The sequence below is a fragment of the Marmota flaviventris genome, chromosome 2, assembly GCF_047511675.1.
Source record: "Marmota flaviventris isolate mMarFla1 chromosome 2, mMarFla1.hap1, whole genome shotgun sequence".
Classification (NCBI taxonomy): Eukaryota; Metazoa; Chordata; class Mammalia; order Rodentia; family Sciuridae; genus Marmota; species Marmota flaviventris.
In genome coordinates, this window is record NC_092499.1 from 176,544,135 (window position 1) to 176,686,680 (window position 142,546).

Consider the following 142,546-nt stretch of genomic DNA (forward strand, 5'->3'; position numbering starts at 1 on the left):
GCTATATTGCTTCCAACTGTGTGGACATGCCTGTGGAACCACTCCCACTGAGACGGGTTGTTAGCATATATTGTAGACGTACATTTGCTCAAAGAAAATGATTATTTTGAAGTTATTAGATAAAGCTATAGGTTTTAACTGTCCTTAAAACTGTGGTCTAATGTGTCCCAGTTTCTGAGAAGTGCTGTGGAAGTGTGGATTCTGAACTGCATTAGCAACATTACTGCACTCCCCCTTAGTCAGAGCCAGGGGCACACCGTGAACAATCAGAGGAGAAATAAGCGAAGGGTGGAGATTCAGCAGAAAACCTGCTCAGTGTTTCAGGAAAAGACATTTACGTCTGTTGGCGTATTTGATTAGAAACTCAAAAAAAGTGCGCAGATATATTTTTTTTAAAGTGAAAGTTTTTCCTTCCTCTGGTTACTCACCACTCTGCTTTCCATTGGAAAACACTGCAATTTTCATTGTACTTCCAAAGATGTTTTCTGTTTATGTAGTAGGGCAAATATAAATATTTGTACAAATAGGAACTCACTGTACTTGCTATTCTGTACTCTAGAAAATCATGTTATCTGCTTTCAAGTTTCTCAGTATGAATGTAAATATATAAATATAGAAAACAAAAAAGTAGACTATCCCCAAGTATTATTTTATCTGTGTATTTGCTTTTAAAGCAAAAATTTGATAGGCCTCTATATTCAGAGTTTCCACAATACATTCAGCCAACCAAAGATAGAAATTATTGGGGATGGGACGTTTAATCTGTACTTACTGACTTTTTTCTTGTCATTACTACTTAAACAACAGAATATAAAAACTTTGTAGCATTTACACTGTGTTAGGTATTATAATAGAGGCTATTTAGAGTGTTCAAGAAGATGTATTTAGGTTATATGCTAATATGTTTTTTGTGAGTGACTTGAGCATCCACAAATATCAAGGGATGGCTGTGATCCTTTTACAAGAGCATAAATGCCACCTAACCACATGTCCTCTGAGTGACAGATCACTGATGGACTGGAAGGCGTCCGTCAGTAAGATCTAGGTGGAAAGGTTGTGGACCTGACCTTTAGGGGTGTCAGGGTTTTTTAACTGCTGTTGGAATCCTTGGAGTCTCACTGCTCACCTCAAGTCCTTCAGGAAGTAAGGGGTGCTGCCTGCAGCCTGGGCAAGTACAGAGTTCCTGGGATTTCCTAATAAACACCATCCTGACCAGAGAACACCCTGGGAAACAGCTCTGCTTCTCCAGAGACAGATGTGTGTCCTGCTGAGTGTTTCTTTCTTGTTCTTTCCACAGATGAGTGTGGGTCAGAGAGCCAAACTGACTATCTCCCCAGACTATGCCTACGGTGCCACTGGGCACCCGGGCATCATCCCACCACACGCCACTCTGGTCTTCGATGTGGAGCTTCTAAAACTGGAATGACAGGAGTGGCCCCTCCCTCAGCCCCCTGTTCCTGGGTAAGGAAACCTGCTGAAGGCCTTAACTACCTTTGCTCCTTCCTTGTGAGGCCCAGAGTTTGATGGGAAGAGAACAAAAAAAAAAAAAAGAGCCACAGGGCTCTCTTTCCCCCTAGGTTCTTCCCTGTAGGGTGTCCTTTCAGTGTTAATTAGTGTGTATCTAGAATGTAAATGTTGGTCACCCTAAGGAAAGGGACAGCTTATACTCTCCAATTAACTCAGGATGGCAGCTGTTTAAAGTCTTTTTATGTCACTTATTAACTAAATCTGAGCTGGGACTGTGGAGACACAGGGCAGATTTCTAGTTTTGGTGCTTTAGTTCTCTAGAAATAAGGCTCTGATGACTTTGCTTCCCCCATTTCTAGAAGCCCAGGAGAGAAAGCACCTCTAATATGAATACCATGTCTACTGTGTGGCGCTCTCAGCTGTAGGGTTCCTGGTTACTGCCTGTTAGATGATGTGAGGGAGGCTGACTGCCCTGGGGATGGACCGAACCCAGGACACTCATGGCCAACTTGTACCAGGGAGTGGGGCAGAAAGATAAGGCCAAAGGATGCTCGTGAGATGGAAAGGATGTGCTCAGACCAGTCCTGCCAAGGGACTGTATCCGTCTTCCTTGGCAGCAAGTGAGGAGCCTAAGTCCTGGAGAAAGACCTTCCTCAGTCCCATCCAGGCAGTGGCAAAGTAGGACCAGACCCATTTCCTGATTTCCCTTCTTCTGCCCTTATTTCTTAGGAAACCAAACTGAATATCCCAGTGGCGCATCCCTTTTCATGTAGGTATTAGAATCACTAAACACACCTGCTGTCATTCCTTCCCAACTGGCCAGACCTTTCTAGTCCCTTCCTCTCCTGCTTTGGGGACCACGAGGGCACAGCCAGGGGCTGGGTGAGGGTGCTTTTGTTTGAAAACTACAACAAATTGCTGCTACCTGTGTTGTGGCAGTTGGAACTACTTGGAAGCTTGACTTGCGGGGGGCTTCCTGGAGTGAGAGGCTTCTTCCTATCAGTGATCTTCCTCTCCATGGCCTGATCCTAGGTGTAAATTCACACCAAGGTAACATAGGCCCGGCTGGACTTGACAGCTCTAGTCTCTTTGCTTGTCATCCTACCTGGAGGGAATTCTGGACCTTTAGAGAAGCCTCTGTCCACCCAGAGGTCTACACCTAACCCAAACCCCCTCCTGTTCATTGAAAGCTGAGTCATTTAAATGTAAAAGGGTGAATTGGGAGGATTCACTTTCTGTAAACCCTGATGAGTTGGAGAGAGGGGAAGAAAAAGAGAAACCTAACCTAACCTTCCCTGCCCTCTGCTGAAGAAAATTTCAGCACTTCCCGCAAAGGTCTCCAAGGAATGGCCAAGGGCAACCCAGAAAGTTTTAGATTTGAGTAAACGAACTGGAAACATTTCCCAAGTCTTTTCACCATGTCAAGAACCAATTAGAGCTGTGATTCTCAGGGTGGATTACACATTAAAGACCTGAATAGCTTTTGAGATCACCCTAAACTAATTAATTACAGTCACTAGGAGTGGGGTCCAGGCATTACATTTTTTTTCAAGCCCCGGGGTGGGCCAAGCTATACATAGCCAAGTTGGGGTGCCATTGATAATGGGGAACTCCACTGCCAGCAGCAGGGTCCAACCCACCTGCTGTTTGCAGCAAGCCAAACTTAGCCTCAGATTAACAACAAAAGAGCAAAACAAAACACATGGACCAGTTTAAGCAGGAAGAAGGTTGCTCCCCTGGGAATCCAGCCAGTGCCCATCTGGCTTTCTCCACCTGGAAGAGAAGTGATGTGGTCCCCGGAAGATCTCTCAGCTGCAGGGGATGGGACTTGGCGTGGCAGATGGTATTGTGTCTGTCTCCACAAAGAACACGGAGTTGCTGGAACTCAACACATTTTTCTGTCCCCAACAGATCTGCCATGGAGGGATCCGGTGCCTCCAGACGCGTGCACATGAATCCATACGGAGCTTTTCCTGGCGTCCCACTACACTTTGTATAAACATCTACCCTGACTGAATGTGTTCTGTCACTCAGCTTTGCTTCTGACACCTCCATCTCCCCTTCCCCTTTCTCCTTGTATGTGTGTTTACCTAAACTATATGCCATAAACCTCAAGTTAGTCGTTTTGTTTTCATTTTGGGGTGAAGATTCAGTTTCAGTCCTTAGAATCTAGGTTTCCATTTAAATATCTTGACAGGTATTAACAGCACAAGTGATGGGTTAACTTTAGAATAGGAATTGGTGTTGGGGGTGGGGTTTGCAAGAATCTTTATTTTATTTTATTTTTTTGGATGAAATTTTTATCTATTATATATTAAACATTCTTGCTGCTGCGCTGCAAAGCCATAGCAGATTTGAGACGCTGTGGAGGGCTGAATTACTCTCCAATGTGAGAAATGTCCTTGGGTTAAATTCAAAGCCCTACCCAATACTGCAGTGGGGAGGGGAGAGCCTTTGCCTCGCCAGCCCACCCCCTCCCCAGAACCCCTCTGCCTTTTGAAAGCAGATCACTTTCACTGCGATGTTGGACACTACAGGTATCTGTCCCTGGGCCAGCAGGGACCTCAGAAGCCGCCTTTGTGACCTGGCTGGTTTTGGTTTGGGGTCTTTGGGGGTTTTTTTGTTTTGGGGGTTTTTTCCCTTTCTTTCCTCCATCTTGTGGTTTTTCTAATGGATTTTCAGAACTTTTGTAATATCGAAGCTATCCAAGTTCCACTTCGTAAATTTTAAGAACCTTAATTGAAAGTTTAAATTGAAGGTGCTGTTTGTAGACTTCAACACCCAGTGAAAGCCCGGCCATCGTGACACATCCTCGAGTGTTCTCTCAGAAAACGCTGCTGGCCAACGCAGCTTCAGCACCGCCTGTTTTTTGATGCTTGGCTCTCTGCTGATCTCCAGGTTTCCTGGCTTTTTGTCCCTCAGCCCCTTCTTACCCTTTGCTGTCCTGTGTAGTGATTTGGTGAGAGAAATTGTTGCTTTGTCCCCGCTTCCCCCGCACCACGTATGAGTTTCAAGTTTTACTATTGCAATAAAAGTGCTTTATGCTGGCTTTTCTCAGCTCCGGTCTTGGTGGTTCCTTTCATGTGCTTCCCTTGCCTTTTGGTACAGGTTCTGGGAAGGCATTGGTGGGGGCAGGGGTTCTACTATCCAGCATTGTCTCAGCAGAACTGCAGCAGTGAACACCTTGCCCCTGGCTGTGCTGGGGTGCATGGCCAGGCAGGGCAGTAGGTTTGCACCAGAGGAACTGCTTAGAGGTCATGTCCCTTGTTCCTTAAGTGTGTGTCCTGGTAGAACACTGCTGAGTTCTTAGGTGAAAAAAGTGAGATGGAACCAACTCCTAAAAAGGGATGCCCAGTCTCATTGGCTGTGAGCAAATTGGTGAGGAATAATGAAGGGAAGAGCTGGGTTTTAAGCTGGAATTCTAGGTGACCTTTGGTGTGGAGAGACTTTGCCATGTGGTCAGGCTGGGTGGCTCCACACCTCCTCTGGCCCACCCTGTACATGCTGGTCAGAATAGAGACCACCAAAGATGCCCCCACTCCTTGAGAGGCAACTTTACAATTGTTCTGTTTGAGACTGGTTCTAAACATGATTCGAAGACTTAATTAGTGATTTTCTTAGTCCTTTTTAATTTAAATCACTGGAGTAATATTCCAGGTTTGTGTCTTATTTTCCCCAAATTTTTTTAATGAAAGTTGTCAAAAAAGTGAAAGATTGTTTCAGTGACTATCTCTGGTTCTTTAAATTTTGCTGTTCCTATTGTCACATCTCTCCATTCCTCAGTTCACCCTTTATGTCACATTCACAGTCAATGGCACACATCACAATCCCCCCCCCATACATATCATAAACTAGAGAGCAGTGTTTGTTTATATTTTTGCTCCTTATCAATACACAGAGCATCATCAAGTCAGAAAATGCCCTATGCCCTCTCCCCCACCAGTCCCCACACCAGTTGTTTTGGGGTTTTCCCTTATAGATTACTGTTGCCTGTTGTACTAATTTAAATGGCATTCTACCTGTGTCCTCTGGCGTAGGGTCCCTGCCCTCCAAAGTCAGTGCTGTGCTTTCCACCCTGGCACATAGGAAATCTGTTCTTGTGGAACTCAAGCGAAACCTCTGGATTGGGCAGCAGAATCATGGCCTCCGGGAAGCTCACATCCTAGTCCCTGGGATCCTTGGATGTGACACTTGACCTGGCAAAAGGAATTTTGTGTATATGGATAAGTGAAGGGCCCTGAGATGAAGAGATCATCCTGGATTACCTGGTGGAGTCAGTGTATGTATCACAAGGATCCATACAAGATTCAGAGAAGGAGATGTGAGTTGGAAAGACATTTGAGAATGCAGTGGGCGCTTTTTTTTAAACAATAACAACTGAGAATATTTTAAAACTTTATACAGGATCATTACCCTAACAAGTTCAATTTCTTCTTTCCCTAGGCACTTCAAACAATTTTTACTTTTAATTAAAGGCACAAGTTTTTACATTCAACCAGTTAAAAAAAAAAGTCTACATTTTCCCCCTTAATGTTTTATTGTGAATATTTATTCATGTTGCTGAATAATCTTTAACTGTTTTAAGAGAACTGTAAATTGTATCAAGTGAATATCAAGTAACTACTTTGATAAAGGAGAACTTTTCATTTAGAAAATGAAATTATGAACCATTTACCATGGTGCCTACTGGTAGTCCCAGCAACTTGGGAAGATAAGGCAGGAAGATCACTGTTTCAAAGCCAGCAAGACCCTCAAAAAGTAAAAAGGACTGGCGATATACTTCAATGGGTTCAATCTTCAATGCCAAAAAAGTAAAAGTAATAATTCATACAAATGTGAAATGAGCATGTTTAATTAAAGATCTTAACTCATTAGTTAATGAGAATCAGTGAGATGTTTTCATCATTCCAAAAGAAAATCCAAAGAGTAAATATATAAACCCAGCAGGAGAGCTGAAATTAATTTGCATAATAGATACAAAACTGGCAAAATAAGCCAATAGCTACAGCAATAAACAATTACATTCCACTGGTCACAGTTTGCATTTCTGAGGATAAGAATAATCTGCATCATACTTTCTCTCAATTTACATAATTGAGTGGAGACATTCCAGAAGGGTAGGCTAGTACAACACCCTTTAAGAGGGACAGGCCTATTTCCAAATCTTTCCCAGGGTTTCCTTACACCCTATTATTACATATTTGGGTTATTTCCAATTTTTGCTTTCATCAAAGTTAGTACATCTTTGAACATGTAACCTTTTTCTTTTCTAAATACCTAGACCCTGTAAGAGAAACTATTAGAAGGGGGCCTGGAGAAATATAGAGGTTTAATGAGTTTTAATTCCTATTATAGGTTTTCTTTTTCCTCACACTAAAATACACCATGTCCAGCATCCAACATCCCACAGCAGAAAATGGCTTCACTTTACATTTTCCCAAAGCCCTCTTTGACTTGAATGTGTCCCACAAAGTTTATATGTTAGAAACTTGATCCTTGATGTGTCCATGTTAGGAGGTGTTTGAATCTGGGGACTCTGCCCTCCCAAATGGATGGATGGATACCAATATCACATGGGTGGGTTTGTTATTTTTTTTTTCATTGTTTTTTTTTCTTTTTTTTTTATTATTAGTTGTTCAAAACATTACAAAGCTCTTGACATATCATATTTCATACATTTGATTCAAGCAGATTATGAACTCCCATTTTTACCCCGTACAAATATTGCAGATTCACATCGGTTACACATCCACTTTTTTACATACTGCCATACTAGTGTCTGTTGTATTCTGCTGCCTTTCCTATCCTCGGATTGAGTCCTTTTAAAAGAATTAATTCTGTCCCCTTTTTCTCTCCCTCTCTCCCTGTTTTTGCTCTTTTACTTTCCTCCATGGGGTGACAATAAGAAGGCCCTTAGCCGGGCATGATGGTGCACACCTATAATCCCAGTGACTCAGGAGGCTGAGGCAGGAGGATCACGAGTTCAAAGCTAGCCTCAGCAATGGCTAGGTGCTTAGCAACTCAGTGAGACCCCGTCTCTAAATAAAATATAAAATAGGTCTAGAGATGTGACTTAGGGGTTGAGTGCCCCTGAGTTCAATCCCTGGTACCAAAAAAAAAAAGAAGAAGGCCCTTGCTGGATGCCAGCACCTTGATTTTTGGACTTAACCAGCCTCCAGAACTGTGAGGAATTTCTGTTCACTATAAATGACCCAATCTGTGGTACACTGTTTCAGCAGCATAAAGTGACCCAAGACTTCCTCACACACTCGCATTTCCCCTCATAATCATTGGCTAGAATTGAATCTGTGAATTGACTGGCCTGGCGCCAATCAGGACCCGACCCCCAGGGCTGTGGAAGGACCCCAAAGTTCAGAGTCCTGGAGCCCCCAAATATAATCAAGTTGTGTCAGTACAGAGGAGGGCCCCACTGGAAATAGTTTATGTTTAGTGACTACATTTTCACTTCTTTCCTTTTTTTGTTTTATTTTTGAGAAGCATGATGATTACATTCACCATCCTAGGGTTCAGGAAGACCTGTTTCTGCTTCTGCTTCCGTCTGCTAAGGCTTAGCCACCAAATGACGCTATGTCTGCGTCTTTCCATTCATCTGACCTAAGTGGGGGTGGGGGGTGACACAGGTGGTCAAAGTTAGCAGTGAACTTTAAGATACCTTCCAACTTGGAAATGTTAAGTACTTGAAATGTGATGATTCATAGGGGAAGTTTCCTGCCGCCATTACCCCTCCCTGCCCCATGAGACCCTGAGGAAGGTTTGACTGCCAAAACATCCCCTAGACCCCAACTAGTTCCAGGAAATGGGTAGCCACAGAAAGCCCTCGCCCCCGTCCTCTTGAAATGCTCCCAAACTAGCTCACCCCTTGCAGCTAATCCAGGTAGCCACATGCTCCTGAAGACCAGTCAGTCTCTTCCTGCTTCCAGGAATCCTACCCCGATGGAAGGTTCACCAGCCCAGCAGTCACTATTTTCTTTTTATACTCTATAGACCATCCTCTCTGACACCTTTGAATCACAGCTGAAACAAAGGTGACCACAGAAGTATTTCCCTTGTTGCAAGTTTATGAATGCACAGCCTTTGTTAATTTTGTCCTGGACTTTCTCTGACGCATGTGGGATGTGTGTAGGAATTCTGCCTTCACGCACATCCTGTGTAAACGTGGGTTTGTTCTGGTTGACCACCTTGGACTACATTGCCTTCTTGAACCATTGAAGCCAGTGTAGGAACCCTCATTCAGACCTCTAATTAAATTCAGTGGATAAATGAATGATGAAGGACAGCTGACATAAAAAATGGATTAAAATGAAATGCCAAGGGAGGGCAGCACTCCCCTGGCTTCTGCCCAGAGCACATGATGTGTTCCTCAAGTCCCAGAAGTACATAGGGCAGTTTGATTTCGGAACCGTCTAAGGCTGGGCTTGCTGCAGCAGCTGCCCCAGCTGACAGCCAAACAGCTTTCCCTGCAAAGGTGGAAACACGTGCCAGTCTGCACATGGGATTGGTGTACTGTCAGACCTGTCTACTAATGACCACTGTCATTTGTCCTATTTTGCCATTGATTTGTGTATTTCTCAAACAGTACATGCCCAAAATTTAGGAAAATAGTTCAGTTGAACACAGAGTATACTTCTGATTTGTGCCATTCCTGTAGTTGATAGATTCCAGTATTTGGAGTGAAGACAATATGAGACCAAGGACAGTACACCTGTGAGAACTGTATGTCCTAGTGAAGGAGATTGAAGCGGATGAGGGCATCGTGTCAGGCAGCTGCATCTAAAGGCTGCCAAGTCAAGGCCAGGAGGGAAACAGTTCTAGGCTAATGGAGCAGCAAATGCAAAGGCCCTGAGGGGCAGTGCACTGGGGGATCTGGAGAGACCACTGGAAGGCCAGGAGTGGGTGAGCAAGAGTTGGCAGGACAGAGTTAGGCAGGTCTACATTATAGGCACAGTGAGCACGACGATGCCACGGGTAGACTTCAGCAAAGTAGAGGTGTGTAATTGTTTTTAAAAGATGTTATTGACCAGGTGCCGTGGCTCGGGAGGCTAAGGCAGGAGGATTGCAAGTTCAAAGCCAGCCTCAGCAACTTAGGGAGACTCTGTCTCTAAATAAAATATAAAAAGGGCTGGGGATGTAGCTCAGTGGTTAAGCGCCCCTGGGTTCAATCTCTAGTACCCCCCCCAAAAAAATAAGGATGTCATTGGACACTGGAAGATTGGCTGGCCTTGCTGCTACTTTGCCCATGGGAGGCTGTGGAAGGCTGTTCTGGGATGCCCAGCCCAGGCCTTAAGAGGACAGCCAGTTTCTTCTTTCTTCCTCTTAGAATGCTGGCTCTGCCAGGTTACATGGGAGGCCACACAGAAGAGGCTTGAGACCAACCATCCCAGCCCAGAACGCAGCCAACCGCAGCAGCAACTGCCAGCCAGGCAACGTTCTGCTGAAGAAGCCACCACGGACATTCTGCCAGTCGAGCCCACAAGGACCCACGGTGCCACCAACAACACTCACTCAGAGAAGCCACATCACTCAGCCCAAGAAAACCAAAGAATTGTGAGACCGAATAACTTGGTTTTGAAATGGTTTTTTTCACGGTGGTAACTGAAACAGGGCCAAGGGGGGAGCGGACACCAGGGAGCCAGTTGTCAGGATGTTCTAGGCAAGAGGTGACGGAGCCTGGACCAGACAGGTGGAAGTGACCCAGGAAGTGCTCAGGTTCAGAGTACACTGTGTGAGCCATTTCCGGTTGGAACGTGAGGGAAGGAGCTCCAACAGAAGGCAGCGTCCCTGCCTGGCCTCCCCTCACCCCCGGCCGCTCCTTACAGATGGACACCCAGACTCCGCTCTCTCTTTTGACAGCCACCACCATATTGTACCAACCACCTGCTGTACTATTATTTTCCCCCTTACTTTTTTATTTTAAAATTATAAACTTATTTATTTTGGTAACAGAGGTGCTTTAGCACTGAGCCATGTCCCCAGCCCTCTTCATTTTTCATTTTGAGACAGAGTCTCACTAAGTTGCTTAGAGCCTCACTAAATTGCTGAGGCTGACCTTGAACTTTCAATCCTCCTGCGTCAGCCTCCGGGGCAGCAGGGATTACAGGTGTACAATACCATACCCAGCTAATTTGCCTTGTTGTTGTTGTTATTGTTTGTTTGTTTGTTTTTTAAGATTGAAGTACATCCTCAGTGGAAAAGGCTTAAGTTGATAAACAAAACCTCAAGGACATAAAGGAAATTATTAATAGATGTGACCCAAAAATTTAAAAAAAAAAAAACCTTCTCTCTCATAAAAGATAATAAAGTTAAAAGATGAGCCGTGCTTTTCAGCAGTGATAAGGAGGACATGCCTCTTGTGAAGGGTCCTCTTCATCCCGCTCCAGAGAAGAAGAGCAGCACAAGCAGCAGCACCTGGGACAGAGCACGGTGTCACTTCCCACTCGGTGACACCACCTGGTCTGCAGGCGCACGTGGGAGTCCTGTGGCCGCTGCCCTGAGGTCCTCTGCCAGCCTCCAGGAGGAACCGCAGCTTGGGGGGATGGGAAGAGGAAAGCAGCTTCAGTAGCACCCCGAGCCCACCTGGGTGGGAAGCCAGCCCAGGAAGCCGTTCTGGGTTTTAAAAATGGAGCGAAAATATTTGCAAAATGTAACAACGATCTCATTCCCTAAACCCAAGAAGAATTTAAAGAAGAATAACCGGGGGCTGGGCTGGGGCTCGGTGGCAGCGCACTTCCCTGGCATGTGTGAGGCCCTGGGTTCGATTCTCAGCACCGCATATAAATAAGTAAAATAAAGGTCCATCAACATCTAAAAAAGTATTAAAAGAAGAAGAAGAAGAAGAATTGGTCTAATAGAGAATGGCATTAAATAGCCGTGCTCGCTGATCTGGTTGTGGACATGGTGTGAGGCCTCCGCCCTCCTGTAGAAGGGCCCAGGCTATTCACAGTGTCAAGGAGGCGAGAGGAGAACCTTCGAGGACCCTTCAAGCTACAGGACCCCCACAGATGGGCTTCTTTCCTGTTCTCTTGGTCAAGTACGCACAGGCCAGCCCAGGTTCAAGGGCTGCTTATCTGTGCAGTGATGGAATTCCGTAAGGTGGCCTTGCATGGGGGTTCTTTTCTTTTCATCTCCTCTTTCTCCTCCTCCTATTTTTCTTTTAGGAAAAAGAACGTTGGGCATTTTAAAATTTATTTTAATCCGAAAACCTGTGTCTTCCAGTTTGAAATTATTTCTATTATTTCCTTATTAGATATATTTTCCAGAAATATTTTCTCACAAAGCATTAGAAGAGTAGCATTATTTCACACTTTAAAAAGTCTCTTTAATGCTGGCTTCACAGAACACAAGTGAAGTCTCACATCTACTTCTGCATTCAATCCGCTGCAATATGTTGTTTTGGTTGAAGTGTATGAAGAGGTAAGGACTAAGTACTGTTGTTTTCTTTTTAAACAGGACTGGGGGTTGAACCCAAGGCCTTGCACATTCTAGGCAAGTGCTCTACAACTGAGCTACCCCTCCCCACCCCCAGCCCTTTTTATTTTGAGATAGAATCTCACTAAGTTGCCAAGGCTGGCCTCCAACTTGTGATCCTCATGCCTCAGCCTCCCAAGTAGCTGGGATTACGTGTGTGTGTTAGTGTGCCCGATTAACATGGATGAACTGGAGAGTTAAACAGTTCTATGTGCCCAGTCTAAGAGGAGCCCTCACTTGTGTCAGTTTTACCTCCAGGAGCCCCTCCAGATTCTCATAGTGAGAATAAAATATCAGGGAAAATCTCATACACATCTGAGGGAGGGGAAAGTAACCACTGTGAAATAAGCCCAGCACATTCTCAGCAAAAGTGGCCCAGCCAGCAACAGCAGAGACTTCATCGAGCCTAATTCAACTCCAGCCCCCTCTAGACTTTGAGCCTCAACTAAAGGTGAGAAGGAGCTAAGACGAACTTGTGAAGGTCACAGCCCAGGGGCACAGGCCCATTACAAGTGTAAGACCAAATCATAGGGTGATAGGGTGCTTCCTCTCCCTGACACCTTGGTACCTCTCTACAGGGCTCCTCTCTGACAGGGGGTTACAGGTGCAAGAACTTCAAGGCTTAGTTCTCTTGAAGCTTTGTTTTTGCAGTGCTGGGGATTGAACTCAGGGCCTCACACATGGTAGGCAAGTGCAGAACACTGAGCTATCCCCGGCCCACTCAGACTCTAAGGAGATTCTGGGGAACCCAAAAGACAACAAAGGAGATATCTTCATCTATTTCGTTGATGTAGCAGAACACCACAGCCTGGGTACTGTAGAAAGAACAGAAATGGAGGCTGAGGAGTCCAAGATCAAGGTTGCAGGGGTTTGTTGTCATGTAGGGTACCCGGCTCTGCCTCTAAGATGCTCCTTGCATACTGCATCCTCCAGAGGCAGATACCATGTGCTCATGCAGCAGATGGTGGAGGGCCAAGGAGGGAAGGCCTCCCTCTGCAGAGCCCTTTTATAAAAAAACAGGTGAGCTCATCAAGGGGGGCGGAGCCTCCATGGCCAATCATCTTCCAAGAACCATGCCTCCCAACATCACTGCATTGGGAACCAAGCTTCAGGGTGAATCTCAGAGAGCAAAAGCCACTTGAACCACAGCAGGAGACAAACAGTACTGGAGGCAATGGGCGGCTGTGACACCTATAGCTAGAGCAACAGTCAGCCCAGCCGGACTGCTAGCCAGGTAAAGGAGCGTCCCATCCTGCCGTCCCACACAGCAGACCTTCAACAACAACAGATTATAAGGAATTTTAGGAGAGAAAAACGTCTATCTGAAGAGACAAATAGCAACAGAATCATCAAGTCAGAGAGTGGGGCACTGTGAGACTAACATAACTATGACCAATAGACCAAGAGCTCTGATAGGAAAGTGAGCAACAGGCAAGGACCGATGGGTAAAGAGGACACCGAGGGGGAAGCCTACGAAGTGTCAAGAAGAAATGCATGAGAGCAAACAGACCTGAGCAGACACGAAGAGCATCCGGAGAGAAGACACAGGGAGGAAAGAATCGTGAGCCAATTTGAGGACACCCAACGAAGCCTTCCAAGTTGAAACACAAATAAAAAATTATGAAAAACCAAAACAGGGTTGGGGGTGCAGTTTAGAGGAAGAGCACTTGCCTGCCCTGCATGAGGCCCTGGTTCAACCCCCCACCACAACAAGGCGGAAAGGAACATTCAAGAACTGTGGGACACAGCACAACGGACTCCACCAGACCCTTCACCAGGCCATGCTAATCTTGCTGTCACAGCTGAGTTCTTCCTGCCTGGGCTTGTTCTCGAAGTTCTTTGTCAAGCAACTGTGATCCTAAGCTATTGTGTCTTCAAGGAGGTTCACGGAAAGAATGGAAAAAACTTTTGAAGTATAGATTTCTGAAGACTTTACAATCACACCATTGGACTAGAATTTGGAAGAGATTAGGGCCCTACTAGGGCCCTACGTGACGACTTCATGGGGCTCCACGAACCCAGCAAGACCGCACCTCAGCCCACGAGCCCCGCACCTTGTCCCCCACGGCAAAGCAAGGCCTTAGCCACACTGGAGGGTGAGCAAAGCCCTGACAACCACCGGTGGGACACTTAGTGGCTGTCGGGTGGTTGGTGTAGTTTTACCAAAGTTGAAAGGGCAGAGTAACAGGGCGTATCTGACAAACTGGAAATGCCCGCTATCCTTTGGGAAGATCGACTGGCCATTTGTAGAGGCCTGTGTATACGATATGAAGAAGCTGCTCTCAACTTGCCCCACCCCCCGCACACACCTTGTAAAACCTGTGCTACATCTGGACATTCTAAATGTAAAGAGGTTGCAGACATATGATAGAGTTACAAAATAACGTAAATGCCCATTTGCTTGAAAAAAATCAGAAATTTCTTCTGGAAGTGACATTGAATGGGTTTGTTAGACCACCTCTAGGAACGAATGGCACTTGTCTCACTTGTTCAGTGGGTTAGAGGACACGGAGAAGACTTTGACGGTGAGAAGGAGGTCTCGTGCCAGACTAGTTTTCTGTAAAAGCCGCTTTCTATTATAACAATTGTTTTGTGTGTGCATTTTATTCCTCATTACTGTATATATAGTTGAAAATGCTAAGAACTTTTTTAAAAAATATCTAGACTTTTGAGATGCTCTAAAGTGCCTGGCATATGTTAAAAGTAGAAGTGGTAAAATATAACACATTTTGTAAATTTATTTTTATTAAAATTATATTTATATATATATATAATTTTTAGTTGAAGGTGGACACAATACCTTTATTTTATTTATTTATATGTGTTGCTGAGGATCAAAATCAGAGCTTCTCACACAGTAGGCGAGTGCTCTACCACTAAGCCACAACTCCCCTACCCCCATTTTTTTTTTGTTTGTTAAAATTCTTATGAAAAAAAAAACTTTTTTTGGAGGGGGCAATAGCCAACCCCCTGTTGAGGTACAGAGTTGTGTTCTGGTCCTAATGCCTGTGTGCTCACCGTGAGCCAAGAGTCGTACCTTATGTCTATGGGTTTTGTTTTCTTTGCTCTGTACATAGTGTATATAAAGGACAAATGAGTCCTCCTAATCTACATCTAGTCTTTCTAGATGTTAATGAGGTTGCCAGTGTATGACAAAAGTAGAATTATAAAATTCCTAGGAAGGATTGTCTTCTGAAAATTTGAGCATTATAGCCCACCGGGTGGGTGAAGGGCCAGAATGCTCATATTTTGAAGATATTTTCAAATTAGAACTATTGTTACATGTGTGCAGTGTAGTCAAGACTGTCGTACAGAGTGGACAAATTGAATCCCTACTTGAAATATCTAGTCTGTCTAGATGTTTAGAAGTGCCCGATATGTGTTATAGGTAGAGGTAGTACAATATCACTCCGTAAATATTTTTTTGCTAAACTTCAAATGAAAGATTGTCTTTTGGGAATGGAATGGTTGAACCTCCTCTGTGAGCAGTATGGTACTGTCTGTACTTGCTCAGTGATGTGGAGGGGGCGGGAGGGAAGCAATTGCAAAAGGTAATATGTTAGTGTGTTCACACTTGGACATTTTCAGACACCAGTTTTCTGCATCTTGTTTTGCTGTGTATATAGTGTATCTAAAGGACAGATGAGTCTCAAATTTGCAACATCTAGTCTCTCGATGTTAAAGAGTTGCCAGTGTATGACCAAATAGTGAAATTACCACATTTGTAAAAAAAAAAAAAAAACCGTGGGACAATGATAAAAAGGGTAAATACACCATGGGGATTGTAGAAGAAGGAGAAAAAGACATTGTTGAAGTAGTAATGGCTGTGGGTTTTTCAAAATAATGATAGATACCAGACCACAAACTCAGGAAGTTCAGAAAACACAGAATAAGATAAATACCAAAAAGTTTAAGCTAAGTGTTTCACACTCAAACTGCAGAAAACAAAAGGAAAAGAGAGGATCTTGACATAAGCCACAGCAGGGAGAAACCCCTTACCTACACCCATCGAGGAACAGGGGGATCATACCCGACGCCCCCCTGAAACTATCCAAGCAAGAAGAGAGAGAAATGACCTGCAATCCCAGCAGCTCCGAAGGCTGAGGCAGGAAGATCGTGAGTTCAAAGCCAGCCTCAGCCCTGAGGACCTCCGAAACTCAGCGAGAAAAAACAAGAAGAAGAGAGGGAAATAAAATATTTAAAATGTTATATTGAAGGGGAAATTTTTGTTGTTGTTATTGTTAAAAGCCTAAAATTTTGCATCCAGCAAAATTGTCCTTAAAAGATGAGGGAGAGCTGGGGATGTAGCTCAGTGGTAAAGCACTTGCCTAGTGTGCCCAGGGCCCTGGGTTCAATCCCCAGCACTGCCCCAGCACCCCTGCCAAAAAAAAAAAAAAAAGTGATACCTCAGAGAGAAGGACGATGATGGAGGTTAGAAATTCACCTCCACAAAAAGGAAGAACATGAGACAAAGAAATAAAGAAGGTAAAGTAAAATCTTCCTCCTTTGTATACCTACCTGATCTATAAATAACTCTTTGTTCAAAGCAATAATAGCAAGAAGGAACGAGGTGATCATACCACGTGGATCAGCACATGACCGACAGCAGTGTTCTCAGACTCGGAGGGGGGATTACAGCAATAAGGCACTTGCACTACCCATGCACGTAGGTTTTTTTTTAATTTAAAAAAAAAATTGGTTTTGGTTGTAGGTGGACACAATATCTTTATTTTATTTATTAATTTGTTATGTGGTCCTGAGGATCCAACCCAGTGCCTCACACACGCTAGGCAAGTACTCTATTACTGAGCTACAACCCCAACTCCTTTTTAAATTTTTGAGACAGGGTCTCGCTAAGTTGCATAGGGCCTCACTTAGTTGCTGAGGCTGGCTTTGAACTTGGGGCCCTCCTGCCTCAGCCTCCCTAGCCCTTGGGATTACAGGCATATGCTATCAGATAGCCCAGCTGAAAGTATTAATTCTTAACTATTTATATGCACAGCTTAGATAACCTCACAAACATGCCGAATGTAAGAAGATAGACACAGAAGAGCACATACTGTGTGATTTCTTTTATACAAAGTTCTAGAACTGGCAAAACTGACCTCTTTGTGATAGATTAACAGATCAGCATTTGTCAGATAATAGAATGGTTGGGTGACTGCAAAAGAACCTGAGGAAATTTTCAGGAACCATTAAAATATTCTATATCTTTTAAAAAAGTATTAATTCATTACTTTGTATGTTATAATATAAATAAATATGTTCACTTAGGGCTGGGGTTGTGGCTCTGTGGTAGAGCGCTTGCCTGGCATGTGTGAGGCCCTGGGTTCGATTCTCAGCACCACATATAAATAAATAAAATAAAGGTCTATAAAATATATATACATATATATTCACTTAGTTTTTTTGTTGACAAAATATGTGAAATCCTGCAAAAGAAATATTTTGCTGCCTGCATTTCTGCATTGCCTGCATTATTCATTTTCCTTCACAGTTATTAAAGAAAATAATTACATCACATAGAGCGAGGGAAAGCGGGAAAGAGATCTGATCCAAGTGGGCACTGAGTTGGAGGCTGAGTTTGTGCCAAGCTGTGCTCAGCCCTCCACGGTCCACCCTCACTGAGACTTCACCGGACCCCATACTTTCAGCACCCATTCTACAGGTAAGGAAACCAAGGCTCAGTAAGGTGGGAGGTCACACAGCTAAGAGGTGGTAAAAGGAGGCGCCCGGGGCGGGGGCAAGCTCAGTTGGTAGAGCGGTTGCCTCGCATGCGCAAGGCCCTGCACCACACACACACACACACACACACACACACACACACGCAGGATCCAAGCCCACGTCTCCCTGACTACAGTGTCCACTTCCGAAATGCTAGGTGAGTACTGAGACTCCTGCCACCAGGCCTGGGGGTGGGTGGCCTGGGAGAGGCCGGAGCCCACCAGGTTCGGGGATGGATGTCCAGGGGAGAAGCACTGAAGTATGAGGACCATGTGAGGAGTCCGGTGACAGGGCTGTGACTGCCAGGGCTGGTCAGGATGGCCTTGGACTTGTAGTCCTCCTGCCTCAGCCTCCCAAGGAGCTGAGATTACAGCGATGCGTCATGGTGCCTGGCTTTTCTCTGGAGACTTAAACTCCACAAGTAACTGAAGAAGTTACTAATGAAGTTACAATTGTTCTCATTTATAAATATGACGACTGGGAAGCAGAGGAGTGACATTCTAAAGTCACATCTCTGTTCTGCTTGGCTCAGTGACTGTCTCCTAGAAGTGGTGACTCTGTTCATAACTAGTTCTGACTCACAGCCTCCCCTTAATACTGGCCTAGTATTTCTGGAATGAGGATGTCAGCCAGCAGGTGGAGGGCCAGCGAGGTGTGGTCATCGTCTGCTGCCCAATTGTGATTCAGTGCTGTGATTCAGCCCAGTTTCTCACTTAAAATGACTTCTAAAATGATACCATGTGAAAATAAATATTATTGAATATACAGAAGATTGATAGTCAGCAGCCAGGTAATGTAGCTGCCAAAAAAGATTAGATGTGAAGAACTTTGGTCATTATTACCCAAGAGAACAGTGAGTCTATGCAATTTTGTAAACAAAAATACCTCTTTTCAGTTTTTTTGTTTGTTTGTTTGTTTTGTTTTCTTTTAGTTCAAGGGATTAAACCCAGGGGCACTTAACCACTGAGCCACATCCACAGCCCTTCCTATTTTTTAATTTGATACAGAGTCTCGCTAAGTTGCTTAGGGCCTCTCTAAGGTGCTGAGGCTAGCCTTGAACTTGGGATCCTCCTGCTTCAGCCTCCTGAGCTGCTGGGTTTACAGGTGTACACCACCTTTTCAGTTATTTTAAGGACATAACTGATTTTTTTTTAAAAAAAAAACCTAAGAAACATATTAAATAGATTTTTTAAAACTCAACTTAGAATTAATGGTGTCAGAATCAAGAAAGTTCAACAAACAGGATTCTGTGAGCAACGAAAACCCACTTCAAACTGGTTGGGTGAAAGGCATTTCTCTAGGGGCTGTTAGACCACGATGCAAGTAAAGACCATTGACTCCAAATAAAATCAAATTAAAGCAAGATTATTATTTCGCCTGGCTGGGATGCCTCTCCCAACAAAATTGTGGGAGCCAAGGACAGCACTGCAGCTTTCTTGCAGCCCAGCTTTATAGCCCAAAAGTCACACAAAGGGGGGTTACAGATAACAAAACTCTGACGATCATAACACAAAGGCTGGTTTACATTTTTGCTGGCCCCAACATCAGAATTTATGAAGGTTGTTAGAGCCTCAGAGAGGGTCGTTGTCTGGCCAGGGAAGGCCAGGATTTATGAGGTTTAGGAAAGGGTTGTTATCTGGTCAGGGAAAACCAGGCATGGGTGAGTTCAGGGCACGGGCAGGCATTCCAAGCAGCTTTACAACATCAGCTTATGTCCAGGCATACAGACATCCTAATGTTTTTACAGAAAACAGAAATGGATCCTTCATAACCTGTGACAAGCTGGCTTCTGATCTAAAGAGAGAATTAGGCTAGGGATATCAGGGCTCTTGGCGCACAGTGGGACTGGGGCAGGGTGGGGCCCTGTTGAGCTGTCGCTCACCCAGCTCCACCTGCTGGGGGGCTCCATGTTCAAGGGAGGCAGCCTCAGAGCCTCTCAGATTGGAAGCTTCCAGACTCTCCACAGTTGGGCAGTCCTTCACCTGATGCCATTGACTGGAACAGGGTCACATGACCCCTCACTTCTTCCCAAGTCTGGGAGTGGAATGGAACGTAGGGCTTCCCCTTGTCCGTCCTTCTGCTGGAGTCAGAAGCAAGGAAGGAGAGGCTTCCTCAGAGGAAAATTGGGAGCAGCTACATCAAAAGGGGAAATGGGTGCTGGGTGAGTCCAAAGAGCCATCTTTCAAAAACAATTATATAGATATATGAAAAAAATGTAATAACAGTTGGGGGTTAGAAAGGTAATGTCAGGGTCACCCCCGTGGCAGCTCAGGTGACCCAAAGGACAGCAGCCTGTGGGGGGGGGGTCTAACTTCTCCATGCAGCGCCTCTAGCTTGCCTCTAATGCCCAAAGGGGGCTCTGGGCGGGGGGCTGCACAAGCAGGGCACTCTGGGGCTCCCCTCCCAAGCTTTAGTCTTGAGATCTGCAGTAGGAGGAGTCTTGCAGATACCGGCGATGAGAAATCTGATTGGGTGATGACACAAACGACTTTGAGTCAAGTGAGCATGAGTGTGCAGCTGAGTCTTTAAGTGGGCTTCAGCTGAAGGGAGCCGGCACTGATTGACAGGGCGGCCAGGATGCCCCCTGAAGGGAGGTGCAGGCTTCTGTTGATTTGCTGGGGTGGGCTACGGCCTGGCCCACTCCACTCCACTTCGGCTGGCCCAGAGCACAGCTCCAAAAGGTGTTTCTTCTTCATGAGACCTGGACCCCCACCGTTGTGCACAACACCAAGGTCCGGTGCAAGCGTCCTGGCCTGTGGCTCAAGCTGAGCCTTTCAACAGGGCGGAAGGACCTGGGAGCTTGGGCAGCTATAGCTGGCACAAGGGCAGGTAGAAGAAAACACACATGTCTGCACACAGGGCTGAGTAAGACCAGACTCTAAAGTTAAGGTGGCAAAGGGACAGACACTATATGAAGACAGAGATCCTATTCCAGTCGCCCATCAGACATCACAAGACCAGGTGGAGAGTCGAGTCAGTGTTTATAGCAAATGTGGTCTTCCTGTCGCTGAAAAGTAACCTAGGCAACCATTATCATCACAGCCCACATGGCCAAGGTATTATCCACAAAACAGCTGAGGGCAAGCTAATCACGGGTCGCCCCGGGAGACTCCAAAATCAGTGACTTTTAATTTGACTAAAAATCAGTGAAGTTAGGTTAATTTAGATTTTTCCCAGGCCACAATTTCATTGTTTGCAAACATCCTCTGTGTGTGTGTGTGTGTGTGTGTGTGTGTGTGTGTGTCAAAGTCTTGTGACAGGACTATTGAAAAGAGCACAAGGAAAGAAAAGCAAATTCCATGCTACAGGGGAATCCTAGTTTATCGCACCCAGGGATTTATTTCATTGTCCCAGCCTCTGTCCCAGCATGATGGTCCCTGGCTGTCTTCCGGAGATAGGCTCAAGTCGTCTGGTGCACAGTACTGGTGGCTCCTCCTCCTCCTCCTCCTTTTCCTTCTCCCTCTTTCTCCTTCTCCTCTTCTTCCCCTTCCTCTCCCTCTTCTCTGCGTTCTTCTTCTTCTCCTTTTTGTTGTTTTGGGGGTTGAGGGTTGCATTTCCAGGCCTTTTTATTTTTTAATTTTGACACAGGCTCTCACTGTCTTGGTGTAGATGGCTTGTGATCCTCCCACCTCAGCCTCCTGAGTTGCTGGAATTACAGGCATGTGCCACCTCACCCAGTCCTTGGCCTTTTTTTGTGTTGGGGGGGTTCTGGGGGGGGCAGTGTTACTGGGGATTGAACTCAGGGGTGCTCAACTCAACCACTGAGCCACATCCCCAGCCCTATTCTGTATTTTACTTAGAGACAGAGTCTCATTGAGTTGCTTAGCGCCTCGCTTTTGCTGAGGCTGACTTTGAACTCTGATCCTCCTGCCTCAGCCTCCTGAGCTGCTGGGATCACAGGCGTGCACGGCCACACCCAGCACTTGGCTTCTGTTTAACAACACTAATCTCTTCAGCAACCACACCATCAACTCGGTCTCACACTCTCAGGGCATAGACTAAATAAATACAAACACATTCTTTGCTAGAATGCAATAAGAATGGCCTCTATTCTAATTCCCAGCAGAGGCCTCACTTCCATCTGAAAACCCATGAATCTGGACTTGACTGTCTACACTCAGCATCCTGTTTTTCTGAGCTCCCATAAGAACTTCCCATTAAGTTCTGCTTAAGTTCTCAGCTGTCTCTAGCCTGTTTCTCCAAACTTCTGCAAACCAATTTCAAAGGCTTCTGAATCACACCCTAAGCTGTAGTCACAGCACTGACCCCACTTCTTGGAACCAATATTCTGTATTAGCTTTCTGTCATTATGACAAAATGCCTGAGATAATCAACTTACAAGGAGAAAAGATATATTTTGGTTTATAGTTTCAGAGGTTTCAGTCCATGGTTGCTTGCTCCCTTCCCTTTGGGCCTATGGGGAGGCGGAACATCATGGTGAGGAGCTTTAGAAGAGCAGAGCTGCTCGCCTCACAGTGGCCAGGAAGGAAAAGAGGGAGGGAGGGAGGAGAAAAAGAGAGGGGGAAGGGGTAGGGGGCATTCCCAGTATCCACCTCAAGGGCACACTCAAATGACCCTCCATATTGTCCACCTCCTAGAGATTCTGCAGCCTCCCAAAAGCAGCGCAGGCTGGTGACCATGAGCTTGTGGGGAGGCATTCTAGATCTAAACTACAACAGATAGAACCAGATTTCATTTTATATGCCCTCTGTAAGCTCTTCCTGCCCTGACAGGTGGTCTAATAAGAACTCTTTCCCACACTGGGGTGACCTGAGGTGGGTGATCCAGAAGTCACCTTTCTGAACCCCCGATTATTATTTGTTAATTCCCTTGCAAACAAATATATGCAATTTAATGTAGTTAAGAGAATGGAATTTGGAGCCAGTCTGCCTGGGCTCAAATTTCACATTCACTCTTTACTTTGAGCATTCTACTTTAAACTCTCCGTGTGTCCATTTCATCTGTAGAGTGGCAATAATAGGGCATCTGCATGATCCCTCCACAGTGTTGAACACGGGCCCGGGCACACAGGTTCTCAGGAATGTTGGTGGCTCGGTCTGCTGTGAGTCCCCTGTGCAGGAACCTGGTTTCCCCTGCGCCCCACCCCAGGCTCAGGAACCCCAGCCTCTGCCACTGCCGGCCCATTGTTCTGGCCTTCCTGTGTGGGGCAGTGGCCGCTCCTTGAGGCCTCTGGGAAAGTGGCCCTGGCCCCTCCCCAAACCCAGCCCTGCTTGACTGCCTGCATCCGCCTGGTGGCATGTGCTGGACTGCGGTCCCAAGACTGAGTCCCAGTCACCTGCCTTCCTCTCTGAAAAACAGAGAACAGAGGGGCCCACCTGATGGCCCCCTGGGATTGAGCGAGGTAGCCCACAGGGGACGCTGACAATCTTAGAGCACATCTGTCCTGGCACTAAGTCTCCGTCAGGACTGGCTTTCAAAATGCTGCTTCCAGCCAGCAGGCAGGGGACAGCTGGGCCTAGGGTTTGGGCCTGAGTAGGTTTCTCAGATAATGCTGTATCTCCCCAGAAAAAGGCTGAAAGTGGGTGAAAGGGGTGGGCAACTTTCCCAGCAGGCACTTGGAGGAGACATGGATGTGGAGTCCTTGAACCTGTGTGACCTCTAGCAGGGCCCCTCCAGCCTGGGCCTGTCTCCCTCCTCTAAAGTCCTAGGAAGGCAGATGAGGCTTCTCACCGGGGCCACGCAGGACTGGTGGGGTTACTACGGGAAGCTGTTATTCCCTCAGGCCTCAGTTTGTCTAATCTGCAAGTCGGTACGCTCACCTAGATGGCTGAGATGGCTCCTGGTCCCAGGAAGTTTCCGCAGTAGCCCTCTCCCCATTGTCTGTTCAGGGGAGGGGTGGCGGCGGCTGGTTGGGGTTGGCTACTGAGGCTTTGTGAAGAGGAGAGGGGCTTGGCTTCTGCAGTGCTTTCTTCCCACCCTAGCCCCAGGGAAGCACAGGGCCTGTGTGTCCACTGGTCACTTTTGACATGCCCTAGGTGACACAGGCAGCAGGCAGTGTTCAGTAAACCCCACTCCTGTCAACAAAGGGGGTCGCTGAAGGTGTGAGGAGCTGGGGCTCACCTCAGAGCAAGTAACAGCTGTAGAACCTCACCCCTGCTGGCCTTCACCTTTGGGGACAGGGGGTCTTTCCATGGAGGTCACTAAATATGCTCTTTTCATTCCCCCTATCGTGTGAACTTCACAAGAACCCCCAAATCTTCTGTTTACATGGGGGCAGACACTGGAGGCTTGGAGGCCCCCACCTTTGTCAATTCCCCCCAAACTGTTCCAAATTAAGTCACCCCAAAGAAAACCTGGGAACCTATTCTTAAGCACAAAAGTCCCCTCCATCTTGACAGCCTTTTCCAAACCCCTCTACCAAGTTCCTAGTCTCAAACTTGCCCACCTAAATTCACCAAGGGCTCAGGAAAGCAAATGGCTTCCACTGAAATACCCGCGTCCGCAGAGGCTGCTGGAGTGAAGAGACGCCTTGCCCAGCTGTTTCTCCTGTGCCTTAGTCACCTTCACTAAAGGCCTGCAGGGCAGGAAATACTGCCCCGCTTGTTAGAGCTGGGAACTGCAGCTCCTGGCTGGGACTGTGTCCTCAGTCTCTCTGGGCTGATGGAACAAAATACCTCAGACAGGGCAGCTTATGGACAACAGAAGGTGCTCGCGGTTCTCGAGGTTGGGAAACCCACACTGAAGGAGTCTCTGCTGCACGGATGGCAGTGGGGGCCTTCTGGTGCAATCTCACGACAGACAGAAGGACAAACTCCCAAGGCCTCATTCATAAGGGCCTCACCCTCAATCACCTCCCCCAAGCACCCTCTCTTCAGACCACCACCTTGGGGATTAGGGTTCAGAGGATGGATTCTGAGGGGACACCAACATCAGATCACAGCAGCCTGGGGGTCAGTCAGGTACCACAGGCCATGAGCAGTCAGCTCTTTCGGGTAGGTCCCAGCAGGGCTCCGTGCAGCTCTCCCCAACCCTCCACCTGGCAGACAACCAGGAACAAGATCTGGGATCATCTTTAATGTCACCCTCTGTGCATGTGGTTGGGTGGCACATTCCTACCCCTCTGTCAGTGGGGCCACCTGGCCAATGGTGTAGAAGTGACATTTGTCACTTCAGGCTGAAGTATTTAATTGCCAGATGGAGACCCCTTTCCCTCTGCCATGCTTCCAACAGCCTCTGAGATGGCAGATGTCCATCACCCTGGGACCTGGAGTAAGGTGTGGGCTCCTGCCAGTCCTCGGTGGAACATGGTGTGTGGGGAAACCCACTCTGTGTTCGAAGCCACAGACCTCAGGGTGGTTTTAGCTGCAGTGTGACCTAGCCCACCTTGATCAGTATGGCCTCCAGACCACAGGCCAAGAGGGAGCTGAGAAATGGACGGTCACCTGTGGTGCCGGGGCCCGGCAGGGGCTTTGGTGTTACTATAGGCCCTTGGGTGGCACACCTGGGGGAAACCTGAGATCACCCACCCAAACTGTTCCCTGAATAAATGTGGACACTGGGGCCCAGAGAGCAGGGCGTGACAGCAGGCCGTAGCAGAGGGAGCCTGTGATAGAACCCTCTCAGACTGGGCTAGAAATCTGTGCATCTCAATTCCCATTTGACAGACAGGAGCGTTGAGGCCTGGAGAGGAATTGAATGGGGGTCAAGACCAGATTCCCCACTCAGGACTCTTCATGCTCCTGTCCAGGCAGACGTCCGAAGGCTGCTGCTGGGAAGGCCTCGCAGGCACAGCACCAGGAAGGGTCAGTCTGGCCAGGGCCGCCAAGCACACCTTGGCAAGGGTGGCCAAGACTGCTCTTGGCCACCCAGTGTCATGCTCCCCATTTTCTTAATAAATGAACCCCAGTATCTGGCTACGGGCCCTGACTAGACTCCATCTCCCAGCTTCCCACGCAGCTCCACCTGGGCATGAATTAGATTCTGACACAGCTGAAGTCTACCTAGTGATACCTCTGGTTATCGGTGCCGAGTCCTGCTTCCTCACATGTTGAAGTCTGAACATTAGAGAAGCCGGCCGAGGCAAGCTTATGAAGCAGGGTTTATTTAAAAAGGGGTAACAGACTTCTCCCGGGAGGGAGAAGGGGGCCATAGCTGGTATCCTGGTACCCCAAGAAGCGAGGTGTTCCGCCCTTTTTATATGTCCTAGGCTTCCTCTGCTCTCCTAACCCTCTTCCCCTTACCTTTCTTCTTCCTGCTTACAGGGCTAGGCCCAGGAATGCTCGGTGGGGTGGCCAAAAGGTGGGACACAGGTGGGCTGAAGGGGGAAGGGCAGGATGGAGCAGCCAAGGACACATTAACAACCTTTTAGCTCCCTGTAGGGAGGGACAATTCCTGGGACAGGTTACTTTGGCAACAGGTTGGAGCAGGGGCAGGTTCTTGATAAGATCCCTCAAGGGACAGTCTCCAACTTCTCAGACTCACTCAAAATTGGCCCCTAGATCCTACCTGACTCAATTTACCTATCTATACTGACTGCCTGTCTAATTCGGGCTTCACTAAGACCTCTTGGTGGCCTTCCTAAAAGGAAATCTATGACTCAGATGCCACAGGGGGTTGGGGGAGCCCAGGCACCTTGGTTCAGTTCTCAGCCAAGGCTTGACTTTGCCACTCTTGGCTGTGTGGCCTTGGGCAAAGTGCTGTACTCTCTGATTCCTGACTCAGTTTATGCCCTGTGCCCAGCGGAGCACCTAGCCTGCAGGAGCTGGAGAGATGGTGTTCCTCCTGTCATTACATTCAGCAGGGCCGATGAAGTGTAGTGACGTAAGTCCGCGGTGTACTACACCTTCCAGATCTGTGAGAGCTGGAGTGAGCAGTGGTTTCCTCTCTGCCCACCAACCAACCTCCCCTCCCCTGGTAAGAACATCTTCATTTTCCCTGGAACCAGAAGACTGGTGTTTGCAGCCATAAGGGAGTAGGAAACTGAGATGTCCTAAATGCCAGCTTGTCCTAGGCATTCCTCATGACTCATTCATTTTATCCCAAGGACAAAATATTCATTTTATCCTGTAAGCAAGTAGACATGGAAAACGTAGCTCAGAGAGGTTTCGTAACTGTGCAATGTCACAGATCTGGACTGACATCTGATGCCCTGACCCAAATTCTTCTTTAAGTAAGACCGAGTCATGAAGTTCAGACCTGTAATTGTCTTTTCGAGGAAGAACATTTATTCATTCAGTAACTGTTGAGACTGTACCATGTGCTGGGCACAGTGCCAGGCCCTTGGGATAAGAAACCGAGAGACAAGCCCCTGCCACCATGAGCAGCTCAGGGCCAACTGCAGGTGATGACTTCTTCAGGAGGGGAATGGTGGCTGGGTCTTCAGGTCTGTCCTGGCCGCTGTCAGGGAGTTTCTGCGAGTCTGCGCGTGTTGGCCACCATGCTTTGGATTTACGGAGAGTGTTGATGCAAACAGACAACAAAGCAGAAAGATACCCGTCAGAGCCCAGGTTCCCATTTTTATTTTGAAGGGAGTAGTCATTGTGTATAGAGCGACCCCCCCACCATCACCCTCAAGAACCCAGGGTCTACCTGGTAGCCTTGGGTAAATGTGAACAATACAAGAGGAGAATTCTCCAAGAAGAGAGCAGGACTGTCTGACCTGGAGGTAGAGGTGAGAGAGGCCACCTGGATGGGGACGTCACTGTGCCCTCTGTGGCACTCCTGGCTGAAGGCGCTCCACGGGAAGTCACAGTGTCTCCTCCCTGGAGTCAAGACTCAAGATCTGCTGCCCAAGGCTGGTGCAGTTCTGCCCAGGTGCGTCACAGGGACTGTGACGTGGGCCTGCATGGCCTGGCAAGCAGCCTCGATACTCACCCCGCCCCGAGTGGGCGCCCTGTACCATTCCTCACGGGAATGCCCAACACCCAGGTCCCCCTCCTTCCCTAGGCACCAGGTGCGACAGGCACCCTTACCTAACCAAACCCACCAGAATCTAAATTCCTCCTCCTTTTCTGTTTAACCTGATGCTGAGAGCCACAGCCAAGTCGAAATGGCCCCTGGCATTTTGCCAATAGTATTGGTTGGGAGGTAAGCCATTAAGATGATGCTGGATTGATTAGGTTGTATATTAGACCTTTACTGTCCGCCTCGGCCTGCTACTTTGGAGTTCTCGCACTACTTTGGAGTTCTCATGGGGATTCCCGGAGAGTTCCCATTGGTTGGGGAAGTGCGGGAGGGGGGGATTTCCAGTTGTTGGTTCCTAGAGGAGCCGTGTGGCGTTCGGGAGAGTTCCCGGGGAGCGTGTGGGGAGTGTGCTGGTGGAGTTCAGAAATAAAGTTTGTTCCTGCTTCAGTGGCTCGTGATTTGTGCCCAGCCAGACTGCGGCATTCTGACTTTTGTATTTGAGTGTTTTTTGAGATAACACACTTACATTTTTCAAAATTTAAAAGGCACCAAAAAAAGATGCTTAACAAAAAATCCCCTCACACCCTCCCCCACAGCTCCTTAGCTCCCCTTCCAGGAGACAATCAGTTGAAATTCCTTTTTAAAACAGTTAAAAACTTAGTTTGGGGTCCTCCCTTACAACATGTAAGCATTCAGACAAAGAATAACATAAAAATCACCAAACCACATTACCACTATGGAGGACACACAAAAGCACAAACTGAAAAGCTCACCTGGCTCAAAAAATGCAACCCAGTGTGTGAGAGACCCTGGGTTCCATCCCCAGCACCAGGAAAAAAAAGCAAAGCTGCTCCCCCACTCCACATCCAGTCAGCCAGCATTGAGTTCGTGTCCGTCTAGACTGTCACTTACAAAAACAAAATGTAAGAGCAAAACCACAATAAGGCTTTTTCCTTATCTTACTGTGTCAGGAGCATTTCCTAATAGCTCCTTCCTTAAGTGACTTTAATAGTTGGATGGTTTATTTAACCAGACCACAGTGACTGGCATTTGGGATTTCTAGACTTTCCGGGTTTTTTTTGTTTGTTTTTTTAAATGGTGGCACGCATCTGCAATCCCAGCAGCTCAGGAGGCTGAGGCAGGAGGATCGCGAGTTCAAAGCCAGCCTCAGCAATGGCGAGGTGCTAAGCAACTCAGTGAGTCCCTGTCTCTAAATAAAATACAGAATAGGGGTGGGGATGTGGCTCAGTGGTCGAATGCCCCTGGATTCAATCCTGGGTACCCCCCCCCGCCAAAAAAAAAAAGCAAAAAAACATGGAGATGGGCCCTGAGACCTCACAGTAACAGATTTCTAGAAGAAATGCTGGACCACAAGGAATGGGCACTTTTTAAGACCCAGGGGACCCATCAAACTGCTCTCCAGTCTTTTGCCATTGCCACCACCAGCAGGAGGTCTCCAACCCAAACACAGACTTCCCCAGGAAAAGAGCAGAAAGCTCACGCCCCAGTCAACAGCTCTGTGTTGACACAAGTCAGCTGTGTGCACTAACCCACCTCCAAATCCAGAGGAGGCCACCTGCCTTGTTTACCCAACCACAACTGGGCCTAGCCCAGCCCAAGGTGAGTCAGTTGCCCAAGGGGCGGGCACTACCCTTCCTAGAGCAGGAACCCAGCTGGGACAAGGGCCACTGCATTCCAGGGAGTGAGACAGACTTTGAGCAGTGGCTGGAGGACACGCAGCAGCACCTGTCTGCAGGTAAGAGCGGGGCTGTGCTGACTGGGAGAGGAATGAGTGAGCCCTGCTCTCACACTATCTCCTTGCCGCCTCTCTGTCCCTTCCTTTCTGGGACTTCCAGGCAGTTTTCGTCCACCCTGCCTCACTCTGAGAGTGACCTATGAATAGGGATTTCCTCTTCTGACTCTAGCAGCCGGCCAGGTTCCGGGGCTGGTGTTCTGCGCTGCCTCTGACTTCTACTGGTCTGTTTCCCAACCCCAGCCCTGGGGGGCCCTCTGAATGAAAGCTGAACCTTGGCACTCACTCTGCCCCTCACCAGGAGGGCGCCAGGAGTGGAACCCACACCTGGGTCCTCAGGGGAGCCCTTGGCAGCAAAGGCCCAGCTGAAGGTAGAGGTGGTGTCCACAAAGAACAGGGCCCAGGTCTCTGCTTGTTTCTTCTTTTCCTGGAGCTGTTTCTACAAACCACTTCCTGCCACAGCAAGGAAAACCTGCTGGGAAACAGCCAGTGGCTTGACCACTTAGGAACCAGTGTCCTCATCTGCAGGCTGGAAGTAGCCCAGCTGTGACAACAGAATGAGAACAGAAACGAGGAGTCTGCCCATGTCCTCTATGGCAGGGTCTCAGGAAGGGGCTCGGAGTGGGCCCACCGTGGGTTGTTGGCTGTCCTGGCTACTTGACATACTGTGCCTAAGCTAGGAACACCTCTGCTGCTTCCCCTCTGCACAGCTGACTGCAGTCTCGTGGTCAGATGTCCCTGAGCACAGCAGGCACCCCCTCCCCAGGGCCTACGCAACAGCTGTGCCCTCATCCTGGAATGCTCCTCCCCACCCACCCCTTTAGGCCTTTCCTCACATGTCCCCCATCCTGCAGGCAGGCTCCTCTGATCTCCTGATTCTCCACTCTCCGACTTGCTTCACCTTCTCCCTAGCAGTTCCCACCACCTGAGAGCCCACCGAGTCATGGGGCTTTTTAATCTAGCTCCTCACTACAAAGCAACTTCCTCAAGAACCAATTCTTCTGTTCACTGCCACACTGCTGGCAGCTAGAACAGTACTTGGACTTAGTAGGCACTCAGTAAATGTGTTGGATGAATGAACTACTATTATTATTGATTGCCTATTATGTGATAGTTACCAAGCTAAATGTTTTCCAAATCTCTCTTTAAAAAAAAAAAAAAAAAATCCCCAGACAACTCTGGGGATTAGATATGGGTAATTGGGTACTATTACCCATATTATGAAAGATATGACACCCCAAAGGGTCTTAGCCATGCTCTGCTCTCACAAGCCAGAGGCAGGTAGTCTGAGCCCAGCCTCCCTCCAAGTCCTGGCTCCTGCCCTGACTCCCTTGGGCGTTCCCATTTGGGAATATCTGTGTTTCTTGAAGTCCACAGTTTTTCCCCAGCAGGTAGTACAGCCCTGAGAGGAGGGGGTGGGGGTATAGGACTGTGGCCTAGCAACAGCCTCTTCCTTTCCGACTCACCAGATCCCTGGGCTAATTTGGCCTTCAAAGCTATTCCTCCACCACCTAACCCACGCTTCCCTCCTGCACACTGTCTTCTAAAGGATGAGTTGTCCACAGGAACACGTGGGAGTCCCTGAGCCTCAGCTCTTTGGAACAAAGTGTTCTCATTCTATTCAAATATGGGGGCTGAAGACCCCTTTCAGCCCTGCTGATCTCCCAGGACCTGATTGCTAGATTGCTGTGGGTGTTATTGCTTATAACATTAAGTGCAGAAGCTCAGGGATGGGAATCTGAAAAGTACTCAGGGAGAGGAAAATTCCTCAGAGAGACGCGAGTTAGAGGGGTTGTTTCTTTCTGGGGAACCAATTATTTGCAGGAAACCATTAAGAACTGAGTCAACTCTTCCACTGAGATTGTACCAGCCACCACCTTTAGGCTACCTATCAGGGCTGTTTTCTTCTCCTTCTCTAAGCTGTGGGAATGAGTAGACTGCACATCTAGGTTTTCAGACTTTCTCTTCTGTCTCTGCTTTTCAACTCCTTTGGAAGAAGTAATTGGATGGCTGTTATATACCAGGCACTATGCTCAGCACTGCTGAGGATAAGCAAATAAATACAGCACAGTGGAATTGCAACCCAGGAAATGCAAAAGGTCTTGCTCATAGTAGATGTTTAATAAACACTTATGGAATGAGCAAGTCATAGGTGATATATATGAGATTCTGTGGTCTAGAGAAAGGAGGTTGGCCCTTCTCTCGGTGGAGGGCTTAGAATTACACCATCAGATGAATGAGGAGGAAGTTGTGAATGTCATTCAAGAGAGAGGGCACAGACCTATAATGGCACTGTGGTACAGCTCTCAGGTTGTTTTAGAACCAGCAAATAATTTGGGATGAATTAAAATGCACGGCGAATGGGTGCAGAGGTGATATGGGACATTATCAGGGTTAGGGTTAGGGAAATTTTATGCCAGGCTCAAGTTTGAGATTCATCCTGATAAAGAGGTGGGTATGGTTTCAAAAGGAGGGAAAGGCAGGATCGGAAGAAAACTGATTTTTGGTTCAGCCCATGGATGGACTTGGTGGGGCTGCATTGGAGGGACAGCACAACTGGGGGAAACTTCAGGAGGAGAATCAAGAGGTAGTAACTATCCAGAGGGCAGCTGGACTCTCAGGCCTGGGCCTTGCTATCCCCCGTACTGCACTGCACACTACACTCTCATTGCCTAGAACTTTCTAGGGTCTTCTGCCTTCAGGTGGCTTTCCTAGCCTTTTTTTTTTTTTTTAACCCCACAGACCCAACTTCCGGAGTCCCTTGTCAAAGGCAGTGGGTCTGATTTCACCGTGGGAAGCCCAAGTCTCCTTCCATCCTTGGTGGTGCCTGGGGAGCATCCGCGTGAGGTGGGGGCACACGGTCAAGAGGCGCAGCGTGACGTCCCGCCGTGCAGAAACGCTCTGGTCTTCAAGGGCCTTGGAAGCCAAGGGGAGCGCGGAGACTTCCTGTTCACACCAGCAACAAGCCGCGGGGAGCAGGATCTCCCAAGGCAGGCAGCGGTGGCTCGGCCTCACCCCTCTCCTCCGGAGCCCACGCGTGTCGCTCGGAGCCCAGGGCGTGGGAGCGCAGGGGCCTCGCCACTTTAAGACCCATTCGACACGCGTGGCCTCCGGTCCGTAGAGAGGACGCAGAACGCGACCGAGCCTTCGCCTCGCTTGCTCTGCCGCTTTACCCGCTCCCTCTTTGCGGATGCCGCTAATCACGGGCGCCTGTACTATGACTCTAGTAACCCACCCAGCCGGCCTCCTACGCGGCGAGGAGGCCGCCATTTTTCGTTCCACAGCCGTGGGGCATTCTGGGAGCTGCGCTCAGCCGCTCGGGCTTAGGTGGGCGCGACACATGCGCCCTAGACACTGCCGAAGTCGGGGGTGGGGGTGGGGGGTCTGCGCAGGCGCCGTAGGCAATGCAGGCGGGAGAGGCGGGTCGGGAGCGGCTAGGCAGAGCGGGTCAGCCAGGAGGTGTGAGGGATGGGCTGGCTGGGGCGGGGGGGGGGGGGCCTCAGGTCTCTGCGGTGCCTCGGTCCACGGAGTTTGTGCTGGTTGCTCCCATTACCCAGAGCGGGAAATTGAGGCGAGGGAAGGGGCAAGTTCATCCTGAGGCTTCATGCTAGGCGATGGTTCCCTCTTGGTGAAAAAGAAAAAAATCAATATCTATATGGGAGGAGTAAGGGAAGTGGCAGTGATCTATAATAAACGATTGTAAAGTCAGACGGATTACATTGATCATGCTTGTACCCAACTTACAAGTTCAGATTTAATAGGAGGCAATATTCAACTGAACTTTGCAACAGTTTATATTTGACAACTTGAGTCAAAGGCTTAGTATATAGGAGCGTGGAGTCACGGTGACAGCTACAACTTCAGGAAGGCTTGGGCAGGCTGTTGTGTTGACACCTGTGGTGAGCAGGGTTCACAGTGATTTTCCAAAATGGTGAAGAAAACAAAGTATAACTTCCCTAAGTTAACCTAGTATATATGCATTTTGGGATAATACAGTGCGTGCTAAAACCAGGGATATTGTCTTTATATTTGTATATGGAACAGATTATAAACAGATTTTGTTTTGTTTTGTTTTGTTACATGACGGTTTGGTTCATGCTAGGAAGGTGGGTGTCCTCAGGATAACAGAGCTGAGCTTTACAAGGAGGAAAGTGAAAGCCCAGGCACAAAGCATCGCCCTTGGCAATATTATTATTTTTCACAAGTTATTTTTTTAATTTGTTCTTTTTGATATACATGACAGTACGGTGTATTTTGACATATTATACACATATGGAGTATAACTCCCCATTCTTGTGGTTGTACACATGTGGAGTTTCACTGGTGGCGTGTTCATATATGAAGATAGAAAAGTCATGTCAGATGCATTCCACTGTCTTTCCTATTCCCACCCCTCCCTTCCTTTCATTCCCCTTTGTCTAATGAACTTCTGTTCTTCCCTCCCCACCCCCTTATTGTGCGTTAGTAGCAGCATATCAGAGAAAACATTCAGCCTTTGCCTTTTTGGGATTGGTGTATTTCACTTAGCATGATAGTTTCCAGTTCCATTCATTTACTAGGAAATGCCATAATTTCATTCTTCTTTATGGCTGAGTATTACTGTGTATATATACCACATTTTCTCTATCCATTTATCTCTTGAAGAGTGTTCGCGTTTAAAACGCTCAGGGGGTCACTCCAGGGAAACTGGGCTAACTGGGCTGTGTAAAATAACCACACAAGAGACACAAATACCTTTTTCTTTGGGGTCGCTGTGGTGGCTCCTCTGACCTTAAGGGTCCACAGGAAGAGAGAGAGAGAGAGAGAGAGAGAGAGAGAGAGAGAGAGAGCATGCTGACCCCTTTTATTGAGGAGAAGCTATTCAAATGAGGCAAGGGATCAGGTTTCAGGGGGCTGAGTCTATCTTCATGATGTCCACTGTCAGCAGATTGACTGACATTTAGGTAGGCCACACTCAAGGGCACAGTAAGAGAAGGGGACACACACAAGGCACTTCCATGGAACATTCTAAACAGGGCAAGGGGTTATATTACAAAGGAACAGGTGAGCATAGCTCCACCCATGGGACTGTAGGAAGATACAGCCCAGGCATGAAGACACAGTCACTCAAACCCCAGAAGAGCAGGGCAGTCTAGCATGGGTGCCTGAGGCCACATCGCCCAGCAGGGGAGTTAACTCAGTCACGTGCAAGGTTAGTGTCCCACAGAAGAGCACCTAGTTTGGTTCCATAGCTTAGCTATTGTGAATTGAAATTGAGCTGCTATAAACATTGATATGGCTAAATCACTGTAGTGTGCTGATTTTAAGTCCTTTGGGTGTATACCAAAGAGTAGGATAGCTGGGTCAAATGGTGGTTCCGTTCTAAGTTTTCTGAGGAAGCTCCATACTGCTTTCCAGAGTGGCTGCACCAATTTTCAGTCCTACCAGCAATGTATGAGTGTGCCTTTTCCCTAAATCCTCACCAACATTTATTGTTACTTGTATTCTGGATAATGGCCATTCTGACTGCAGTGAAATGGAATCTCAGTAGTTTTAATTTGCATTTCTTTAATTGCTAAAGATGTTGAACATTTTTTTCATATATTTGTTGACTGGTTGTATTTCTTCTTCTGTGAAGTGCCTGTTCATTTGACCATTTATTGATTGGTTATTTGGGGGGGGGGTGTTAAGTTTTTTGAATTTTTTATATATTCTGGAGATTAATGTTCTATCTGGGGTGCAGGTGGCAAAGATTTTCTCCCATTCTGTAGGCTTCTCTTCACATTCGTGATTGTTTCCTTTGCTATGAAGAAGCTTTTTAATTTGATTCCATCCCATTTATTGATTCTTTATTTTACTTCTTGCATTTTAGGAGTCTTATTGAGGAAGTCTGTTCCTAAATGGACGTGATGGAGATCTGGACCTAGTTTTTCTTCTGGTAGACACAGGGTCTCTGGTATAATGCCAAAGTCCTTGACACTTAGAGTTGAGTTTTGTGCAGGGTGAGAGATAGGGGTCTAATTTCATCTTGCTACATATGGATTTCCAGTTTTCCCAGCACCATTTGTTGGAAAGGAGATCTTTTCTCCAATATATGTTTATGGCGCCTTGTCTAATATGAGATGACTTGAAATACTTCTTTTTTTATTTTACTTTATTTTATCGTGGTGCTGGGGATTGAACCAGCCCCTCTTGCACACTATCCAATCCCTCTACCACTGAGCTGTATTCCCCAGCCCCTAAAATACTACTCTTAATAGAGGAATAATGTTAATAATTACCTCTTATAAAAAGAGACAGAGAGGGGTTGTGAATCTGCATATCTAATCTCGCTTTATGCCTTGACCAGAATCACAAGGGAATCCTGGGGACTCTTCCCAGTGTTGGCCTCTGGGGAAGAGACTTGAACTACAGGAGCGGGTGGGGTTGGGGTGTAGGCTCTCTCTTCACATTGTTCCCCTTGCTGTGAAGAAGCTCTTTAGTTTGATTCCATCCCATTTATTGATTCTTGATTTTACTTCTTGCAATTATAGGAGTCTTGTTGAGGAAGTTGGTTCCTAAGCTTTGGCAATGTTATTGCATTCGTCTCCATGCTAGGGGCTAGAAGCTCGGCCATGAGTGAAAAGGCCCAGTTGCTGCCTCTTGGGACTCCCAATTTAATGAGGCAATTGGACAGGAAAAGAGGTGACCACGGGAGCAGTGAATGACCAACAGGAGTAAGGACATGGGGCAGTAGCTACCAGGAGCACAAATCAAGGTGGGCTTCCTGCAAAAAGGGTCCCTTGATCTTGGACTTGAAAATTATTAGGATCTAGTCAGGCAAGATGACGAGGCCGATGGGTCATTCCAGATAGAAGGAATGACACACAGAAAGGCCTGGAGACAAGGGACAATAACATTCATTCAAATATCTGAAACTAGTCTATCACAACTGGGACTGAATGAAGGAACTGGGAGGATGCGTGGCAAGAAAAGAAGCCGGAGAGTGAGGCCACTGTTGCCAACAGATGTCCCCTGGGTCTTGATGCTGTCTAGTACAGTGGCTTGGGTGTAAGGGACAATACAGAGTGGTGGGGCCTGAGGTGCCCTGGAGTCTGCTGCTTCTCCACCATAGATAGCTACTCAGATGCAGTCCAGGAGCAACGAAGCTTCCTGGTTTTGTTTGTTTGTTTTTAGGAGCAGTGGGAAATACAGATTATAAATGCAGGGTCTTGAGTTTTGCATTTAGGCCACTAATTTGAATGTTACATACTCTGCAAGGTTCGTTACATACTCTACAATCTGTTTACAGCGGGCTCATGGGGCACCCATTCCAATCTCCGGAGGAATCAGGAAGTCCCTGTGGGCCATTTTAGGAAACAAAGGTCACATTCTGAGGGCAGTGGCATGCCACCTAGGGACACTACGCAGGGCCACAACACCTGAGCTGCCCTCTGGGAACATCGACAGGGGGGAGGTAAAGACTCGTTGGAGGATGTTGTGGCCCTGGGGAGGGACGGAGAGATGAAGGAGGTTTGCACAACACAACGTGTGGGGGAGGGGACTTGATACAGACTGGAAGGGTGGGGGATGGGGGTCAGGGATGACGGGGTGGGGCAGCATGTGCACTGTGGGAAGGAACAGTGACACGTGAGGATGTTCTTGGTGCCCACGGATCACTAAGGGAAGTGCCCAAAGGAACTGATCCCTAGGAGCAGGCCAGAGTCACATTTTCCTTGGCACAGCCCAGTCAGTCCCCTGTGCCACCATCAGGCCTTCCTTTATCACATGCACCTGTCACATGTAGGCAATAGGACATACCTTGACCCTGAGAACCTGCCGTCCCCCTGGGAAAACAGACTGAGGACAGTTGAAAAGTTCAGGGTGGGAGGCTGGCCAGAGCCTGTCCCTAAGGGCAGGCCCAGGGTAAGAGGGACAATGACCTTTCTACCAGGAACACCTTTCTGCAGGATTAAGGGTGATCAGGGGGTGGGGCAGGTCACGAGCTGGGGTGGAGGTGGAGGTGGAGGTGTGCCAGAGCCAGGGATGAGTGGGTCAAGGGGAAGAGTCCAGAAAGACCAATAAAGATTCCCTTCCTGCATTTTATCTAGGAAGGAGACAAAGCATTTCTCAAAAGGCTGTGACTCCTGTCACCACTGGCCGGGCTGGCAATTAAAAAACACACAAACACAGAAATACCTTTTTGGGGGTCAGGGACAGCTCTGAGCCCTCAGGTGTCAGCTCCCGTGCAGGAAGGCAAGGTGAGCAAGGGAGGCAAGAGAGAGAGGGCACACCGGAAACCCCCCCTATTTACGGAGGAAAAGCCATTCATAGAATATTCCACCCAAATAAGGCAATGGATTTGGTTTCAAAGGGTGGAGTCTTGCTTGGTGATGTCTTGTGATCCCCAGGTTGCTTGACATCTTGGAAAGCCACACCATCTCAGGTGCTGTGTGGGATCACGGGCAGAGGGAGAGAAAAGGCACACATACGCACAGCCCAATCAGGCGGCAACTTCAGGCCAGTCCCCTCATGGGGCTCAAATGCGCATAGCTCACACACACAGCCCATGGATGGCTCATGACAGGTTCCTTTGAATTTCTCTGGGCACCTTGCTTAGGGGCTTCACTGAGTCTCCTCTGGGACAATCAGAAGCTGTTAGCAAGTGTTCACAGTGGCCCACCACCCCAGTCTCCCTTTGTGGACCAAGCTCTGTCCAACTGAATTTTGCCTGTTTGTGTGTATATGTTAGGGGTGTGTGTGTGTGTGTGTGTGTGTTTTTCTGGAGATGGAACCCAGGGCCTCACAAAGGCTAAGCAAGTGTTATATGCTACTAGACTACACTCCCAGATCCCATGTGCATGTTTTTAATGAATTTTGAAGGATCTTACTTCATTTTAGCTAAGATCAGAAGTTGCCAGGGTGTCTGGAAATCAGTGGTATATAGTGGAGCTCAAATATCCAGAGGTGTGTGGAAGGTGGGGGATGCAGGGACTTGGAATGCCCTGCTGCCTTTGCCATTTGTAGTTGTGAGATAGTTCTGTGCATACCCCTAACCTAGACCTGGTATACACCAGGTCTTTTATATCTGCCTGCTGGGTTAGATTTAGATCTTGAGTGATCTGACCTTTGACAGATGGCAGGGGAGAATGTGGTTCATGATTCTGCCTTTCCTCCATAGCATATCCTGGCTGGTCCCCTGGGCCTGGGTTCTAAGCCAAACCTGGTTGGATGTGTGTGGAGATCATGAGCTTTGGAGTCAGACTGGCTCAATACCTAGCCCTCCCATTTCTTTCTTCTCTCCCCTCCCCCTTCTCCTGGGCATTACACTCAGGGGTACTTTATATCCCTTGACCTTTTACCTCTCTATATCCCCAGATACTTTTTAATACTTATTCTTAAGTTTTAGGTGGACAGAATATCTTTATTTTACATTTATGTGGTGCTGAAGATCGAACCCAGTGCCTTGTGCCTGCTAGGCGAGCACTCTACCATTGAGCCACAACCCCAGGCCCAGATATTTTTAATTTTTAATTTTGAGATAGGTCTCTCCAAATTGCTGAGTCTTGCTAAATTGCTGAGGCTGGCCTTGAACTTGCAATTTTCCTCAGCCTCCCCAGGCATGTACCACTATGCCCAGCCAGTCTCCCCATTTCTAAAACAGGGATAATAACACCCCCTGATGATTTTCTCATATCCGGGAGTGCTGAGTGGCATATGGGGCAGAAGCCTGATGTCTGTGCCTCTCCTCAGGAAGATGGGAGATGCATCCTCAGCCCCTCACTCTCTGCTCTCTGCAGGGTGTCCCAGGGAGTAGCCATGTCCACCCTGTACCCATCTCTGGAGGACCTGAAGGTGGACCAAGTCATCCAGGTAAGCCATCAGGCCCCATTAGCCTGGGTTCCTTGGCTGAGGCCTTGGGGGTGACCCCCGGGTAACTAAGGGAGGCTTTCCTGGAAGGCGCTGGGTGCTGTGGACCTTGGTCACTCCTGGGAGTTCCTGTGGCCTGCAAGTCCCACTGCAGGGGCTGGGCAGGGAAGGCATCTAGAGCCAGGGCCAGCGGAGCCACAGCAGGAGTGGGAAGGACCAAGGAGCCACCAACATGCCTTTCAGGCCCAGCTCTGTCCCCACACTTCCTGCTACAGGTGGACCCTGTGGTGCCAGGGCCAGCTCCACAGGAAACCCAGAGGGTGTGGCCTTGGTGTGTCCAGCTTCTTCCTCCCTCCATCCCACTGCCCTGGGGTCCCAGAGGACTTTGAGAATTTGGGCCTTTCCCACTGAGAACTTGTTCAGGAGGTTGGCTTTGGTGTCCTGGCTGCCACAGGCAAAAAATGGATGGTGACATTTGGTGGGTCATTGGCCCCAGGAGAACCTCCTCTCACAAAGATGTCCATCTACAGAGGCCACTTTTTTGAAAAGAAAAAAAAAATCTGTTTTTTATTTTAATTAATACATCGTAACTGTAGCTATTTATGGGGCACAGCGTAACATTTCACTACGTCTACACTGTAACAGTCCGATAAGGGCGGCTCGCACATGTATCACTCCAGACATTTATCATTCTTTGTGTTGGGAACACTTACAACCCTCTCTACTTGCTATTTTTAAATATTTGATCCATTGCTCTCAACCCTAGTTTCCTGACTATGCTGTAGAACATTCGAATGTATTCCTCCTGTCCCGCTGCACCCCTGCACCCTTTAACAATCCTCTCTCCAACCCTCTCCCTGCCCCACACCCTTCCCTGGGCCCTAGGAACTACACTTCTATTCTCTACTTCTTTGAAATTGAATGTGGGAGTGAGAACTTGTGGTATTGGTCTTTCTGGGCCCCACTAATTAACAGAGCGTAGAAGCCACCTGTAGGCCACAGAGCCTGGAGAGCTCCAGGGCACCCCCATCCCAGGCCCACATATGTACCCAATTCCCAGACTCCCCTGCTCAGGGAGCCCCAGGGGTCCTGGCCATAGCTGACGGTACTCCTTGCCCCTGCCCAGGCCCAGGCCAGAGCCTTGCCCAGGATGGCCGCCCTGCCTGCCCAGGAGACAGCTGTGTCCCCACCCTCAGGTGAGTGAGCCTGACACAAATGTTCACACCTAACACCCCCAGCTGGCACTACTGGTCCCCGTGGGTCCTCATCACCAGAAAGGACATGGAGGATTCTGCTCCCAGGACGGGGCAGGTCCTGCTTGCCTGGGTCTCTGGGTAGTCTTGACCTTGAGAACCCAGCCTCACATTTCTGGCCACTTCTGAACCCAGGATTTCTTCTTGCCTTCTATTATGTGAGGGCTTTATGCACATTTTGCTCTCTCCAGAACCCTTGGAGGGGACACTGGCAGACTGGTTTAGTGAGGGCCACCACGGGAGGAGGCCTGGGGACACCAGATGTTCATGGTGCCCTCTGGAGGTGCTCCTGCATTTTGAGTCAGTTCTGTAATAGAAACTTGGACTCAAGCTCCATCTTGCCCTCCACCTTGTGCAGGTTTTCTGGGGGTTGTCCTGGGCTCAGAGTCCTTCCTCCATGACTGTGGACCCCAGCTGGCTGGTGTTTGGCTGGTGCCAGAGTCAGTGGAGTCGAATTCCAGAGTGGTCCACAAGGGCCCCTGTGCCCCAGGCTGCTCCAGGACAAAGGCAGGCTCCCTTCCCCACGCGCAGCTCATCCTCTGAGCCAGTCCGCATCAGCAGCAAGCGTCCCAGGGCTCAGCACAGGGAATAAACAGTATCCCCAGGTTCCATTTTTTACTGAGAATGGATGGCCAGGCAGAGGTGGCAGAGCACATGCTCTTGGGTGACCTTTCTTCCTCCTCTCCCATCAGTTTTGTACCCAAACCTGGCGGAATTGGAGAGCTACATGGGTCTTTCCCTCTCCAGCCGAGAAGTCCAGCAGAGCCTGCCCCAGATGCCAGAGGGCGACTGTGTGAGTGTCTGTCTCCTGTCCAGCTGCGGCTCAGAACGTCCCGAGCCCCCTTCCCCCTGGTCTCGCCTTTTCTCTGTGTTTGAGTCTCCTTTCTCGGCTGGGTTCTTATTTATGGCTCTGTTTCTTAGCGGCATTTTTCATTTTGAGCCTTCATGGGAAGCATTCTGGGGCTTCATGTCTTCCCTGCCCCTTGACCTGTGGCTTCAGGCTGCTGGTCTCACCCAGCTGGATGCAAAGAAAAGACATTAGAGCCAGTAGGAGCCTGGGACATCTAATGCTAGGGCCACCTGTGACTCAGCAACAATGGCAGATGCTCACACCCCGATGTGCTCCCCAAGTCCAACAATACTTGATTCCTGCTTTTCATGGTTTCAGAGAGCAAACCAAACTGTCACCAGAAATGCTCCTGAAAACACATTCACTGATAGGACCCCTTGCAATCAGCTCTGGCATCCTGTGACCCATCTGTCAATGTCCCCATTGTCTAGCTTCTTCCTGAGCCAATGCAATTGATTGCAGAGAACCATTTCACCTCTTGCCAAGGCTGCAGGGTTTCATGAAGCTGATGGAAGTGACAGTAGTCATATGCAAACCCACGGATGAGTGAGGATTTGACAGGAGGAAATCATTAAGGATGAGGACATGTGGGACCCTGGGGAAAACTGGTGACACCCTACGGTCCTTCTCCTAAATGACCTTCTTGGTAGTCATGCTGTGAAATACAACCAGGAAGCAAAGAAGGTCATGTTGGGTAATTAGGACATAAATGCATTCAGTCTAGGTCATAATAATATAAGAGGATAAGATGTATTTTTGTAATTGAAGGCTCTTGCATTGCGTTTTACTTTTTATTTTACCTACTTATCATTTTTTGTGATGCTAGGCATTGAACCTGGGGCTCCCACATGGTAGGAAAGTGCCCCACCACTGAGCTGCATTCCATCCCCAAACTTTTCATTTTTAAATAGTAGGTTTAAGTCAGGCAAGGTGGCACATGCCTGTAATCCCAGCAGGTTGGGAGGGCTAAGCAGGAGGATGGAAAGTTTGAGGCCAATGTTTGCACTTAGTGAGGCCCTAAGCAATTTAGTAAGACTCTGCCTCAAAATAAAAAAAGTAAAAATAAAAAAAAAAAATAAAATAAAAGGTCTGGGGTTATGGTTCAGTGGTTAAGTAAAAAATAAATAATAGGTTCACAGGCAGTTGCAAATATAGTATAGAGAAGTATATTTCACCCAGTTTCTTCACTGGTTATGTTTTGTTGATCTTTTTGTTCTTTTGCAGTACATGGGATCAAACCCAGGCTCTCACACATGCTGGCCAGTGCCCTACCACTGAGCAGCACCCCCACTCACTGGTTCCGATTTACATAACCATAGCCCTACCTCAAAACCAGGAGTTTGACTCTGGTGCAATGAATGCCTGCAGGTCTGTGTCATTTTGTCACATGTTTAAATGCAAGGAACCACAGCACAGTCAAGGATGAACCACTTCAGCCCCAGAGTCTCGCCCCTGCTGCTGCTTTGGAATCTTGCTCACTCCCACCTCCACACCCTCCCCAACCACTAGTTTATTTTAGTTTATTTTTCCATCTGTATAATTTTGTCACTTTGAAATATTGCATACTATAATGTGACTTTCTGAGATTGGCTTTTTTTTTTTTTTTTTTTTTAGTACCGGGGATTGAACTCAGGGACACTCAACCACTGAGTCACATCCCCAGCCCAATTTTGTATTTCATTTAGAGTCAGGGTCTCACTGAGTTGCTTACTGCCTCACTTTTGCTGAGGCTGGCTTTGAACTCGTGATCCTCCTGCCTCAGCCTCCTGAGCCTCTGGGATTAACAGGTGTGCATCACCGCACCTGGCAAGATTGGCTTTTTTGTTTTTTACTCAATATGTCTTTGATGTCCATGCCAGTCATCATATGTTCAGTAGTTCACATCATTTATCTATCTATGTGTTTATTTATTTACTTATTTTTGATACTAGGGATTGAATCCAGGAGTATTTTACCATCTAGCCACACCCCCACTTTTTATTTTTTTAATTGTGAGACAGGGTCTTGCATAGGGCCTCACTAAATTGTTGAGGCTGGCCTTGAACTTGGGATCCTCCTGCCTCAGCCTCCTGAGTCACTGGGATTAGAGATGTACACTGTCATGCCCAGCAGTTTACTCCTTTTCATTGCTGAAATATTCTGCCATGCAACGTAACAGTGTTTGTTTAACCTGTTGAAATACATTTTAGTTGTTCCAGTTTTTGATTATTATAAACAAAGCTGTTCATGTATAGGTTTTGTATAGACATATTTTATTTTCTTCTTATTTATTTTTGAGGATTTTGCGAAGTTGCTTAGGGCCTCACTAAATTGCCCAGGCTGGCCTCAAACTTGCAGTCCTCCTGCCTGAGCCTCCTGAGTTGCTGAGATTACAGGCGTGTACTGCTGCACCCAGCTTGCACTTTTCCCTCCTCACTTTTCCCTTCCTTTCTCCTCTTTCTTCTTGTTATAAATGCTCAAAGTGCACTGGGCACAGTGGACTTTGAGCTTTTATACAGTGCACCTGTATCTACAAAATATTTCTATACATTTTGTTGGAAATTGTATTATATTTGTATATCAATTTGGGTAAAGTTGACAACTGTACTAGTTTTTAACCCATGGATACTCTTCTATTTCTTTAGGTTTTCTTTGACCACTTATCAGTGTTAGGTTGTTTTGTTACAGTTTCGGTACATGTTTTGTTAGACTTATGCCTAAATATCTCCCCTATTTCAAATTATTATAAGTGATATTTTATTTTTAATTTAAGTTTCTACTTGTACTTGTTAATATACAGAAGTACATACATATTTTGAGACTAGGTCCTGCTGTCAGCCCAGGCAGGCACAGAACTCCTGGGTTCACGGAATCCTCCCGCTTCAGCCTCTGCAGTAGCTGGGACTAACAAGCCCAATTCTCTGTACCTGTGGCTCGAAGCATTGATTTTCTCACGTTGACTTGTATCTTATGACCTGGCTGAGCTAATTTGTTGGATGTAGGAGTTTACTTGTAGAGTCCTTGGGATTTCCTAGTAGACTGTGATGTCATCAATGAATAAGAACAGTTAGATTCCTTCTTTCTGGTCTGTATGCCTTTTATTCTCTTTTTTTCTTGCCTTATTGCGCTGGTTAGCTCTTCCAGTACTTTGTTCAGTAGATGAGTGAGAAGAGACATCTTTGCCTTGTTCTGCACTTTATGAGGAAGCATTTGTTAATCTTTATATTTTGGGGTTCATTTTTTTTAAGAACGAGAATTATAGTGAGTTCCTTCATCCGCCACTGCTCACTATTTACCATATTATTTTTCTATTTTAAGTGAATTTGAAGGGATCTCTTCCTGATATCAAGTTGCCTTGGAAAACGCGCCCCCCTCCCTTCCCTGGGGCCCCACCACCCTTTCTCAGCCCATTTTTAGGGACATGGGCTTTGATGCCCTCTAGTGGCTTCCTGGAGCCACGGCGCCTCCCAGTGATCTGGGGTGGATCTGGGCTCCCAGGGACTGCTGGGTCCTCCTTTGCTCTTTCCTACCCGCCAGCCCAGTGACCCCTGAGGCCCTCAGCTCCTGGAGTTGGCCTGACTCCGTGTTCCCCTGATGGCTGCAGGAGGCGATCTCCAGTCTCTTGCCTGGCCAGGTGGTGGCACCGGTGTCCGGGAACAACCTAGGCGTGAAGCGCGCGGAGATCAAGCCCGGGGTGCGCGAGATCCACCTGTGCAAGGACGAGCGCGGCAAGACCGGGCTGCGGCTGCGGGCCATCGACAAGGTAGGCGCGGCGGCTGGGGACACGCGCCCTGTCGGGAAAGCGCGCCACCCCGAGAGGGCACCAGTGAGGAGGGGGCAGATGGGGCATCCTGACCCAAGGCCCCGGGGCTGGGCTAGGTTGCGGCAGGGACCCTCCACCCCTTCTGGGCTCCCGTTGGTCCGTGGCTCCCTGGGGAGCCATGCCCCCCCCCCCCCCCCCCCGTGCACCCCACCACCCAGGGATCGGCTTCCTGGCAACTGCCCGCAGACAGTGAAAGCTGAGAAACCCTATGCCTCTGGAGGGGCGGTGCACTGGAGGGGTCGCCGTGCAGCCTCTGGCCGGGGTTCAAATCCTGACCCAGCTTCCCCCTGCTGTGTGGCCTGCCCTGCTTCCTCCCCAGGAAGATGGGGTAACCGTGTTACCTGCCCCGGAGGGTCGTGGCCCCGTGCCCGGTAGGCTTCCGGGCTCAGGGCGGCAGGGGCTGACTCTAGGCCACCTTCCCCAGGGGCTCTTCGTGCAGCTGGTCCAGGCCAACACCCCCGCCTCCCTTGTGGGGCTGCGCTTCGGGGACCAGATCCTGCAGATCGATGGGCGGGACTGCGCTGGGTGGAGCACGGAAAAGGCCCACCGGGCGCTGAAGAAGGCCTTGCCGGAGAAGATCGTCATGGTCATTAGGGACAGGTGAGCAGCCAGAGCCCCAGAGCCCCTCTGCCTAGTTCCAGCCACGTCCCCAGGCCCAGCTCACTCTCCCTCTCTGCCAGACCATTCCAGCGGACGGTCACCATGCACAAGGACAGCTTGGGCCACGTGGGCTTCTTCATCAAGAAGGGGAAGGTGGTCTCTGTGGTCAAAGGGAGCTCTGCGGCCCGCAACGGGCTCCTCACCAACCACTATGTGTGCGAGGTGAACGGGCAGAACGTCATCGGACTGAAGGTAGGCGGTGGCCGGTCTCCGTGGGCACGGGGGAGCTGGCTGGTTGGGAAGGCTGGTATCTGGACAGGCTGCAGGCCCCCAACCCCCATGCAGCTTCCTCCTCCCAAGGTTTCAGTAAGACCCTGTGTTTGCCTAGAGCTCTGCAGGGCACCAGGCACAGCGCAGTGCTCAGTAAGTACTAGCTACTGTGACTAACCCCGGGGCGCTGAGGGCAGAGGGGCGTGGCAATGCATGTGAGGACAGGGCACCCCAAGGTGCCCGCTGCATGGACACCTCTTCCTCTACATGGAGCTCCTGGTTCCATGTTGATCACTTCTGATCTTTGTTTCTTTTTCAAGGGTGGTGGTGAGTTTCACCTTTGAAAATCCAGAAGGTGCAAGGAGGGGTGGGCGCTGTGCATCTGGAATGGGGGTGTCTTGGGGGAATGGACCGAGGATGATGAGTCATATGGTCCTGAACAAGTGAAAGTGCCTTTATCCTGACTTGATGCCACTTGGACTCAGAGTGGCTCTCAAACCCAGTTGTGATATAGAGGGAGCGCCCCCCTCCTGTCCATGTCCAGTGCTTTGGCACTTGTGGGGCAGGGCTCCTCCCAGCAGAAGTGGTCTGGGTAGTGGCATCTCACTCCGCAGCTGACACAAGCCATTCCTGTCACATGTCTGCTTCCTTATGCCTGACAGTCTCGCCCACCTTCCTTAGAGTTTGTTCTTAGTGACTGTTGTGGTCAGGAAGTTCTTCCTAATATCTATCCAGTATCCCTCCTGCTACATCATCTCCCTTTTCTCAGACATGACAACTAAAAAGTGCTTAAAAAGTTGAGTATAGTAATATGGATTCTGAGTAGCTGGAGAGCCCGGATATTAGTGAACTCCTCCTTTGAGAGCATTACAGTTCTTCCATCCTAACTCTTCTGGAAAGCAGTCCTGCTAAGATGGGATTCTGACATCATCTGCATGGATGGCTCAGGGCATGGTCGTGAGTTTATCAGTCATTGTGCCAGGCCACGGCTCTGTGCGGCTCTTAGGGAGACTCTAGATGGCTCGATTCTTCACTGGTCTCTCTGAAGTTTATTTCACTCTGTGGCTGTCACTACTCTGACCTGGCACATTCGCTCCCATTTATTCTGGAACAACTAAGAAAACACAGCCAGGGACAGATGTGCAAAGTAACAGTCACCAGGCCCTGGGTCCGGGCCAGAGGCCCCGATGGCCCCGGCTGTTGTGTTGGGCTGCCGGGCACAGGCTGCTCAGAGACTTCAGGTTTGTCCTCCTCATGGTCGGAGATGTAGGGGACAGCACCCACCTGGCCTGTCTGGCCAAACGAGCAGGGGTCAGGTGTGCTTACTGTCTCCCACCACAGGGTTCTTCTTTCTGGGCTTTAGAACCCAAACCCCAGTGTGACTGGGGCCAGGAAGATGGGGTGGCAATGTGGGCCCTCGCAAGGGGAAGGAGGCTCCATCTGTGAGGCCGTGTTGTGTGCCAGGCCCACGCAGCTGGCCTTCACAGGCAGGGGAGGGGACTGCATGCTCCTTTGACCCTGGAGATCCTCAGATGGGAGGCCCACGTCCTTGCTCAAGCCAGACTGTGCCTAACCCTTGCCAGGCAGGCTCAGGGGCCCAGGCGGCCTGGCCCCTGCAGTTGGGAGTCAGTGGCCTGTGGCAGTATCTCTGTCCCCGGCCCTCAGGGTGACCATTCACTCACCTCCTGTCCAGGACAAAGCAATCATGGAGATTCTGGCCTCAGCGGGAAACGTCATCACCCTGACCCTCATTCCCACTGTGATCTACGAGCACATGGTCAAAAAGTAAGGAGCGCCCTCCTCGTCCCCCCGCCCCCCGAGGCCACCTGCTGAGCCACCCTGGCTTTTCCAAGGCTGACCCAGGGGGCAGGCCCGGCTTGCCCCTCCTCCTCTCTCTTCCCCTCTCTCCAAGGTGGCTTGTGGGTTCTGGGGACCTAAAAGTTTTAGAACAGGGGTGAATGCCCCCCTGGGGTACACAGGCTTGGGGCTGGGCAGGGAGAAGGAGCTTCCAGTGTCCACCACTGTCACCATTGCCACTGTCTAGGTTGTCCCCGACGCTTCTCCACCACACCATGGACCACTCCATCCCAGATGTCTGAAGCCGCAGGAGGGCAGCTCAGCCATCCCACCCTCCTGCAGGAAAGGGCAGTGACCTCTTGGATGACAGGTTGCAGCTGGCTGCCTCCTGGGGTGGGGTCTTGAGGGGAGCATGTTTCAGGTGGGTGGCACTGGATGGCGTGAGTCTGTCACTCATGCACGGAGGTCTCTGGGAGTCTCCCTCCTAACCGGGCCACGGCCCCAGCAGTACCCAATGCAGCCCATTCTCTGCACTTATTTACATGTTGGGCACGTGGACGGGCCAGCCAGACGACTCTTAGAGTCGTAGCTGAGTCCTTGGACTTTGCCTCTGCCAGGGAAACAGCCCCGCAGTTTGAGAGACAGAACCACATTCTTCGTGAGAATCTCGCCTTCGCCTTTCCTTGCTTTTTGCTGCAGACTGAGCACAGATCGTCAGTTACGACCCTTGACTGTCTTTTGAATAAAGATTTGATTGGAAACACAATCCCTTCCTCAAAGGTCATTGGGAATTCCCGTGATGCGCCAGGGCTGGTTTTCTTTGAAACAGTGGTGACACTCAGGCCTTTCTACGCATCCCCTCTGAGAGGGGTGACTTGGCCCTGCCTCCGCCATGTACTGCCAGCTAGTCTGGCACAGGGATGGCTGGATCTAGGGGGCTGTGTGGTGGCAGGGCTGGTGGACAGAGCGTGGCCTTGGCTTTGAGCTGTGGGTGACCGTGACTGCTTCTGCATCTGCAAAGTGGGCATGAGAAGCCACTTCAGGGCTGTTGGGGAGGAAGAAATGCAAGGCACTCAGTGTCCACACCTGGTGGGGCGGGCGGAGAGGGTGTCCCTGATGTGGAGTGGGCAGTGGTGGCCCAACGACAGCCTCTGCTTCCCTCTGTGCTGGGGAAGGACAGTGCGGACCTCCCCCAACCCCCGCCTTTAGAAAATGACACTGTACAAAGAAACCAGGCGGAGAGTCTTGCTGTGTGCTCATGCTTTAATCAGAGCTGTCTGCTGCAGGTAGGACTCTGAACAAAGGACAAAGGGGACGAGAGTCAGGACCCTCCCCACCTCCCGCTTCCCACGCCCCCTGAACTCTCCGTCAATGGTCTAATAATATAAGAGTGCACTGTGACCCGATGGCATTGTCCCCAGGTCAGAGAGGGAGTCGTGAGTTCGCAGGGTAGAGGCCCCGCGGCAGGTGTTTGTCCTAGAACTTTGTAAGTTGCCCCACCCCCTCCCCAAAGTGCTGCCAGATGCCCCTGAGCTAGTGGTGCCCGGGAAGGTGCTCTGTGAATGTCTAATTAGTCCCTTGGGAGATACTGGTCATAAACTCTGCTCAGGGTCAGCTGTCCGTGCAGAAGCCCGGGCCCCAGCTCCCATTTCCTGCCTGAGCTGTGACCAGAGGGGCATCAGGGCTGCCCTGGTCCTGAACTAAGGAGAAGCTGCTTCTGGCCTCTGGGCTCCAAGGGACCAACAGTTCTAGACAGTGGTTCCTGGGGATGTCGTTCCTCAGGACTTATCGGCTCCAGCCAGAGGCTGGGAGGGGGGTCCCGACGACTTCTACTCCAGAAGCCAAGTGCAGGTAGGAAGGGCCACACCCCGACAGGAGGAGGGTCAAGCAGAAGGGAAAGGGGAGCTTTGGAGGATCAATGCTCTGGGGAGGCCCAGCCCCCGGCCCCAGCCTTGCCCTCCCAGGCCCTTGTCCGGGGCCCCGCTAGTCAGGGCCGGGAGTTGGAGCCAGCAGGCTGCTGCTCGGCCACCTCTGGGAACTGTACGGGCAGCACTGCCCCTTTGCATAGATGCAGGATACTGAGTTCACACAGGCCCAGGAGCTGGACCGGGGCCCCAGCCATGCGGGCCCAGGTCTGTCCCAGGGCTGGGCAGTGAGCTGCATTCTCCATTGGCAAGAAGAGAAGCCTGAGAAAGGCTCCAGCAGACCCACAGAGGGGACCCAACACGATGGGCTGGACCCCGGGACCCACGCAGGTCTGGCCCAGAGCAGGAGTCGAGGTGACCGCCAGCCCCGTCCCCTGCTCCACGGGCCTCAGGCCCACCCACTGCCCAGCGCTTTCCAAGCGGCTTCTCGAGCAGCAGGGCAGAGTGGACTAGAGCCCCAGGCGCCCTGCCCACGTCCACCGACACACAGACACACGAGGAAGGCCACAGACAGCGAGACGCGGACAGGGGCAGAGGGGCACAGAGCTCGACTAAGTTCCAGTGGAAAACACGTAGATTCTATGGCGTCAGATGAGTTCGTACATTTATTTTGTCTGCAAAGCTTTGACTGTGCCTAGGGAGACGCTACGCAGCTCCGTGAGGACACGGCTCGGGAGGCTGGGTCCGTGGCCAGTCCTGGCTCGGCTTTGGATTGCTTTTGTCCCCTGCCTCCTCCATGGCACGAGCCCAGTGTCCTGTGGGGCGGCCCCAGCAGGCCCCAGGCATTCGGGCTTCATTCAGCTGGGGGGTGGGGGGGAGCTGCGCGAAGGAGGGCTGGCCTGAGGCCCCAAACGAGGTGGGGGTCTTTGGAGGCACAAAGCGCGTGGGGGGGCTCCTGCCCCGATGGCTGGGCTGCTGCCCATTCCCAGGGCATGCAGGTGCCCCCTCGCGGGGAGGGCACAGAGCGGAAGGGCAGAGCCCGTGAGTCAGGCAGTGGGGTGAGGACAAGCCACCTTGGCAGGGAGCCGACTGGCCCCTAGGCCAGAGGGCCGAGTGAGACCTAGGGTCCCGCCAACTCCCCATGTGGGACCTGACGTCTGGCACGTGGGTCCGATGACCAGAGGGATGTGACTTTGTAAACTAGTCATGGCAATTAACATCACCGGCTTTCTGGGGTCTCCCACGGGATTCCAGGCAAGGGTTGGGGACAGTGAGCTTCCCAGGCTGACTGGGCTTGGGCTTGGGCAGGGGGAAGGTGGCTGCAGAGTTCCAACCCCCTCTGCCATGCCCCTGCCCGGGAACCACGTCCCTGCTGTGGCCTGGACAAACCCCGTGGCTTCTGGACCCCGTTTTGAGATCTGCCAGAATCTGCACCCTCCTCCGAGGCAGATAGGTTGAAGACACAAGGACACTCATCCCGGAAAGAAAGCAGCCACCTCTTTGGAGGTCCTGGGATGAGGGAGAACCAATCCCCAAAGTGAACGTAGTGCAAGGGAGAAGTTGGGCCCGAGGCCCCCAGAGAAACTCGGGCAAGCTCCAGGGGCCGTGGGGGCCTCCGGCTTTTCAAACTGGCCGAGGATTCCTGAGTCCGGTCAGGCCTCGCAGACAGCAGATGAGATGGCCTCATCTCAGAAGGTGGAGGGCTCCCTGGACCGCCCTGCCCCTGACGCCTTTCCTGCTGGTGGATACTCGCCATGGGACTCGTGAGGGTCCCCACCCAGCAGCACCGAGCCGATGGGGCTTAGCTCTCTCACAAAGGGACGATCGGACACACCCAGAAACACCAAGAGGAAAGTGGATGGTGGGGAGGGCCTGGGAGGACAGACAGACACAGAGCCCACCCTGCCTTCTGCCCCCGGTAGAACCCAGCCCGTCTGTTCCGGGCTCACAGCCTCGACGGTGCTGCTGAATCCCAAGGGACCGGCAGGCTGGGGGCGCTGGAGCTCCAGCCCAGGCCTGGGATCCAGACCCTGCCCGAGTCCGTGGGTCAGCTGTCTGCACTTTGGGCCAAGGCTGCCTCCATCTGAGGGGATAATATTGGCCCAGAAACCTGGGCGCAGGGCAAGGGGTGACTTGGGAGAGAGGACATGGAGTGGGCAGGCCACTGGACAGGATGGTGCAGGGGGGAAGCCTCCCCAGAGAGATCCAGAGACTTCCTAAGCAGGTCCCCCCCTGTCTCAAGGGCCAGGTGGACACAGGGGGCCCTCACCAGCTTCTCTCTCTGCAGTTTGTCCACTCAGTGCGCCCCTCACTCCTGGTCTTTGGCCTCTCTTACCTTTTTCTCTCAGGAAGTCTTGGGGTGTCTCCCCCAAGCTCTTCTCCTGGACCCTGGTAATGTTGGGGGAAAAAATGGTTCCAAACCCAAAACTAAATAAATAAGATGATACCCATGGGGACAGGCGAGGGAGGAGGGCATCCCTACAATCAGTGGTCAGGCGGCTGGGTGCTGCGGGGACAGGCCTCCTCAGAGCTGGGAGCCCCCGCTGGCCGAGCTGGGCCCCGGCTGGCTCAGCGAGCGGCAGCTGATTCTGCGGATGGAGTGCAAGGCCACCGTGCAGCAGCCCCGCAGCAGGGAGCTGATGTTGTAGATGGGCTGGCCCTGGCGCCGCTGGGAGCGGCAGAGCCAGGCCACCGTGGGCACGGCCGGCACCACCACGGCCAGCAGATCCACGATGTAGTGGCGGCTCCAGTAGCTCTTGGGCTCCTTCTCGGCCGGGGCGGCCTCCTCCTCCTCCTCCACGGGGCACACCACGCTCACTGACAGGCTGGGGCTGGGGTTGGCTGCAGGCCCGTGCGGGGTGGGCCCGTGGGTAATGGGCTCCGGGGCCTCGAGCTCCTCACCCACGGTCACCACCACTGCTGAATCGGGGTCTCTGGGCCCTGAGGGGTGGGGATCTGGCTCCCGGTGCCTGTCCTCGGGAACTGTCCCACAGACCTGGGCCTGGGTCACTTTCTCCAGGATGGCGTCCAGGTCGGGCTGGTACTGCGCGAAGTCCGTCTGGATGGCGCGCTCCTGCAGGCAGCTGACCTGCACGCCGGCCTCCATGCCGCACAGAAGCTTCTCGTAGGTGTTGCTGGCGGGGAAGCGGGGCCCCAGGTTGAAGCTGTGCAGCGAGGCCTCCTCGGGGCCGCAGTCCACCCCCGATGAGAGCAGGCTGCTGGCCTCCAGGGCATCCGTCCGGCTCAGCATGTCATCAGCGGCCACAAAGCCACTGTCAGGTCCATCCTCGGCGGAGGCGCTGGGGGGGTCACCAGGCTGGCGGTCGCCGCAGACAGCAGGGTCGCTGAGCTTGGTGTAGGTGGAGCTGCGGGTGAGGGAGCGGGCGGGGGACCCGCCGGCGGACTCCCCGGTGCCATCCTCCTTGGCCATGCCGTTCTGGGCCACCTCCATGCTGTGCAGCAGCGTCTCCAGCTTCTTGTTCTGGATGTTGATGTCCACAAAGTACTTCTGCAGCCCCTTGTCCTTGTCAATCAGGTTGTTCTTGACCGTGTCGATGACCTGCTTGAGCTGTTTGATCTCCTTGCGGGCCTCCTTCAGGGCCAGCTGGGCCTCCACGCGATGGCACTCCTCCTCGATCCAGTCCTCCTGCATGCGCGACAGCTGCGTCTTCAGGTCATCGATCTCTGTGTCCCTGTGAGCAGATGAGAGGCACTTGCTCGATGCCTGCCTGCCTGGCCTGTCACCACCACCAGGGAGAGGCAAGGACGGGGCAGGGTCATCAAGGACAGAGGGCTCTGTGCTGCAGAGGCTAGGAATAAAAGGAAGGGCCCCCTGCCTGGTTCCCTTCTACCCCACCAGGAGCAGGACAGGTGGAGCAGAAGACCAGGGCTGAAGGCAGGAGGGGCCTCCTCCTGGGAGAGAGAAGAAATGTCCACATCCCACCCCCCAGACGTTGAGCTGCAGAAGATTTTTTGGGAGGGAGATACCAGGGATTGAACTCAGGGGCCCTCGACCACTGAGCCCCATCCCCAGCCCTATTTTGTATTTTATTTAGAGACAGGGTCTCACTGAGTGGCTTAGTGCTCACTTTTGCTAAGGCTGGCTTTGAACTTGGGATCCTCCTGCCTCAGCCTCCTGAGCTGCTGGGATTATAGGCGGGTGCCACCATGCTCGGCTAAAAAACCTAATAAAACTTTAATGTAAAACAACAGAAACTAGACAGAAAAGCTCTGCTCTATAGAAAGAGATGCAGCCTCCTATTAAAGCAGGTGGTGAACATTTTAAATAAAGGGACGTTTGGCCAGAGACCCCCAGGGAGAGGACAGTGGCCTGAGAGAAGTGACCACCTTTGATGTCGGCAGGGGGAGCTACATTTCTGCCATCCCCCAAGCGGAGGATGAGAAGTGGCAGGAGTGACTCTCACTTTCAGCCATGCTAGAAGTTTCTTCTCTGTGTCTACTCTAAGGAGGAGACGCTGAAAAGACGGCTGGGGAAAGACAGGGCTGCTCCTGAGAGCAGGGGCAGGCGCAGGCCAGCAGGACCACTGGAGGGTGCTGGTGCAGAAGAGCACAGGCCTTTCAAAGGCCTGAGTTAGAGATGAACCTGGAGGGTGCAGACAGGGACATTAGAGAAAGGCCTTGTGGCTGGAGGTGAGACCGGGGTCAGCCTGAGCAGAGGCTGGCTCGAGGCAGTGAGAAGGAAGGACAGCCTTCCACGGACTGGCCCCTGCCCTGGGCAGCCTTGCCTTCCAGGCCACAAGCACCCACTCAGCTAGAGCCCTGAAATCCACGGATGCTGCGGCAGTCACTGTGGGGTTCCTGAGCTCAGTAGAGTGAGAGTCCCAGATCAGGAACCACGTGCTTTTCAAAATCAGAATGGAAATTCCACTTCAGGACTAGGCCCAGGATCTCATTCCACAGCATGCCGAAGGGACCAGGCCTCGCGGACTGCAGTGGCCACGTGGCCAGCAGCTGTGGCCTCCTTTGGAAGGCAGCGGGACCATCCAACAAGACACGACCTGGCAGCAGCGAACCTGAATCACTTAGAGCAGCAATGACAAGCCAGGTGTGGTGGCACAGGCCTATGATCCCAGCAACAAGGGAGACAGAGGCAGGAGGATCCAAAGTTCAAGGCCAGCCTTGAACAATCTCAGCAACTTAGCGAGACCCTGTTTCAAAATTAAAAAAAAAAAAAATGAAGGCTGGGGATGTGGCTTAGCCTGGGTTTAATCCTCGGTACCAAAAATAAATAATCAAGTGGAAGTGACAGATGTCACTTCACAGCACGAGGGATACGAGGGATACGTGGCCTTCATTGCTCCTGCCTCGGGCGTGGCTCACTCCTGGCCTCTCCCCCGACTGCTCACTCACCCTCCCCCCCCCCCCCCCCCCCCCCCCCCCGGGAAGAAGATGGGCTGGGGAAGAAGGAACTGGGCATGCTCAGTTTGGCTGGTCCCTTAGAGCCTCTTGGACTCCAGGGGGCAGTGGCTCCCCAGCCCTCCGTGGACAACAGGGCATTATGTTTGAACTGGGTCATGAAGGAGGAGGTCGCCAAGGAGCCACATGGGGAAGACACCTGGAGTGGTGGGGACGCGGTGTGCAGAGCACAGAGGGACCAAGTACGGGGCATCTTTGAGGAGTTGAGGTGGGCCCCACAGAGGGCCAGGAGTGTGGCAGCCCAGCAAGGAAGGACCTGCCACAGAGGCCACAGGGCCGAGTGACAGGGCTGCGGCATGCGCATGCCCAGGGCGGGTGGTCTGCTCTCGAGCCACAGAGCTGGCCTAGAAAAGCAGCTGGGAGATGGGCCATCTGCTCCCTGGGAATATTAGTGAGAAAAGGTCAGGCAGAGCCTGGAGATCATTAGGAAGAGGATGAGAAACAAAAATAGAAAGCCCAGCTTGAGGACAGCAAGGCCCCCAGCACACCCCAAACCTGTGCTTGGAAACCTCAACGCACCCGACCGGATTGGCTGCTTGGCAGAGCAAGAAAAATGTGTCAGGCTGGGGCTGGGGCTCAGCGTGTGCGAGGCACTGGCCTCGATCCTCAGCACCACACAAATAGATAAATAAAGGTCCGGTGTCCGTGGACAACTAAACATGTTAAAAGAACTAAAGGTGTGTCCATGCATGCAAACAGACAGACTTCACAGAGAGACCAGTGGTTGCCAGGGACGGGTAGCCGGAGAAAAGTGGTGGTTGCTAATGGGAATAGGATTTCCCTCTGGGGTGATAAAAATGTTGATGGAGTTAGATGATAGTGAGGGTTGCACAAGCCTGTGGCCACACTAGAAGGCACCCAGCGGTGTACTTTGGATAGGTGAGTTGCATGGTGACAGTTACACAGGATAAGGTGCTATATAAGAAAAGAAGCCAGGTGCGGTGGCACACTTCTGAAATCCCAGAGACTTGGGAGGCTGAGGCAGGAGGATCGCAAATTCAAAGCCAGCCTCAGACTCACCCTGAGCCGCCAGAGGAGGGTTAAGCGAGGAGAAACCCTGCCTTCCAGCTCCCCAGCAGACAGGGAGGAGAAGTGGCCAACAGGGCCCACGGTCAGGGACAGACTGCCACAGGAGCAGGGCCGACAGGCAGCTCCTCACTGGGGCAGCCCCCACCTGGACTAGAGCAGCTTCCTGGGGCCCTCCAGAGGAGCTGGGGGGCGGCTCCTGCTAAGGGGCCCAGGCGAGGCTTGAGGGGGAGGAGGGTGCGGTGGGCGCTGGGAAGCCCTGGCCGCTCCTCCTTCTCAGAGGCCCCCGGGGGCTGCACTCCGCTGCCCAGCCGCCCGCTCACCGGTCCTGGAGCCGGTCCTGGGTGTCCTTCAGCCGGGCCTTCAGGTGGCGGATGCAGACCTCCTTCTGCTGCAGTGGCGTCAGGTACTGCTCGGGGGTCGGGGGCTTGATGCCATGGTTGTCGCTGCACAGTGTGTACTTCATGGAGCGCCTGCAAGGGACACCGTCATGGGGTGGGGAGGAGGGGGCACTGGTGCTGTGGGGGACAGGCAGGGGACACCCGCCTAACCATCCTCAGTCCGTGACCCCCAGGGCCTCCAAACCACGCCTCCTGCGCAGGCCCCAGGAGCAGGGGAGCCTTCTGGATTTGAGGGAGACTCTGTTGAGTGAACCCAGGACGGGGTTCTCCAGGAGGGGCACCCGGCACCCGGCACCTGGCATCTCGCCGAGCGCCATCCGCTGCCATCTGCACGGTCCTCATGGCAGCCCTGAGTAGCAGGGCCTTCACCTTTGAGAGGGGCACTGGCTTCAGAGAGGCTGGCTCTTGCCCCCAGCCCCACAGCCAGCCCCAGGGTGAGCTAGAGCCCAGGTTCCCAGCCCCCGACTCAGACAAGGACCCTGAGGGCAGAGATTGGGAAGAAGAGCGGGCTCCAGGTGTCATGGAGGTCAAGGGCAGTGTCGGCAGCGCTCCTCCCTGGAGCCTGGAGCCCACACAGCCTGGGCACAGGGAGGGAGACGCTGGAGGGCACTCTGCCCTCACCCACCCTCATGTACCTGTGGATGTCACAGAAGCCACACTTATTGGGAGTGTGGATCTGGGTACAGGACTCCCAGTTCGAGCCCTCTGCACGCCCCCACACCCCCATCACCTTGCTGGTGCCCTCACCAGTGACCACCTGTGCCAGGCCACGTCCATGGGTGGCCACACTGCCACCCTCTGGGGACACATGCATGGACACCTGTGGCTCTGAGGATGGGCTGTCGCTGCAGGGCCCTGAATGGCAGCAGGCTGCACAGACAGCAGTGACGTGGCTTGGGTGCAGCACACACAGCCCCACCTCGCAGAGGAGGAGGAATCTCCAACCAGAGGGCAGCCGTGCCAGGGACCAGGGCTGACCAAGACTTTCCCCAAGGAAGGGCCGCCCCACCCACGGCCCCCCACTCCACAACAGATTGAGGCCCAGACGGCTCCACCCACGGCTTCCTGGCTGCTGGATCTTCTGTTCTTAAAGAAACCTCCTTGCATCTTGCCTTAAAATCCCAGGCATGTCCCCATGTCACCAGAGACTCAGGCCCTGCTGCCGTCCCACCCTGCTCCATCCAGGATAGGGACTTCCAGACACAGAGAAGGGCAGACGCTTTACAGGCCCCGGTGGGTCCTAAAGTTGGAGGCCATTTTTAAAGTCCTGTGGAATCTCTCCAATGTTTGTAGATTGTAAACCACGGAAGAGAATGTGGCACTAGTGTGGGAAGGAGGAGAAATGCCATCTATGTAGTCTCCTCCTGGTCCCTGAGTTCGACTCAAGCCAAGTCCCATGTGGGCCTCTTTATAGCTTGGCAAGGGGCAGGGGGTGACATGGGCTGGGGGCTTGTGTTTTCTCCCTTTGATCTAAAAAAAAAAAATCTCTTTCCAAATGAGAAGCAAGCCACATGGATTGTCCTAAGGCCCATGTGGCCCTCTACCTGTCCTCCCCATGTAAGGGACTTGGCCAGAGGGCGCAGATTTTTCCTCCATGCCTGGGGTGTGGTGGGTGGTGGTGGTACTGGTGGAATCAAGATAAAACTAGTAAAAGTAGAAGGTTAGAGGGAAGAGACTGTGTTAATATTTTTCCATTTTCTTTCATGAGTCTTTTTACATTTAACTCTCTATCTTTGTAAAATACATATATGAATATATAAACAGAGCTGGGTGCGGTGGCACATGCCTGTAATCCTAGTGGCTTGAGAGGCTGAGGGAGGAGGATTGCAAGTTTGAGGCCAGCCTCAGCAATTTAGCAAGGCCCTAAGCAACTTAGTGAGACCAGAGACCCTGTTTCAAAATTAAAAATTAAAAAAGGGCTGGGGATATGGCTCAGTGGTTGAGCGCCCTTGGCTTCAATCCCTAGTACCCCTCCCCAGCAAAAAATAAGATAAAAGGAAAGGAAAGGAAAACATGCTATGATGCGTGTCTCTCAGCCATTCAGGCCTTTGAAAGCTTGGCTCTAACAGGAGCCCTGGCTGACCCAAGGGCAGCAATCCTCGTGATGAGCAGGAGGACATTTCTGCAGAACCACAGCTCAGGCTGGGGCTGAGATGACCCTGAGGGCTACGGTTATGAGATGTGTTAGAAAAATCTGTTACTAACGAGAAAATATTGAAGTTGCCAATTATAGACTTTTGCAGACGTAAGCTAACACATCCCCTGATATCCTCAGGGCTCTGAGGTCTGTTGCAGGCAGGAAACTGGGGGATCCTGCACAGGTCATCTGTCACATGTGTCTTGGTGGAAAATCCTGAGATCTACTGCTTCCACATTTCTGGGCCTCACTGCACACAAATGACAGCCTCTCTGCTGGAAGGGCCACATGAGTCTTCCCCGGAGAGACTCTGGCCTTGGGAGCTGCAGGCAGGACATCTCCTGGGCTTTTCTTGTCCAGAACCTTTGACTCAGATCAAAGTCCTAATAACAGCATAATTGGCATGTGGGATGAGTGGCAGGCGTATGGCCCTCAGCTCACTGAAGTTCTGCCTGTTAGCTCCACTTCACAGACAAGGAAATGGGGACTCGGAGACAGGAAGAGGCCAAATCCCAACTCCCTGCAGGTCCCCACACTCCCCTACCACCCACGGTTAGTTCAGCAGAATGAGGGGCCCTTCCTGATCTTGCTTCCTGGTGTTGAGGACCTGCAGTCCCCCTCTCCCTGTCTGTCCACCTGACCCCCCTCTCCCTGCCTGTCCACCTGACCCTGCTCTTCCAGTCTCACACACCGTGTCCAACACCACAACTCAGAACCTTTATAACACGTCTCACTTTCCAAAACTTGGCCACCTCTGCCACTCTCAAAGTGTTCCCTGAGAAGAGCAAGCTGGCAGCATGCTGGTGGCGTCCCCATAGGGGTCTTGCCTTCTTCCCAACAGAATCTGGGTTTTGTCTGGGGTGGCACTGTGCTGGGGGAACTCTCTGCACTAACTGGCCTGCAGCTAGAGATAGTCACATGGCCCACTTTTATCCAATGAGGTGTCAGCAGGGTTTCCCAGGGAAAGTGTCTTCTTAGGGTGGGGGGGAAGACAGCAGAGGGGGTCTTGGGTCTTTTCCATCTTTTTTCTTCCTGGGTGGCTGACCTGATGGCTGGTGGTACGAGAGCCATCCTGTGGTGATGAGGACAAATGCTGTTCACCAAGGATGGTGGGACAGGAAGGGGGAGGAGCACTTATGCTTTCGGGAGCCGCCTACCTCGGTTCCATGTTCTGAAAGCATCACCCCGAGGTTACTTAGGACACTGGATTTGCTTTTGTGCAGGTGAGCATTATCATGTCTGTTTTAAAGACAGGACTGAGGTTCAGAGGGGGGCAGTGACCTGCTCAAGGTCGCGCGGCTGTCACATCCTGGAGTCAGGGATGGTCAGAAGCCCTGCTGCGGGCTCCAGGAGGGCCGATTACCTGGGCGTGGGGCTGCTGTCGCTGCCCTTGCAGGAGCCCGAGTTGCTGCTGCTGCTGAGGGAGGAGGTGCCGTAGGCGTCCCGCACGCTCACCGGGGGCGAGGTGCGCCTGGGGGCGGGGAGAAGAGGCAGGTGCTCATTCTGGCTGGCGGGCAGCTGCGGACACTGGGCGAACACAGCCAGGCCGCTGCGGCCCAAAGTACTCCCACTTTGGGGTCATCAGGGAGAGAAGCGGGGGGACAAGGGGGAGCACAGACAGGGGTGACAAAACAGACAGCGCAAATCAAGATGGAAGCCAGGAGGCTGGTCCTCGGGGTCCCCGACAAGGAGCGGGTGCAGGTGGGGCCCCTCTGTGAGTCCTCAACACCCAGGGTCCCCCAAGCCCAGGGTAGGAGATCTAAGAGGGACTGGAGGAGGGACTGGGGTGAAGACCAACGGAGGCCAGTGGAGGGGAGGGATTGTGGCCCCCTCCAGAAGCAACGCTGCAAGGCTTGAGCCTCCAGGTAACCTTCATGCCCAGGTCACTGGAGCCCTTGAGCCCTTCCTGGAGGGCTGAGCACTAGCAAGCCCACTTTAAAGACAGGAAAACCCAGATGTGATTTGCTCAAAGAACACTGCAGGTCAATGCAGGTGGGGACAGAGGCCTGCCCTCCTCCCACCCCCGGAGGCCGAGGTTCTGGGCCAGGGGAAGACTCACCTGCGGGATCCAGCAGAGGCCCGTCTACTCCCTGGCAGGGACATGGCCATTAGGCTGCGGGTCCGGGTGAGGGGCGGGATAGGCGGTGTCCCCGGGGCTGAGGAGAGAGGGCGGGTTGGGGGGGCCGCGGGGAGGGCCGGGCCAGGCCATGTCATCCTCTCACTGGGGCCGCTGCCCGGCATGGCTTCTCCTGTCACCACCCTTTGGCAGGACACCCGAGGACTGGGCGAAGCTCTGGCCACAAGTGCCTCTCCCAGTGAGTTCAAGGGGCTGGTGCACAGGTTCCTGCTACGGATCGTCACAGCCCCAGGGGTAGCTGTAAATCATCAGTCCAACCCGGTGTCTCCAGACGAGTGAATGTGCCCAGGGAGGGCAAAGGTCGTGCCCAGGGTGACCGGGGCAGCAGGAGTGGGGCCCCGTCCGCCACACAGTGCTGGGTCCCTGACCCTCAGACCCCGCCTCCCCCGCTCTTCGTCCCCCTCCTCGGCAGAGGCTGCAGTCTGGAGGACCCCCGGGCAGGACCAGGAGCCCCAGGTGAGGCTGGCCTGGTCTCGACGACCATCAACTTCCCAGTTGGCGCGATGCTCGGGGCTTCCCGTCTACAGGGGAGACAAGACAGACCAACGTACCAACACACGTGTAGAAAGACACACGGACGCGCACAGACACAAGCAGGCCCCATGTCCTGTCATTCCAAGGTGCACCACACACGTCTCCATGAACATGCCCAGCGCCTGCCTGCGACACGGGACACGCCGTGGCCCCCAGCCCCACGCCGCATGCAGGCACCCCCGCAGCCCCCCATGCAACTGCGCATGCTGAGCCTGGCAGAACCCGGGAGCTTAGGGCATAGGCTGAGCGCAGATGAGGAGGGGGTGGGGACGGAGCAGAACCCCTCTCTGCTTGCTCCCGGCTGTCCTGGTGGGTGGGCCCTGCAGGAAGCGTCCTTGGCTGGAGGGACTCGGGCCCACTGGCTCCTGCTCAGATGTCCGAGGCTTCTTTCCTGGGCAGGGGCACAGGCTCCAAGGGCAGCCGGTGGGGCTTTAGGGAAGGGGAAGCTCCATGCCAGCGAGGCCGTGGTCAGGTGGGGAGGAGGGCCGTGTGGGCATCAGCTGGACCCCTAGACTGCCACGCAGAGGGACTGGGCTCTCTGCAGCCAAATGCTAATTCCAAGCCAGCTCCAGAGGTAGCCCTCTACTTTCCAAGCGGGGACTGAGGAGACTTGGCTGGGGTCCTCGTGCTGTGGACCTCCTCGTGCAGGGAGAGCAGCGTCGAGCCCGCTCCACACCAGACCCCGTGCCACACATTACGTACATTACGCCATCGACTCCTCCCAACAACCCTATGGGGAAGTGCTGTGATTAGTCCCCTGTCACCAATGAGGAACCAGCCCCCAGGAGGGAAGGGAGTGTCCAGCTCACCCCTGGGTACCAGCCCAACATCAGGCACTAAGGACTGGGTCTCAAACCTCAGGGTCCCTGGGCCAGAGACTATCCCTTCCCACAGCAGGGCCTCCCAGCCAGTGGAGGGGTTGCCTCCTTGGTGGACAAAGATGGCCTGTTCCCCTGGAGGCCTGGACACAGCCAGCATTGTCTGCTTGAAGGTGTCGGGTGCTGGGCTGCAGGAGCCGCAGACACCACACCTGTCACCTGAGCTGCTCACCCAACCGTGCCCTGTCCCCCAGGCAGGGCCTCCAGGAGCCACAGGGCAGCCCCCAGCAGGAGCTCCGGGCAGGTGTGGGGCAGGCCAGCAGTGCCCCCAGTGCTGGTGTGGACAGCTCACTGTCTCCCGGGCACCAGGAGCAGCTGGGGGTGGCACGGGCAGTGGCTAGTGGTCTTTCCTCCTGGATGGGCAACGGCCCAAAGATCACGTGTCATCCACTGAATCCCTCTGTGGCCAGGTGGCCCTGCTGAGGGCTTCCTTGCATCCTGCCCCCTTACTTCCCACAGTGTCCCTCGAGGCAGGCTGTGCGTGTGTGTGCGTGTGTGTGTGTGTGTGTGGTGCTGGGGATCGAACGCAGGGCCTTGGGCACGCGAGGCAAGGGCTCTACCAGCTGAGCTCTATCCCCAGCCGGCTTCACTGTGGGTCTGCTGGGCTCTGGCCTCCAGTTCACACCAGGCTGGTTCTGCAGGCCATTCTCTGTCATCGCCCCTCCCCCTGGCTTTTGGGAGGAGGTGACAGGAGGCTGAGCCTCCAGGAGGAGGCCCAGCACCCGCGGGACTCCCAGCCCAGCACGGGGCTCTCTCCTCCCTGCCAGCTCAGGCGAGAGTCGCTCAAGAGCCAGGAAAGTCCAGGTAGAGTTCCAGGGCCACGTCCTGAGAGGCAGGCAAGATGCCACGTTGGCTCGGAGCTGCGTGTGGCCTTGGTACAATGAAGGCCTTGTCCCCACCTGTCCCTGCTGATACCTTGCCCGGCAGTCCCTTGCCTCCTCCTCCTGCGCCCCCTCTTCCTTCCTCCCTCCACAAGGCCGGCATTGGTACCTGGATGCCGCGGACAGTCTCCTGGGAGGCAGAGCCAGCCATTCATTCGGGATGGAGGTGGAAGTGGCACTTCCCCTACTGGGACAGGACCTGACAGGCAGCGTCCCTTGTGGGCAGGCAGAAGCCACCCAGGCTCAAAGGGAGCCACCTCTCCAAGTTCTGCTCTGACGCCTCAGTATGTGCCCTGGGCCTTCTCAGGTCCTCCTCCCTCCAAGGCCCCAGAGAGGAGGCAGGTTGTCATGGCATTTGTCACCATGCCACCAGCTCAGCCTGGAGTCCCACAGGCCTGTCCCCAGGCAGCCAGAGGCTGCCATTTGCAATGGAAGTGGACTGGCTGGTAAGCGCATCCCTTGAACCCTAAGGGAGCAGCCCCTCGGTGCTCCTGGCTCCCTCCATGTCCCATCCTGTGGGCACCATGGCAACCCTGCTGCGCCCACCCCTGAGACGGGTCCCCCACATGCCCAGGTGTCCTGGGGCCTGCAACGAGGGTCCAGCAGATCTGCGCTCGAATCCCAGCTGCAGGCCTCGGGCAGCTCAGGCCACTCCTCAGAGCCTCGGGACCATTTGTACATGGGACAGTGACGAAATGTACCTCTGTGGTTACTGTGAGAGCCGACCTGAGCCCCCCCCACGTGCAACATGAAACCACACGTATGTGGGGCTAGGTCAGTGTGCGTCACACAACACACACACACATTCACACACTCACACACATACACTCACACAACACACAACATACGTACACACACAACACACATTCACACATACACACACTCACACAACACACACACACACTCTCTGACACATACACACATTCACACATACACTCACACACACAACACACACAAACACATTCACACACAATACACACACACATACACAAATTCACATATGCACACACATATACACACACTCACATATACACACACAACACACACACTCTTGCATATACACACCCACACACACTCACACACACAACACACACAATACACACTCACACACATTCACACATACACACATCACACACTCTCACATATACACACTCAACACACACATACGCTCACATATACAAACACAATACACACAACACACACATACAACATACATACATAATACACTCTCTCATATATACAAACAAAACACACACAACACACACATAATATACACTCACACACATAATATACACACACACAATACACATACAATAAACACTCACACAATACACACTCACATATACACACACAATTCACACACACTCTCACATACACATAGTCTCACATATGCACACACATACTCACACACACAAACTCTCACATATACACAACACACACATATACAACACACATACTCTTACATATACGCACACCCACAATACACACACTCACAGACACTCTCACACACACACAATACACACACTCACACACATTCACACATACACACAGTCTCACATATACACACACTCAACACACACACATACTCCCACATATACGCACACACAATACAACACACACATACACAATACACACAACATACACACATAATACACACACTCTCACATATACACACAAAACACACACCACAAACATAATACACACACGTACACACACAAAACACACACACATAATATACACTCACACACACAATACACGCACTCTCACACACAATACACATATTTAATAAACACACATAAACACACTCACATACACAATACACACATACACACTCACAAATACACACAATAAACACTCATACACAATACACACACAACACTCTCATACACACAATTCACACACACATACACACTCACACACATACACACGCTCACACACATATACACACTCACACACACACTCACACACACACATTCACACTCTCTCACACACAGCCAGTAATCTGAAAGCAATTGCAATGTGATATGAGATTCAAAACAGAAGCACATTCTAGGCACATTGGTGGCCTCAGGAAGGTCAGGAAAAGCTTGTCCCAACCAAATATCTGCGCTGGACCTTGGAGGATGAATAGCAGATGGCCAGGGGAGGGAGTGGCAGTCTGGCCAGAGGCAGCAAATAATTCAACAGCAGGGCCTCGGGAAGCGAGGGTGCCCGGAGGGGGCAGAGGTGAAGGCCGGCGGTGGGGCAGGTGGCCAGCCAGGTGGGCTGTGGGCACAGATGGGAGCTGGGGCGGCCGGGAGCCTGCAGGTGCTTTCAAAGGAGGGGGTGAGGCACAATCAGATTTGCACTTGAGAAACCTCCTGGGTTGGGGGTTCTGTGGCGTGAGCTGGGACAGGGAGAGATTAGAGGGCAGGCGACCAGTTGGGGGTGACTAAAAACTCCCAGGGAGAAATGAAGAGGGCCCGATGGGGGCAGTGGCAGGATGAGGGTGACAAGGACCTGCTCTTGGAACTCATTGGAGGTCGTGGTTAAATAAAAATCAAGGCACAACTCTGGATCCTGAAGTTCAAGGCCCTCCCATTCACACTGGTCCCAAGTCTTTCTCCCTCTCCCTCTGGTGACTCCTGGGGGGCCCTGCTGGTCACGGCCACCCCCACACCCTGTGATGGCCAGCCGGGGGGACCCTCCCCCACCCAGCCCTGGCCTAGGCACAGGACCTGCGTGCGCAGGTGCCGCCCGCAGCCCTTCCCAGGGGCCTCTCCCTGACTTCCTCCTGACCATGTCGACTGCCTAGGGCTGGGACTCAGGGAGCAGCCCCCGGGGATTTCACAGGAACAAACAATCAACACACATGCACGTCGGTCACACAGTGGATGAAACACGCGGGCTGGACCCAGGAGCTGGACTAAATGGTCTCTGAGGTGCTTCTGGATCTAACGACCTGCTCCAGTGCTGTCCAGTGACAGATGCTGCCCCCTCTTCAACCGCTGGGACTCCTGGGTCTCAGCTTCCACATCTGTAAAACTCGGAAGCTGCACCCCGACCCCGACAGGCACCATGGCATTTTCCTGGAGGAGGGCACAGACCAGGGTGACCTCAGATTCCAGCCAAGCAAAGTCCCTGCGTGGACCTTCAGTGATCTCTTTCTGAAGCATGAGCCGTCGGTATAGAAGAGCAACCCTAAAACCGCAGCCCTGAAATCCCAGGGAACGGAACCGTCTGCCTGGTGACTTGAACCACAGACGGCTGGAAAGCAGAGCACCACCACCTGGGGACAGACCCTGGGGGCTCCTCCCTGCCGCCTGGGCAGAGCGGGTGCTCCTAGAGTGCCGTGCTGAGGGGGCAGGAAGGCAGGCTGAACACACGCCCACAGCCGCCACTCCATCTCCGAGAGCTGGTGACACCAGGCGACTTGCAGCTGAGCTGGGCAGACCCTCCACTGGCCTCGTGGCCACACCAGCCACTGCCCTGCTCCTGCGCACCGTCAGCAGAAGCTGACCATCCTTCAGGATTTGGGAATCGAGGCACACACAAGTCACCTCAGGGCTGCAGCCACAGAGGACGCCACCCTGCCCCTGCCCTGGGGTTGCCACTGGGAGAAGGTTGCCCACCGGCAACCCCAGGACAGGGGCAGGGTGGACCCACAACTCGGCCAAAGGCTGAAGGGTTCCCAGGGCAACAGGATGGGCTGGAGGGCTGAGGACACCGACCCCGGACACCTCCACTTGTCAGACTCTGACTTCTGGGCGCTGGGCTAGGTCTGCAAGCCACGGAGGGGACCTGGCTTAGGGACTCCCAGAGGGGTGCTCAGGATTCAAGAGCTCCCTCCCGTACCCCTTCTGCACATGGGGGGTCTGAAGTAAGATTACCTTTTAAAAGGGTTTGGGGCTGGGGGTGCAGCTCAGTGGCGAGCGCGTGCCCAGCACGCCAATCAGTGCGGAGCCAGGGGAGGGGCTGCCAGGTAGAGATGTACCCACCCTGTTTATCACAACGAGGTGTGACTTCACACCCACCAGGGTGGCTGGACAGTGAAACACAAAGTGGGGAAGGAGCTGGGGGAGCCTGGCAGCTCCCCAATAGTCAGACACAGAATCACCACGTGAACTAGCAGTTCTGCCAGGTGTGTTCCCCAGAGAACGGAGAACAGGTGTTCAAACAGAAACCTGCCAGGCGCGTTCACGGCAGCAGCATCACAATGGCCAAGAGGTTGACACAATCTAACGTCAATTGATTTTTTTTTTTTTCTTTTGCAGGGCTGGGGATCGAACTCAGGGCCTCCCGCAGGCCCAGCAAGCGATCCATCACTGAGCCCGAGACTGCCCAGGGTCCATCAATAGGCGGGTGGATGGACACAATGAGACAGGTGTCACCACAAAATACTATGTAGCCCCCCAAAAGAATGAGGGGTTCGCATGTGCTGCGACTTAGAGGCACCTCGAGAACATCATGCTGAATGAAAGAAGCCAGACACGAAAGACCGTGTGTTGGGGCTGGGGCTGGGACTCAGGGGCAGAGCGCTCGCCTCGCACAGGTGAGGCCCTGGGCTCCATCCTCAGTGCACATAACAATAAATAAACACAACTACAACTACTCCATCTACAACTAAAAAATATTTTTTAAACAAATACCACGTATTGTATGATTTCATTTACACAAAATACCCAGCAGAGTCAAACCCTGGAGACAGGTTGGCAGAGACTAGCGAGGGAAAGGAGGAATAGAGAACAACTACAAGAATTTCTTTTCTGGGATGATGAAAATGTGTTTTCGATTAGATTAAGGGACTGGCTGGGCAATTCTGTGAATGTCCTACAAACCCCTGAATCGTACACGTTAAAAGGGTAACTTTTATCCCTGTGTGAATTTGATCTCAGTAAAAATTTTGCAGCTTTATGAAAATCCACAAAATACATATTTATTTAGGTACTGGGAATTGAACCCAGGGCGCTTAACCACTGAGCCCCATCCCCAGCCCTTTTTTTTTAATATTTATTTTTTAGTTTTATGTGGACACAATATCTTTATTTTCTTTTATGTGGTGCTGAGGATTGAACCCAGTGCCTCACGCATGCCAGGCAAGCATGCTACCACTTGAGCCACATCCCAAGCCCCCCAGCCCTTTTTTATATTTTATTTAGAGACAGGGTCTCACTGAGTTGCTTAGGGCCTCCCTAACTTGCTGAGGCTGGCTTTGAACTCACCATCCTCCTGCCTCAGCCTCCGGAGCCGCTGGGCTTGCAGGCGTGTGCCCCTGTGCCCAGCACGATGCATATTTTAAAAGCACAAGGGCCAGGGATGGCCCGAGATAGGAGGGAGTGCCCAGAGCTCTCGGCAGGTGTGCAGCAGGGGAACACAGGCTGCGCCCCCCCCCACCCGCCTGCAGGTAGTGGGCCCAGAAGTGGCCTGGTCTCCTGGCCCTGGGTCAGCCCTGGGCAGTGCTTCCTGAGCTCCCTGCAGAGGGAGGTCAGGTGGAGACTATTGGCTCTGACACCTGGGAAACCTGAACCCGCAGGGGAGGGGGAAGTCCCAAGGTGGCCACTTGGACTTCGGATAGTGGGCATTTTGCATTTCCACTGCATCAGGAAGCCCTCATCAGACAATGGATGCGTGATGCTGCATAAAAGAAATAAGTGACCTTCCCAAGCCATGTGGAGGTGAGGGAGAATGTCCCCAGGTGCCTCCATAAATGCAGCACTCACCAGGATGAGAGGGAAGTGTAGAACAGAGCTGGTTTAAAAGAGATTCCTCTGAACTCCTAAATCTCTGTTCATGCCAGGTGAGCGCGCTACCGCTTGAGCCACATCCCCAGCCTGAATCTGTGTTCTTAAGAACCGTCTTGTAGGCAAAGGATAGGCCCTGCAGGACCACCCTGTTCCGGCCTCTCCCAGCCCGACTCTCTAGGATCCAACTAAAGTAGCAAACGGAGGGCCAGGCGGGCCGGGGGCTTGACTCTGGTGGAGTACTTGCTCAGCATGTGGGAGGCCCAGAGTTCAATCCCCAGCAGCACCAGAAACAAAGAGAATAATGGAAGGATGGGGCAGTTCTGGGAAATCAAAAGACTGGTCATTTCCTGCTGTTACTATCACTTCCTCTTTTTTGGGGGGTGGGCGGGGATTGGGGATTGAACTCAGGGGCACTCAACCACGGAGCCACATCCCCAGCCCTATTTTGTATTTTATTTAGAGACAGGGTCTCACTGAGTTGCTTAGTGCCTCACGTTGCTGAGGCTGCCTCAGCCTCCTGAGCCGCTGGGATGACAGGTGTGCTCCCCTGCGCCCAGCTACCACTATGTCTTGAAGGAGATCTTTTTTTTTTTTCTCTTCAGAGATTTGCCGGCATATACCCTCAGGAAGTCAGAGCACACCCAGGGGTGCTTCTGAAGTTATGGGCACCGGCCTCCAGGCCAGCCTCCCCCAGGATGGGTCTCCAGGGCAACGTGGGCCAGGCCTCCCATTTGGGAAGGGAGCCGCAGGTACCTCCTGACTCCCATCCCTCCTCCATCCCAGCTGCACCATCATGGACGCTCAGGGAAAGGTGGGGGGGCAGAGGGGCCATGGAGCCAGTCCCAGCTTGGTGGCTACCTGGCAAGAGGCTCCGAGCAGATGGAGGCCGTCAGCAACCTTGGCCGCCGCGGAGGCCTCCCTGGGCTTCCTGACTGATAGAGCTGTCAAGCCTCAGCCGGCTCCTCTCTCTGCCCCTCCTTCCAAGTCTCCAGCCTAACAGTGTCATGGGAAGGGGCAGACGGTGGCACTTCTATCCCTGAGGAGTCTCCCCTTTTTCATCTCTTGGACTTGGTTCTTAGGATCCTTGAGTCGGTGTCCCCGGTATTGACCCCAAATACCAACAGGGCTAACAGACTCTCAGAATTCAGGCATGGATCGTGGGCGGAGCCTGTCAAAAGCCCATCATTTTACATAGAGAGAAACTGAAGCCCAGAGAGAGTCTGTGAGCCCCTGGGACTGCCCTGCAGAGAGGGAGCACAGCCTAGGCTGGGAGCTGACGCCGGTGACAAGCCTCCACCTGTCACCCCCACTAAACTCAGGCAACGGTTCCATCAAATAAGACACAGGGTAGCTTTCCAGTTAAAGAAGTCTTGGAAGGAAAGCCCAGGGGTAAGAAAGAAAAAGTTCGGTCAACTTTGAAGCAACTCACAAATGACATACAGTAAACTGTGCATCAAAATTAAAGCCCAGGGAAAGAGGGAAGATTATAGCCAGAATGCAGGTACAGACATGGTGGCGGTAATGGGGTTCAGATTTCATTCTGAGCTTCCTGGCCACTTGGGTGAAAAGGGAAATTGTGCTCCGTCTTGTTCTCATGGTTAGGAGAAAGCAGGAAGCAGATTAATTTTTTGGGAGAAATAAGGATATCCCAAACCAAATGTCAAAAGAAATAATTTTGCATGGGATTTGCTGCAGGAGCCTGTGAGGAGGGTGGTATAATTTGGGTATGAGGTATCCCCCACTCCCAACATCCTGTGTTAAGGCGGGAGTGTTGGGAGGTGAAATGACTGGACCACGAGTGCTATAAGGAGCCACCTCAGCCCACCCTAGTGAGAATGGACCGGTGGTCACTGTGGACGTGCGGGGCATGGCTTGGGAGGTGGGCACTGGTGGTGAGCCTGGAAGGGTGCGTCTCTCCTGCGGCCCCCTCTCCATTTCCCTCCCCGGCCCCCAGCCGGCAGGTCCTGAGGCGCTCTCCCCCCCCACAGCCCTCTGCCGCGAGGAGCTGCCTCCCTTGGGCCCAGAGCTCCCCTCTGGAGCCTGAGCCAAAGCCCTTCCCCCTCTAGGTTGTGGCTGCGGGTATTGTGGCCACAGTGTCGTGGAGCGGACCAGCACCAAGGTCCTAAGGCCAGAAGACGGTGCCTCAGAGCGACCAAGTTCCCCACTGTGCAGAGCTTCGTCACAGGGTCGAGGCACCCGTGGGTCACGAGGACCACAGGGCTAAAGGGCTGTGGAGAGGCCATCAGATCTGCCGGGGCCATGTCCCCATCCCAGACAGGGGACCACAGACCCCCCCACCACCTCCCTGCGCATCCACGACTCTAGTCCAACTGCCACATTTCTAAGCAGAAACCAGAGGACTTGCCAGAGGTCACAGCGTGGACAGGAGACCGACACTGCGACACTGCGAGGCGGCCGCTCAGCTCCTCCTGGCCAAGGGCACGGGCACCCAGGCTGCTGGAAGCCGAGTCACATCCATCTTCCCACAGCTCCCGGGGCTAAGCACAGAACGGCCCCCATCAGCCCCTCAGCTCTCTCCCGGCAGCTGCCAGCCGCCCGCCACCCTTGGCCTCGGGTCCCCAGCCAGCCATGCTGGATTCCGCCACCTTCCAGGAGGTCCAGAGCCGCTGCGAGGCCCCGTGGCTCCCAGTTCCTGGAGGAGGGAGGGTGACCATGAGATGCCCTCCTGCCCCTTCACTCAGCCCCAGTCGGGATTTTAAGATGCTTTAGGAGGGAGGTTCCGCCAACCTGTTAAAGACCCCACCTCAATGGCTCTGCCCCTGCCCAGGTTAGAACTGACCAGGTAGAAGACACAAAGACTCCGGAGTCAATTACGCCAGGATTTGGATTCCAAACTCCCACAGTCACCATATTGACTAGGCTGGACGTGCTACTCTACTTCTCGAGGCCTCGGTCTCCTTACCTGAAGAGTGGGGCTAATCACGGTCTCCAGCACAAGATGGCCCTGAGGAGCAGTGACGTGGTAAGTGCCTGGTAGGTCCTGGCATTGGGAGAGCCCTCCAGGCGGTTATTTAATTGCTAAGTCTATTATTATTCTAATGGACTCCACATATTATATCTTTATCCTGACCCCAAAATCTTTTTTTTTTTTTTTTGTATGGGAGATTGAACCCAAGGGCGCTTAACCACTAAGCCACACCCCCAGCCCTTTTCAAAAATGTTTAATTTTGAGACAGGGTCTCACTTAGTTGCTGAGGCTGGCATTGGACTTGCCATCCTCCTGCCTCAGCCTCCCGAGTTCCTGGGATTACAGGGGTGCACCACCTCCGCTGGCCCTACCCCAAATCTCAATCTGAAATATTATAATAGATCATATTTTAGAGATTCCTCACTACAGTGTCATTTTTTTTATTTCTTCTTAGTTCTACTGGCAAAAAAAAAAGAGAGAGAGAGAAGTCATAGGCCAAGAGCTGTCTACCAAACCACAGAATTTCAGGACTCTGCCATTTTGGTCAAACAGAGCGTGTTGAAGTTAAATGTCCAAAATGCAGATTTCTGCTTTTTCCTTCAAAAAATGTGGTTTTCTGTAGCTTTCCTTGTTTCTGTTCATAGCGACGCGGTTGTTCCAGGTGATCAGGTCAACACTCAGGTGCATCAGAGGAAACCACCAGCTTTCTCCCGCTTACAGTGTCGCCAGAATCCGGCTGTAGCCAGCGACTGCGGTCTCCTCTCCTTAGTCCAAGCCACCACCATCCCTCCCCTGGACGCAGCAGTCCCCTAAACCCCTGCATCTCTACGCTGTAGCTGGAGAGGTCCTTTCAGAACGCAAATCAGACCAGATCCTGCTCTCCTCAGAACACCTCCAGCAGAGCCCATGTGATGCAGAAGCCGAGCTCTTACCCTGGCAGATGTTAGGTACCGCACACCCTTCCCTCCCGCCCTCATCTACTGCCTCCTGGTTCCCTGGGCCCTAGTCACCCGGACTCCGTGCCTACTCCTGACCTCAGGACCTTCCCACATGCCGTCCCTTCTGCCTGGAATGCTCTGCTCCCAGACTGCTACCTGCTGTAATGTCACCCACCTGAGGTCTTTGCTCCTAAGGAACCTTCTCCATGACCCCCACCAGGTCTCCCCTTTTAAAATACAATCCCCTACCCCCAGCACACCCTCTCTTTCTACCCACACTTTATTTCCCCCCGTGATGCTTAGCAATGTCTAATATATTGATGTGCTTATTTTGTTTACTGTCTTTAGAATTTAAGGAAGACAAGGATATATAAGGAAGCCACAGATACGTGCCCATTTGGACCTTTTTGCGGGGAGGGTACTGGGGATTGAACTCAGGGGCACTCTACCACTGAGCCACATCCCCAGCCCTATTTTTTATTTTATTTTGAGATAGGGTCTCACTGAGTTGCTTAGCACCTCGCTGAGTTGCTGAGGCTGGCTTTGAACTCACGACCCTCCTACCTCAGGCTCCCAAGCCTCTGGGAGGACAGGTGTGATCCACTGTGTCCAGTCCATTTTGATCTTTATTTAGTCCCCAGTCCCCAGGCTAGTCCCCAGGACACTGAAGACACTCAGTACATATTTGCCAAATAAGTAGGTCTGCACACACTTGGGTGGATGTCACCACCCAAGTAAGTATGGGCTTCTGAGCAAGTCAGCAGCGGGGCAGAAGAAGTTCCGCAGTGCTTCATTTATATGATGACAGTCCTTTCCACGCAGCCCTCTTTAGTGGGCTTGTCTCTGTGCGAGGTCATGAGGGGGAAGGGTCTCCTCCACCTCTGAGTCCTCAGGGACCAGCAGAGACTGGAACACAGCACAGCCACTGGGTCTTAGGGGAAAGAACCAAAGCCACGCGGTGTTTTGCCGTTGTCATCTGCAGCACCGGGGACGGAACCCAGGTCTTATGCATGCGAGGCAGGACATGACTCAGGGGACCTGTCCCTGAGCTCTGTCACTGAGCTCCATTCCCACTTCTTTTTACTTTTTAAACATCAAGGCAGGGTCTCACTTTGTGGCCCCGGCTGCCCTTGGACTTGCAATCTTCCATGTGTCCGCACCCCCTGGGCGCAGGCACACCCCGCTGCATTCTCTCCATTCGCCCTGGCGCAGGCTGGGGAAGGTCTGGAACTTGGAGTGGATCCCTCCTGCCCCCCAGAGCACCTCTGCACACTCAGGAAATCCAGTTAGTTGTGTCAACAACTCCCAATCCTGACCACAGCTCTCAGAGAATGAGCCAAGAGAGTCACACCCAGCGGAGCCGTCCTTCAGGAGTCTCCGTGATGAATTCACCTGCTTGTTTAGATTTTATCTGAAATCCCCAAATCAATACTCAAGTCCCTCGCAGTCCACAGTCTCTCGCAGACAGGGGAGGTCCAGCGAGGCGACCTTGTTCCCGCTTTCTTCCTGTCCACGAGACGAGGCCCCAGCACAGGGCCGAGGTGCTCCTGGGTTTCCATGCCTAGGATGACTGAGGGTCTCCCCGAGAAAATGCCTGGATGGGGTGAGCCTCCTCCAGGCCTGGTTGCCGAGTTGTTCACGTGCGTGAAGCCACGTGGAGCAGGAAGGTGCTTCTAAACAAGCACCTGGACAGCAAGGCTCTGCGTCCAGGCAGATGGCCCGACCCGAGACTCACAGGTCCCAGACCCTGTGTTTCCCCTCCCAGCTCAGTCGTCTGCACAACTTGATAGAATATAACTACCGCACATGAGGATCGACCTCCAGCATGGAGGTTCCCTCCGAGGCCGGAAGTGACTAAGATGCAGCAGTTCAGGTGATGGCCAGGAGCGGTGGTGCAGGCCTGGAATCCCAGCGGCTTGGGAGGCTGAGGCAGGAGGCTGAGGCCAAGTTCAAAGCCAGCCTCAGCAAAAGCAAGTTGCTAAGCAACTCAGTGAGACCCTGTTTGTAAATAAAATACAAAATAGGGCTGGGGATGCGGCTCAGTGGTCGAGTGCCCCTGAGTTCAATCCTGGGTACAAAAAAAAAAATCAAGACCAAAAGAAAGAGAAGTTCAGGTGACAGAGTCACACCCCTGTATTGCCAGCAGTGGGTGCCAGCCTGTGTCATTCTCGAAGCTGATTTCTTTAAAGGCACACTGTTGTGACCCAAGTGCAGTGTGCAGCCCATGACAAGCCCTGGTCCATGGAGCGTGTTCCAGCTGGCAGGACTTGCAGCAGGCGGCAGGAAGCCTTTGGAGACCATGCACTTGGCAAAAGCAACCATGAAGGCTAAGCAAAGCCCTGCTCTGGGTTAGCCTCCCCCCCCCCCCGTCCTCCCAGCTCCCACAGGCCAGGGCCTTGATCTGCTCTGCCCTGGCTGCACCAGAGTCAAAGTCAGAGCTGCTCCGAGGCAGGTGCCCCATGGTGCCCAAAACTGGCAGCCCATAGGCTGCACCAAGCCTGCAGAGGGCCTTCCTTTCACCTGTGTGTGTATGGATGTTAATTTGAGTCAGCCTTTATAATTTTAAATCCAGATTTATTTTTTGAGTGGGGGAGAGGACTGGGAGTTGAACCCAGGGGCACTTCACCCCAGTCCTTCATATTTTAAAACAGGGTCTTGCTAAATTGCCGAGGCTGGCCTCCAACTTGCGATCCTCCTGCCTCAGTCTCCCCAGTTGCTGGGATTACAGGTGGGTGCCACTGCGTCCAGCTCAGATGTTTTTAATCCAGGTTTCTGGTTTGTCTTGAACCGAGGATCTTGCAGCTCTGTGCCCACATTTCTGCACAGCAATGACTGTCCAGGGCTCAGAAGTGGCTCCCTTTTGGCAGAATTCTTACCTCAGATCTTGCTCTTAACCTGACCTGCTTTGTTTGTTAGCTGCCTGGCCCTGGGGTTTGGCACATCTCATGGAGCCTAGACCCACTGAAGGCGCAGGACCTGGGGTGGGGGTGGGGAGGGGCGGCGCTTGCCCAAGGTGCCAAGTCAATTGGTGGCAGAGCTGAGCTCAACCTGCGGCTTGCTGCTCTGAATCCAGGGTGGTGTGATGCACAGGGGTGCCAGGAACCCAGCCCTGAAACAAATGCTCTTTGGCTTGGTTCCCAGCCGGTGAGAAGAATGGGGGGCTCGGGCTAGTGGAGAGTCCTGGCAGGAAGAGGCTGCTGGGCTGGAGAGGCAGAGCACCCCACTCCCACTAGAGCCAGCAAAGAGCGCTCTTCCTCCAGCTGCTGCCAAACACTGACTTCCTCTCCATGAAATGCACCAGGTGAACGGCTCAGCCCCTCCCCTGCCCTGTTGACACAGTGCTCTCAATTGTCCCTTTCACCTGTCCTTTCCCCTGAGCAACCAGAGAGTCACAGTCACAGGGATCCAGCACACCACAGACAGCAGGGACTCTAGCCGGGCGCGCGGTGCGCACTCCTGCAAGCCCAGCAGCTCGGGAGGCTGAGGCAGGAGGATCACAAGTTCAAAGCCAGCCTCAGCAATTTAGCAAGGTTCTAAGCAACTCAACAAGACCCTGTCTCTAAACAGAATGTAAAAAGAGCTGGGGATGGCTCAGTGGGAAAGAAGGAAGGAAGGAAGGGAGAGAGGGGCTCTATCCTCAGGCAGCTCAGGGCTGGGGCCCGGGGCGCTGGGCTTCATCTGCTAATTGAGGTTCAGTGGAACACGATGATGTACCTGGGAGTCTGGCGCCAGCACTCAGGGGACGGCGGTGTCTTCCCCTTGCTCTACAGACAGCAACTCCTCCCAAGGAGAACACAGACTGGAGAGACCCCCTCAGCTCAGCCTGGGTGGATTTTACATTTTTAATATAGTTATTAAAGTAGAACTCACCCTTTAGAGACCTTCCAGTTTTACTACTCAAAGATAAATCACTGAAAAATTTGATTGTGAACTCTTTTTTCTTTTGCCTGAGCACAGATTTTTTTGGCAGGGGGTAAGGGGAGCATTGTTATTTTTACACTGTTCTGGCCATGGTGTGTGTGTGTGTTTGCACCCCCGCCAGCGGCGCCTGTGCATGTGCAGTTTTGTATCTTTTAAAGTTTTAACACAGTATAGGAATTGTACATATGGCATATTCTTTATAGAAAGTGTTTTATGGGCTACATAATATCCCACTTTGTTGGTCCATGATGGTTAATGTAACTTTTCTCTGCTAAATATTTAGACTTTATTTCGGTCATGAATAACGCAAAAATAGAAATATTTATGCACAATTACTGTTCTGTATTCAGGAATTTTTTCCTCAGGATAGATCCCTGCTAGTGGATTAATAGGGTCAAAATGTCTGAATGTGTTGCCAAATTGTTTTCCTGGAGGTCTGGGTCACTGATTTCCCCTGTTCATGACAGCCACACAGTAGCTGGGGTTTCCACTCTACAAAACCACTAGCACTAGGCCAAAGCTCAGACACAGAGTCACCAGGTCCAGGCATGGGGGCTCACACTTATAATTCTAGCAACTCAGGAGGCCGAGGCAGGAGGATCACGAGCTCAAGGCCAATCTCAGCAACTTAGTGAGACCCTGTTTCAAAATAAAAATTAAAACAGACTGGGGATGCAGCTCAGTGGTAAAGCACCCCAGGATTCAATCCCCAATACCATTTAAAGAAAGAAAGAGTCACCCTGGATAGTCTTACCCTCCACCCCCACCCTCTGTGGCCTTCCCCCCCATGGGGCAGTGGGGAACTGAGGCTGAGCTTTAAAGTGGCCCAGCTCCAAGACCGAAAGACAGGCTCCCAAAGCTCCTCCTTCTCCTAACGCCAGCACGTTCTGTCTGTGTGGCAGCTCTGGAGTGGCTGCGTCCATCAACACTGACCAAGCCTCTCCTGTGCACAGTGGTTGCCTCTGCAGACAGATAGTCCTGGTCATCAAGGCCTGGCTCTAAGAGGGGGTGGGCAGAGGCGAAAACGAGTCTCTGCAGGAGTCAGAGGCACCGGAGCAGGATTCTCAAGGGTGAATGCCCAGCTGCGGCCGGGCACCAAGAGCAGTCTATGGAGGAGGGCTGCGGACAGTGCGGGGTGGCGCAGGGGGCTGAAGTTCCTGCAGGGCTAAGCTCAGGACGCGGGGAAGTAGAGAGGAAGACGGGCCAGGAGAGGAACCTACCGAAGAAAAGTCCTGAGCAGTTTTAAGGTCAAGGTCAAGTTTAAGGTTCAAGGTCAGATTTATATTGTAAAAGATGATCCTTGCTAATTCTGTCAAGAATAGGTGGGGAAAGGAGGAGGAGAGGTACTAGGAGACCAGGTGGGGGGTAATGAGGCTTCAAGGAGGCTGCCAAGCTAAAGTGGGGGGGGGGGAGGGAGATGCGGAAGGAGAAGCAGAGATGGCTTCAGAGAGACACTTAGGAGGAGGCCCAAGAGGCACCCGGTGGGGAATGAGGGGTAGAATAACAGAGATGATGCCAGGACCCTAAGAGGTGGGTGATGAACTCCAATCCCTGCCTCCCAAAGGTCACACCCTCCCTCTCCCTTAAAACAGAAGCCAGTTTTTGTTCTGCTTAAACATACAAGCAGACAGGGCTCTGTGTCCAGAGCTGCCCTGACAGTCCTGGCCTGTGAGCTTGAGCTGCCCCAACTTGGCTGTCTGCTCACCTGCAGGGGCTGGGAGAAGCGGGCACGGTGCCTCCCATGGCTCGGAGCCTTGCCAGGTGCTGGAACAGGGCTCCATTCGGACTGCGGCTCAGCTGAGGCAGGCTGAGGGGAGCCAGGCAGCCCGCGATGACCTGGAGGACAGGTGACTCCAGGCCCCAGGCAGAGGGGCCCACAGAGCCCTCCTCTCTGGCCTCTAGCTCCCGGGGAAAGCCTGGCAGAGGACAGCACAGTACTGGCAGCAGGGGACTCCGCTGTCGTCCACGCACAACCTGAGGGCACAACCCTCCTGACCGCGGACCTGTCTCCCGTCTATAAAGTGGAAACCACACCTGCCACCTCGCAGAGCTACTGGGGCACCGTGACCTCCGTGTGACCGCCCACCGCACTCCCTGGGGCAGCGTGACCTCCGTGTGACCTCCCACCGCACTCCCTTCCCAGACGTCTCCGAACCATCTTCACCCGCCTTTGCCCGCCATGCAGGGCCCTCCGCCTGGAAAGTCCCCGCCTGTGTCCCTCTCCAGCCTGCTCCTCTCCCGGTTCGGTTCGGTTCGGTTCGCACAGGTGTGCGCGGCTCCCCGCCGGGCCCCACCACGTCAGCTCCCTCCAGGCACCTTAGAGCTGGAGGCCGCAGCCCGCTCCCAAGACTCCGCCGTGGACCACAGCCTCCCAACTGTCGGGGTTTCTCGGCCTCCACGCCTCCGCGCACGCACACGTACGCATGCACACCCCCACACGCGCATGCACACCCCCACGCGCGCATGCACACCCCTACACGCGCATGCACACCCCCACACACGCACAGGAGCCGCGGGAGCGCTGTGGACGGGCTCCGGGCTCCGTAAGAGGCGCTGATGGCCGCCTGCTCCTGTGGGTCAGACCCAGGCGGAGCATGGCGGAGTCAGGCATCCCCCACCCGCCATCAAAGAGCACACAGCCTCCTCCTCCGCACCCCAGAGGCCTTTAGATCACAATAGGGCAGACCCCCAGGCCTCACCCTCGGGGTGCCGATGGTCAGCTGCAGAGCCCTGCTGAGCCTCTCACCCACAGCCAGGCGCTGTGGTGGCCTTCTCCCAGCACTCACCCCGGGTCACAGGAATGAGGCATCAAGGGTCGGCCACAGCCCTCTTCCTCTCAGATCAGAGTGTCATGTGGGCTCTGGCACTAAACTTTCCTGGGACCGGCTTCAGATGGAGGCTCTAGGGCCCTTAGATTCATATTCTCTCTCTCTCTCTCTCCCCCCGCCCCCCCTCTCTCTCTCCCTCCCTCCCTCTCTTTAATTTATTTTCTGTAGTATTGGGGATGAAACCAGGGGTGCTCTACCACTGAGCTATATACACCCCCAGCCCTTTTTTTATTTTTTATTTTGAGACAGGGCCTGCTAAGTGGCCCAACCTGATCTTGAGCTTGTGATCCTCCTGCCTCAGCCTCCCCAGATGCTGAGATTATAGGTGTGCACTTTTGTGTGCCACCGTGGTGCCTGGCCAGTCTTTTAGATTCTCTCTTAAATTTTATTTTTTTTCACCCACACATGTACCATGAGTATGAGACTCTCACAACCCCTCTAGGGAAAGCCACAGATGGAGAGAAAATATTTGCAAAATATATTGTTTGACAAAGAATTTGTATTCATAGTGTTAAGAATTCATACAACTCAGAAGTCCAGTAATTCTTTTTTTTTTTTTTTGGTACTGGGGATTGAACTCAGGGCCACTGGACCACTGAGCCACATCCCCAGCCCTATTTTGTATTTTACTTAGAGACAGGGTCTCATTGAGTTGCTTAGCACCTTGCTGTTGCTGAGGCTGGCTTTGAACTCACGATCCTCCTGCCTCAGCCTCCCAAGCCGCAGGGATTACAGGCCTGCACCACCACACCTGGCTCTGTTTTTTTTTTTTTTGAAATGAGCAAATCGATAAAGAAGATATATGGATGGCAAACAGGCATATAAAATGATGATCAACGTCATTAGTCATTAGGAAAATGCAAATTGAAACCCAGGCCTGTTGGAATGGCTAAGATTAAAGCCTGGCCATTCCAAATGCTGGCGAAGTTGTGCAGGGGCTGGAATCCTCACACGCTGCAGCTCTGGGAATGTACAATGCACAGAACTTTGGAAACACGTGGGCAGTTTCTCACAAAGTTAAATATGTATTCACCAAATTATAGCCATTTTACTCCTAGCTATTTACCCAAGAGAACTGAAAAACACATGTTCATTGAAAGATTATACACAAATAGTTATAGTAGTTTTATTTATATTGCAAAAAAAAAAAACCTGGAAAATAACAATTGTCCATCAGCTGAATGGACAAACAAATCATGGTTTATGAATTATCCACACAATGGATGCATACCATTCAGTAAGAAAAAGGAAGATACACACAACATGACTCTCAATGATGCTGAAGCCAGGTGCGGTGGTGGTACACACCTGTAATCCCAGTGAAGAGTGGGAGGCTGAGGTGGGAGGATTGCAAGTTTGAGGCCAGCCTCAGCAACTTAGTGAGACCCTGTCTCAAAATAAAAAATTAAAAGGGCTGGGGATGTAGCTCAGGGCCAAGTGTCCCCAGGTTCCATCTCTAGTACCTCAAAAAGGAGATATACTGAGTGAAAGAAGCCCGATCAACAGCGGTGCACCCTGCGTGGTTCCTTTATAGGAACTAGAAGCCAGCTGGGCTGGGTGTGGCTCAGTGGAGAGCGCTCACCTGGCAGGTGCAAGGCCCTGGGTTCAATCCCAGCACAGAAAACAAACCAAAACAAAGGTGTCTTCAGTTGTTGTCTGGGAATGAGGTGGGCGGAGGCTGAGGGGGGATTACAAAGTCTGAGGAGGGTGGATACGTTCCTCATCTCACTGTGGTGATCGGCTCTGGGTCTATACTTATGTTGAAACTTACCCAAAGGTGACTTTAAACAAGGGCAGCTTGCTGTCATCCACTCTGCTCAGTGACTCTGGAAGAGGAGAGGGACCTACAGCTGCTCTTTCTCCTGGGAACAGCAGTGTCACCTGCTGCTGGCATCAGTGCTGTGACCAGCCCTGTGCGGACCCCAGACCCTCTGGATGGCAAGGTTGATGAGCACAGCTCTCTGTCACAACTCCAGCAAGGACACCTGCTGGGACAGCCAGGCCTGTGTGAGCGGCCCACGGAAAGGAGAGGAAGATGGATGGGGAAGGCAGGAGCCGTCCTGGGAGGTCAGGTGCACGCACACCCAGCCCCCCCACAGCCCCCCACACACTCACACCGAGTATGAGACTGCCACCTGGCCTCTGGGGCACCCAGGATTCCACCTGACCCTAGGGCCACTGGTGCTGTGCTCTGGGACTGGGGATTGAACCTGGGGGCACTTAACCACTGAGCTACGCCCCCAGCCCTTTTCGTTTTTTGAGACAGGGTCTTGCTAAGCTGCTGAGGCTGGCCTCAAACTTTGGCTTGTGATCCTCCCGTTTCAGCCTCCTGAGCAGAGTAGCTGGGACCACAGGCAAACCTCGCTGTGCCTGGCTAAGGCTATTTGTCACATACTCAGCATTTTTCCAGAGTGTTTCCTCTGTGACTGGCTTGCTCTGGGCAGGGGGGATGCAGAGGCACATCCACCCCATCTCTTCCCTAGGACACATGTTCCAGCAGCCACAGTGTAGCCTTCCCCAGATCCACCAACACCTGCTCAGGCCGGCTCCCCCCACTGCAGCCATCCGAGCCCCTCTCCAGGGCCTGATTTTCTCTGTACCCTTGCCACTTCTTGGGAGGCACCAGCGCTGGCCTCCTCCAAGTCTTGCAATGAGCTCACACGTCCAGTGGGACTGTCTTTATCTGTGCTAAGCAGACCTCCAAGCCGAGCCCAGCTGACTTCTAATGGTCGACTACTGAGAGCTTCAGAATCATGGAAATTTGGGGCAGGAAGAATCTGAAGATGTCAAAGGCCAAGGTCAGAGGGACTCAAGTTCCAGAACCTTCCTGATCTGCAGGCACCCAGGCCTGCTTGAACCCTTCCAGTGAAGAAGGAGCTCATTACCAACCGAAGGGATGCAGGATCTTGGGAAAACAGGAGGTTCTTCCTAACTCTAGAAGGAAGGGTGTTGCATTTATTAAGAACCTACTATATACTAAACTTTGTGCAAGGGACTTTGCACATACAGGGTTTCTTTTTCTTTTCTTTTCTTTTTTTATGTGTGTGGTACTAGGGATTTAAACCTGGGGTCTCTACCACTGAACTATGTCTGCAGCTCTTTTGGGACAGGGTCTCACTAAGTTGCCCAGGTTGGCCTTGAACTTGAGATCCTCCTGCCTCAGCCTCCTGGGTTGCTGGAATTACAGGTGTAGCTGGCACATACAGAGGGAATTTCTGATCTGGTTTCTCATGCCAACTTTGCTCCTATGAGGCTGGAATTCACTGGGATGCTCATTTTACTACTGAGGTAACGAACAGAGAGTGTAAGTTACTTGTCCGTGGTCACAGAGCAAATCCACGGTAGAGGCGGAGAGGGTGGTTAGAGTGCATCCACCTCTGATCTGTGCCTTCAGCGGGGGCCCAGTCAGGAAGCAGGACTCCTGCTGTCTGCCGAGGGCGGGGTCCTGGTGTCCTGTACCTGGACAGCGGGTCTCTAGGCTTCCTCACAACACACATCGCCTGTCCGTCCCCAGGAACCCAGGCCTGCTCTCTGGGGCATGGAGCCCCTAGAGCGAGGAGCTCCTCACCTGGCAGGTGGCCGGGCTCTTGCAGCACAGAGCTCAGCGTGGGGACTAAGGGCCCGGGCTCCCTGGAGGTGGGGGTCGGGAGAGGACCCCTGAAGGTGGCCTGTGAGCTGGGCCCCGCAACGGAGCTGAAGGCGCAGAGGGAGCAGGAGCCGCAGAAAAAAGCCCGGAGAGGGGACAGCGCAGGGAAGACAGTGAGACGCACGGGGCAGCGCGCCCAGGGTCACTTAGGGACTTACTTGGCTGAAACCATCCAGCGTGGAGACCCTCTGAGCTCGCCCGTCCACCCAGGTGAGCAGCCTGGCCCGCAAGGGCCCCGCGGAGAGTGGGAGGGAGGACCAGCCAGCGCCGGCCTCCTCCAGGAACAGGCCAAGAGAGCCAGGGACAGAGGGGACAGGAGAACCTGGGCTCTGGGGCCCGAGACCTGGCAGTTTGCCCCGGGAAGGAGCTGGGGACCTCGCACGGGACAGTGGCTCTGCTTCCTCTCCACAGCCTGCTCTCTCCCCTGGCTGCCAGGAAACTGCCAGCAGGTCACGTCCCTGTGCCGTGCACAGTGTGGTGTCACTTAACTTGCACGAGAGCTGGGGCTGGGGGCAGAGGAGCAACCGAGGGGACGTCCCCATCCTGCACACAGACCCTTTCCCACGGCCGCTGCCAACAGGGTCCCCTCTCCTTTCAGGCAGGAACAATCGATCCCTCTCTGGTGGATGAGAAAATGGCCAGGGGCGTAACACGATGTGTCCCAAGTCCCCGCTAACGAGCGACAGGACTGGAAAACTGGCCAGGCCTGACCCTGAGGCCCTGCTCACCCTGAGCTGCTCCCAGGAGACCAGTTCCTTCAGAGGATGGAGCAGGGGCTCCTCCCTTGGCTCTGTGACCCAAACGTCAGGGAGGTGACCTCCACACAGGTCTCACTGAAGGGGCAATGTTGGGCCCACCTCCTGAGGGGCTCTGGAGGGACCCAGGGTCGCTGTGCCTCCACGTTACCATTTCAACAACCAGAGGGACAGGGAACTGCCCTTTGCCCACCCATGACAGCAGAGCAGTGGGCTCCCTGGCCCACGCCTCCCTCCTCTCCCCTCCCCCAGCCTGTGCCACCTGCTCTTCAGACCCTGTTCTAACCACATCTCAGTGTAGAGCTCTGCTGCCAGCCGCTGTGCAACTTTAAATCAATTACTTCCCCTCTCTGAGCTTCAGGGTCCTCATCTGTAAAATGTGGATAACTCATGCTAAGTGGGCCTCCTCCTCCTCTTCCTCCTCCTCCTCCTCCTCTTCCAGAAAACCTTCCCAGATAGTCCTGACCTACAGCTGTTCTTTCTCTTGGGAACAGCAGTGTCACCTGCTGCGGGTATCAGTGCTGTGACCAGCCCTGTGCGAGGATCCCAGACCCTCTGGATGGCACGGCTGATGACCACGGCTGATGACCACGGCTGTCACGATGGCAGCCCGCTGCAAGAGTCGCTTCTGGTCATCTGGGCCTACATGAGTGGCCAAGAGAGCAGCCGTCTTGGTGCTAAATGGCTTTTGTTTGAGAATGTTCTCCTTGGAAATGGGCAGGAATGCGCCTCCTTTGCTGACATCTTGCCAGCGCTCGTCTGGCATCTTCAAGGCCTCGGGACCCCAGCGCTCCCCCATGACCTGCAGAGAGTCCCCTTTCCTACCCTGTCATCGCAGCAGGGAAGCCACGTCCAGCACATGGGGTTGGAGTCTTGTCCCCACCTCTCCCTGGTCCACAGCTCAGAGCCTCCAGGTTGCTCTCCTAGGAGTCCAGTCTCCTCCTCTAGAAAAGCCCTGCCTCCCTAGTGCCCCCCTTGCCTGAGTGTTCAACAACTGGAAACTTTTTGTTTCCTTCAAGATGCACTTATTTGGAGGCCCCCTGGCTCAGGGGAAGGAACACGCTGAGGACGCAGACAGACCACGATCTAAGTGTGGGCTCTCTTGCCAGCCGCTGTGCAATCTTGAACAAATCACTTCCCCTCTCTGAGCCTCAGCGTCCTCATCAATGTGGATAACACAGGCTAAGTGGGCCCAAAATGGTGTCGGTTTTGTGGCGCAGGGGCTCAGAGCTAGGGCCCTTCTTCAGGGTCTTCCCAGTTTTTCAGGCCAATAATAACTCCGCTCTACACCGAGTGGCTGGCATTGTGTAGGGTGCTGTCACAATTGCCACATCTGCTCTCTAGGGCAGGCACTCTGGTGGCCAGCACCTGGCACTCGGAAGTCAGTGTCAATGGAGACCCCATTTCCGTCAGGCTGATGCACCAGCCGCGCCCCTTCCCTCAACCAGGCTGAGAAGCTCCCAGGCAGGGACCACTGTAGGTGCCAGAGACCCTCAGAACCCACCAGGGGGATTAAGGGACACGCATACTTCTTTGCCTTCCCCCCACCTAGGGCCAGAATGGAACCTGGCTGTCGGTGCATGATGAAGACCAGATTCCCTGGACCACAGGAATGCAGACCGTCTTCAGTGGCTTTAATCTGAATCCCTGAAGGCCCTGGAGCCGTGTCTGTGGGGTCCCTTGCTAATCAGGAGCTCCTCTGAGGTCCCTCTCTAAGAATGCAGCCGGACCTCAGCTTCGCCTGTGCAGGGGCCATGCAATAGGCGGACAGCTGGCAGGCCGGACCACAGCGCCCGCCCGAGCGGAAGGCAGCACGCCCAGCCGGCTTCCACGGGCAGGAGGGCGTTCCCAGCGAGGGAGGGCCCGACGCCTCTCCAGGGCTTCTGGGGCTGGGGAAGTGCCAGGGTTCCCAGGCCATCCTCTTCTGAGGCTGCCCACCACCTGTCAGAGACCTCTGGTGGGAGGCCTGGTGGGACCCAGGCTCAAGAGGACACAGGGAGGTGTCTGGAGGCCTCAGTCCCCAGAGCTTCAATCCTGCCAGAGCCACCCAAAACAGAGGGGCACAACCAGGGCCTTTGAAGTCGGGGGCCCAGAAGCCAACGGTCGACAGCTGTCAAAGCGAGGCTGAGCTCTGAGCTCGCAGGCCAGGCTGCCCTGGCCGGGGTCGCCTTTCGGCCTAGTGTCCCTCCTCTGTGGACTGGCTGGCAATTTGCTGGGCAGGGTGTGCCCCACATCTGAAACCCACATCAAGGCCGCTACCTTATGGCCCGTCACAGACGCACTTGATTTTTTATTTGCTGATTTATTTTTGTGGTGCTGGGGTCTGAACCCAGGGCCTGGTGCAGGCCAGGCAAGCACTGCTGTACCGAGCCACGCCCCGCCAGCCCACAGACACATTTTAAAGAATGCATTTGAAAACATTGTCCAGTCGGCCACATTTTTAAAATGAGGAGATGTCACAGACAAATATCTGCATTTCTGTGCTGTGGATCAGATCTGAGAACACGGGCCCACGTGCTCATGGACATGAACGGCGGTACAAGAATCCCCATCTCTACAACCCCCCTGTGGCCAGCCCCCATGTTGCCTTTTTAGGAGACTGTAGTTGAGGTCCCTGGGGGCTTATGTACCTTATTTTAGCACCCAGACCTCCCAATGGCCCTAGGAGATTGACAGCATCATCTCCCCATTTCACAGGTGAGAAGGCAGAGACTCTGAGGCCAAAAGGAATCCAAACCCAAGCACCTGACTCCAGAGTCACACATACAAGGACACTTGTCTGTGGCGAGATGAGCAAAGTCAGGACAATGCATGAGCTGGCTTGTGGTCCTCGAACTGAACCCAGAGGCGCTCTATGATTAATCTCATGAAGTTGCTGAGGCTGGCCTCCAACTTGTCATCCTCCAGCCGCAGCCTCCTGAGCATTGGGATTACAGGCGTGTGCCACCCCAGAGCCACTGTGCCCAGTAGGGGCTGTTTGTTTGTTTGTCTGCGGTGTCTGGGACGTAACAGGTGAGGCAAGTGCTCGACCAATGAGCTACACCCAGGGCCCACAGTGAGTTTCTAGAAAAGGAAAAGTAAAAGGCACTCAATTTGAAGTGGTGCCTTTTTCCTGACAGCATGGCCTTTCTGTCTCAGGGAGAGGGGTATTTAATGCTTCTATGTGACAATAAAGTGAACTCTCAGTGTCATTTGAAATGTCCTTCCCCAGCATAATAAAGAGCTGGCCAACCTAGGATGGGTTCCCCAAGGCCCTCTGCGAGATCCAAGTCCAGGAGCCACTGCTCACCATCCAGCCCTCCTGTCCCCATGTGACAGCAGACTCCTGCTCCTCCTCATTCAGTGCATGAAACAAAACACAGCAACTGCCTCCAGGTGTCTCCTGTCTCAGAGCCCCTCCCCAGCCCCGTCCCCCAGCCCCAGAGCCCTCCTCTGGCCTCTTGCTACATTTATCTTATTCTTCCCCAAGTCACGGCTACCTGCACCCCGCCCACCCTTGCACCCCTGAAGTGGTTACAGAACAGGAAGAAGTGCTGTACATGGCCAGTCAGAGTTGGAAGGGTCACCAGCTCTGCTCCCCAGAGGTGTGGACAAGCACAAGGCCCGGTCTCAGGTCACCACTGAGTCGATGGCAGAGCCAGCGCGAGGACCCACAGCTCCTGGCTCCTCAGGGCTGGATCTCCACACCATGCCACTTCCTCCCCGACACTGCGTTCTGGTCGGCTTGGCACCTCAGTGACAGAGGACAGTTCTGGGCATGTGACAAACACTCGATAAATACCTGCCCGCTGGGGATGCAGAGCACCCGGGGGCACACAGGCTTCCCTCTCTTCAAGGGCCTCACTCAGTGTGTCACCTGCACCCAGCCTGTCAGCACCGGCTGCCCATCAGGTGAAGATGTGGCCCTGCAGGCCCCTGGTGGCCCAGATGCAGAAAGAGCGTCTGCAGTTGGCTCAGAACTACAGCCCCACTGCCCAGAGGGACAGCCCAGTCCTGCTGAGCAATCGCGGGTAACTGCTTTCACTCTGAGGGTTCCTCCAGGCAGGATGGACGAGGGTGGACAGGGCCAAGGATCTCCCAAGCAAGGCACTAAGCGGGCCTTCCGAGAGGAATTGAAGAGTCCAGCTTCTAGAATCCTCCAAGGACAGGGAAGGTTCTGGTCCACCCGGGGCCAAATGAATGGTCCAACTGGAACTGTGCCACAGAGTGAGCTTGGATGGCCCTCAGACTCTCTGGCCACCTTCTGAGTTGCTGGGGACAAGAACTAACAGGTCAGCTTGGCGCAGTGACGCACACCTGTAATCCCAGCCACTGAGGCCACTGAGGCAGGAGGATCGCAAGTTCTAAGCCACCCTCAGCAAGAGCAAGGTACTAAGCGACTCAGTGAGACCCTGTCTCTAAATAAAATACAAACAGGGCTGGGGATGTGGCTCAGAGGCTGAGTGCCCTGAGTTCAATCCCTGGTGCCAAAAAAAAAAAAAAAAGGGGGGGAGAGAGAGAGAGAGCTCTAACAAGTCTCTAGAATGGTTTGGAGATGTCCTGAGCTGGTTGAACCCTTTATTATCATTGTTTTTATTCCCAACCTCAATGTGCCACCTCACCAAAACCGACCAGGCCCATGGGGTAGGTGGGAAAGACCACCCTGGGCTTCTCTGCTCCCCTAAGACCCCGCGTCAGCACGCCTCACAGCTCCTGGGCATTTTTCATACTGACTGTTGGGTATCCAGCTCTCCCTGTTCCATGAGAACTTCTGGAAACCAGGGATCACCTCTGATTCTTTCCTGTACCCTGTGCTTTTCGCCCAGGGCCCCCTAATAGACAACAGCAGATACTAACCAGTACCCAGCAGCGCAGGAGTCCACCCCAGCCCCCACAGTGGGGTGAAGCCACACTTGGGCCTCTTAGGGCTGGGAGAGGCACCCAGTTCATTGGAGGGGTGGGAATGCTGACTCCCAGAGGAGCCTGGCTTACACGGTTACTGGGACAATGGGAGGCCTCAGATTAAAAGCAGGTCTTTGAGGCCCAGGCCAGCGGCTTCCAAGTTCTAAGACACATCAGCAGTCAGCCCTGAGGAGCCCTGAGCCCCTTTACCCTGGCTTTCTGGCCTCTAGAATTCTTATAAAGTGCTTGTGGATTGGGAGGGTCTGAGGAGCAGATCATCGGCCCATGGAAGATGGAGCCCAGCAAACAGGGAGCACTCAAAAGTGTGTCTGTCCTGGCTGTCATTCAGACCCAGCCACCTTCCCTGGTCAAGGGGCACCCCGCCCCTGTCAGAAAGCAGAGCTCATGCTGAACTCCTCAATCATGACTCACACACCCTTCAATCGGACCGGCCGGCCCTCTGCAGCAAGCCCGCGACCTCTCATCACGAATCCTTCCCACCCTCCTGTCCTGACCCCTGTACGAGTTTGCAAGGGTACCCTAACTTAGCCACAGCGGGGTTCATAAAGGAAAGCCTCATGGCAGGTTAACAAGGCCACCATCTCCAGCTGTGCCACATGGCATGTCACTTGGTCTAAACCTCAGTTTCCTCATCTTTCCAATAGGCCTAGGTTGTTCTGAGGCGTACGTGAGGTGGGTGTGGGTCTGGTATATTTTACATGTAATATCAGGAGGAATAAATAGTTATCCACTTGAAATAATGTCAGTCCTAAAGGAGCCTCAGCCGTCCAGCCCGGTCCCCTCAGTATAGAGATGGGGATGCAGAGACCTTGAGAGGGGGCCTGGCTGAGCCAAGGCCACGTGATGGTGATGAGGGGTTGGATGAGTGGGACCCGGGGCCTGATCTCCTGACCTCCTGCTGCCTGTCTTGATTCCTGCTCTGCTCCCTCCCTCCACAGTCACAGCGATGGCTGGGCTCACTCTTCCCAGCCCCTTCCCTCCACAGTCACATCTCACACTGGCCAAAGCCATCCTGACCCCTCCTTGGCAACATCACCACCCTCCCAGCACATGCGCCCCCTTTGACCCTAGTCAGGAGCCCTAGAAGGACATGTCAAGTTTCTGTTAGCCAATGACAATGGCAAAGCCGAGAGTATTAGTTATAATAACGATGACTGTGTCCTACGCTTGAAAGCCCTCCTCCCTACCCCACCCCTACACAGTGCAGGATCTAGTCAACCCCGCTGCTGTAGAAACACATTTCCTCAAATATATTCAATCCAGCACTTATTGAGCATCTACTTTGTGCTCAACAGCACAGAGCCTGAAACATAGAGAGGAAAAGCCTCTGTCAGCAGGAGCTCATGGTACAACAGGGATTTAGGGCAGATCGGGGACACCATAGTTCCCTTTAGTCTAAATGGTGCAGTGGCAGAATGCCCTGCCCGCCCCAGTGGGGAACCTCTTTACCATGGTGTCCAAGGCAGAAGGCATCTGTGCAATCAAATGGAGGCTGGAAAGACGCCGTGGGGGGAAGATAAAGAAGAGAAAATACGGGTGCCCCAGACCTGACTCCCTGGTCTCAGGGAGAGACTCCAGGGAGGGGGGGTTCCTGTGAAATCTGGAAGTCTCGGTGCCCGTCCCCTTACCAACATGCAAGAGCAGATGCTTCTGCTCCCTGGGAACCTCTGCCCGAGGATGTGAGGGTGCTCCAAGCCCAGGGCTGGCCTACACGAGTTTCCTCGGGACCATCATTTGCTAGAGTGATGTCACAGCCCTTGCAGTGGAAATGTCTGCACCTCCTGGTTGCTGCCAAGGCCCTCAACCGGGTGGCCCAACACGTTCCAATATTCATTATCTCCTGGCAGGGACACCATCCTCAGGGATGTGGAAAAGACTGGCAGGGGGAGGGGGAGGGGCAGCAGATTCAAGGCAGCCCTCCTCTCCTCTCTCCGGGTCCATCTCCCCTGAGCCTGGAAGATCTGAGCACCCACTATGTGCCAGGCATGGGCACCATCCCAGCAGCTTCCGGCAGGTACCCCTCTTCCCAGGTTACAGATGAGGAAGCTGAAACTTGAGGTGAGGCATAACAGCACAGGGATGTCACTATAGACCTGTCTGACACTTCCAGTGCCAGGAGGCCCACAAGGTCAGCGTTTCACTGGGGAAGTCCAGAGCTGAAAGGCACTAACCCAGGGAATCCCAATGAAGCCACAGACCTGAAATCAAATAGCTTTGGTAGAGAGGTCCCCCTGACAAGAGCAGCTCGAGGGGTACCCCAAACGGAACAGACCATTGAATCCAACTCCCGCATGGAACACAGCAGAAAGACACCCACGCCTGGAGCATTTTAAGATGGCTACTTGTCGCCAACTAGCAAGTTCAGGGCCTAGAACCCCGATCTCTAGCACTGTCCTCACCCCACTCCACGCAGATCATCTTTCCTAAGAAGCTCCTCCAGCCCAGCCCAGCCCACACCACCAGATGGGCAGAGAAGGCTCAGGGAACAGGCAGCATGTGACCAGGCCTCTCCTTGAGTCTGCAGGGCTGAGGCCGGGAATCTGGGGCTCCCCAGGCTGGTAGGTGTCGCCAACAGCCCCCTCCTTGCTGGGGAGTGGAGGGGAGTGCGGGCACCCCATGGAAGCTCAAGGGAGACTGAGGCCCGGATCGCCCACTCTAGGGGTCCTGGACAGTTTTTCCAGACACTGCAGAGCACGGAGGCTCCCGGGAGGGAAAGGTGGGGAAGAAGCAGTCATTGGCACTTGACCTTGGAGTAGGTGTGGGGTTCCGTCCTTCTCCCACCCCCAGTACCCTTGCTCCTTCTCCAAGAAAGAAAAAAAAAAAGAAACCCTGCCTGTTTGCCAAATACCAGAGGAAGACAAACAGGACGGGGAGGGGGCCGCTCCCTGGCAGCGCTCGGGTGTCGCCCACCTTGGGCACCCCCGGCTGCGCTCGGCATCCTGTCATCAGTCAATCTCAGGCTGGGGTGGGGGCGCTAAGGAAGATGCCGGGGACTGAAGGGAGGGCAGGAATGAGTCACGCTTAATCCCTCTCGCGGTGCCCTCGGAGGGATTCTGTCGCAGCGAGCGGTCGCAAGCGGCCCCCGGCCCGGGCGCCGGAGCGCGGTCCCTCCCGCCGGCCGCGGCCTCCTTACCTGAGTCCACTCGCCCTCCGCAGTCCCGCCGCCCGCACCGCTCCGGCCCGGCTTGGCGCAGCGCCTCTGCAGTCGCCGCTGCAGCCGCCTGGCCCTGATCAGCGACCTGCGGCGGCGGGGGAGAGAGACACACGGGGCGGCTGAGCGCGGGCGGGGGACGCCGGGGCAGCCGAGCCCCCCGCCGACCGCTGGGCCGCCCCGGACAGAGGGCTGGGGGCGCCGGCTGCCCGCCGCGGGCCCAGAGCGCGGCTCCGCGCCGCCCCCACCCCCTGGCACTTGGCACTCCTGGGTGCGGCGGGCGCAGCTGGGCGGTGGGCCCGGAGGTCCCCGGGGTCCTGGTCATCACCTGCCGAGGCTTCCATGGCTTTGGCTGCCCAGTCCGGGCCGCCGACTCGCTCTCCCGAGCCCCAGCTGGAGGCGGCTGGCCGGGTGCTGGCCGGGCTGGGGCTGCCGGGAGGGAGGAGGGAGGGGAGGAGGGTGAGGTGGATGCAGGGGACCAGCCAGTCGGCGGCTCGCCGGCAGCTGCGTAAGCGGCCCGTCTTCACTTTCCTTCTTAAAGAGATAGTTGATCTCCGGTTCCCCAGGGCCCCGGAGGGACGCGGCGCGCCAGGGGGGGGGGGGGGGCCGGGCTCCCCTCCCACCCACGCACCAGCCTGTGCGGGGGCGGGGCGGAAAGCGTGTTGACCCTGGGCAAGTCCCTTCGCCACTGGGGCCTCAACTTTCTCATCTGTAACCTGGGATGAGGACACCCATCTCGTTCCCTCGCGGGCAGTGGGCTCGTGTTGTGTAGTAATTTGAGCTGAACGCCTTTAGGAATGTTTTTCCCTCCCCGACCCAGTCTGAGTATTTAATGTGGTCCAACCCTTGGACTCCGAAGAAAATAATAAGCAGAAACTAATTTCTGAGGACCGACATGTTTTCCTTTGAAAGATTAAAACAGTGAATTGTTGATATAAAGGAAAGCATTCGCAACCTAAAATGTTCATTTGGGGTCTTTCTCTTCTCTTTCCCCCAACAAAGGGATTAAAAAAAAAAAAAAGTCCAGGAAACTGCATTTCCACTTTCCATGTCTAGCCCGTCCACTTGAGCCATGCAACTTTAGGAACTCACTCTCTGGGCCTGATTCCTCATCTGCTCCGCGGGTGGGAAGTGGGGTGGGGTGGGTGGGGAGGGGCTCCCTCTTTCTGAACAAGCCCTATCTGATCAGCCATCCTCTGCTCACAGACACTTTTCTCTGTCACCTCTGCCATCTGCCCTGTCTGACCCCTCTGACTTTATCTCATGGCATGAACTGTCTTGTCTCCCTTGCTAGGCCTCCAGGCTTTTATATTTGCCATTCTTTGCTCCTTCACTTCCTCCAGGTCTCTGCTCAAATGTCACTGTCCTTTGGTGGGCCTTCCTTGATCACCCTATATAAAATACAAACCCTCTCCTCCCCGACTCTTTTGCCCTGTATTTGATCACCAGCTAGCTGACTTACTAGTTGTTTCACTAGAATATACACTTCATGGAGGAAGGAACTTTTCCTCCCTTTCTATATCCCCAGTGCCTAGAACAGCACCTAACACATAATAAGTGCTCAATAAGAACTGACTGAATGAATAGTCCAGCAAGCACACATTATTCCAGGACCTAGTTGTCCATAAGAATGCTCAGATATCATGCTGGCGGTCTTTATGTCTGAAGTCTCTTAAGTCTTTAAGTATCTGTCTGCTGTTGTTAAGGCTGAACTTGGTACCCTGTCTTCTCCTCCCCAAGCTGACTTTTCCAAGAGAAAAATGTATAAACTAAGTGCACGGACTTACTTCATGACTCTGCATTATTGACCTGGGTGAGAAATAGCTAATATTTATAATGTACATGAAGAAATCATTATTTTAAAGTTTTCTGTTACTTTTCAAAGCCAAATATTTTTCTATAGCACTCTGCAGTAAGTGCAGTTTTTGTTTGTTTGTTTGTGTTTTGTTTTTGTTTTTGTCTTTTGTGTGTGTGTGTGTTTTCTTGTCTTGCAATAAATGCATATACATTTTTGGCGGTAGCTATATTTTCGCTTCTATTCAATTACACTGAATCTTCCTATCAGGTGGTCACTATTATACTAGTCATTGTGGGAAAACATGGCAGAGAAATAGTAGCAGAAATAGAAATCGTAGTTGAAAAAGCCATGTGAAATATTGAGGCCTGCTGTCTACAAAGCCTAATGCTGTATTAACCGGTTAACAGAGGAATTTTTTATCTGTCAGAACATCCACCTAAATCATATGTGACTTCTTTACACTTGAAACAAAACCAAAAGAAGCCATGTAATCACTATATGGTTAGCAGGAGAAAATTTCTGAGCTCATTATACAAATATATACATATTTTTTTGTCTTTCCCCCATGTTTTATTTTGCTTGGTAGTTAGAAGACTACATTTCCCAGAAATCTCCACTAGGAGCATCTCCAAAACAAGAGAGCTTCTCTACCCCCATTATTTCCATCTGGAATGGTGTCAGCTAGTAAAGAATTCTCCTGAGCATTGGAAATCAGGTAATTGAGAAGAGAATCAGTGTTTAGTTATAATATTAATTGCAATGAGTGAGGATTTTAAGTATAAAACAAGATAAAATTATTCCAAAAAAGTCAGGAATTTTGCTTGGTTTTGTATTTATTGGGAAATAGTTACATTTCTTTTAGTTTCAAAAGCAATTTTCATTTCAGGTCTGGGTAAGCACACTCCTCCCACTGAACACAGCAATAAAACCGGAACAAAATAAAAGAGGCCCCTACTTGAGGATTCTAAAGAAAAAAATACTAGCAGGCAAATTGGGGAAAGGCATAATTTGATGAGCTACTGAGCTAGTGGTGAATTTACCATTTTTGTTTCCTCTGATCTCTCCCAGGCTAGTCTCGAGATACACCAAAATCGGGAATCCACAGAGAGAAAGCTCACAAATGATCCCCCAGGTTCTGACTTGAGGACGAGACAGAAGACTTCTGATTCTCAGAGTAAGTGGGGGAAATACATTTTTCTTTTAAAATCTTTTCTTCCGTTTCTCTTATCCCAGTCCCCAGGTAATCCTTTGGTAGCAGGAACACACAGGTACCTAAAACTCTGAGGGAGAAGAAATTTCTCCAATCAGAGTAGCTGTGGTCCTGAGGGAGGGTGAGCGAGCCCCTGCTGGTTTGCATCTTTTTCTGGCCCCAGATGCAGACAATTACTGTGGGAAGCAGGCAGCAAAGCAGAGCTGAGCAAATAAGGCTCCAGTTTCCAACTTTATAAGGAACCCCAAAGAAGATGAACCAAATGAGAACAATTTCATAATTTCAGGTACTACTAAACATTAAAATCCAAGAACATAGTCTTGAGGAAGCAATCAGAGAAAAATGATGCATTAATTATATGAGAATAATGCTTTGAGTAGTTGCAGATTTCTCATTAGAAACCCACAGAGGGCCAGAGAAAATAGAACAACTTTATGTATTGCCAAAAGAAAGGGGACATCAACCAGAATTCCATACCAGGCAAAGATATCCTTCAGGAACCAAAGTGAAATAAAGACTTTCTCAGATAAAGAAAAACTGAGTCGTTATGTCAAAAACGAAACATGGAATACCAAAAAGGAAACAAAGACATTAAAAAATGGTAAATATCTGAGTGAATTTAATATACTATTAAATACACTAATATACACTCCCCTTAAATTCTTTAAAATATATTTGACAGTTGAGATGGTTGAAAGCAACAATTGTATCATTGTTTAATGGGTTTTAATGTCTTTAGATATAATAATAAGACATATACTGTATAAAGAAACCTATATGGTGAAAGGTTTCTGCACTCCACATGAAGTGGTAAAATACCAATTCTAGGTAGAGTATGAGATGTTAAGGATGCATTTTGAGATCCCTTGAGCAGTTCTTAGAAATTTTATTTATATTTTTAAAAATGCAACAGATAAATTAAAATCAATTCTAAAAAAAGTTCAAATATTTCAAAAGAAAGCAAGAAAAGGGAAAACAGGCATGAAAAAAAAAAGGGGACAAATGGTAAACAAAAAATAAAATGGCAGACATAAATCCAAACATGTTAATAAGCTCATTAAATGAAGTGATCTAAACACACCAATGAAGACAGAGTTATCAAAATAGATAAAAATGACTTTATTAGATGACATAAGTAGACCAAAAGTAAAATCTGGAAAAAATATATATATATGCCATGTAAGCCTAATCAAAGGAAAGTAGATATCGCTATTAGAGAGTATAGATACTATTAGTATAGTATAGTTACTATTAATATAAGAAAAACAGACTTCAGGGGAAAAACTACCAGGATAATCATTACACAATAAGTAAAAAGGTCACTTACTCAAGAAGATATAACAATTGTACATTTCAATAATCCATTTACAACAATAATTGTAAACGTGTCTGTGCCTGTTGGAAGGCTTCATACATATGAAGCAAAACTGAGAGGAGGAATAAGCAGACCCACAATCATAGGCTAGAGACATAAATACTCCTGTCCTCCATCATTGGTAGAACTAATAGAAAAAAGCAAGATAAGAATTGAACAACACTATTAACAATGAGGTCCAATTGATGTTTATTGATGCTCACCTAAAAATTAAGAATATATTCTTTTTTAAGTACTCATGGGACATTCACCAAGATAGATAATAAACTGGTACATAAAACAAACTTTAACTAAGTTAAAAAGAATCAAAATCATTTAAAGTATGTTCTCTGAACATAAAAGAATTAGACAAAATTCATTATTGAAAAATTGCAGGAAAATCTCTCTTAGAAATTCAGCAACATACTTCTAAATAATTCATAGGTCAAACAGGAAGTCTCACAGGAAATTAGAAAATATTTTTCACTGAACAAAAGCAGAAATACAATATATCAAAATATGTGATACAGTTAAAGCAGTGTTTGGAAGGAAATGAATAGCCTTGTGTTTTTACATTAGAAATGAAGGAAGAGAGCTGGGTGCAGTGGTGCACGCCTATAATTCCACCAGCTTGGGAGGCTGAGGCAGGAGGATCGTGAGTTCCAAGCCAGCAACTTAGTGAGGCGCTAAGCAAATCAGTGACACCCTGTCTCTAAGTAAAATACTAAATAGGACTGGGGATGTGGCTCAGAGGTTGAGTGTCCCTGAGTTCAATCCCTAGTACCCCCACCCCCCAAAAAAGAAGGAAGAGCACAAATAAATTATCTATACTTCCACCTTAATAAAACTAGAAAGATAAGAGCAAAAGAAATTCAGAGCAAGCCAAAGGGGGAAGAAAAATAATAAATACAGGAGCAAAATCAATGAAATTGAAAATAGAAAAACAAAAGAGAAGATGAATCCAAAACAGAAGTGTTTTGTTGTTGCTGCTGTCGTTTTTACCTGTGGTGCTGGGGATTGAAGCCAAGGCTTTGTGCATGTGAAGCAAGCACTCTACCAACTGAGCTATATCCCCAGCCCAAGAAGGCTGGGTATTATGGTGCACACCTGTAATCCCAGGGGCTTGGGAGGCTGAGGCAGGAGGATCATGAGTTCAAAGCCAGCCTCAGTAACTTAGCAAGGCCCTGTCTCTAAATAAAATACAAAAAGGTCTCAGGATGTGGCTGAGTGTTTAAGTGCCCCAAGTTCAATCCCGGCACCAAAAAAAACGAATGAACAAAAAATCCAAAACAACATTCTTTGAAAAGACCAATGAATTTCAAGCCTGTAGAGCAACTGGAAAAACAGAGAGAGAGAGAGGTAGGGAGAGAGAGAGAGAAGACATAAATTAACACCTCTGGAATGAAAGGGTGGTTATTACTATGGATCTCATAGAAAGTAAAAGAATAATAAGGGAATACTTGAAACAACTCTGCATACACAGACTCACCAATGTAGATGAAACAGAATGATTCTTTGAAACCACAAATTACCAAACACTCCCAAAATGAAATAGACGACTGATAGTTTTACAACTATATAAAAAATCAATTTTTAGTTTGAACCCTTCCAAAATATGAATCTCCAGATCCAGGTGGTTTTATGGTGTGAATTCTACCAAACATTGAAAGAAGAAATAACACAAATCTCCAGTCTTTTCCAGAGCATGAGAATAGGAGGAAACACTTTCCAAGCATTTTATGCTACCCAAACCAGAGAAAGATTAAAAAAAAAAAAATGATTATGTCTTTGAACAAAACCCCTCAATAATATATTATCAAATCCACATGAAAAAGACGTTCAGCATCATTAAAGAAATGCAAGTCAAAATTGTAAGATACCACTTCACACTCACTGCTATGGCCATAATAAAAATGAGGGATAATAACAAGTTTTGATGAGGATATAGAGAAACTGAAATTCTCATACATTGCTGGTAGGTATGTAAAATGGTGTTGCTCTTTGAAAAACAATTTAATATAGTTCCTTAAAATTTTAAATATAAACTTATATCACAGCATTTATATATACTACTATCTACATACTCAAGAAAAATCAAAATACACATACACAAAAATGTATGCACTAATGTTGATAGCAGCATAATTCATAATAGTCAAAAATGAAAACAACCCACATGTCCATCAACTGATGACTGGACAAATAAAATGTGGTATACCCATCCAATGGAATATTATTTAGGCACTAAAAGAAAGAAATAAAAGGTATGGCCAAGAGGTAGTACATGCCTGTGATCCCGGCAGCTCAGGAGGCTGAGACAGGAGGATTGCAAGTTCAAAGCCAGCCTCAGCAAAAGCAAGGCGCTAAGCAACTCAGTGAGACCCTGTCTCTAAGTAAAATACAAAAAAGGGCTGGGGATGTGGCTCAGTGGTTGAGTGCCCCTGAGTTCAATCCCTGGTAACCTGCCCCCTGCCCCAAAAAAGGCATGTCCTACAACATGGATAAACCTTGAAAATGAAAGAAGCCAGGTACAATGCATGAAAGTTAATATTGTATGATTCCATTTATGTAAATGTATAAAATAGCCAAATTCTTAGAGACAGAAAGTGGATTAGTGGTTGCCAAGACCTGTGGAGGGTGAAGAAGGGAACTGGTAGTTATTACTAATGAGTATGAGGTTTCTAATTGGGGTGATGAAAGTGTTTTAAAATTAGAAAATAATGGTTGTAGTTGCATAACACTGTGAATATACTAAAAACCACAGAATTGAATACTTGAAAAGGGTTGATTTTATGGTATGTGAGTTATATCTAAATAAAGCTGTTAAGAGTTTATTAGCAAATCAAATACAGCATACATAAAATGAAGAGTACACCATGACCAGTGGAGTTTATTCGGGAAATACAAAATGGGTTAAAAATTTAGAAGTCCATCAGTGTATACTACAATATTAACAGCCAGAAAAGAAAAAAAAAAAAAAACCTCATGATCCAACTAACTAATAAGGGAAAGCACTGGACAAAATTCAGTATCCACTCATAATAAAATCTCTCGGCAACCTAGGAATAGAAAGGAATGTCTTTGCTATGATTCAGATGCCTCCCAAAAGTTCATGGGCTGGAAGGTCAGTCCTCAGCATGGCAGTACTGAGGCGACAGAACTTCTAAAAGATGGACAGTGGTTAAGTTACTGTGAGCACAGATCATGGCTAGTTCAGGCAGCTAGCAAATTGTTCTAAAAAGAGCAAGTATGGACGCTGGGTTTCCCTTGCTTCCTGATGACCACATGAGCTCTCCTTCGGGCATATACACCAGCCATAATGCCATTCTCCATGCTGTGATGTAGTTAAGGAGGCCCTCGCCAGAGGCCAAACAGATATGACTGCCTCATCTTGGACCTCTACCCTCTAAAGCTGTGAGCTAAATATGCCTCTTTTCTTTTTAAGTACCCAGCATCATTGTTATAGCAATAGAAAGCAGACTAATACGATCCTCAATCTGATTGATTCAAATTACTCCCCACTAAAAACACACAAACAAAAACTATACACAAAAATATAGTTCACATCATATTCTGCAGTGAAATAATTAATACTTATCTTCTAAGACTGGGAACAATGCAAAGTAGTCTCACTATTCCTATCCAGCATCATATTAAGTGTTCTAGCCAGTGGTACAGGGTAAAAAAAAAAAAAAAGAAAAGGCATACAGGATGCAAAGGAAGAAATATAACTGTTCCTTTATGTAGATAAAATGGTTGTCTGGGTAGAAAATATCAGAGACTTCACGAAAACAAACAAAACCACCTGGAACTAATTTGTAAGCTTAACAAAGTCCCTGGATATAAAGTTAACCCAGGAAAGTCATTGTATTACTGACAAAATTATAGCAATGAAGTACAGCTTAGTGGTAGCCAGTGGCTAAGGAGAAGAGTAGGGAGGGAGGTAACTAGCTAATAAAAGGCAGCATAAATGATCCTCGAGATAGAATTATTCTGCTTCTGTATTATAATGGTGTTCATACAAAGCTACCCACTGAAAACATTGCATGGAACCAAATACACATACAAATGGGTACATGGAAAATTGGTAAAAGCTGAATAAGGTTGGTGGATTATAGCAATGTCAAATTCCAGGTTGTGATATTATACTAAAGATGTTACCAATGGGAGAAACTGGTATACAGTCTCTCTGTATTATTTCTTAAAATCGCATGCAAATCTACAATTATCTCAAAATAACAAGTAAATTAGAACTTTCATACATTACTAGTGAGAATGCAAAATTGTACCTCCACTCTGGAAAAGAAGTGTATTATAGTGTTAAATGTACCACCTGACACTGCAGTCCCAGTCTGAGAGAAATCAAAACTTATATTCACACAAAAATTGTACACAGATATATGTAGCTCTATTTATAAATATAAAAACTTGGAACAAGTTAAATATCCTTTAATGGGCAAACACATAAATAAACTGGCATATCCAGACAAACAGAATGATAGTTAGCAATAAAAAGGGACAAACTACAGATGCAGTACCAACTTGGGTGAATCTCAAAGATGTGATGTGGAATGAAAAAATCAGTCTCAAAAAGTTACATGCCATATGATTTGTATGACGGGACCTAAAAAACAAAAGTGTAGTCATGCAGAAGAGTGGTTGCCAGACATTAGAATGTGGGAAGGGTGTAAATACAAAGAGAGAATTCAAGGGAGTCTTCTAGGGTGATGCTACTGTTTTCTCCTGATTGTGATCCATCTGTCTGTCTGTCTATCTATAAAAATCTACATAGCTGTGCACCAAAAATAAAATTAATCTATGTTAATTTTAAAAATAAAAGAAAAATTATAAAAGCATATTCGACATTTGTACCTCATATTTGTACCTTATGACTTATTCATTCAGAGACTATTTAGAATTTAGTTGTTTGTAGCATAATTCCAGATACAATATTTTAAAGAGCACTATAGGCTTCATCTTACAGTGACTATGGAGTTCACAGGGCATAAAACAAAATCTCCTAACTCAAACTTTAGTTAAAGAACAATTATTTTAGTGATCTTTACTCAAATTTTAGCTGCAGACAACATGCCTGCAGTTGAACAAGTGTCTGTTGATTTTTTTTTTAACATAAAAAGCAGATTTAGGACCTGGTGTTGTGGCTCAGTGGTACAATGCTTGCCTCATATGTATGAGGCACTGGGCTTGATTCTCAGCATCATATGTAAATAAATGAATAAAATAAAGTTCCATTAACAACTAAAAAAATTTAAAGAAAGCAGATTTAGTTATGCTGAAACATTAGTGGTAATTATAATAATAATTAAATAATAAATAACAAGTTAAATGACCTACAAGTAGACTAAAAATCACTTAGGAAGTTTAAAACAAAAAATGAATTTTATAATTCTTCAGTTAAGTTGTCATATTAAAAATATGGCATTAGGTCATATCAAGGATGTTATGCATTAGAATTAAATAAATTACTGTCTGTGTAGAAATAAGAAAGTATTAATTATTCATTAATCCCACAAAAAGTTATGTAAATAATCCAATGTAAAATATCATTTGAAAAAACATCTTTGAATGTTTCTTGAAAGTACATAGTATTTAAAAAAATGTAATTCTAAATGTAGCCTAAATACAACATTCAAATCAAGGAAATGATAAAGGCTCTACATTCAAAAAAATAGTTATAATGAAGTATTTCTGTAAGCATCTAGTTTTCCAATCCTGTCTATGATTATTTTGAATTTACAGAGAGGGAATAGGACCTGAATCCTAGAGAGGGAATAGAAATAGGCATCTGACCTATGAGATGTCAGAACTTCGGCAGTTTCCAAGTGGCTTCTGCATTAAATTGAACGATCAATGCGGAAACGCCAGTGATGGCATAAACCTGCATGTTCTGATTTCCTTCACAACTTATGGAACATTGGTCCTACTGTAGCTATAATATCTGCATAGGGAGCACTCTGGTTCAGCTCAATAGCCTGCTGTTTTTTTAGAACAAGAAAGCTATAAAACTTGGCAGCAGTTCGTTTTCGGTCACTATTTCTGCAGAGTTTCATCAGACTGAAGGACTGCATTCCCATCTTGTTGGATTCCTGGGAAAATGATTAGAAAGGAGGAAGGGAAAGGGAAACAAAATCATCAGATGTCAAGCAGGCTGTGGATTCAAAATGAACAACAAGATACTGAAATTTTAGATAAGTAACTATGATATCCTTAAATGGAAGAATACAAACAATTCTTTACTAAATTTATAAAAATCCCATAGGTTACTCAGCACCAGTTTGGTTCATCAAGAAAATACAAGCAAAAAACAACAACAACAACAACAACAAAAACATCTTATAAAGGATGTTATGTAAATTTGTAATGTGTTATACAAATGTTAGGTCTTTTAAAACATTGATGCTAACATAAATACCTCCTACGGAAAATGCAAATAGTTTATACTTTCAGGCAGAAAAATATCCAGAGAACTTTGGGAGGCTTCAAATACAAAGAAAATGCTCAGCCTATTAGGGTTCTTCTTCTCCTAAAAGTACTAAGAGGCAGGGAAGACAATATACAACTTAAGTGGTAAATACAGAAGTACATTTTATATAAATAAGTAAACATCTTTCAGTTTTATTCCTACAGATTTAAAAGATATTGGATTCATCATATGGCACCCATGTACCTACTAGAAATAATTGAGGTATAATAAAGTATATAATTATGGATGAAGATAACTCCTTTTTTAGAGTCTAGGCCTTGGAATCAGATTCCTAGAGAAGCATCGTTTTTTTAGTTAGAAAGAGTATAGTAAATATTGTCTGATAACCCTGAGTATTGTATTCCTTGGATAATTATAAAATACTTTTAGAAATATTATGTTTTTCCAGTTCATAATCCTTAACAAATTAATAAATGAAATATCTTATTGTGCTTTTATCTTAACCGAAAATGTAGCCTAGAGTCAGCAACCTTTCAGAGATGGTAACCCAGTCTTCATTTATTTCCTCTCTTGAGAGACAAGATGTGGATTGGGTGCCCCCCACCGCCATCCCCTCACCTGGAGGGAGCAGGAACCACTTTTTCAATTTCAAAAATTCTTTTGAAAAATCTTTAGGGGTCAAATATTCAATATTTAACACATCTGCTTATTTCTGTTCCTAAAGAAACCCTCTAAAATGAAGGAATAAAAAAGTGACAAAAGAAATAAAGACACAGAAATGGAATACATAACTGACTTAGCAGAGTAGAGAAGGTTGCAACCCGTGCGTCAACAAGGAGGAAAGCCAGCCAAGGCAGGCCAGCATAAGACACAGACCTTGGGAAAACCCAGGAACTGGAGACATGAGAATGTTAAAAGCTGGAGGTTAGGGGAAGACTGAAACCAGAATTCCTTGAGAGTTAGACATTCTGACACTCCTCAACCTCACAGAACCAGATGACTACTCATACAGCAGAAGGCAAGAAGGTGTCTTTCTGGAGGTACCAACCACTGAGGCTCTGGTCTTGGTACCCTGGCACTGTGGATGGGCAAGGAGAAGTATCACACCACAAACATGGAGATTAAGGGACACTCCACATCTATACAGTAAAGCAACCAGCCTCTCCCTTTCCTTTGGTTCCTGAACCACTGGCATCATGCTTATATTTCCTAGGCAGCAGATTTAAAGATTTAAAGCAAAAAAGAATGTATTTAAGAGAGCCAAGGACAGAGGATGCAGGGGACAAAAGAAAACAGAAATCTCTGAAGTGAAGAGAAGTGTTTCACATTTATTAAAAGCAGTTAGGCTGATAGTGGAGAAAGATCAGTGGTGGCTTGGAGATGCGGGGTCAGTGCAAGTGATGGGGTGGGGGCTGTCAAGGGACAAGGAAACTTCGGGGGTTTTAGATACATTAATGTCATCCTGAATGTGATGGTTTCACAGATTTACACATAAATTGAAACTTATCTAACTGTATACTGATGTTAATCATACCTCAATAAAGATTTTATCTTAAAAACCGGATAAATAATTAAATCAAAGATTAGGAATCTATAAAATCATAGTTAATAACCTTAAAAAAACTCCTGGAAAACAAAAAGTTGAAAGCAGAAATAAAAATTTTGTAAGGACTAGAACACAAAGTTGAGGAAATCTTCCAGAGAGTGAAAGGGTTCAAAGCCAAGGGAAGTTAATATAGGAGATAAAATATGTTTTAAAGATTAAAGGATAGGGGCTGGGGTTGTAGCACAGTGGTAGAGCACTTGCCTAGCATGTTTGAAGGCTCTGGGTTCAATTCTCAGCACCACATATAAATAAGTAAAATAAAGGTCCATTAACAACTAAAAAATATTTTTTAAAAAATTAAAGTATCAGCTAGACACAGTGGCACATGCCTGTAATCCCAGTGGCTTGGGAAGCTTAGGCAGGAGGATCACAAGTTCAAAGCCAGCCTCAGCAATTTAGTGAGGCACTTAACAACTCAGCGAGACCCAGTCTCTAAATACAATATTCAAAAGGGCTAGGGATGTGGCTTGGTGGTTAAGCATCCCTGGGTTCAATCCTTAGTACCAAAAACAAAACAAAACAAAACAAAAAAATTAAAGGATCAATTTAGGAGATCCACTATCAGATCCATAAGCCCTCCAAGAAAAGAAAACAAATAAACAAAAAGGAGAAAGTCCAAGGGGGAAAAAATCCTAGAGCTCAAGAACATGGAATTTTTGATTAAAAGAACCCATTCATGGTCAACACAGTGAACTTAACATTAAAAAAAAAAAAAGCACATCACCATTAAATTTCAGAACACTAAGGATAAAGAAAAGATCTAAAAACTTCCAGAGAGAAAATAAAGTTCACCTACAAAGGATCACCAACCAAGGCAGAGTCTGACTTTTCAATAACACAAGAATCCATGTTACAAAGCTTTCAGCATCTGAGAGAAATTATTTCCAACTTATATCCAGAAACAACAAATTAAGTTCAAGGTAAAACAAAGAAATTTTCAGTCTTGTGAGGTCAAATTTCCTACACACTGTTATCTTAGGAAATTATGAGAGGATGTTAATTACCAAAACATTTAGGATAAAAGATGATCAAGCACCAAGAAATAGAGGAACTAAAAAGGAACAAAGAAATTCCTGTGTTTAAGATAAAGGAATGTCCCAGGATAAAAGCTATGGAGCAAACCTTAAGAGCAACTAGCTTGAATCAGAACAAGAGGATGATGAGCTCTAAGAAGGTTATTTTTAGGGGGAAAAATGGAACTGACACATCAATTAATAATTTGAGATATACATATACTAAAAGGAGTTTTATTATATTGTCACAGAGTTTGGAAAGGTAATTAAGTATGGGTATATGAACAGTAAATAAATGGAAAACATGAGGTAATAACCCAAACAACAACAATCACAACAACAAACCATAACATTTACAAGAAAAGAAATACAATTACACTTGAAGCTTCATTGTGAACTAATTTTTGTACAGTCTTTGTAGTAGCAACTGCTAGTTGTCCTTTAATATCCATTCTCTTCTTCTTCCATAATAATTGAATTATTAGCTGGGCTTATAGTTACTGAATCAGGACTACATATAAAAATGAAAACAGTTGCCAAACTTGACCATCTCACCCGCAAACTATTTAACATCTGAAGTAATCTTCTATTCCATTTCTCTGCTTCAGTGTTTTGTTCATTCTCCAATGACTCCTGTATGAATGATTGAGAAATATTTCACTTAAGCAAATTTTACTCAATGTTAACTATTGGTCAAGCATAGCGTTCACTGCTATGGGAAATATAACACCAAGTTCTGCCAAATAAAGAGCTTATGATAATGGAGAGAATAAGACTAACACAAATATAGATGAGCCTTGCAGGATTATAACTTTGCTCTCCAGATTGTCTTCTGATAAGGAAATCTAAAGTAGGAGATTCTGCATTCTGTCTGGATAATGCTCCCAGAGCATTGTGCCCTTAGGTGCTTTGAAAAGTAAAGTTAGCCAAGACATTGCTTTCTGCTGGGACTATCCTATTTCTAGTCAAACTGAACTCAGTTGACAAGAATAAACTTAAAGCTCTAGAAAAACTGCCTTGTAAAGACCTTTATTTGAATTTCCCTGGTGATTCTGGAGCTCTAAAAATAACTGTTGTTTAGTAGTTTATGACAATTGGGTTAGAAACCTTGTCAATTTTGAGCGTGTCTTGTCCAAAAAGGTCAAGCAACTGCCTGTCATATTATCTGAATAGGTTCATTTTTTTCAGTCTTTAAAACTTAACCACTTTCTGAAATACCTCAATATTTTAAATTGTAAAATTTTACCCTTCCAATAAACACCTTATGAGCTTCTGAGAATGGAAATTATCATAGGAAATGTGTTGATGAATCTGATAAAAGAGCAGGCCTACCAAGGGTTGGGGGAAGAAAAGTGGCACAGATCTGACCTACTTTATCATTTTTCCTGCACTAGCTCTGACCATGCCACACACTACCTGTTCACTGTTATCACACTGTTTGCTATTTGTCTAGCTTCCTATAAATCTGCAGATCAAATAAATTTTCAAAGTACTTTCAATTTCATGGACTCCAAGATGATTTCAGAAAGTTCCAGAATATTCTGGAAATTCCCATATTTATGATAAAGAAATAAAAGCTGTGCAGCCGACCTAGAGAGCAATTGGTTTGGATTAGAACAAGCAGACAATGAGCTCAGAGAGGTTATCTTCAAGAGAGAAAAAAAAGAATCTGTTGGATCAATTAATATATATTTTATATATATATATACTAAAATGGGTTTTATTATATTGTCAGAGGGTTTGGAAAAATAATTAAGGATGGGGTTCAGATGTTTAAAAAAATGGAAAAAATTAGGTTATGATTAACTCCAACAATAACAGAAACAAAACTATCATGAAGTTTACAAGAAAAGAAATAAGATTACATTTTTCAAAATTTTAAATCATTTAAGGCTAAAGGGACCCTTTTGAGTCCGTCCAGAAACTGCTGAGTGCCCCCAGAAACTGCTGAGTCCCCATTCCCACCAGCTATGCAGCATGGTCCTGCCTGTCCTGTATCCTACCTTGTATCCCAGTGAGACTGATTTTAAAAATATAGTCATTTTTTTTCTGAGGAGTTGTTGAAATCTCTCTAGGTATGATTCATGTTTATTCCCTTCTGGTCTGTCCTTGGGTAAATTAGTTTACCTATACTCGTGTTTATTGTTAAATATATAAATGCTATTTCTGAAATGTAAAAAGTTTTGTTAAAATCCATGAAACTGTAGCTTCACCTATAAGGCCCAAATAACCAGAAAAAGGCTCAGCATCGTGTGTGTATTTTGCTAGCGCTTGTCCATTTGATCTATCTGACATCCTACAACTGAATCTATTGTGGGGAAAGCCCAGTGGATTATTAAAACAGCTGAACTTGTGCTGTGGTGTGGTTTGCTTGACCATGTATGAAAATAAACTGTCAATGGGAGCAAAGAGGGTGGCAAAAGTGAATCAGCTCAGGGCTGAGAACGTGGCTCAGTGCTAGAGCACTCGCCTCACACATGGGAAGCATTGGGTTGGATCCTCAGCACCTCAAAAAATTAAAATAAAGGCATTGTATCCAACTACAACTTTAAAAAAAAAAAGAATCAGTTCACTTCTGGCTCAGCTGTTTGGATGTTTCAGGTAAAAAGTTCAAGTTATTTCTTCTGTCCTAGATTATCTAGAGAATTCAGTCTATTTTTCATGTCTGAAAAAAAAATCTAATAGTCTTAGAACTTATTATAAAGATAACTTATTTTAAAGCCAGTTAACACCAGGTACTAATAGGTGTTTTGATATCGTTTACTAAAGAATTTTTGCTGAAATTCCTTACAATTCAAAATGCTTTCTGTACTCTCTTGTCATGTATATCTAAAAAAAAAAGAAAAGAAAAGAAAACAAGAAAAGAATTTATTTTTTAAAAATGCTTTCTGTATTCTGGGACAAGGACCAGAGATACAAGGCAGTGCATAGGGAGTCGGTGAGTTAGATTTTACTTCTCATTTTGCTATCAACATGTGGTCTGATGAGCAAACCATTTTCTGATTTCCAGAAGTCTTGTACAGATACAAGCTTGAGCCATATGTTAAGGAAAAAAAAATTCTCTCACTATTTTGTAAATAAAATAAAATTTTAAATGCCCTAGTCTGTATCCCTAATACAGACAGCATGGTTTCTCTAGAGATGCTAATTAGAAAAGCTTACAACAGTGATTTCTTAATATTTTAAAATCTTTGGTAAAAATCTCATATAATTATTTGACATTTCAAAATAAATTAAGAAAACAAAAGAACTGATACATCTCTGCTTAAATGATGAATTTAATTATAAATTTAGAAAGTAACATGACAGCCCTAAAAAACAAATTTTAGATTGAATATTAAATATTTAGGAACAAAGTTTTTAAGAATATCCCCAAAACTATCCATATATTTACCAATTCAACCTGACAATTTTCTTGGGTCAAGAAAGCATTCATCAAAGGTGATTCTTCAGCAGCTGAATAAACCATTTTGATAAGATCCTGTTAAAGTAAATTAGACAAAGATAGGTCATTCTGGTAGTGATTATCACAGGTATAATCTAATATTGTTAAATGATTTAATCAAATGAATATTTGTTTCTCAAATTAATTTAAATGCTACCCACATTCTCAAAATATTATTTCTGAAATTTCCCATACAGGCAGGCCTTGACTTAAACCTTCCTTTTTCTCATGTGCTTCACACAGATGAAAACCCTGCACACCCCTTCCTGCCTTGCTCCCTATCCTTTTCCTTCCTATTTCCCTCTCCACTTCAGGCTTCATCAAACAGTCTCTACTGCTGAGATCACTTCCCTTTGAAGCATTTTATAAAGCCCCAGTCCTCTCCCTCTCAGGCCAGTACCAGGTGGCAGAGGAAGAGACCTGCAGTGGGCAAGCAGAGGGAGTGAGAGTGAGGGAAGGGATATTAATATCCCTACCCAGGGCATGACAGGACTTTTGACACCACTGCTGGAGCCATCACTGGCAAGAGGGAAGGAAAAACCGTGTCCTCTGAAAGGAGGATAAAAGACAAAGGAAGAAGGAAAAAGAGAAAGCCAGAAATTCTCCCATTCCCCGCCATCACCTCCCCTTTGCATGGCTATAAAGCTGTCAGCCCTTTTCATTTATTTCCAAGCTTCATTCCCAGCTCTCATCCCTGACCTTCAGAGCTTCCTCCAACAGAGTTTGCTAATTTTTACTTTAGCTTTAAAATTTTTTAGTGACTACAAGAAACTGTATTATTATTGTTTTTACGGTACTGGGGACTGAACCCAGCACCTCACTCTACTACTGAGCTATATCCCCAGGCCTTTTTTTATTTTGAGAAATTCTCATTAGATTGCCGTGGGCCCTCAAACATGCAGTTCTCCTGCCTCAGCTTCTCTAGTAGCTGGGATTTAGGCACCTACCATTATACTCAGCTACATTTTATTTTTTATTGTACACATTTATGGTGACTTATTGTGTTTTTCCACTTTTACTTTCTTTTATTCCCACAGTTTAGATACTCTTAATTTTGTAGTTATTGTATATAAAATTGTTTTATGAGGATTTGAAAATGATTCATTAGAATCAATATTTTCCTGTCCCTTCAAACTAACAGTGCTCCCATACTTCACTATATTTCATATTTGTTCACTATTTTGGAAGCCACCTAATAATGGAATTGAAGGCTAAAGCATAGCAGAGGATATAAGAGTAAGAGTTCCAAAGAACCAGTACATCAATCTCCTTCCTTCCATTCCAAGATTGAAAAAAAAAATCTGTATTGTTAATATATCTGTGATAACTTCACTTCCATATTCCTTTCAAAAATCATAAACTAAGTAAGTTTACCTAGTTACAATTTTCAGTAGGTACATTATAAGAAATGCCAGAGCCCAAACACAGAAGATGGTACTGGCAACCCAGTACATATCTAATATATTATCAAGTATTTAGTAATACATGTTCTGTTTAATGTACTGTGAAGCTGTATTTCCTTCCAAGGGCATTCAGTTTCAATGTGGGTTAACTTTGAATTCCCTGAGTGGTTATCAAATACAGTGAAGATAGAAGAGACCAGAAAAGCACTGGTTTATTTTTATCTGGTATAACTATAATATTACATTTGTGCCATTAATAAAGTGACAATTGAGAACATATTTTAAAGCACATTGTTTCCAATTATGTTTTCAAATAGCTGTTTTTCAAATAAAAATTATGTCTTTAAATAAAAATTTTAAAATTTATTTTGGTCATGGACTTCAGATAATCTTTCAGATTGAAGGTCAAGGTCACTGGTAGGTCTAAAATGTTCTTAGAGGTAGGAAGGGTGAACTTATAATGAGAAATAAAACATATGTTTACTGGCTAGAGTCCTAAAAGATTACATGACATATTGAATGTGGGGCCTAGTAAGATTCTCAGTACATAGCCAAATTCAAGGATTGACTATCATTCACTTCATATATCATGTAAAATACAATTTCAGTGTGAAATAATTCTACTCTGTGAATCACTGTTCTAAACTTGTAAAGAATATTGCCTTACAAATAAAAATAATGCTTTATCTTATAGTACTTTCACTTACTAAAGAAACTATAGAACATTTTAAGATGAAATATGAACTGTCAATGTAAGAAGATCTATCAGAGGCAACAGTCCTTCACTATAAGTTGTCAGAAAAAGAACATTTTTGTGATTCTCTCTGGTTAACTTACCTCAGAGTTAATATGTTTATTGATATTCTCATGAGAGTTACCCTTAAATTCATCAATCACATCCTTCCAAGTTTGGGGTTGAATTAACTCTTTCTGGTAATGTGGTTCTTCTACCCTGGAGACCTCTGAATTATCAAGGAAAGTAAAGTTCTTTCAAGCTGTCAAACAAAGTACCTTTCAAACTTGAATTGAGATATGGCTGTTACAAAAGAAAACTTTGGAGACCAGTTGGAATCCACGAATTTAATCAAAGGGTACACAAACTTTCTATAGTTCCCCTATGTCTACCATGTTGATCTTCCACTCCCCTCCTCTGTCTCTTATCACCTCACTCCCATCCTCTGTCAGCAGTCCCCTCCACACTCACACGTTCACACGTTCACTCACAAGACAACGTGGATAGCTCAAGTTCATTACGTTGTTCAGTACATTTTAATGCTTTCAGTAGATTGGGAAGTGGAGGCTCACTGACAACAGAAGTTGGTTTTATTATTACTTTATAATTGTCACAATAATAATCAGCTATTATTAATACTCCGTGTACCTCTGGGTGGATGGTAATATCTGCCTCAGTTTAATTATATAGCTCTTGTTCCTATATAGTTTTTCATGTTAGTTGTTTTAAAGTTAAACATTATCCTGATAGATATAAATATTTTCTTTTTTGAGGGTTTGTGAGTACGACTTTTGGGGATGGGAAAGTAAGAAAGAGTAAGAATAAGAATAATATTTCATCTTTTTAATGAAGTATCTGGAACAAAAATTGATCTGAAAAGCAGAAAAATGCAATACTGAAGTAACTTTTAAATTAACATATTTTTCTAGAGATAGCCTTTCTACTAAAAAAATATGGAATTGGATTCCATTTTCATTTTAAAATGTAAGTTGAAACTTTTGTTTCCACATTCCCCTCAACATCAACAGAATTAGGAAATCTCACCTATTATGTATTGGTTTCCCACTTCTTCCCTTACTGACTCCTTCTGTATCAATTTTCTTCCAAGTTTAAAGCCAGAGGACAGAAAGCACTTTGTAAATAACTGTAAAAACATACATTTTTATTTCCTGTTTCTTTTCCCCAGTAAAGCATAAGCATAGATGCTAAAAAGCAGAAATTATAATTCATAGATATAGATAGATAGATAGATCTCCAACAAATTAATTTTAAAATGAGGAGCCATTTTTTACAAGTTCAAATTCTGTTGCACATATGTATTCAAATAAGTATTTATTTAATTTTAAACAAACATTGCACTCATGTGATAGAAGGGAAACGATTACCATTTTCAGTTCAGCATGAGTCAGATCCTGGGCAGCAGTTGACAGCAGGGTGTCCACTCCTCCCTTCTTCTTCCACATCATTAATCTCTGGGTAGGAGGTGCAAGTTCCAAAACCATGAGTGTATCCGCAAAGGAAGTAAGTTGCTTATGCATAGTTTTGCTACTGATCTCCTTGACTGGATCAATGAGCAGTTTTCTCTTTTTGCTTTTCCTTTTCTCAGCAATGTCTAAATATAAGAAAGAGGCATAAATGTGATTGGTTGTGTAGCTTGATAAAATAATACTCCAGGCACTGCATGTCTAAGAAATGTCTACAACCTGCAGAGTTGCACTGGGAAGAAAATCCATTATTTTCTGAACATGATGCTTTGTAAAGTCTCTGCACAACTAGAATTCCTGAGCAGCCAAAAGCTGATATATTTTTAAAGGTGCTGCTTGAAAGTACTCATGAGGGACTCTGTTGACTTGCTAAGTAGGCATCTGAGGAAGCTTGAAGCAGAGGCTCCATTGAGAGGGAAGTTAACCAATCTGAAGGTTCCTTAAAATGCCTATGTACCAGGATAACCTTCTGAAACATTCATTTGTATTTGTCCAGTGTATTTTCCTCTCCTCTAATTAAATTCATGTATAAATTCAAGGTAGGAAGCTAGGTCTGTGGAATTTCACTCCTTTAGGGAATTTTACCAGGCAGAAAGCAGAAGTCAAGCTTTTCTTTAGTAAAGCTGCAAAAGGGGAGCAAGGATTAGATTTCCCAGTCTATGAAGATCCCAGATCAGATGGAGCCAGAAAAAACATAAACCTGCTTGTTGGTGTGCTTTAGTAAAAATCCTGGGAGCACAAGACACTATACAGCTGGCTGTGGAGCTGGGACAGTGGTCACTACTAACTGGTGTAGCTGATGACTACAGGTTCACGTCTCACACCCTTCCCCTAAACTTTGGTACTACAACACTCCAAGAACATAGGGGAGTTGTGCAGATTGAATTTCCCACCAGCCATGTGGGATAGCAGCTCAGAGTTAAATTCAGTAAAGAAAAAATTGGAACGCTTTATTCTTTGCATGCCTCAGTTTATAAACTGAAATCTATATCAATTATACTATTTAAAATGAGAATATTCTAGTTTTAAATAGTATAATTTAAAATTATATATTAATATTAGTATAATCCTAATATTAGTATAATCCTAAAGGACCTATTTACATATGAGATTCATACTTACTGTTTATTTCTAAAAACATGTTAAATGTCAGAGGCTAAATGTTAGAGGGCACAATGCCTTTCTTCTGCCCTATATTCACTTGCATGTTTATTTATCTTGATTGTACTGAAAACTTCTTAAAGGCAGGAACCATGTCTTCTTCATTCCTACCCCCAGCACAGAATAATGGCTTAATAACTTCCTGAACTAAACTCAGTTTTTAATTTTCCAGTTTCCCAAACTGGATGTATTATTCAAACAGGAATGAGTATAATGAAAGAATCATCTCAAATTTCCTTCATGCTCTTCTCCTATTGTATTACAAATGCTTTTACTAGATTGACTACCTCTTAGAATATTTTGTGGATTACTACAAATATCTCAAGGTAAACATGATAGCAGTGTGTTGGAGATAAATAGTGCCTCTGACCTGAAATATCGATTGGATCAAGAGTAAATCCTTCCTCTTCATTTGACAATAATGTTGTTTCATTCATTTTTTCATTTTCAGGTAGACGCATGTAATCTGGATTATCTGGTTCTACTAATCAATGACACCATAAAAGTAATTATAAAAACATATAGTCATGTTGTAAGCTAGAAGACTATGAGAGTTAAAGTAAAAGCAGAGTAGAGATCTATATTGCTAATGGGAGCCTTATCTAATTCTTAGACTCATATATTTAATAGAGATGAAGAGACTCAGGATTATATGGACTGGGACCCACAGTATTTAGGTGAGTCGAGTATCATCATTCTCTGTGCACACAAGTCATTTAAAGGTAGGCTACACTCAGTGGCAGTAACAACAGTGGTAGCAATATATGACTGACATAAATTTGATATGTCCATTCAAATATTTATATTCTGTTGGATCACTTATCAATTGACTCATAAAGAACCAAAACTAAAATTTTACTCCTCCTTTTACATTTTCAATTTTGATTATTGTTTTGGAAAGTAAATACAACATCAAAAATCGTGAAGAATCAAAATCAGGCTAGTTGTACCTCTAATTTCTTTAAATATTTATTTTTTAGTTATAGGTGGACACATATCTTTATTTTATTTTTATGTGTTGCTGAGGATTGAACCCAGTGCCTCATGCATGCTACGCAAGTGCTCTACCTCTGAGCCATAATCCCAGTACCTCTGATTTTTAAGAAAAATCAGCTTAAAAGACCTAAATCATCTAAGATATTTTGTAAGAATTTCAAATAGGGAAAATAGCTCCATTTATAATTTCTCTCAAATTGTATACAGATTGTCAAGTCATACTATTTAAAAAATTTTTTCTTTCCATGTAACATATATTCAGTGATTCTAAAGCATAGTTTTGGCAGGGGATTTAAACATGTTCTCATACTCAACTCATTCCTAATTAAATACCCTTCATTCCACCTGTCTTAGAACCAACCTCCTATTCTATATTATCTAGAGTCCTTCTAAGAGTTTGAGGGACAACAGTCTTTATCATTCACTGCACTATACTGCTGCTTGAACTCAGAAGTTCTAAGGCTTAATATCAATATTAGTCTGCATTGACTTTCTACACAGAGGAAAACTTCAACATACCCACTGTAGCATGGGGAGGCTCAGGAGGAAGGGAGATTTCTCTGTTCAAAGGCATGTCTTCTAACAGGATATTCTCATCATCCTGCAATAGATTGTCTTGAAAAAAACAACACACACTTTCGTCATACAGACTTGAATCTGTCATTTGTTCACTAAATACTTATTAACATTACTTTATACAAAGGCATTGTGAAGGAATAATCAAGAGTTTTAATGTGTACTGGAAGACATTTAAACTATATCTGAACAGCTAACAAACAATTTTTAAACTTAACTAAGCTCAAAGTTCTTGATTCTGCAAGTATTTCAATGATATTGACACACAGGCATAGTAAAATAGGTTGGAAATAATAATCTAGAGCTTATATATTATTATATTAATATTATGCTTAATAGTATTTTTCCTATTATTATATAATTATATTATTATATTGTTATATAATTACATATTATATATTAGAAGTTTTTTTAGGTGTTCCCCATCTAGGATGATGGGTTAAATATATACATTTAGTTTTCTCAGTTTTTGTCTACCCTATTTCTATGATTATAATAATATCATAATATAAATATAAGATGGTAATATAAAATGCCAGAAAGATTCTTTAGAATAGCTGTCCCATGATTTGTGTCAAAGAAAGCTATGTTTTCCAGCAAATAATCTAGTATGTATTTTGAGGGATATACTGAACTCACTCCTTCCCTTCCCAAAATTAGGACTTTATAAAAACTGGGTAGTAGTTCCAAACTTTTATAGAAAATGTGTTTAAACAGATGGCTATTTACTTAAGACTAGCTTAAATATACCATAGATTTTGAAAGCTTGTCTGAAAAATGAGTTGACCTACTTGATACAGAAGCACAGCTGAAATTTTAGTTTGATGTAATAAATCTACTAATAGTAATAAATATTTAATTTCTATATGACTGGACATCATACCAATCATTTCTCCTGCAGCTCCTTCATCTCCAAATCCATCTCCACTGTCATAGAACAAAGACTTTTCTCCAATAAGGCTTCCAGAACTGTGTTCAACTAAAGGACCACTGGAGTTCAGTAATATGTTGTCATCAAAGAAGCTATGTCTTCTAAGAATTTCAGATTCTTCCCCTAAATAATATATGTCATTAATGCTAAGTTAGTCATAGAAACACATAACTTTAGGGTTAGAAGGAAAATGAGATATTATCTAGCATAATTCACCCTCATTTTATGAGGAAATGAAAAGCTGAAATAATTATTTGAATTGTTCAACTAAAGTCACTCAATTAATCAGTAGAGATTAGAATTCTAGTTTATTTAATAATCTTCCCAATAGAAAGAATGCAAAAAAATTAGGTAGAGTTTAAAGTTGTGATATAGTTTAATAATGTCCTAGAAGGCAGAAATACTATGATAGTAAAATGATTTCCTCTACTGTAGGTAGGTCCAATACTGCTTGACCAAGCATTACATCATTTCAAGGACAATTGCTTCAGTGGTTTTACTCCTAAGGAGAATCGGGAAAATAAGAAGCATATCTACCTTTTTAGGAAAATGGAAAGATATTAAAAATATTAAATAATGGACTCATAATGTCCATTGAATATGTTAATAGAGCAGTAAAAATGATAACACTAAAATGGCTAGCATTACCTGAGTGCTCATTACATGAACTAGAGAAGCATAGTTAAGAATAGGACTTAATGAACAGACACTATCTTCTAAGCATTGAGCATCATAAGAATCTGAGATTACAGAAAATAAATAATCACTACCTTCAATTTTATATAGTAGCCCAATTTTATGTAGTAACCCAAAATTTGATGGGTTAATATTAAATATTTCTCAAAGGAAATATTTGAGGTTGTTTTTGAAGAAGAGAAAATCCCATATTGGTGGAGAAGGCTGAAGGAAGAAGAAAAGAAAAGAAATAATCTATGATGCTGCTAGTAGTATCTCAACTTTCGTGACAGGGCAGTAAGGTTCAGAGAAGTCCAGTACAACAGAGCAAATCAACAGAGAAAATCCAGATTCAAATCTAACTCTGTTGATCTTTTAAGAACATGTTCTTCCCACTTCTTAAAAAATTATACAACACACAGAACTGTGAACAACTAAATTGTATTGATTGGATGGTAAGACACTTGAATAAAGTGTCTATATTAAGAGTAAGACAAACAAGGTTGATAAAATAAAGGTGATAAATTGATATAAGGCCTCAAGGATAAGCAGAGGGATTTGATACTGTGTCATAAGGACAAGGTACTTAAGCAAAAAATGTGATATGAAAAAAAAAATTCAAAGACAACTGCTCTTGCAGAGATGTGTAAAATGTGGGAAGAGAATGGCTGATTTGCAGGTGGGTGGTGCTGTACTCCAGGCCTTTGGTACTGGTGAATTATGTTGGTGGCTAAGTAAATAGAAAGACCTAAGAGACATTTTAGGTGTGTGTCTGTGTGTGGGTTTTAAATCAGCACTAATATGAAGATGGTAGAAAGTGTAGTTGAAAGTAATCTTAAAGTTTCAGGCATGAAGAAAAATAGCAGAATTTGCAGAGAAAATTGTAAAAGAGTGTTTTGGGTAGTTAAGAGAATATAATTATGTCATTGCCAATATGTCACATTTCTAGGTCTAGGAATACAGCCAGCAAGAGACCTATTCTACTCAAAATATGATCTGCGGACTGGTGCTGGTCCATAATAAATAATAGCAATTAGAAGTAAACCTTTAGGAAGTTTTATAGCAATTAGTAGTTTTATGTAACTAAAACTCTAATAACAAAAACTTGAGGCTTATTTCTTGAAATTTTTAATTTTTCTAATGATCCATTTTCAAGTCTAGTAATTTATTTATACAAAATTAAAATACAATATAGACAGATTTGAAATTGACAAAAATTATAAAACTAGTCCTTCACCAGATTGCTTGAGAAACAACTATAGATAGCAAGAGTTACATAAAGAGAGTGTGGATGAGAAGCCAAGACTAGAGATGTGGTTTGAGCATTATACCCTTGACCTCCCTCCCTGACCCAAGACAGGTTTAGGCCATCCTCCTGCTATGTTCACTGTTTTGGGTACTATAAGAAATTAAAAAATGAACATGACTTAGATCCTACCCTTATGAAGCTTGCTGACTAAAAAAGAAGGTGTATAAATATCATGTTACAAGACAGAGTGTGGTAGATGCCAAAAAAAAAAGAACAAATACTATACAGTTGAATTAAAACTTATCACTTCAATTGTCAAGTACATTCACCCAAACATATTTTAACATTTCAAAAATCAGTTTCTATTTTATAATCAATCCCTTATTCAGTAGTAGTATTTCCTATTCTTCACCCCCAAGCTGATTTGAAATCTGTTATTTTACAACTAATATTCATTATACACTGGAGGAAATATATTTGAAGACATTTAATGTAGCATACATATAAAAATTTGTATATGTGTTAATTATAGCAATTGTTTATTTGCATGTCTCTCTCCCAGCCTGAAGTTAGTTGAGGGCAAAAACAGCTCCTTTAAACTCTGGTATTGTGTAAGTCTGTGACAGCAGCTGCCACAGTAGGTAGTCAACAAAGAGATGTATACTGGGAAAGAAATACATTCTAAGACTGAGTCTTGGAGATGATATTGTACCAGAAAATGGCAGGGAAAATTTATTAGGGATTATATTTATAAATGAAAGTATTCATTCTATAGATATTTCTACTGGCATTGTGTCAACAGAGAAATGTAAATATAATTGATTATGACTTGTAATTTTGATTTCTGATATATTCTCACCAAAGCTCCCTGCTTGGAAAAGTAGATCATTGGCATAATCTTCTCTTAGTGTAATTTCTTCAGGTCTACTTTGGTTTTGAGTAAAGTGTTCTGTAACATCAATTGCACTATAGAGGAATATAAGATTGAGGAAAACATAAGAATAGAACACAATGAATTTGAAGCATCCTTAAAAAGAAAAAAAAACCCTTAAAAGAAAAAAACAGGTTTATTATAAAATAAAAATTTTTATTTTCTCAATATTATTATTTATAAACAGGAGTTTTATATGTATACATATACACTACATACGTACACATAAATACATACATAACATACACATACACATATAATCATGAGTTTTTTATATATACATATATCCAAGTTGCCAAATCCAATGGTTGTTCTCAGTCTTTATCCTACTTGTGCTAACAAACAGCATTCAAAATAGACACCCACTCCTGCCATAACCTGAACGTTGTGTTCCCCCAAATTCATAGGTTGAAATCTAATCACCAATGTGACGGCATTAGGAAGTGAGGTCTTTGGGAAGTTACTAGGTCATGAAGACTCTGCCTTCAGAAGTGGGATTAGTGCCTTTATTAGGCCCCAGAGAGCTGCCTTGCAAGATCTGTCATATGAGGACACAGTGAGAAGACTGCTATCTGTGAACCAGGAAGCAGACCCTCACTAGACACTGAATCTGCTGGCACCTTGACTTTGGACTTCCCAGTCTTTGGGGCTGCTGTAACAAATACATGAGATGAGGTAATTTATAAACAGAAATTTACTGTGCAGTTCTGGAAGTTGAGAAGTCCAAAATCAAGATGCCTACAGATTGGATGTCTGGTGAAGTCCTGTTCCTCATAGATGGTGCTTTCTTGCTGTGTCCTCAGGTGGTAGAAGGTGCAAGGAAGCCTTCCCTGGTCTCTTTTATAAGGGCACTAATGCCATCCACAAGCACTCTCCATCCTCTTCATCTAATCATCACTCACTCAAAGGCCCCACCTCTTTGTACAATAACCTTAGGGGGTAGATTTCAACATCTGAATTAAGGAGAACACATACATTCTGACCACTGGAAATGTGTAATAGTCACTTCAAAATTTATGTGCAAGATTTAACTTACTTCCTTCTCCCTCCCCTTCTTTAACCTGACATTCCTTAGTTATCCTAATTCTGTTTTCATGCCTAAAATCATATAATCATCCTTCACCTCTTTGTTTTTAGAGCCATATCCAATTCATCAGCAAATCCTGTTGGCTGTGCCTTCCACACATATCTATAAATTGCTACCACCTCTATAAGATGAAGAGTGAGAACTGATCACAGATACTATCTTCTTTCTCCAGGACTTCCTGCTTCGATAATCTCAAGGGCTCTCTTCTTCTTCTCTTTACCCTTATAATAAGTGGCCGGAGAGAAGGCATTGCAATCAAGTCAGATCTGGTCGCTCCTCTATTCAAAACCTTACTGTGGAGCACTGGGTTGTAGTTAAGTTGTAAAGCACTTGCCTAGCATGCCCAAGATCCTGAGTTCTATTCCCAGCACCACAAAAAACAAAAAACCACAACAAACACACCTGTGCTTCATCTCTGAGTGAAATAAAAGACTTACTGCAAACTACAATGCCCTATATCATCTGCACCTCTTGCATCTCTGACCACATTTTTCTACCATTCAGCTCCTCATTCACTCGATCTAATCTCACTTGCCTCCTTTCTGTTCCTTGAAAATGTGAAATGTGTTCTTGGGGCCTTTCCACTTGTTCTTTCCAGAACATTTTTCCACATTATTGAATGAGTTTTCCTTTACTTCCTTCAGGTTTCTGTTCTTACCTTATCAGAAATTCCTTTCCTGACCATCCTATTTTATTTTCTATTCTCTTCATACTTATCATCTGACCATTTCCTGGAGTACTGTGTATTTACTTGTGTATTTATTGTCAGTTTACTTCAACTAAAACGTAAGATCCAGGAAGCCAAAAGCTGTGTTTGATTCATTGCTATCTCTTCAATGATAAGAACAGAGCCTGGTAGGAAAGGCACTCAATGAATATTTACTGAATGACTAGATAAATATACTGTCAATATTGCATACAACATTCAATAAACATACAAGCATACATTTTATTGTTGCACTTTGGAATGTCATACTATATTTAAGCCTTTGTCAACTGTGTACTTGTTTAGTTGTTAACTACACTCCATTTGCCTTCACAAAATTTGAATATGAAAACAATAAAATATCAAAAAAAAATCAAGTTGAGGGAAAGTAAATAAAATAATTTACTTTATATTATGGGTGTCAAAATCATGAAATTCTTCTGGTAATGTGATAGCGTTGTAAGCTGCTTCAAAATTCTCTTTTGGGAGATCAACCAGTCCTGAAAATTAAAGAATTACATTCAATAAGCATTGATGTGGTATAAAGTAAGACATTCCCAATTAAATGTTCACTTTCTGAACAACTGCTTCATCTATTTAATGGTTTCCCCGTATCCACTCCTGTCCATCTTTAGTCCTTTTTCTCTAACAAAGCATCCAGATCAAAAGCAAAAGCAAAAGCAAACAGATCAGATGACTCTCATGCTTAAAACAGTTTAGCAATTTTCCCAGTACATTTAAATAAAATTCAGATTTCTAATTGGGGCCTCTCCAGTCCTACAAATCTATTAGGCATCATCTAAAGACACTCTCTTCTTCACTTGTTATACTTACCACAAATGTACTAGCCTTTTTGTTCCCTGAAAAAGTCAAGCATTTTTTTCACCTCAAGACCTCTGCTCTTGCACTTTCATTTGCCTAGTATGCCATTCCCTCGGGGACTTTTTACATGACTGGGTACTTCTCATTTTTCAAGTCTGAGCTTAAATTCTGTTCTTTCAGAAAGGCTTTTCCTGGCCAACTAAGTGAACTTCTGTTATTTTCTGTTGTTGTGTTCTGTTTATTTTCCTTTATAGCACAATGACAATCTGTAAGTATTGTAATAAGTTTTTTAAACCTTTTCATCCTCTGATTTCTTCCCCAGACTAAAAATAACCTTATTTATCTTGTTTGTCAGTGTGTCAAATATCATGTTTGGTGCAAGGTATGAAATCAATAAATATTTATGGAATATATAAATGAAATTATATTTGGGCAAGTGAACCACAGTGTGAGTATAAATCTATCTTGAGATTCTACAAATATTTTAACTGAAAAAGAAAAAAAAAACCTGTAAATCTTAAATCTACAAAAGATGATACTATAAGAGATTCAGAAAATGGAATGTCAAAGATGCTTCTGCCAGGGAACTTAAACACTAATGATAAAGGAAAGACCTACTGTATCTAAATAACCATCACAGAGGGTAGAAAATAATGGGTGTAGTAAAAGTAGAACAGATGCTACATAAACTAAAATTTGAAGGCTTTATATATATCTCCAGCACTTTAAAATGCCAGGAAATTTTGACAATATTTCATAAACAGCATGAAACTTAAAAGTCTTGCAAATTTTAAAAACAATGACAATTATTGATATTTACACTTTGTCAGTCATGCTATTTCTAATTTCTCTCATAGAAGCAAAAACAGACGTAACAGACTAAATGACACATCACAAATGGAATATCAGAGTTCTTACACAATCTGCTTGTTTTAAGTGTATTTCTTACACAAATCACAGGAACATTACAAGTTTTAGGAATCATAACTTTTTCCTGAAAACACGGGAAAAGAACAAGGGAAAGAATATAATTTTTTCTTAACTATGGAAACTTAGATTCAGCAAAATGAAGTTTACATTCACTATTCTTGCCTGAAATTACAGGGTTCTGCCAATTAAAAGAGCCCACACAACATAAAAATGTAAAAGGGAACCAAGAGTGAGACAAATTAACGTTGCATGTATACCTGGGCGAAATGTCATCTTCATTTTAAGAAATGCTTCACTGCAATCTGCCAAAAGATATTTTGCCTTCCTATTATAGATTCGAACAACTCCCAAAAGAAGGTGTCCTGAAGTTCGAAGTGCAATTTTCACCTTTCAATAATTTTTGAAGTATTAGAATAATAAAAATTAGGTTCATGAATCCTGTTCTTTGAAAATTACTAAATCATAAGAATTTCTTCTCTTTAAAAAAACATTCCATATTCTAAAATTAAACCACTTAACTTCTACTTCACTTTGCAAAATTATTAACTTCTGTTTTGCTTACTCAGTAAAGGTAACCTACTGTGGCATTTAAGTGAAGTATATTATTATTAATATTATGGGAAGAATGTAAACTCTGCTGTCAGGCAGAATTGGGTTCAACCTGTGGCTCAATTGCTGAGGCTGAGTAACTTAATCCTCTGAACTTCAGTTTAATAACTTATTCTATATTTATTTTGTGCCAGGCATTGTCCTAAGAGCTTTCCATACATTGATTTACTTAATTTTGACAACATCTATTTACAGAAGAAAAAATCCGGACTCATATATGTTGAGTGGCATGCATAAGTAATATAACTATTAAGTAATAAAGCAAGGATAAAATATAAATCTGATCAACACAAAAGTTCATGCCAACTACCACACTTCATTGAGGCCAAAAGAAGTTGATTTCAGAGGGCTGTTGTGGAAATTTAAAAAATTAATAGTCTAACCCAGTGCCCAGCCCATAGTAGCTTTTTAATTATAATTCATCCTTTTCTCAAGCAGAAAGACACTTAATATAAAAATATCAAATTTTTATGCAAATTCTAATATTTGTTTTGAGCTATAATATTTTCATATAAATTCTAATAGTTGTTTTATAGTTTTATAATGAACATAATACTCTTGTTTATGATATAATTTCACATATTTTTAAATTTATAATTAATTTTCCTTCTTTTTCCTATGCTCCCAATTCATTCATTCATTATTTTCTAATAAGTACTTATCAGGTACCTACTATGTATAGCAGTATTTTGTTAGGGAATATGAAATATTACAAAATATGCATAGAATATGCCCTTTTTTCTTCAGGGCCCAGTGTATTTATGATAAATATATGATACAATTACCAATGGAAACTGATATTTTTTAAATATATATATTTTTAAGTTGTTGATAGACCTTTATTTATTTATTTATATGTGGTGCTAAGAATCTAACCCAGTGCCTCACACATGTCAGGCAAGTGTGTTACCTACCGCTGAGCCCCAGCCCCAGCCCAAAACTGATATATGTTCAGGCAATAAATGCAATACAATTAAAGTAATCATATGAGAAGTAAAATTGCTTTGCAAATGTATTTTATGATATAAATGCCCTGTGCCTGAATCCATTTCATCAGCTTCCATGTTAAAGAATTAGACAAGGGGCTGGGGTTTTATCTCAGTGGTAGAGTACTTGCCTAGGACTTATGAGGCACTGGGTTCAATCGTCAGCACCACATAAAAATAAATAAATAAAATAAAGATATTGTGTCTAAGACTAAAAATTTTAAAAAAAAAGAACATTAGACAAGAAATTTTCTTTTTTCTTGCCAATATATTTTAAGTCCTTTCCTCTTCAGAAGTCATGGAAAATAAGAACTATCATTTTAATCGGTAACATACCTTAGGTGAAAGAATTTTTTCAATGGTTATCTCTAGATTACATTCAAATACATGAGCCTTTGTAAGTTTCTTCTCCCAGTGAGCTGCGAGCCATATTTTGGCCAGTGGCCCTCGTTTACTCATAAGCACATGGGTGTAGAACATGTTGCCTGTATTCCTTAGTAATTTTTAATAAATTAGAGAGAAAATGAAAAGTTACTTAAAATTTGATAATAAAAACCTCTCAGGACTATTTTACAGCAAGCAAATACATTCTTATCAATTCTATAAAATAACAGATTCTTTAGTTCAATATATTTCAAAATATTTTCTTGAAAAAAAAGAGAAGTTTATTTAGAATATAAAATAATAAACTAATGTCAGGCCAGGGGTGATGGGGCATGCCTCTAATCCCAGCCACTTAGGAGGCTGAGCAGAAAGAATGCAAGTTCCAGGCCAGTCTCAACAACTTAGCAAGATCCTATGCAACTCAGCAAGCTGCTGTCTTGAAATAAAAAATGAAAATACTGGGGATGTAGCTCAGCTAGAGCACCTCTAGGTTCATTCAGTCCCCAGTCCCCACCCCCACGCACAAATTATAAACTAATGACAGAGCTCTAATAGTTTGTTAACTATATCTGGTTTAAATGTATCCTAATCAATGATCTCTTCCTAGGTTTTATTTTATACTATACAGAATTTGAGATCATATTAATGCGGTCAAATAAATAAAGGAGAAAGGCTGAAGAAATAGGAGATGGTTATGGGAAACAATAGAATAGGAAAAAGTGGACAAAACTAAGAAACAGGATTTTGAGAATTTGAGAAGTGTTGGGATCATTGATTCATATTCAAGTGTTGAATTTCTTTGTTTTCTTCAAGATGCTCTGGTTTATTTGACTAATTTTTGAAGTTAAGACAGTAGAATTCTAAAGGACTATCAGAAGAGAAAAATGAAGACAAAACGAAACTATAGGTTTGAAATGAATCAGAGGTGGCAAGAAAAGAAACAAATTTAAACATTTTGAAATAAGAATGGTAACAAAAAAAAAATCCTCACTTGAAGACAAGTACTATACATTTCTACAAACTGTACTATTCTTTTTTTTTATTTGTTCTAATTAGTTATACATGACAGCAGAATGTATTTCGATTCATTGTACACAAATGGAGCACAACTTTTCATTTCTCTGGTTGTACACGATGTAGAGTCACAGCATATGTGCAGTCATACCCGTACCTAGGGTGCAAACTGTACTACAGATTACATTTTAAGGCTCCATAATGAAGCCCAAAGTGAGAAGAGATGTTACAGCACTTTGGCTGACTCCTAGAGAAGAATCAAGTACTGCCTACATGTAAGTAACCTTAAACTAAGGTTACTGAAGCTTCTTTTCTATTTCAAGTTTGGATAAGAGAACATTGAGCCAAAATGAACACAATGTCGGCCACGGAATTATAAACGGAGGTGAACTTTGATCAATGCTCATTTTCACCGCCAGAATCACCTCCTTATGCTCAAAACTATAGGTTGTGCAATTACCAAACCACAACCCCCGCGGGACACCTAGAGATTTCGATGTTTGAGGTTTATGCCTTGCGTTGGCTCCACTTTCCTTTCTAATGGGTGTCTTTGGGCTTCTTGAATAAAGTCCAATTTATCTTCTGAAATTGCTCCCAGATGAGAGATCCTTTAAAAGGACCTTTTAAGTAACCGGTTTAAAAAAAAAAAAAAAAAAAAAAAAAAAAAACCTAGACCCTGGGATTTTTCTTTTTCTTTGAGATATTGATTTTCTTAAGCATATACTAATCAAACCAATCCTCCTCACCCAAAAAATCACCCCTCCAATACCCCACAACCCTGGGGATTCTTCCTAGATTGACTCTGCTTCATACGGAGTAAAGCCAATGACAGTGCGTGGGAGGAGGCGCCAGCGCCCGGGCTGCTGGGTGACAGCGGCGCAGGAGAGCAGGGCAGGGGCGGGCGCCTGGGCGAGCCGAGTGGGAGACCCCAGGGCGGCGAGGAAAAGGGAGGCGCCTGGACGCGGTCCGCGAAGCGGCCGGCAGAGACGCCCGGGTCTCCTCAGCAGACCGCTCCCCGGAGGGCGGACCCCAGACCAGGACGGCCGCAGGAGCCCGCAGGCACGCCTCGAGCGAGCCGGGGGTCCCGGGCGGCGCCGCCAGCCCCAGGCGGGCTGCGGGAGGCGCGTTTCTTCCTCAGGCCGGGCCCTCAGGGCTCGGTGAGGAGCGGGCTGGCGCGCGCGGGGACGGGCGGCCTGCATCCCCATCAACCTGCCTGCCTACTGCCCTCGGAGCCCGCCCGGCCCGTAGGCTGCGCCCTACTTTGAGCGCCCGGTCTGACTAGAGGTGCGCCGGAGCAGGGACTGTGAGGAAGAGTCGCCCGGGGCGCGCGTCAGGTCTGAGACCAGGGGCTCGCCGGCGCGACTGTGCGTCAGCTACCCGCAGCCGGGCGAGGGGTGTGGCGTGCAGGGGGCGTGGCGGCCGGGGCTGGGAGAGAGGGTGTGGCTTGATGAGGAGCGCGGCGGAAAGGGCAAAGGGCGGGGGTGGGCGGGGCTACAGGTGATGGGCGGGGCGCTCCGTGCTAGCGCGCCGTCTCAGGAGCTGTGCTAGGGCGGTGCCGCGGGACTTCTGCTAACCTGGGGCACAACAGCGACCAGGCACAATCCCTATAATTCCATTGTGAAAGGTGATCCTTCCACCTGGATCTCTGAACATCCCTATAAAGCAGTCCAGTCTCCTCCACTTACTAGTTAGAAGTTTCTGGAGAAATTATTTGATCCCTTGATACCTCAGTTTTTGTCATCTGTAAAATGGAAGTGATAATAAAAGTACCTGCGGCATAGGATACTGTAAGAAATAAATGAGACGAAGCATGTAAATGGCTTACAATAATAAGTGCTTAATAAATACTTGTTATTATTAGTAAGATCATTCACGTTAACATGCCCTTTGGGGACAACAAAAGTTTTCCAGCCTCGAATATCACAGCTTTAAATAACAAAGCCAATTGCTAGGATCTGAGAAAAAATCATACTAGAATGTAAGGATCCAAGGCTGCTCTGTTCCCTGGAGCTGCGTAGTAAATACTAATAAATCTCAGAGCAGCAGTGACATCCAACATAAGGTTATTGATAAGTCCGGTCTCCTTGCTGGGCATTTTCATAGGTTACTTCATTTACTCTTTAAACAACCTCAAAAAATAGTTATTTTTTTTTTCTCCTTTGCAATAAGGTCCAGAGACAAAAAGCGACATTTTCAGCAGTCACATAGTTGGGAATGTTAGAAGATTCATACTCAAGTTTAGCTTCATCTTCCAAACTCAGGGGATGATTACAGCAACCACTTAAGCAGAAGTCTGGGAGACACCCTTGATGCCACCTTTGACATCCACTGATGTCAACCTCTACCCATCAGCAAGCCTATCACTCCACCTTCAAATAAAAATTCACTTTCTCCATTTCTCACTCTCTCCACCCACTCCGCCCTAGATAAGCCCCTGCTGTCCTGGGAGATCTCCCATAGCCTCCTCCTCAGTAGTCACCTTCATGTCACCTGCCTCCCAGAAGCCCATTCTTCACAACAAAGCCAGAAGAGTATTTGAAAAATGTGAGTCGAATCCTGTTATATAACTCAACCTGCTCTTTTAAAGCCTGAAAGTTCTTCCTGTTGCCCTTAGAATAAAAATCAAACCCCCTTCTAACAACTACAAGACCTTCCATGATCTCCCCCTTACTTATGATTTCATTTCATATGGTGGATTTCCCTTGACAATCCTGCATCTTCAGTTTCAGGGTCTTCCTTGTATGAGCCCTTTTAAGACCCTGGGAGACACCTAGTGATGTGCTCACATGGGCAGGTGTTTCTGTAAACTCCACAGACGAAAGATATTTAACTGTGATCCTTTCAGATCAAGGTCATCCATTTCGATGCTATCACACTATGTTAAAGGCAATGGATAAACGAGGGCTGAGGCTAAGGCAGAGTTGAGTGTGCGTTTGATTCAGGTGTAGAGAGATCTAATTATGTGGTCCTCAGTCACTTCCCATCTCTGGTAAGTTATTGCTACCCATCTCAGTGTAGGAATGGCTTCCAGGAACACACCTACTGCCCACCAAGCTGCCTCACCCTTCGAGTGACTGAGGATGCAGGTCCATGGTGCCCAGCATCAGAAGCATGTGCACAGGGATAGGAAACAGAGCCAGAAACTGGTCTATGGAAAGTTCTTCCAATCATCAGTCATATTCAACTAAGAGAGGATTTGGTTCTCATCAAAGCTCAGTTAAAGCAGAAATTCTTTCTTATCAGAATTTATCTGGCAGTAAAGCACATACAATTACAAATGCACAGCATGCTTTTTCTTCTTTTTAAACAAGAATTGCATAGAGTAGGAGATATGAGTCTTGTGCTCATAGAGCATGAACGTGACAGTCCTATAAACAGCTGGTACATCCATGTGAGAAGTTGCAGGTTGTATGATCTCATTGTATTGGATCTTGACTTAGTTGGCACATCTGTCTTGCTGATGTCTGGTGCCTACGGACAAAATGTCCTGTGGATCATAACAGAAATAGTAATTCACTAAGGTGAATAGATACATTTGAAAACAAAATAATGAATAGACTCTTGGATCATTTGATAATCTAATTAATTAAAATGAGTGAATCATAAACATATTGGGACAGATTTAGTTTTCTCTATTATTCGATATGAAATGCTAACCTGGATGAATGAAATACAGAACTTATAACACACCACTACAATGGGGACTTTGAAAGTAAACTAGTTAATATACATACTGTTAGCTCAAAGAATATTTAAAACTAGTCACTATGCAATGAGACGTAGAGCTCATATGAAAGAAACTTAGAGATTTCCCCAAATTTGGCAATACTCCTAAACTTTACACAGCATTAAACTTTACAACATAAAGAAAATTATTTAAAGTAGCCACACAAAATGTTAATCAACCTTGTAGAACTAAATTATTTCCCTAGTCTCTTTATTAAAAAAAAAACACAACAAAATTATTGGTTATGAGTAGGTGATTAAAGAATATACACAAAAAGCATAGAGAAAATTATTATAGAGGCATATACAGTTAATTAATAAAAAACATTATGCTGCTGGATACCCGTAATCCCAGCAGCTCAGGAGGCCGAGGCAGGAGGCTCACTAGTTCAATGGCAGCCTCAGCAAGTTAGCAAGGGGCTAAGAAACTCAGTGAGACCCTGTCTGTAAACAAAATATTTAAAAGGGCTGGAGATTAATTAGTTAAGTGCCCCTGGGTTCAATCCTCAGTACAAAAACAAAAATATTATTCTATGTTTCTATATTTTATAATGTGTGATATTTGTCAGATTTTTAAATTTTGGAATTTGTCATTTTTTTCTGATTCTAAAAAATATCCTCCTCCTAACCTAATTCCGTATTTCTGACTTTGTATTCTTTTTTTCTTTTTTTAAATTTTTTAAATTAGTTATCGGTGGAACTTTACTTTATTTTATTTATTTATTTACTTACTTACTTACTTACTTACTTACTTACAGTGCTGAGAACTCAACCCAGTGCCTCACATGCTAGGCAAGCGCCCTGCCACTGAGCCGCAACCCTAGCCCTGTATTCTTTTCTTAAAGGACACACTAACTTGTGTGAACTTCAGGTCCCACAAACTTGGATCTGCCCTAATCAGCCTTCTTGCTCCCTGGGCTCCAGTCATCTTGGATTCCTTCCGTACTGATGACTTAGGAAGTGTTTGGTGCCTGTTAGCATCAGAAACGTATTTGTAAATGAATGAATGAATCCCAAACTGGAATGCTCAATGTTAGTGGCCCGAACTTGGTCTGTTGTAATTTATTGCTGCATTCCCACATCCCAGACCGTGCCTTGCACCCAGCAGGTGCACAGTGTTTGCTGAGTGAATCAGGCCTGCTCAACTGCACATGAGGCTTCTTCCCATTGTGCCAGTTATCTCCAGTTTACCAAGCACTTTGATCCTTTCCACATCTCTGAGAGGTGTCATTTTCATTTTGGAGTTAAAGATAAGTGGAGATTCAGAGAAGTGACTGGCCCAGGTCGCTCAATCTGTGGCAAAGTTAAGTTCAAAGCCAGATCTCTGGCACGGAAAACCCTGTCCTCTGCCATCCTCCCAATGCAATGACACACAATACAAAGAAAAGCCGATGGTGAGTGAAGATGCAGAGGGGCCCATTCCCTGAAGGAAGGCTTTACATGAACACTAGGTGGCGCCCACGTACAGAGTACATGGTTGCCCTCCTTTGATGGCCTAGGATTAGAAAGTAAACTGTGGGTCACATGTCCAACTTTGAATGCCAGTTTCAGTTGTTCTCAAGTGTCTTGCTTTTGCTTCTTTGGCCATTGCTTGCTGGGTCTCAGTCTTCTTTTCTGTCAAGTGGGAATAATTACTAGTGAGAGGATATGGTCTCTGTGCATAGTAGGTGATCAAAAAATACGAGTTCTGGGGGCTGGGGCCTGGCATGTGTAAGGCACTGGGTTCAATTCTCAGCACCTCATATACATACATATATATATGAGTTCTTCTAACTGGGCCCAAGGTTACGGCTACTGTGATTCCTTAGTGTACTTAGGAGACTGGTTCCAGGACTCACTATGGATACCAAATTCCATGATGCTGAAAGTACCTTATGTAAAATGGCATAATATTTGCATAAACTACCCACACATCCTACTGTATTCTTTAAATCATCTGTAGATAACTTAAAATATTACACTGCAAATGCTGTTTAAACAGTGATTATACTTTGTTGTTTAGGAATAACGACAAGAAAAAAAGTCTGTACCCATTCAGTACAATGCAATTTTTTTCGTGAAAAAAAATCTTTCATCCTCAGTTGGTTGAATCCAACAATGTGGGGCTCATGGATATGGAGGGCTGACTCTAGGTGAGATTCTTACTCCTGCACATGGGTCAGAGAATGATTTCCAACAAGAATGAGAGAGAAATTCCCTTCTGCTGATCACCAGCTGTGGTAGGCCACCACATCCCAAACCCTGGAAGCTGTGAATGTTAGTTTACAAAGGAAAAAATGGGGGGAGATCCTTTGCAGATGTCACTAAGCTGAGGATCTCCACATGGAGAGATTATCCTGGGTGTCCGGGTGGGCCATAAGTATAATCACACAAATCTTCGTAAAGGCAGATGGAGATTTTTACACACAGAGAGTAGAAGGCTATTAGAAGACATGGATGGAGACTGGGGATGTAGCTCAGTGGTAGAGCACTTGCCTAGCATCACGAGGCCCTGGGTTCCATCCCCAGTACTGCCAAACAAACAAAGAAAGCAGGTGGAGATTGGATTGGTATAGCCACCAGAAACAGAAAGGAGAGAGAAACATTCTCCCTCAAAGCCCCCAGAGGGAGGACAGCATGGCCAATACCTGACCTTGCCTGTGGCTCAGTAAAACTGACCTCAGGCCAGTGAAACAGGAGAACTAATCTGCTTGGGCAGATTAGGGCATAAACCATACTTATGAACTAGGGCTCCAGAGATGCTGGTAGCCTGGAAGAAGGTGTCCTGTTGGGGATCCCAGATTCTGTTCTGCCTGCTAGCCAGGGTGAGTACAGAAGTGCTGACCTGGAATTCCATTCACACGCCCGAGGGAGGAGGGGAAGGGGACACGTGTGCCTGACCTCTGGGCCTCCTCTCTCCCATGCTGGGCCTCTCCCCACTGTTGCTGATCAGAAGAGCAACATCATCTGGTGAGAGCCCTGCTTAGGCAGGAGGAGGGCCCAAGATTTAATTCCACCAACACCTTTGGTTATTTTGTTATTTGGGGACAAATTAGCTCCACTAAAGATCCTTTGCCCATAAAATGAGATACAATATCACCCTTGCGGTTCAGTGTGATAAGATCTTTACAATGCTTCATGTGGTTTTGGAAGCTAGAGCAGATGATTGAGAATGATAATGAATAGCCCACGTGACACTTGGACCTGACTGGATGACAGGCACCATTGTGAGTGCTTTACAGGTAGGACCTCATTTGTTCCTCACGGTAACCCCAGGAGATAGGTAGGTAAGACTATTAGCCCCATTCTACAGATGACAAAACTGAAGCACAGAACATTTAATGGCCTGCCTGAGGGCACACAGTAAATGGCAGAGCTGGGATTTGAACATGGGCAGTGGGGCTTCCAGCTGTACCTATAACCACTACATGATCCTGACTGAAAAATGGTAGCTGTCATCATTAATGATAGCAAAGTTTTGTGGAGCACTTCCTATGTGCCAGGAACATATTGACTCATTACATTTGCTCAAAGCCCTATGAGATATTTCTTTTACTATCACTACTTTAAACTGGAGCAAACTGAAACACAGAAAAAAAAAATTGTGTTATTTGTCCAAGGTTAGAGGGCTAATAAGCAATGGACCTGGGATTCAAACCCAGGCAACCTGAAGTCCCAGCCTGGACGTTAAATCACCCTATTATATTACTGTGTGTTGATGAAGAAGAGGGAGAAGGAGAAGAGGTAGAAAAAGAAGAGAAGGAGGAAGAAGAAATAAACCTATCTTGTGCCAACAATCTATCATGTGTCCAGGTGTCAAGAGCTGAGCCGACCAATCAGATTTCCTCTCTATAGTCTCTGACTTCAAAAAAGCAGCAAGACAGTGAAATCATTAGCAGAAAAAAACAGAATCGAAAAGATGCAAGAAGAAGGCCAGAACGTAAAGGCCAAGCATGACTGAGCAAGCCCCCGGGCACAGAGGGTCCTGGGCAGCTGTGCCAGCTGACATTCTCAGCTCAGATCCCGCAGCTGCCAGCATCAGCCACCAGAGGGGTGAAGGACTCAGGCTTTGAGACGGATGGAGACACATCCACCACCTGACTGCAACCACCTGGGAGACCCAAAGCAGGAACCGCTCAGCTGAGCCCAGGCAACCCACAGACCCACGGGAAGTAGGATCTCAACAGCTGTGAGTGTTGTTGCAATCATAGAATGACGTTGTTGTAAATTTGGGGCCCTTTGTTGTTTTTTGTTTGCAGCGCTGGGGATGGAACCCAAGCTCTGTGCCTGCTAGACAAGCGCTGTACATTCCTGGCCCCAGGGACAGTTTATTACCCGCCCGTGCCTGCTCCGGAAATTGTCGCTGCAGGCCAAGGATGAGGCTGCCCCCTCTTCAAGGAGAGCCTCTGATCACCTCCCAGCAGTCACAGTGAGTCCTGCCCTGCCCACTGTGGGCTTCAAGTCTTGAACTCCGCTTCTTCCTGCTCCTCGGTTTTTAGCTTCTGATCTCATTAAGTCTTTTGCCATCTGTGTCCCCTCCTCTCTTCACCTGGATGCCAGACTCGGGGGTGCGTTCTTGGTTTTGCCGCCTTAGCAGAGAAAGCCCCGCGCTTTCCTTTTTGAGAGCACGATGCACAGCGCCCCCTGGTGTTCACTGGCTGTCCTGGATGGGTACCACTCCCAGCCCAGCCCGCCCAGAGGATCCACGCTCAGGATGTCAGTCAGACTTGTTCGGAGCTGAGATCCAGAACTGAACATTGGTTCCAGATGTGGAGTCTTGGAGAAAGAAAAACATCCCATCAGAGGGGCAGGCTCGGGTACTCTAGGTCTGTTTATCTTCACAGATTAGGATGGTGGAGGTTGCTTTTGGTCAGTGGGCCCAGTTGTGGGAAGCTGGATGTGAGAGACCCATGTTCTTTTGTTCTTTTCAAGGATAAGCAGATCTCTCTAGATGATGGTTGCTAACAAGCCCATTTATTTATAATAGTCACAATTTCACAGATCAGTATATAATCACACGGCAGTAATGACAAGCTGCCATTTATTAGCCTTTCCAGTGCCAAGTGCTGTGTAAAGTGATTTATGTGAATTATCCCATTTAATCTGCACAATGATCCCATGAGTAAGTACAATTGTCATCCCCTTTATCATAGACCAGACAGGCTGAGCAACTTAACTAAGATCAAAAAGTAAGTAAATGGCAGAGATAGAATTAAAACTCAGGTTAAGAACCACATGCGGTCAGGGTCGTGCAAGTTAAGCTCAAGATCACAATCTTCTTTATTCTTATTTTGTGTGGTACTGGGAATGGAACCCTGGGCCTTGCACATGCTAGGCAAGTGCTATACTACCCAGCCACACTCGCAGCCCTAAGATCACAATCTAATACCATTTTGCATCCATTATATTAGCAAAATTAAGAAGATTGATTATATCAATTGTTGGCTAGATACAGAGCACCAGGACCGCTCATGCACTGCTTGAGACGAGGGTCAATGATGATCCACCTTGGAAAACAGGTTTCTTGTAAATCAGTGTTCACATTCCTCCAGTTCCACTCACAACTGTCCCCTTCTAGAGACTCTTGCACTTGTGCACCAAGAGACAGCAACAAGAATGATCACAGTGACATTGGTAAGAATAGCAAACAATTGTGTGAGTCGGGGACAGGTGGGAGTCAGAAACCACACCAGTTCTTTTTTTTAATCACAGAGAATTTAATATAAAGAAGTGTTAACTAGGTATAGAGTTGTTAACTGGGTGACTGAAGACTATAAAAAGAACTTTAAGGTAGCAATTACAGGAAGCATCTACCACCCCCAGGGCTGAGGGAACATAGAAAAGAAGCTGAAATTATATGAAATTTAAAAAACTCAAGCCTGCTGTGGTGGTGCATGCCTGGAATCCCAGCAGCTTGGGAGGCTGGGGCAGGAGGATCAAGAGTTCAAAGCCAGCCTCAGCAATAGCGATGCACTAAGCAACTCAGTGAGACCCTAATTAAAATACAAAAAAGGGCTGGGGGAGCTGGGGTTGTGGCTCAGTGGTATCCTCCTGCCTCGCATTCATGAGGCCCTGGATTCGATCCTCAGCATCTCATAAAAATAAATAAGTAAAAATTAAAGATATTTTGTCCATCTACAACTAAACAATAGTTTTTAAAAAGATGGGGGGTGGGAGATGTGGCTCAGTGGTCAAGTGCCCCTGAGTTCAATCCCTGGTACAATCCCCCCCCCAAAAAAAAAAAAAAAAAAAAAACCTCAGAGGAGGAGGAGCCCTGTGGGGCCTCAGCTGGCTACTCTGCGCTCTGTAGTGCCCATGGGGTTGAGACCTCCACCCTGGAGAGGGCTAGTTCCCTGGAAGGAGGTGCTGCTATGAGGGGAAGCGGCATTGCTAGAGGTTTCTCTTAGGAGCAGGAAAGCCACAGGGAACAAAGATAGTCTTTCTCTCTCCTGCCTTGTGGTCTTGATGTAGGACAGATGAGGCTGGTCACTAAGAATTAGCAGGAAGCAGGTTTATTTAAGCTGCAGCAGTCCAGAGGGGCTCATGCCTAAAAATCTCTGGACCCTGAGCCTGAAAATTCTTGTAGATTTATACCCAGTGTGTGCATGGAGGTGGGAATTTACATAACAGTGGGTGGTTACATGAAGGTAAATTTTGTCCCATATTCCTAGGCTAGACAGAGGTTTTCACAACAAAAACAGTAATAGTAATTTGGGGCAATGAGCTTGCTGGCAGATCTAGTTTTTACAAGAAAGAGAAACTGGGCCTTTATAAGACAGAGGGAGCTCAGACCACACAGGGCTTTCTGCAGAACTGTGTTGACACCCTTGCAAAATCTTGGTGACAAGAAGCATAATTATGGGGAGGGTCGTTTTGGTGAGGGTACCTGGTAGCTACTTCAGTCTAACCCCACCCTTTTTACTGGCAAAGACAACAAAGCCCAACAGCAAGCAGCTGGCAACCTAGAAATGTGGTTGGCAGGGTCCCAGCCTCAGCAGCACAGAGCAGGGGTTTTTGTTTGTTTGTTTGTTTTGGTTTTGGGTACCAGGGTTCCAACCTAGGAGCCCTTAATCTCTGAGCCACATCCCCAGCCCTTTTTTGTATTTTCTACTTAGAGACAGGGTCTCCCTGAGTTGCTTAGTGCCTTGCTAAGTTGATGAGGCTGGCTTTGAACTCACAATCCTCCTGTCTCAGCCTCCCGAGATGCTGGAGATTATAGGTGAGCACCACCACACCTGGCTGTTATCAAGTATTTTATCAACATCACAGGTTAGCCTGATTACAATCACTGTACTTATTATACATCCTCTGCACTCTGCTTCTGTGTGCAAAGGATTTACTTTTTCAAGTTGTAAGAACAATATTCTAACATGCAATTCAATGGTCAAAAACAAAAGCCTAGGGGCTGGGATTGTGGCTCAGCAGTAGAGCACTCGTGTAGCACATGCAGGGCCTGGGTTTGATCCTCAGCACCACATAAAAATAAATGAATGAGATAAAGGTCTTGTGTCCAACTACAACTAAAAAAATAAATATTAAAAAAAAAACACCAACAATTGGCTCATCCTAACACGATGATGTTTTTTAGTTTCACCTTTTGTGTTTGAGCCTTTATGACAGGCAGATATAATTTTCAAAGTCCTGATGATGCATCCCACACAATTGAGTGTCCTGCTATATTTTGAGCCTTGTTGCCTACTATTTCAGAGGTCATTGTCCCAAACCCTGAATGAAGGAAACACTGTTTTCTTAATGATTTTTCTTTGCTCCTTTGTATCCCTTGGGAGCATTCTGGTTGCATAGAAGAGAAGCAAAAAAAAAATCAGCAATTCTCTCCCTTGTTTCCCTGCCCCTTTCCCCTCACATCCTCTTCTATGTAATTTTGTGTAACATTGAGGGTCTCCTACCATTTCCATATGCTTTCCCTTCTCTCTCCCTTTCTCTCCCCCCACTCGTCTTTGTTTAATGTTAATCTTTTCCTCATGCTCTTCCTCCCTGTTCTGTTCTTAGTTGCTCTCTTTATATCAAAGAAGACATTTGGCATAGAGAGGGATGATGGGAGGGGAGGGGAGGGGGGATAGTAGGGGAAAGGAAAGGTAGCAGAATACAACAGTCACTAATATGCCATTATGTAAAAATGTGAGTGTGTAACGATGTGATTCTGCAATTTGTATTTGGGGTAAAAATGGGAGTTCATAACCCAACTGAGTCAAATGTATGAAAGATGATATATCATGAGCTTTGTAATGTTTTGAACAACCAATAAAAAAAAAATCAGCAAATGTGGTTGGGAGTGGTAGTTGTGGAATTCACTGGAAAGAACTCACAAGCTAGGGTCCAAAACCAGGGACTAAAAGAGTCGGGGCTCCTCCTCTCTGTCCATCTCTATGTGGCCTCTCTCTGCTTCTATTTGTTGGGGTAGATATTGATGTCTGTCTAATTCCACCATCTTTCCTGCCCCCATGCTCCCTCTCCTTGCCTCCCTCCCCTTTGCCCAAAGTTTCTCCATTCTGCCCACGCCCCCTCCTGCCCCCCACATTATGGATCAGCATCCACTTATCAGAGAGAATATTCAGCCTTTTTTTTTTTTTTTTACTTAGCTTGATATTCTCCAACTCTATCCATTTACCTGCAAATGCCATAATTTTATTCTCTTTTAATGCTGAGTAATATTCCATTGTGTATATATACCACAGTGTCTTTATCCATTCATCTATTGAAGGGCATCTAGGTTGCATCCACAGTTCAGCTATTGTGAATTGAGCTGCTGTAAACACTGATGTGGCTGCCTCACTATAGTATGCTGATTTTAAGTCCTTTGGGTAAAGACCAAGGAGTGGGATAGCTGGGTCAAATGGTGGTTCCATTCCAAGTGATTAGCCTCTTTCTTTCCTACCATAGACTGGTCTTCTCTACCTGCCAGGAAACAGGGCCCCTGACAGCCTCTGCTTTGTAATTGGAGAAACCCGAGCTTCCAGATAGTAATCCCAAGGAAGGACTGTGATTGGCTCTGTGGAGTCACATGCTCACCTATTCAACCAATCACGTTGTTAGGCCAACAATGAATCATATAATTGGCCAGGCCTGGTGACAGGCACATCCCCATGGCCAGGATGGCTACAGGGCCGGTGGTTGTCAGGTGAAGAGGGACAGGAAGGCTTGCTGGGAAGACAGAAATGGGCCTCTAAGTCACTAGGTCTCATTTCCACCATGGCAACACCAGCTCGCCATTCTCGCACACCGACTCCCTTCATCGTCACTGTCGGTGGGAGACTCCCAGGGACGGGGTTCCTGCTGCGGCTGCCCTCCTGAAGCCGGGACACGTTTGCACGTTGCAGAATGTCCGCATCCTGCACTTTATTGATGCTTAAAACAAAACAACCAGAAAAGCCTCTGATAAGTGACAGAAAAGGGACCAGAGACAGAGTTGAGTGATGGATCCAGAAACACAGCAGATAAGGCCAGAGATGACCCCAGAACCCTGTCCAGGCTCCAGGCTCCCGGGCTCCCCTCCAGAGCTCCCTCCCATACATCACAGCCAAAGTCCACACGGCGGCAGGAGGGCCTAAGGCCAGTGCCTTTTCTGCCCAGTTACGGAAGGGAGCTTCGCCTGCTCTCTTCCCCTCGGAGGAGCTGGGCCAGCCCCCGCAAGGACACCGGCTGGCAGCCCCGGCCTTCAGAGCCCGCCCGGGCTCTAGCAGGGCTGGTCCCGGCGCTGGACCGCGCCTCCTCCCATCGGGCGCTCTCGGCTCGCAGCTCCTCCAGGACCCCGTGAAGATGTCTCAGCGTGAGCAGAAGCTGCTGGTCTTGGATCTGCATCTCGGACTAGGGGAGAGAGAGAGAGAGAGGAGACTGTGAGGGCGTGCGAGAGTGCCCCATGTCCCCCTGACTGTCTGGGCCGAGGCAAGTCCCTAGCACCACCCAGCAGAAGCCATACCCACAGAAGCCTCAGTGTCTTCATCTGCAAAGAAGAAAGCAAATTACTTATATTCCAAGGCTCTTATGAGGACTGAGTGAATTCTCCACCCGAAAACAAGCTTTAGCATGTGATGTGTGAAACTCCACGATCGCCATCAAATCATTGCACAGGGGTTAAGGTGATCAGGGTTTCTTTCATATTAAAACAAAGTGAAGTCAACTCACCAGGCTGGAGCCCTTTGGAACAATGATTCCCAATAAGGTCTGGGTTCCCCGGTTCCCAAAATCCTTTTCTGGGATCAGCAAAGCCAAAACTACTTTTATTACAATACTAACGTTATTTCAATTATTCACTTTTATGTTCTTATCAGTGAATGGTGGAGTTTTCTAGAAGCTATTACATGTACTATCCCTTTTTTGGGGGGAGGGGGGGGGGTAACCAGGGATTGAACTCAGGGCACTTGACCACTGAGCCACATCCCCAGCCCTATTTGTATTTTATTTAGAGACAGGGTCTCACTGAGTTGTTAGCCCTCGCCATTGCTGAGGCTGGCTTTGAACTCGTGGTCCTCCTGTCTCAGCCTCCCAAGCCGCTGGGATCACAGGCCTGCACCACCACACCAGGCCACATGTACTATCTTAACAGATTGGAGGCAGAAGCAGAGGAGAATCCAGCTGTCATGCAACAATATAAAATGATACCACACTTCTCACTAAATATCTGCTTCAAAAGATAGTTGTTTTAAATTAATAATATTTTATTAACATTTAATGAGTTTGTTATTTTTAAATGCATAAGTAAATAAATATTAAACATTTCTCCATTTCTTTTGTAATTTAGTCAATATTGATGGATATAATTCACGCACACAAGGGCTTCTTCTTGGTGTCCTTAATCATTCTGACAAGCATCGAGGGGTCCTGCTCCCTCGGACCCCAGTGCTGTCACTCACTCACCTCTGGCCTTCTCCCTTGTTCCCCTAAGAATTACCTTTTCATAAGTTTTTCTCTGCTTTACCTCATCATTTTAAATGTTCAGATTTTATTTTCTGAGTCAGTAATTTTTACACATGATACAACATTTAATAGCCACACAAGGGTATGTACAGTGGTCCCTGGGGGATTCCAGGTCACCAGGGATACCAACATCCAAGGATGCCCAAGCCCCTCATCTAACCTACACAGTCCTATGGCCTTTAAATCACTTCTAGAATAATTATAATTCCAAATCTAATGTAGATGTCGTGTAAATAGCTGTTATACTGTGTTCAACATCTCTAGCAATTAGAGAAATGCAAATTAAAACTATGCTGAGATTCCATCTTATTCCCGTCAGAATGGCAATCATTAAGAATACAAGCAGGACTGGGATTGTAGCTCAGTGGTAGAGCGCATGTGAGGCACTGGGTTCAATCCTCAGCACCATATAAAATAAATAAATAAATAAATAGAGGCATTGTGTCCAACTACAACAACAACAACAAAAAAGGAACAATGACGAGAAATAAGTCTATATATTTTTAGTAGAGACACAGTTTTTCAATTGAATTCCATATTTTCAATCTGTGGTTAGTTGAATGGGTGTGGATGAAACCTGCAGATACAGAGGACCACTGTTGTTAAAAGTCTCGCTCCCACCCCACCCGCTCCTGTAGTTCAAGTCTCTTCCCCGGAGGCCAACACTGGGAAGAGTTCCCAGGCTTCGCTCTTGATTCTGGTCAAGGCATAATGTATGATTAGATATGCAGATTTACAACCCCTCTCTGTCTCTTTTAATAAGAGATAATTAGTGACATTATTTCTCTATTAAGAATAGTATTTTAGGGGCCAGAGAATGTAGCTCAGTGGTAGAGGGCTTGGCTACAGTGCAGGAGGGGCTGGTTCAATCCCCGGCATCACAATAAAATAAAGTAAGATTAAAAAAAAAAAAGTATTTCAAGTCATCTCATACTAGACAAGGCGCCATAAACATACATTGGAGAGAAGATCATGTTTCCAACAAATGGTGCTGGGAAAACTGGAAATCCATAGTAACAAAGTGAAATTAAACCCTTATCTCTCACCCTGCACAAAACTCAACTCCAAGTGGATCAAGGACCTTGGCATTAGACCAGAGACCCTGTGTCTACCAGAAGAAAAACTAGGCCCAGATCTCCATTACGTGGCTTAGGAACAGACTTCCTCAATAAGACTCCTAAAGCACAAGAAGTAAAATCAAGAATCAATAAATGGGATGGAATCAAATTAAAAAGCTTCTTCACAGCAATCAATAATATGAAGACAGAGCCTACAGAATGGGATAAAATTTTTGCCACCTGCATCCCAGATAGAGCATTAATTTCCAGGATAAATAAAGAACTCAAAAAAAAAAAAAAAAACTGACACCCTTGGGCTGGGGATGTGGCTCAAGCAGTAGCGCGCTCGCCTGGCATGCATGTGGCCCGAGTTCGATCCTTAGCACCACATACAAACAAAGATGTTGTGTCTGCCGAAAACTAAAAATAAATAAATAAATAAATATTAAAAAAAAAAAAACCTCTCTCTCTCTCCCCCCCCGCCCTATCTTAAAAAAAAAAAAACCTGACACCCCACCCCCCAAAACATAACCCAATCAATAAATAGGCAAAGGAACTGAATAGGCACTTCACAGAAAAAGAAAAATGATCAGTCAACAAATATATGAAAAAGTGTTCAACATCTCTAGCAATTAGAGAAATGCAAATTAAAACTATGCTGAGATTCCATCTTATTCCCGTCAGAATGGCAATCATTAAGAATACAAGCAGGACTGGAATTGTAGCTCAGTGGTAGAGTGCTTGCTTAGCGCATGTGAGGCACTGGGTTCAATCCTCAGCACCCTATAAAAATAAATAAATAAATAGAGGCATTGTGTCCAACTACAACCAAAAAAAGAAAAGAAAAGAATACAAGCAACAATAAAAGCTGGCGAGATGTGGGGGGGAAAGGTGCACTCATACCTTGCAGGTGGGACTGCAAATTGTTGCAACCACTCTAGAGAGCAGTATGGAGAGTCCTTTGAAAACTTGGGATGAAACCACTATTTGACCCAGTTATCCCACTCCTCAGTTTATACTCAAAGGACTTAAAATCAACATACTACAGTGACATGGCCCCATCAATGTTTATAGCAGTTCAATTTACAACAGTTAAGCCATGGAACCAACCTAGGTGCCCTTTAACAGATGAATGGATAGAGAAAATGTGGTATTTATATATATATATACACAATGGAATATTACTCAGCCTTAAAGAAGAATGAAATTATGGCATTCGCAGGTAAGCTGATGGAACTGGAGACTATCATGTTAAGTGAAATAAGCCAATCCCCCAAAACCAAAGGCTGAATGTTCTCTCAGATATACAGATGCTGACTCATAATAGGTAGGAGGGGTGGTGGGGAGGTTCATCAGATTGGACAGGGGGAGTTAGGCTAAAGGAAGGGGGTTGAGGATGGAAAAGACAGTAGAATGAATTGAACATAACTTTCCTATGTCCATATATGAATACACGACCAGTGCAACTCCACATCAGGTACAACCACAACATGGGAAGTTACACTCCATGGATGTATGA

General features: G+C 47.5%; 5 protein-coding genes across 9 annotated transcripts in view; 2 read left to right on the forward strand and 3 right to left on the reverse strand.

The window, feature by feature from the left end:
• Positions 1 to 4,524, forward strand: part of Fkbp1a (FKBP prolyl isomerase 1A) — a 22,528-nt gene extending 18,004 nt beyond the window's left edge. The window contains exons 4-6 of one of the 2 annotated variants that reach the window (XR_011706750.1): positions 1,298 to 1,461; positions 2,197 to 2,236; positions 3,379 to 4,524. Coding sequence is in view for 1 of the 2 variants with exons in the window: in XM_027954132.2 (XP_027809933.1) it covers positions 1,298 to 1,426 (129 nt within the window). In the remaining variant the exon portion in view is untranslated. The remainder of the gene's footprint in view (positions 1 to 1,297; positions 1,462 to 2,196; positions 2,237 to 3,378) is intronic. The other variant, XM_027954132.2, reaches the window with a different exon arrangement.
• A 24,547-nt stretch (positions 4,525 to 29,071) lies between these two features.
• On the forward strand, positions 29,072 to 48,442 carry Sdcbp2 (syndecan binding protein 2). Of its 3 annotated transcripts, XR_011706751.1 has the most exons (10): positions 29,247 to 29,296; positions 39,052 to 39,124; positions 40,248 to 40,317; positions 41,067 to 41,167; positions 44,808 to 44,966; positions 45,451 to 45,626; positions 45,707 to 45,878; positions 47,590 to 47,681; positions 47,941 to 48,063; positions 48,311 to 48,442. XR_011706751.1 is itself a non-coding variant. In XM_071608816.1 (9 exons), the coding sequence occupies exons 2-9, from the start codon at positions 39,071 to 39,073 to the stop codon at positions 47,993 to 47,995; spliced, it is 879 nt and encodes a 292-aa protein (XP_071464917.1). In that variant the 5' UTR covers positions 29,072 to 29,160; positions 39,052 to 39,070; the 3' UTR covers positions 47,996 to 48,442. The 3 variants fall into 3 exon arrangements, 2 of the variants coding, with proteins under 2 accessions (XP_071464917.1, XP_027809920.2); XM_071608816.1 differs by lacking the exon at positions 29,247 to 29,296 and adding an exon at positions 29,072 to 29,160 and having other exon boundaries at positions 47,941 to 48,442; XM_027954119.2 differs by having other exon boundaries at positions 47,941 to 48,442.
• Positions 48,443 to 48,942: 500 nt separating this feature from the next.
• Positions 48,943 to 92,181, reverse strand: Snph (syntaphilin). Of its 2 annotated transcripts, XM_071608817.1 has the most exons (6): positions 92,110 to 92,181; positions 91,764 to 91,869; positions 60,618 to 60,714; positions 59,922 to 60,029; positions 56,344 to 56,493; positions 48,943 to 53,250 (listed from the first exon to the last, which is right to left on the reverse strand). In XM_071608817.1, exons 3-6 carry the CDS (start codon positions 60,665 to 60,667, stop codon positions 52,083 to 52,085), a joined length of 1,476 nt encoding a protein of 491 aa, XP_071464918.1. In that variant the 5' UTR covers positions 60,668 to 60,714; positions 91,764 to 91,869; positions 92,110 to 92,181; the 3' UTR covers positions 48,943 to 52,082. The 2 variants fall into 2 exon arrangements, with proteins under 2 accessions (XP_071464918.1, XP_027809500.1); XM_027953699.3 differs by lacking the exons at positions 91,764 to 91,869; positions 92,110 to 92,181 and having other exon boundaries at positions 60,618 to 60,799.
• Positions 92,182 to 102,061: 9,880 nt separating this feature from the next.
• Positions 102,062 to 124,411, reverse strand: Rad21l1 (RAD21 cohesin complex component like 1). Its single transcript, XM_027953771.2, has 13 exons — positions 124,268 to 124,411; positions 122,594 to 122,723; positions 120,991 to 121,084; positions 118,720 to 118,826; positions 115,889 to 116,059; positions 114,949 to 115,044; positions 113,804 to 113,917; positions 112,174 to 112,400; positions 111,833 to 111,932; positions 110,893 to 111,017; positions 108,602 to 108,688; positions 105,763 to 105,840; positions 102,062 to 102,250 (listed from the first exon to the last, which is right to left on the reverse strand). The coding sequence occupies exons 1-13, from the start codon at positions 124,409 to 124,411 to the stop codon at positions 102,062 to 102,064; spliced, it is 1,662 nt and encodes a 553-aa protein (XP_027809572.1).
• Positions 124,412 to 138,625: 14,214 nt separating this feature from the next.
• The window catches only part of C2H20orf202 (chromosome 2 C20orf202 homolog), a 6,064-nt gene continuing 2,143 nt past the window's right edge, over positions 138,626 to 142,546 (reverse strand). Inside the window, exon 2 of the mRNA XM_034636394.2 lies at positions 138,626 to 138,859. Within this exon, the coding sequence (XP_034492285.2) occupies positions 138,626 to 138,859 (234 nt within the window). The remainder of the gene's footprint in view (positions 138,860 to 142,546) is intronic.

Coding starts and splice junctions, on each gene's coding strand:
- Sdcbp2 (XM_071608816.1), top strand. CDS start 39,071: ATGTCCACCCTGTACCCATCTCTGGAGGACCTGAAGGTGGACCAAGTC. Junction 45,627..45,706: donor GTCATGGTCATTAGGGACAG/GTGAGCAGCCAG, acceptor CCTCTCTGCCAG/ACCATTCCAGCGGACGGTCA. Junction 45,879..47,589: donor AGAACGTCATCGGACTGAAG/GTAGGCGGTGGC, acceptor CCTCCTGTCCAG/GACAAAGCAATCATGGAGAT.
- Snph (XM_027953699.3), bottom strand. CDS start 60,799: ATGCCGGGCAGCGGCCCCAGTGAGAGGATGACATGGCCTGGCCCGGCC. Junction 60,030..60,617: donor GCCTCTGCTGGATCCCGCAG/GTGAGTCTTCCC, acceptor CCCCGCCCCCAG/GCGCACCTCGCCCCCGGTGA. Junction 53,251..56,343: donor CAGGACCGGCTCCAGGACCG/GTGAGCGGGCGG, acceptor ATCTGCTCACAG/GGACACAGAGATCGATGACC.
- Rad21l1 (XM_027953771.2), bottom strand. CDS start 124,411: ATGTTCTACACCCATGTGCTTATGAGTAAACGAGGGCCACTGGCCAAA. Junction 113,918..114,948: donor GCCTCCCCATGCTACAGTGG/GTATGTTGAAGT, acceptor GTCATTGATTAG/TAGAACCAGATAATCCAGAT. Junction 111,933..112,173: donor CTCATGCTGAACTGAAAATG/GTAATCGTTTCC, acceptor ATGTTTTTACAG/TTATTTACAAAGTGCTTTCT.